The following is a 144,179-nucleotide window of genomic DNA, read 5'->3' on the forward strand; positions in this document are numbered from 1 at the left end:
GTCACAGTAATCATACACCCTGAATACTAGTATCTGTGTCACAGCAATCACACACCCTGACTATTAGTATCTGTGTCACAGCAATCATACACCCTGAATATTAGTAACTGTGTCACAGCGATCATACACCCTGAATATTAGTATCAGTGTCACAGCGATCATACACCCTGAATATTAGTATCTGTGTCACAGTGATCATACACCCTGAATATTAGTATCTGTGTCACAGTGATCATACAAACTGAATATTAGTAACTGTGTAACAATAATCATACACCCTGAATATTAGTAACTGTGTCACAGCAATCATACACCCTGAATATTAGTAACTATAATAATAATAATAATAATAATAATAATAATAATAATAATAATAATCATACACCCTGAATATTAGTATCTGTGTCACAGCAATCATACACCATGAATATTAGTAACTGTGTCACAGTGATCATACACCCTGAATACTAGTATCTGTGTCACAGCAATCATACACCCTGACTATTAGTATCTGTGTCACAGTAATCATACACCCTGAATATTAGTAACTGTGTCACAGCGATCATACACCCTGAGTATTAGTAACAGTGTCACAGCGATCATACACCCTGAATATTAGTATCTGTGTCGCAGTAATCATACACCCTGAATATTAGTATCTTTGTCGCAGCAATCATACACCCTGTATATAAGTATCTGTGTCGCAGCAATCATACACCATGAATATTAGTATCTGTGTCACAGCAATCATACACCCTGAATATTAGTATCTATGTTACAGTAATCATACACCCTGAACATTAGTATCTGTGTCACAGCGATCATACACTCTGAATATTAGAATCTGTGTCACAGCGATCATACACCCTGAATATTAGTATCTGTGTCACAGCGATCATACACCCTGGATATTAGTATCTGTGTCACAAAAATCATACACCCTGAATATTAGTAACTGTGTCACAGCGATCATACACCCTGAATAATAGTATCTGTGTCACAGCGATCATAGACCCTGAATATTAGTATCTGTGTCACAGCAATCATACACCCTGAATATTAGCATCTGTGTCACAGCAGTCATACACCCTGAATATTAGTATCTGTGTAAAGGCAATCATACACCCTGAACATTAGTATCTGTGTCACAGCAATCATACACCCTGAATATTAGTAACAGAGTAACAGTAATCATACACCCTGAATATTAGTATCTGTGTCACAGCGATCATACACCCTGAATATTAGTAACTGTGTCACAGCGATCATACACCCTGAATATTAGTAACTGTGTCACAGCGATCATACACCCTGAATATTAGTAACTGTGTCACAGCAATCATACACACTGAATATTAGTATCTGTGTCACAGCAATCATACACCCTGAATATTAGTATCTGTGTCACAGCAATCATACACCCTGAATATTATTATCTGTGTCACAGCAACCGTACACCCTGAATATTAGTATCTGTGTCACAAAAATCATACACCCTGAATAATAGTATCTGTGTCACAGCGATCATAGACCCTGAATATTAGTATCTGTGTCACAGCAATCATACACCCTGAATATTAGTAACAGTGTCACAGCAGTCATACACCCTGAATATTAGTATCTGTGTCACAGCAATCATACACCCTGAATATTAGTATCTGTGTCACAGCGATCATACACCCTGAATATTAGTAACTGTGTCACAGCGATCATACACCCTGAATATTAGTATCTGTATAACAGCAATCATGCACCCTGAATATTAGTATCTGTGTCACAGCAATCATACACCCTGAATATTAGTATCTGTGTCACAGCGATCATACACCCTGAATATTAGTATCTGTGTCACAGCAATCATACACCATGAATATTAGTATCTGTGTCACAGCAACCATACACCCTGAATATTAGTATCTGTGTCACAGCAATCATACACCATGAATATTAGTATCTGTGTCACAGCAATCATACACCCTGAATATTAGTATCTATGTTACAGTAATCATACACCCTGAACATTAGTATCTGTGTCACAGCGATCATACACTCTAAATATTAGAATCTGTGTCACAGCGATCATACACCCTGAATATTAGTATCTGTGTCACAGCAATCATACGCCCTGCATATTAGTAACTGTGTCACAGCAATCATACACCCACAATATTAGTATCTGTGTCATAGCAATCATACACCCTGAATAGTAGTATCTGTGTCACAGCGATCATACACCCTGAATATTAGTATCTATGTCACAGTAATCATACACCCTGAATACTAGTATCTGTGTCACAGCAATCATACACCCTGACTATTAGTATCTGTGTCACAGCAATCATACACCCTGAATATTAGTATCTGTGTCACAGCGATCATACACCCTGAATATTAGTATCTGTGTCACAGCAATCATACACCATGAATATTAGTATCTGTGTCACAGCAACCATACACCCTGAATATTAGTATCTGTGTCACAGCAATCATACACCATGAATATTAGTATCTGTGTCACAGCAATCATACACCCTGAATATTAGTATCTATGTTACAGTAATCATACACCCTGAACATTAGTATCTGTGTCACAGCGATCATACACTCTAAATATTAGAATCTGTGTCACAGCGATCATACACCCTGAATATTAGTATCTGTGTCACAGCAATCATACGCCCTGCATATTAGTAACTGTGTCACAGCAATCATACACCCACAATATTAGTATCTGTGTCATAGCAATCATACACCCTGAATAGTAGTATCTGTGTCACAGCGATCATACACCCTGAATATTAGTATCTATGTCACAGTAATCATACACCCTGAATACTAGTATCTGTGTCACAGCAATCATACACCCTGACTATTAGTATCTGTGTCACAGCAATCATACACCCTGAATATTAGCATCTGTGTCACAGCAGTCATGCACCCTGAATATTAGTATCTGTGTCAAGGCAATCATACACCCTGAACATTAGTATCTGTGTCACCGCAATCATACACCCTGAACATTAGTATCTGTGTCACAGCAATCATACACCCTGGATATTAGTAACAGTGTCACAGTAATCATACACCCAGAATATTAGTATCTGTGTCACAGCGATCACACACCCTGAATATTAGTAACTGTGTCACAGCGATCATACACCCTGAATATTAGTAACTGTGTCACAGCGATCATACACCCTGAATATTAGTAACTGTGTCACAGCGATCATACACCCTGAATATTAGTAACTGTGTCACAGCGATCATACACCCTGAATATTAGTATCTGTATCACAGCAATCATGCACCTTGAATATTAGGATCTGTGTCACAGTGATCATACAAACTGAATATTAGTAACTGTGTAACAATAATCATAGACCCTGAATATTAGTATCTGTGTCACAGCAATCATACACCCTGAATATTAGCATCTGTGTCACAGCTATAATACACCCTGAATATTAGTATCTATGTCACAGTAATCATACACCCTGAATACTAGTATCTGTGTCACAGCAATCACACACCCTGACTATTAGTATCTGTGTCACAGCAATCATACACCCTGAATATTAGTAACTGTGTCACAGCGATCATACACCCTGAATATTAGTATCAGTGTCACAGCGATCATACACCCTGAATATTAGTATCTGTGTCACAGTGATCATACACCCTGAATATTAGTATCTGTGTCACAGTGATCATACAAACTGAATATTAGTAACTGTGTAACAATAATCATACACCCTGAATATTAGTAACTGTGTCACAGCAATCATACACCCTGAATATTAGTAACTATAATAATAATAATAATAATAATAATAATAATCATACACCCTGAATATTAGTATCTGTGTCACAGCAATCATACACCATGAATATTAGTAACTGTGTCACAGTGATCATACACCCTGAATATTAGTATCTGTGTCACAGCGATCATACACCCTGAATATTAGTAACTATAATAATAATAATCATACACCCTGAATATTAGTATCTGTGTCACAGCAATCATACGCCCTGCATATTAGTAACTGTGTCACAGCAATCATACACCCACAATATTAGTATCTGTGTCACAGTAATCATACACCCTGAATATTAGTAACTATGTCACAGCAATCATACACCCTGAATATTAGTAACTGTGTCACAGCAATCAAACACCCTGAATATTAGTATCTGTGTCACAGTAATCATACACCCTGAATATTAGTAACTGTGTCACAGTAATCAAACACCCTGAACATTAGTAACTGTGTAGCAGTAATCATACACCCTGAATATTTGTATCTGTGTCACAGCAATCATACATCCTGAATATTAGTATCTGTATCACAGCACTCATACATCCTGAATATTAGTATCTGTGTCACAGTAATCATAAACCCTGAATATTAGTATCTGTGTCACAGCTAACATACACCTTGAATATTAGTAACAGTGTCACAGGGATCATACACCCTGAATATTAGCATCATACACCCCGAATATTAGTATCTGTGTCACAGCAGTCATATACCCTGAATATTAGTATCTGTGTCACAGCGATAATACACCCTGAATATTAGTAACTGTGTCACAGAGATCATACACCCTGAATATTAGTATCTGTGTCACAGCGATCATACACCCTGAATATTAGTATCTGTGTCACAGTAATCATACACCCTGAATAATAGTATCTGTGTCACAGCAATCATACACCCTGAATATTAGTAACTGTGTCACAGCGATCATACACCCTGAATATTTGTAACTGTGTCACAGCGATCATACACCCTGAATATTAGTAACTGTGGCACAGCGATCATACACCCTGAATATTACTAACTGTGTCACAGCAATCATACACCCTGAATATTAGTAACAGTGTCACAGCAATCATACACCCATATATTAGTATCTGTGTCACAGCAATCATACACCCTGAATATTAGTAACTGTGTCACAGCAATCATACACCCTGAATATTAGTATCTGTGTCACAGTAATCATACACCCTGAATATTAGTATCTGTGTCACAGCGATCATACACCCTGAATATTAGTATTTGTGTCACAGCAATCATACACCCTGAATATTAGTATCTGAGTCACAGCAATCATACACCCTGAATATTAGTATCTGTGTCACAGCAATCATACACCCTGAATATTAGTATCTGTGTCACAGCAAACATACAACCTGAATATTAGTAACTGTGTCACAGCAGTCATACACCCTGAATATTAGTATCTGTGTCAAGGCAATCATACACCCTTAATATTAGTATCTGTGTAACAGCAATCATACACCCTGAATATTAGTAACAGTGTCACAGTAATCATACACCCTGAATATTAGTATCTGTGTCACAGTAATCATACACACTGAATATTAGTATCTGTATCACAGCGATCATACACCCTGAATATTAGTAACTGTGTCTCAGCGATCATACACCATGAATATTAGTATCTGTGTCACAGTGATCAAACACCCTAAATATTAGTATCTGTGTCACAGCAATCATACACCCTGAATATTAGTATCTGTATCACAGCAATAATACACCCTGAATATTAGTATCTGTATCACAGCAATCATGCACCCTGAATATTAGTATCTGTGTCACAGCAATCATACACCCTGAATATTAGTATCTGTGTCACAGCAACCATACACCCTGAATATTAGTATCTGTGTCACAGCAATCATACACCATGAATATTAGTAACTGTGTCACAGCGATCATACACCCTGAATATTAGTATCAGTGTCACAGCGATCATACACCATGAATATTAGTATCTGTGTCACAGCGATCATACACCCTGAATATTAGTATCTGTGTCACAGTAATCATACAAACTGAATATTAGTAACTGTGTAACAATAATCATACACCCTGAATATTAGTATCTGTGTCACAGCAATCATACACCCTGAATATTAGTAACTATAATAATAATAATAATAATAATAATAATAATAATAATAATAATCATACACCCTGAATATTAGTATCTGTGTCACAGCAATCATACACCCTGCATATCAGTATCTGTGTCACAGCAATCATACTTCCTGAATATTAGTATCTGTGTCACAGCAATCATACACCCTGAATATTAGTAACTGTGTCACAGTGATCATACACCCTGAATATTAGTATCTGTGTCACAGCGATCATACACCCTGAATATTAGTAACTATAATAATAATAATAATCATACACCCTGAATATTAGTATCTGTGTCACAGCAATCATACGCCCTGCATATTAGTAACTATGTCACAGCAATCATACACCCACAATATTAGTATCTGTGTCATAGCAATCATACACCCTGAATAGTAGTATCTGTGTCACAGCTATCATACACCCTGAATATTAGTATCTATGTCACAGTAATCATACACCCTGAATACTAGTATCTGTGTCACAGCAATCACACACCCTGACTATTAGTATCTGTGTCACAGTAATCATACACCCTGAATATTAGTAACTGTGTCACAGCGATCATACACCCTGAGTATTAGTAACAGTGTCACAGCGATCATACACCCTGAATATTAGTATCTGTGTCGCAGTAATCATACACCCTGAATATTAGTATCTTTGTCGCAGCAATCATACACCCTGAATATAAGTATCTGTGTCGCAGCAATCATACACCATGAATATTAGTATCTGTGTCACAGCAGTCATACACCCTGAATATTAGTATCTATGTTACAGTAATCATACACCCTGAATACTAGTATCTGTGTCACAGCGATCAAACACCCTGAATATTAGAATCTGTGTCACAGCGATCATACACCCTGAATATTAGTATCTGTGTCACAGCGATCATACACCCTGAATATTAGTATCTGTGTCACAGTAATCATACACCCTGAATATTAGAAACTATGTCACAGCAATCAAACACCCAGAATATTAGTATCTGTTTCACAGTAATCATACACCCTGAATATTAGTAACTGTGTCACAGTAATCAAACACCCTGAATATTGGTAACTGTGTCACAGCAATCATACACCCTGAATATTAGTAACTGTGTCACAGCAATCATACACCCTGAATATTAGTATCTGTGTCACAGCAACCGTACACCCTGAATATTAGTATCTGTGTCACAAAAATCATACACCCTGAATAATAGTATCTGTGTCACAGCGATCATAGACCCTGAATATTAGTATCTGTGTCACAGCATTCATGCACCCTGAATATTAGCATCTGTGTCACAGCAGTCATACACCCTGAATATTAGTATCTGTGTCAAGGCAATCATACACCCTGAACATTAGTATCTGTGTCACAGCAATCATACACCCTGAATATTAGTAACAGTGTCACAGTAATCATACACCCTGAATATTAGTATCTGTGTCACAGCAATCATACACCCTGAATATTAGTATCTGTGTCACAGCGATCATACACCCTGAATATTAGTAACTGTGTCACAGCGATCATACACCCTGAATATTAGTATCTGTATAACAGCAATCATGCACCCTGAATATTAGTATCTGTGTCACAGCAATCATACACCCTGAATATTAGTATCTGTGTCACAGCAACCATACACCCTGAATATTAGTATCTATGTCACAGCAATCATACACCCTGAATATTACTATCAGTGTCACAGCGATCATACACCCTGAATATTAGTATCTGTGTCATAGTGATCATACACCCTGAATATTAGTATCTGTGTCACAGTGATCATACAAACTGAATATTAGTAACTGTGTAACAATAATCATACACCCTGAATATCAGTAACTGTGTCACAGCTATCATACACCCTGAATATTAGTAACTATAGTAATAATAATAATAATAATAATAATTATAATAATAATAATAATAATAATAATAATAATAATAATAATCATACACCCTTAATATTAGTATCTGTGTCACAGCAATCATACACCATGAATATTAGTAACTGTGTCACAGTGATCATACACCCTGAATATTAGTATCTGTGTCACAGCGATCATACACCCTGAATATTAGTAACTATAATAATAATAATCATACACCCTGAATATTAGTATCTGTGTCACAGCAATCATACGCCCTGCATATTAGTAACTGTGTCACAGCAATCATACACCCACAATATTAGTATCTGTGTCATAGCAATCATACACCCTGAATAGTAGTATCTGTGTCACAGCGATCATACACCCTGAATATTAGTATCTATGTCACAGTAATCATACACCCTGAATACTGGTATCTGTGTCACAGCAATCATACACCCTGACTATTAGTATCTGTGTCACAGTAATCATACACCCTGAATATTAGTAACTGTGTCACAGCGATCATACACCCTGAGTATTAGTAACAGTGTCACAGCGATCATACACCCTGAATATTAGTATCTGTGTCGCAGTAATCATACACCCTGAATATTAGTATCTTTGTCGCAGCAATCATACACCCTGTATATAAGTATCTGTGTCGCAGCAATCATACACCATGAATATTAGTATCTGTGTCACAGCAATCATACACCCTGAATATTAGTATCTATGTTACAGTAATCATACACCCTGAACATTAGTATCTGTGTCACAGCGATCATACACTCTGAATATTAGAATCTGTGTCACAGCGATCATACACCCTGAATATTAGTATCTGTGTCACAGCGATCATACACCCTGAATATTAGTATCTGTGTCACAAAAATCATACACCCTGAATATTAGTAACTGTGTCACAGCGATCATACACCCTGAATAATAGTATCTGTGTCACAGCGATCATAGACCCTGAATATTAGTATCTGTGTCACAGCAATCATACACCCTGAATTTTAGCATCTGTGTCACAGCAGTCATACACCCTGAATATTAGTATCTGTGTAAAGGCAATCATACACCCTGAACATTAGTATCTGTGTCACAGCAATCATACACCCTGAATATTAGTAACAGTGTCACAGTAATCATACACCCTGAATATTAGTAACTGTGTCACAGCGATCATACACCCTGAGTATTAGTAACAGTGTCACAGCGATCATACACCCTGAATATTAGTATCTGTGTCGCAGTAATCATACACCCTGAATATTAGTATCTTTGTCGCAGCAATCATACACCCTGTATATAAGTATCTGTGTCGCAGCAATCATACACCATGAATATTAGTATCTGTGTCACAGCAATCATACACCCTGAATATTAGTATCTATGTTACAGTAATCATACACCCTGAACATTAGTATCTGTGTCACAGCGATCATACACTCTGAATATTAGAATCTGTGTCACAGCGATCATACACCCTGAATATTAGTATCTGTGTCACAGCGATCATACACCCTGAATATTAGTATCTGTGTCACAAAAATCATACACCCTGAATATTAGTAACTGTGTCACAGCGATCATACACCCTGAATAATAGTATCTGTGTCACAGCGATCATAGACCCTGAATATTAGTATCTGTGTCACAGCAATCATACACCCTGAATTTTAGCATCTGTGTCACAGCAGTCATACACCCTGAATATTAGTATCTGTGTAAAGGCAATCATACACCCTGAACATTAGTATCTGTGTCACAGCAATCATACACCCTGAATATTAGTAACAGTGTCACAGTAATCATACACCCTGAATATTAGTATCTGTGTCACAGCGATCATACACCCTGAATATTAGTAACTGTGTCACAGCGATCATACACCCTGAATATTAGTAACTGTGTCACAGCGATCATACACCCTGAATATTAGTAACTGTGTCACAGCGATAATAGACCCTGAATATTAGTATCTGTGTCACAGCATTCATGCACCCTGAATATTAGCATCTGTGTCACAGCAGTCATATACCCTGAATATTAGTATCTGTGTCAAGGCAATCATACACCCTGAACATTAGTATCTGTGTCACAGCAATCATACACCCTGAATATTAGTAACAGTGTCACAGTAATCATACACCCTGAATATTAGTATCTGTGTCACAGCAATCATACACCCTGAATATTAGTATCTGTGTCACAGCGATCATACACCCTGAATATTAGTAACTGTGTCACAGCGATCATACACCCTGAATATTAGTATCTGTATAACAGCAATCATGCACCCTGAATATTAGTATCTGTGTCACAGCAATCATACACCCTGAATATTAGTATCTGTGTCACAGCAACCATACACCCTGAATATTAGTATCTATGTCACAGCAATCATACACCCTGAATATTACTATCAGTGTCACAGCGATCATACACCCTGAATATTAGTATCTGTGTCACAGTGATCATACACCCTGAATATTAGTATCTGTGTCACAGTGATCATACAAACTGAATATTAGTAACTGTGTAACAATAATCATACACACTGAATATCAGTAACTGTGTCACAGCTATCATACACCCTGAATATTAGTAACTATAATAATAATAATAATAATAATAATAATAATAATAATAATCATACACCCTGAATATTAGTATCTGTGTCACAGCAATCATACACCATGAATATTAGTAACTGTGTCACAGTGATCATACACCCTGAATATTAGTAACTATAATAATAATAATCATACACCCTGAATATTAGTATCTGTGTCACAGCAATCATACGCCCTGCATATTAGTAACTGTGTCACAGCAATCATACACCCACAATATTAGTATCTGTGTCATAGCAATCATACACCCTGAATAGTAGTATCTGTGTCACAGCGATCATACACCCTGAATATTAGTATCTATGTCACAGTAATCATACACCCTGAATACTGGTATCTGTGTCACAGCAATCATACACCCTGACTATTAGTATCTGTGTCACAGTAATCATACACCCTGAATATTAGTAACTGTGTCACAGCGATCATACACCCTGAGTATTAGTAACAGTGTCACAGCGATCATACACCCTGAATATTAGTATCTGTGTCGCAGCAATCATACACCCTGTATATAAGTATCTGTGTCGCAGCAATCATACACCATGAATATTAGTATCTGTGTCACAGCAATCATACACCCTGAATATTAGTATCTATGTTACAGTAATCATACACCCTGAACATTAGTATCTGTGTCACAGCGATCATACACTCTGAATATTAGAATCTGTGTCACAGCGATCATACACCCTGAATATTAGTATCTGTGTCACAGCGATCATACACCCTGAATATTAGTATCTGTGTCACAAAAATCATACACCCTGAATATTAGTAACTGTGTCACAGCGATCATACACCCTGAATAATAGTATCTGTGTCACAGCGATCATAGACCCTGAATATTAGTATCTGTGTCACAGCAATCATACACCCTGAATTTTAGCATCTGTGTCACAGCAGTCATACACCCTGAATATTAGTATCTGTGTAAAGGCAATCATACACCCTGAACATTAGTATCTGTGTCACAGCAATCATACACCCTGAATATTAGTAACAGTGTCACAGTAATCATACACCCTGAATATTAGTATCTGTGTCACAGCGATCATACACCCTGAATATTAGTAACTGTGTCACAGCGATCATACACCCTGAATATTAGTAACTGTGTCACAGCGATCATACACCCTGAATATTAGTAACTGTGTCACAGCGATCAAACACCCTGAATATTAGTAACTGTGTCACAGCGATCATACACCCTGAATATTAGTATCTGTGTCACAGTGATCATACACCCTGAATATTAGTATCTGTGTCACAGTAATCATACACCCTGAATATTAGTAACTGTGTCACAGCGATCATACACCCTGAATATTAGTAACTGTGTCACAGCGATCATACACCGTGAATATTAGTAACTGTGTCACAGCAATCATACACCCTGAATATTAGTAACTGTGTCACAGCGATCATACACCCTGAATATTAGTAACAGTGTCACAGCGATCATACACCCTGAATATTAGTATCTGTGTCACAGCAATAATACACCCTGAATATTAGTAACTGTGTCACAGCAATCATACACACTGAATATTAGTATCTGTGTCACAGCAATCATACACCCTGAATATTAGTATCTGTGTCACAGCAATCATACACCCTGAATATTAGTATCTGTGTCACAGCAACCGTACACCCTGAATATTAGTATCTGTGTCACAAAAATCATACACCCTGAATAATAGTATCTGTGTCACAGCGATCATAGACCCTGAATATTAGTATCTGTGTCACAGCAATCATACACCCTGAATATTAGCATCTGTGTCACAGCAGACATACACCCTGAATATTAGTATCTGTGTCAAGGCAATCATACACCCTGAACATTAGTATCTGTGTCACAGCAATCATACACCCTGAATATTAGTAACAGTGTCACAGTAATCATACACCCTGAATATTAGTATCTGTGTCACAGCAATCATACACCCTGAATATTAGTATCTGTGTCACAGCGATCATACACCCTGAATATTAGTAACTGTGTCACAGCGATCATACACCCTGAATATTAGTATCTGTATAACAGCAATCATGCACCCTGAATATTAGTATCTGTGTCACAGCAATCATACACCCTGAATATTAGTATCTGTGTCACAGCAACCATACACCCTGAATATTAGTATCTGTGTCACAGCAATCATACACCATGAATATTAGTATCTGTGTCACAGCAATCATACACCCTGAATATTAGTATCTATGTTACAGTAATCATACACCCTGAACATTAGTATCTGTGTCACAGCGATCATACACTCTAAATATTAGAATCTGTGTCACAGCGATCATACACCCTGAATATTAGTATCTGTGTCACAGCGATCATACACCCTGAATATTAGTATCTGTGTCACAAAAATCATACACCCTGAATAATAGTATCTGTGTCACAGCGATCATAGACCCTGAATATTAGTATCTGTGTCACAGCAATCATACACCCTGAATATTAGCATCTGTGTCACAGCAGTCATGCACCCTGAATATTAGTATCTGTGTCAAGGCAATCATACACCCTGAACATTAGTATCTGTGTCACAGCAATCATACACCCTGAACATTAGTATCTGTGTCACAGCAATCATACACCCTGGATATTAGTAACAGTGTCACAGTAATCATACACCCAGAATATTAGTATCTGTGTCACAGCGATCATACACCCTGAATATTAGTAACTGTGTCACAGCGATCATACACCCTGAATATTAGTAACTGTGTCACAGCGATCATACACCCTGAATATTAGTAACTGTGTCACAGCGATCATACACCCTGAATATTAGTAACTGTGTCACAGCGATCATACACCCTGAATATTAGTATCTGTATCACAGCAATCATGCACCCTGAATATTAGTATCTGTGTCACAGTGATCATACAAACTGAATATTAGTAACTGTGTAACAATAATCATAGACCCTGAATATTAGTATCTGTGTCACAGCAATCATACACCCTGAATATTAGCATCTGTGTCACAGCTATCATACACCCTGAATATTAGTATCTATTTCACAGTAATCATACACCCTGAATACTAGTATCTGTGTCACAGCAATCACACACCCTGACTATTAGTATCTGTGTCACAGCAATCATACACCCTGAATATTAGTAACTGTGTCACAGCGATCATACACCCTGAATATTAGTATCAGTGTCACAGCGATCATACACCCTGAATATTAGTATCTGTGTCACAGTGATCATACACCCTGAATATTAGTATCTGTGTCACAGTGATCATACAAACTGAATATTAGTAACTGTGTAACAATAATCATACACCCTGAATATTAGTAACTGTGTCACAGCAATCATACACCCTGAATATTAGTAACTATAATAATAATAATAATAATAATAATAATAATAATAATAATAATAATAATAATCATACACCCTGAATATTAGTATCTGTGTCACAGCAATCATACACCATGAATATTATTAACTGTGTCACAGTGATCATACACCCTGAATATTAGTATCTGTGTCACAGCGATCATACACCCTGAATATTAGTAACTATAATAATAATAATCATACACCCTGAATATTAGTATCTGTGTCACAGCAGTCATACGCCCTGCATATTAGTAACTGTGTCACAGCAATCATACACCCACAATATTAGTATCTGTGTCATAGCAATCATACACCCTGAATAGTAGTATCTGTGTCACAGCAATCATACACCCTGACTATTAGTATCTGTGTCACAGTAATCATACACCCTGAATATTAGTAACTGTGTCACAGCGATCATACACCCTGAGTATTAGTAACAGTGTCACAGCGATCATACACCCTGAATATTAGTATCTGTGTCGCAGTAATCATACACCCTGAATATTAGTATCTTTGTCGCAGCAATCATACACCCTGTATATAAGTATATGTGTCGCAGCAATCATACACCATGAATATTAGTATCTGTGTCACAGCAATCATACACCCTGAATATTAGTATCTATGTTACAGTAATCATACACCCTGAACATTAGTATCTGTGTCACAGCGATCATACACTCTGAATATTAGATTCAGTGTCACAGTGATCATACACCCTGAATATTAGTATCTGTGTCACAGCGATCATACACCCTGAATATTAGTATCTGTGTCACAAAAATCATACACCCTGAATATTAGTAACTGTGTCACAGCGATCATACACCCTGAATAATAGTATTTGTGTCACAGCAATCATACACCCTGAATATTAGCATCTGTGTCACAGCTATCATACACCCTGAATATTAGTATCTATGTCACAGTAATCATACACCCTGAATACTAGTATCTGTGTCACAGCAATCACACACCCTGACTATTAGTATCTGTGTCACAGTAATCATACACCCTGAATATTAGTAACTGTGTCACAGCGATCATACACCCTGAGTATTAGTAACAGTGTCACAGCGATCATACACCCTGAATATTAGTATCTGTGTCGCAGTAATCATACACCCTGAATATTAGTATCTTTGTCGCAGCAATCATACACCCTGAATATAAGTATCTGTGTCGCAGCAATCATACACCATGAATATTAGTATCTGTGTCACAGCAGTCATACACCCTGAATATTAGTATCTATGTTACAGTAATCATACACCCTGAATACTAGTATCTGTGTCACAGCGATCAAACACCCTGAATATTAGAATCTGTGTCACAGCGATCATACACCCTGAAAATTAGTATCTGTGTCACAGCGATCATACACCCTGAATATTAGTATCTGTGTCACAGTAATCATACACCCTGAATATTAGTAACTATGTCACCGCAATCATACACCCTGAATATTAGTAACTGTGTCACAGCAATCAAACACCCAGAATATTAGTATCTGTTTCACAGTAATCATACACCCTGAATATTAGTAACTGTGTCACAGTAATCAAACACCCTGAACATTAGTAACTGTGTAGCAGTAATCATACACCCTGAATATTAGTATCTGTGTCACAGCAATCATACATCCTGAATATTGGTAACTGTGTCACAGCAATCATACACCCTGAATATTAGTAACTGTGTCACAGCAATCATACACCCTGAATATTAGTATGTGTGTCACAGCGATCATACACCCTGACTATTAATATCTGTGTCACAGAAATCATACACCCTGAATATTAGTATCTGTTTCACAGTAATCATACACCCTGAATATTAGTATCTGTGTCACAGCAATCATACACCCTGAATATTAGTATCTGTGTTACAGCAATCATACACCCTGAATATTAGTATCTGTGTCACAGCAATCATACGCCCTGCATATTAGTAACTGTGTCACAGCAATCATACACCCACAATGTTAGTATCTGTGTCATAGCAATCATACACCCTGAATAGTAGTATCTGTGTCACAGCAAACATACACCCTGAATATTAGTATCTATGTCACAGTAATCTTACACCCTGAATACTAGTATCTGTGTCACAGCAATCATACACCCTGACTATTAGTATCTGTGTCACAGTAATCATACACCCTGAATATTAGTTACTGTGTCACAGCGATCATACACCCTGAGTATTGGTAACAGTGTCACAGCGATCATACACCCTGAATATTAGTATCTGTGTCGCAGTAATCATACACGCTGAATATTAGTATCTTTGTCGCAGCAATCATACACCCTGAATATAAGTATCTGTGTCGCAGCAATCATACACCCTGAATATTAGTATCTGTGTCACAGCAATCATACACCCTGAATATTAGTAACAGTGTCACAGCAATCATACACCCTGAATATTAGTATCATACACCCCGAATATTAGTATCTGTGTCACAGCAATCATACACCCTGAATATTAGTATCTGTGTCACAGCAATCATACACCCTGAATATTAGTAACTGTGTCACAGCAATCATACACCCTGAATATTAGTATCTGTGTCACAGCAATCATACACCCTGAATATTAGTATCTGTGTCACAGCGATCATACACCCTGAATATTAGTATCTGTGTCACAGCAATCATACACCCTGAATATTAGTATCTGAGTCACAGCAATCATACACCCTGAATATTAGTATCTGTGTCACAGCAATCATACACTCTGAATATTAGTATCTTTGTCACAGCAAACATACACCCTGAATATTAGTATCTGTGTCACAGCGATCATACACCCTGAATATTAGTAACTGTGTCACAGCGATCATTGACCCTGAATATTAGTATCTGTGTCACAGCGATCATACACCCTGAATATTAGTATCTGTGTCACAGTGATCATACACCCTGAATATTAGTATCTGTATCACAGCAATCATACACCCTGAATATTAGTAACTGTGTCACAGCGATCATACACCCTGAATATTAGTAACTGTGTCACAGCGATCATACACCGTGAATATTAGTAACTGTGTCACAGCGATCATACACCCTGAATATTACTAACTGTGTCACAGCAATCATACACCCTGAATATTAGTATCTGTGTCACAGCAATCATACACCCTGAATATTAGTATCTGTGTCACAGCAATCATACACCCTGAATATTAGTATCTGTGTCACAGCAACCGTACACCCTGAATATTAGTATCTGTGTCACAAAAATCATACACCCTGAATAATAGTATCTGTGTCACAGCGATCATAGACCCTGAATATTAGTATCTGTGTCACAGCAATCATACACCGTGAATATTAGCATCTGTGTCACAGCAGTCATACACCCTGAATATTAGTATCTGTGTCAAGGGAATCATACACCCTGAACATTAATATCTGTGTCACAGCAATCATACACCCTGAATATTAGTAACAGTGTCACAGTAATCATACACCCTGAATATTAGTATCTGTGTCACAGCAATCATACACCCTGAATATTAGTATCTGTGTCACAGCGATCATACACCCTGAATTTTAGTAACTGTGTCACAGCGATCATACACCCTGAATATTAGTATCTGTGTCATAGCAATCATACACCCTGAATAGTAGTATCTGTGTCACAGCAATCATACACCCTGAATATTAGTATCTATGTCACAGTAATCATACACCCTGAATACTAGTATCTGTGTCACAGCAATCATACACCCTGACTATTAGTATCTGTGTCACAGTAATCATACACCCTGAATATTAGTAACTGTGTCACAGCGATCATACACCCTGAGTATTAGTAACAGTGTCACAGCGATCATACACCCTGAATATTAGTATCTGTGTCACAGTAATCATACACCCTGAATATTAGTATCTTTGTCGCAGCAATCATACACCCTGAATATAAGTATCTATGTTACAGTAATCATACACCCTGAATATTAGTATCTGTGTCACAGCGATCATACACTCTGAATATTAGAATCTGTGTCACAGCGATCATACACCCTGAATATTAGTATCTGTGTCACAGCGATCATACACCCTGAATATTAGTATCTGTGTCACAGTAATCATACACCCTGAATATTAGTAACTATGTCACAGCAATCATACACCCTGAATATTAGTAACTGTGTCACAGCAATCATACACCCTGAATATTAGTATCTGTGTCACAGTAATCATACACCCTGAATATTAGTATCTATGTTACAGTAATCATACACCCTGAATATTAGTATCTGTGTCACAGCGATCATACATCCTGAATTTTAGAATCTGTGTCACAGCGATCATACACCCTGAATATTAGTATCTGTGTCACAGCAATCATACACCCTGAATATTAGTAACTATAATAATAATAATAATAATAATAATAATAATAATAATAATAATAATAATCATACACCCTGAATATTAGTATCTGTGTCACAGCAATCATACACCCTGCATATTAGTATCTGTGTCACAGCAATCATACACCCTGAATATTAGTATCTGTGTCACAGCAATCATACACCCTGAATATTAGTAACTGTGTCACAGTGATCATACACCCTGAATATTAGTATCTGTGTCACAGCAATCATACACCCTGAATATTAGTAACTATAATAATAATAATAATAATCATACACCCTGAATATTAGTATCTGTGTCACAGCAATCATACGCCCTGCATATTAGTAACTGTGTCACAGCAATCATACACCCACAATATTAGTATCTGTGTCATAGCAATCATACACCCTGAATAGTAGTATCTGTGTCACAGTGATCATACACCCTGAATATTAGTATCTATGTCACAGTAATCATACACCCTGAATACTAGTATCTGTGTCACAGCAATCATACTCCCTGACTATTAGTATCTGTGTCACAGTAATCATACACCTTGAATATTAGTAACTGTGTCACAGCGATCATACACCCTGAGTATTAGTAACAGTGTCACAGCGATCATACACCCTGAATATTAATATCTGTGTCGCAGTAATCATACACCCTGAATATTAGTATCCTTGTCACAGCAATCATACACCCTGAATATAAGTATCTGTGTCGCAGAAATCATACACCATTAATATTAGTATCTGTTTCACAGCAATCATACACCCTGAATATTAGTATCCATGTTACAGTAATCATACAGCCTGAATATTAGTATCTGTGTCACAGCAATCATACACCATGAATATTAGAATCTGTGTCACAGCGATCATACACCCTGAATATTAGTATCTGTGTCACAGCGATCATACACCCTGAATATTAGTATCTGTGTCATAGTAATCATACACCCTGAATATTAGTAACTTTGTCACAGCAATCATACACCCTGAATATTAGTAACTGTGTCACAGCAATCATACACCCTGAATATTAGTATCTGTGTCACAGTAATCATACACCCTGAATATTAGTAACTGTGTCACAGTAATCAAACACCCTGAACATTAGTAATTGTGTAGCAGTAATCATACACCCTGAATATTAGTATCTGTGTCACAGCAATCATACATCCTGAATATTGGTAACTGTGTCACAGCAATCATACACCCTGAATATTAGTAACTGTGTCACAGCAATCATACACCCTGAATATTAGTATCTATGTTACAGTAATCATACACCCTGAATATTAGTATCTGTGTCACAGCGATCATACACCCTGAATATTAGAATCTGTGTCACAGCGATCATACACCCTGAATATTAGTATCTGTGTCACAGTAATCATACACCCTGAATATTAGTAACTATGTCACAGCAATCATACACCCTGAATATTAGTAACGGTGTCACAGCAATCATACACCCTAAATATTAGTATCTGTGTCACAGTAATCATACACCCTGAATAGTAGTAACTGTGTCACAGTAATCAAACACCCTGAACATTAGTAACTGTGTAGCAGTAATCATACACCCTGAATATTAGTATCTGTGTCACAGCAATCATACATCCTAAATATTGGTAACTGTGTCACAGCAATCATACACCCTGAATATTAATAACTGTGTCACAGCAATCATACACCCTGAATATTAATAACTGTGTCACAGCAATCATACCCCGTGAATATAAGTATCTGTGTCGCAGAAATCATACACCATGAATATTAGTATCTGTGTCAAAGCAATCATACACCCTGAATATTAGTATCTATGTTACAGTAATCATACACCCTGAATATTAGTATCTGTGTCACAGCAATCATACACCCTGAATATTAGAATCTGTGTCACAGCGATCATACACCCTGAATATTAGTATCTGTGTCACAGCGATCATACACCCTGAATATTAGTATCTGTGTCACAGTAATCATACACCCTGAATATTAGTAACTTTGTCACAGCAATCATACACCCCGAATATTAGTAACTGTGTCACAGCAATCATACACCCTGAATATTAGTATCTGTGTCACAGTAATCATACACCCTGAATATTAGTAACTGTGTCACAGCAATTATACTCTCTGACTATTAGTATCTGTGTCACAGTAATCATACACCCTGAATATTAGTATCTGTGTCACAGCAATCATACATCCTGAATATTGGTAACAGTGTCACAGCGATCATACACCCTGAATATTAGTATCTGTGTCGCAGTAATCATACACCCTGAATATTAGTATCCTTGTCACAGCAATCATACACCCTGAATATAAGTATCTGTGTCGCAGAAATCATACACCATGAATATTAGTATCTGTGTCACAGCAATCATACACCCTGAATATTAGTATCTATGTTACAGTAATCATACACCCTGAATAATAGTATCTGTGTCACAGCGATCAAACACCCTGAATATTAGAATCTGTGTCACAGCGATCATACACCCTGAAAATTAGTATCTGTGTCACAGCGATCATACACCCTGAATATTAGTATCTGTGTCACAGTAATCATACACCCTGAATATTAGTAACTATGTCACCGCAATCATACACCCTGAATATTAGTAACTGTGTCACAGCAATCAAACACCCAGAATATTAGTATCTGTTTCACAGTAATCATACACCCTGAATATTAGTAACTGTGTCACAGTAATCAAACACCCTGAACATTAGTAACTGTGTAGCAGTAATCATACACCCTGAATATTAGTATCTGTGTCACAGCAATCATACATCCTGAATATTGGTAACTGTGTCACAGCAATCATATACCCTGAATATTAGTAACTGTGTCACAGCAATCATACACCCTGAATATTAGTATGTGTGTCACAGCGATCATACACCCTGACTATTAATATCTGTGTCACAGAAATCATACACCCTGAATATTAGTATCTGTTTCACAGTAATCATACACCCTGAATATTAGTATCTGTGTCACAGCAATCATACACCCTGAATATTAGTATCTGTGTTACAGCAATCATACACCCTGAATATTAGTATCTGTGTCACAGCAATCATACGCCCTGCATATTAGTAACTGTGTCAAGTATCTGTGTCATAGCAATCATACACCCTGAATAGTAGTATCTGTGTCACAGCAAACATACACCCTGAATATTAGTATCTATGTCACAGTAATCTTACACCCTGAATACTAGTATCTGTGTCACAGCAATCATACACCCTGACTATTAGTATCTGTGTCACAGTAATCATACACCCTGAATATTAGTTACTGTGTCACAGCGATCATACACCCTGAGTATTGGTAACAGTGTCACAGCGATCATACACCCTGAATATTAGTATCTGTGTCGCAGTAATCATACACGCTGAATATTAGTATCTTTGTCGCAGCAATCATACACCCTGAATATAAGTATCTGTGTCGCAGCAATCATACACCCTGAATATTAGTATCTGTGTCACAGCAATCATACACCCTGAATATTAGTAACAGTGTCACAGCAATCATACACCCTGAATATTAGTATCATACACCCCGAATATTAGTATCTGTGTCACAGCAATCATACACCCTGAATATTAGTATCTGTGTCACAGCAATCATACACCCTGAATATTAGTAACTGTGTCACAGCAATCATACACCCTGAATATTAGTATCTGTGTCACAGCAATCATACACCCTGAATATTAGTATCTGTGTCTCAGCGATCATACACCCTGAATATTAGTATCTGTGTCACAGCAATCATACACCCTGAATATTAGTATCTGAGTCACAGCAATCATACACCCTGAATATTAGTATCTGTGTCACAGCAATCATACACTCTGAATATTAGTATCTTTGTCACAGCAAACATACACCCTGAATATTAGTATCTGTGTCACAGCGATCATACACCCTGAATATTAGTAACTGTGTCACAGCGATCATTGACCCTGAATATTAGTATCTGTGTCACAGCGATCATACACCCTGAATATTAGTATCTGTGTCACAGTGATCATACACCCTGAATATTAGTATCTGTATCACAGCAATCATACACCCTGAATATTAGTAACTGTGTCACAGCGATCATACACCCTGAATATTAGTAACTGTGTCACAGCGATCATATACCGTGAATATTAGTAACTGTGTCACAGCGATCATACACCCTGAATATTACTAACTGTGTCACAGCAATCATACACCCTGAATATTAGTATCTGTGTCACAGCAATCATACACCCTGAATATTAGTAACTGTGTCACAGCAATCATACATACTGAATATTATTATCTGTGTCACAGCAATCATACACCCTGAATATTAGTATCTGTGTCACAGCAATCATACACCCTGAATATTAGTATCTGTGTCACAGCAACCGTACACCCTGAATATTAGTATCTGTGTCACAAAAATCATACACCCTGAATAATAGTATCTGTGTCACAGCGATCATAGACCCTGAATATTAGTATCTGTGTCACAGCAATCATACACCGTGAATATTAGCATCTGTGTCACAGCAGTCATACACCCTGAATATTAGTATCTGTGTCAAGGGAATCATACACCCTGAACATTAATATCTGTGTCACAGCAATCATACACCCTGAATATTAGTAACAGTGTCACAGTAATCATACACCCTGAATATTAGTATCTGTGTCACAGCAATCATACACCCTGAATATTAGTATCTGTGTCACAGCGATCATACACCCTGAATTTTAGTAACTGTGTCACAGCGATCATACACCCTGAATATTAGTATCTGTGTCATAGCAATCATACACCCTGAATAGTAGTATCTGTGTCACAGCAATCATACACCCTGAATATTAGTATCTATGTCTCAGTAATCATACACCCTGAATACTAGTATCTGTGTCACAGCAATCATACACCCTGACTATTAGTATCTGTGTCACAGTAATCATACACCCTGAATATTAGTAACTGTGTCACAGCGATCATACACCCTGAGTATTAGTAACAGTGTCACAGTGATCATACACCCTGAATATTAGTATCTGTGTCACAGTAATCATACACCCTGAATATTAGTATCTTTGTCGCAGCAATCATACACCCTGAATATAAGAATCTATGTTACAGTAATCATACACCCTGAATATTAGTATCTGTGTCACAGCGATCATACACTCTGAATATTAGAATCTGTGTCACAGCGATCATACACCCTGAATATTAGTATCTGTGTCACAGCGATCATACACCCTGAATATTAGTATCTGTGTCACAGTAATCATACACCCTGAATATTAGTAACTATGTCACAGCAATCATACACCCTGAATATTAGTAACTGTGTCACAGCAATCATACACCCTGAATATTAGTATCTGTGTCACAGTAATCATACACCCTGAATATTAGTATCTATGTTACAGTAATCATACACCCTGAATATTAGTATCTGTGTCACAGCGATCATACATCCTGAATTTTAGAATCTGTGTCACAGCGATCATACACCCTGAATATTAGTATCTGTGTCACAGCAATCATACACCCTGAATATTAGTAACTATAATAATAATAATAATAATAATAATAATAATAATAATAATAATAATCATACACCCTGAATATTAGTATCTGTGTCACAGCAATCATACACCCTGCATATTAGTATCTGTGTCACAGCAATCATACACCCTGAATATTAGTATCTGTGTCACAGCAATCATACACCCTGAATATTAGTAACTGTGTCACAGTGATCATACACCCTGAATATTAGTATCTGTGTCACAGCAATCATACACCCTGAATATTAGTAACTATAATAATAATAATAATCATACACCCTGAATATTAGTATCTGTGTCACAGCAATCATACGCCCTGCATATTAGTAACTGTGTCACAGCAATCATACACCCACAATATTAGTATCTGTGTCATAGCAATCATACACCCTGAATAGTAGTATCTGTGTCACAGTGATCATACACCCTGAATATTAGTATCTATGTCACAGTAATCATACACCCTGAATACTAGTATCTGTGTCACAGCAATCATACTCCCTGACTATTAGTATCTGTGTCACAGTAATCATACACCTTGAATATTAGTAACTGTGTCACAGCGATCATACACCCTGAGTATTAGTAACAGTGTCACAGCGATCATACACCCTGAATATTAATATCTGTGTCGCAGTAATCATACACCCTGAATATTAGTATCCTTGTCACAGCAATCATACACCCTGAATATAAGTATCTGTGTCGCAGAAATCATACACCATTAATATTAGTATCTGTTTCACAGCAATCATACACCCTGAATATTAGTATCCATGTTACAGTAATCATACAGCCTGAATATTAGTATCTGTGTCACAGCAATCATACACCATGAATATTAGAATCTGTGTCACAGCGATCATACACCCTGAATATTAGTATCTGTGTCACAGCGATCATACACCCTGAATATTAGTATCTGTGTCATAGTAATCATACACCCTGAATATTAGTAACTTTGTCACAGCAATCATACACCCTGAATATTAGTAACTGTGTCACAGCAATCATACACCCTGAATATTAGTATCTGTGTCACAGTAATCATACACCCTGAATATTAGTAACTGTGTCACAGTAATCAAACACCCTGAACATTAGTAATTGTGTAGCAGTAATCATACACCCTGAATATTAGTATCTGTGTCACAGCAATCATACATCCTGAATATTGGTAACTGTGTCACAGCAATCATACACCCTGAATATTAGTAACTGTGTCACAGCAATCATACACCCTGAATATTAGTATCTATGTTACAGTAATCATACACCCTGAATATTAGTATCTGTGTCACAGCGATCATACACCCTGAATATTAGAATCTGTGTCACAGCGATCATACACCCTGAATATTAGTATCTGTGTCACAGTAATCATACACCCTGAATATTAGTAACTATGTCACAGCAATCATACACCCTGAATATTAGTAACGGTGTCACAGCAATCATACACCCTAAATATTAGTATCTGTGTCACAGTAATCATACACCCTGAATAGTAGTAACTGTGTCACAGTAATCAAACACCCTGAACATTAGTAACTGTGTAGCAGTAATCATACACCCTGAATATTAGTATCTGTGTCACAGCAATCATACATCCTAAATATTGGTAACTGTGTCACAGCAATCATACACCCTGAATATTAATAACTGTGTCACAGCAATCATACACCCTGAATATTAATAACTGTGTCACAGCAATCATACCCCGTGAATATAAGTATCTGTGTCGCAGAAATCATACACCATGAATATTAGTATCTGTGTCACAGCAATCATACACCCTGAATATTAGTATCTATGTTACAGTAATCATACACCCTGAATATTAGTATCTGTGTCACAGCAATCATACACCCTGAATATTAGAATCTGTGTCACAGCGATCATACACCCTGAATATTAGTATCTGTGTCACAGCGATCATACACCCTGAATATTAGTATCTGTGTCACAGTAATCATACACCCTGAATATTAGTAACTTTGTCACAGCAATCATACACCCCGAATATTAGTAACTGTGTCACAGCAATCATACACCCTGAATATTAGTATCTGTGTCACAGTAATCATACACCCTGAATATTAGTAACTGTGTCACAGCAATTATACTCTCTGACTATTAGTATCTGTGTCACAGTAATCATACACCCTGAATATTAGTATCTGTGTCACAGCAATCATACATCCTGAATATTGGTAACAGTGTCACAGCGATCATACACCCTGAATATTAGTATCTGTGTCGCAGTAATCATACACCCTGAATATTAGTATCCTTGTCACAGCAATCATACACCCTGAATATAAGTATCTGTGTCGCAGAAATCATACACCATGAATATTAGTATCTGTGTCACAGCAATCATACACCCTGAATATTAGTATCTATGTTACAGTAATCATACACCCTGAATAATAGTATCTGTGTCACAGCAATCATACACCCTGAATATTAGAATCTGTGTCACAGCGATCATACACCCTGAATATTAGTATCTGTGTCACAGCGATCATACACCCTGAATATTAGTATCTGTGTCACAGTAATCATACACCCTGAATATGAGTAACTTTGTCACAGCAATCATACACCCTGAATATTAGTAACTGTGTCAAAGCAATCATACACCCTGAATATTAGTATCTGTGTCACAGTAATCATACACCCTGAATATTAGTAACTGTGTCACAGTAATCAAACACCCTGAACATTAGAAACTGTGTAGCAGTAATCATACACCCTGAATATTAGTATCTGTGTCACAGCAATCATACATCCTGAATATTGGTAACTGTGTCACAGCAATCATACACCCTGAATATTAGTAACTGTGTCACAGCAATCATACACCCTGAATATTAGTATCTGTGTTACAGTAATCATACACCCTGAATATTAGTATCTGTGTCACAGCGATCATACACCCTGAATATTAGAATCTGTGTCACAGCGATCATACACCCTGAATATTAGTATCTGTGTCACAGCGATCATACACCCTGAATATTAGTATCTGTGTCACAGTAATCATACACCCTGAATATTAGTATCTTTGTCGCAGCAATCATACACCCTGAATATAAGTTTCTATGTTACAGTAATCATACACCCTGAATATTAGTATCTGTGTCACAGCGATCATACACTCTGAATAATAGAATCTGTGTCACAGCGATCATACACCCTGAATATTAGTATCTGTGTCACAGCGATCATACACCCTGAATATTAGTATCTGTGTCACAGTAATCATACACCCTGAATATTAGTAACTATGTCACAGCAATCATACACCCTGAATATTAGTAACTGTGTCACAGCAATCATACACCCTGAATATTAGTATCTGTGTCACAGTAATCATACACCCTGAATATTAGTATCTATGTTACAGTAATTATACACCCTGAATATTAGTATCTGTGTCACAGCGATCATACATCCTGAATTTTAGAATCTGTGTCACAGCGATCATACACCCTGAATATTAGTATCTGTGTCACAGCAATCATACACCCTGAATATTAGTAACTATAATAATAATAATAATAATAATAATAATAATAATAATAATAATAATAATAATCATACACCCTGAATATTAGTATCTGTGTCACAGCAATCATACACCCTGCATATTAGTATCTGTGTCACAGCAATCATACACCCTGAATATTAGTATCTGTGTCACAGCAATCATACACCCTGAATATTAGTAACTGTGTCACAGTGATCATACACCCTGAATATTAGTATCTGTGTCACAGCGATCATACACCCTGAATATTAGTAACTATAATAATAATAATAATCATACACCTTGAATATTAGTATCTGTGTCACAGCAATCATACGCCCTGCATATTAGTAACTGTGTCACAGCAATCATACACCCACAATATTAGTATCTGTGTCATAGCAATCATACACCCTGAATAGTAGTATCTGTGTCACAGCGATCATACACCCTGAATATTAGTATCTATGTCACAGTAATCATACACCCTGAATACTAGTATCTGTGTCACAGCAATCATACTCCCTGACTATTAGTATCTGTGTCACAGTAATCATACACCTTGAATATTAGTAACTGTGTCACAGCGATCATACACCCTGAGTATTAGTAACAGTGTCACAGCGATCATACACCCTGAATATTAATATCTGTGTCGCAGTAATCATACACCCTGAATATTAGTATCCTTGTCACAGCAATCATACACCCTGAATATAAGTATCTGTGTCGCAGAAATCATACACCATGAATATTAGTATCTGTGTCACAGCAATCATACACCCTGAATATTAGTATCTATGTTACAGTAATCATACACCCTGAATATTAGTATCTGTGTCACAGCAATCATACACCCTGAATATTAGAATCTGTGTCACAGCGATCATACACCCTGAATATTAGTATCTGTGTCACAGCGATCATACACCCTGAATATTAGTATCTTTGTCACAGTAATCATACACCCTGAATATTAGTAACTTTGTCACAGCAATCATACACCCTGAATATTAGAAACTGTGTCACAGCAATCATACACCCTGAATATTAGTATCTGTGTCACAGTAATCATACACCCTGAATATTAGTAACTGTGTCACAGTAATCAAACACCCTGAACATTAGTAATTGTGTAGCAGTAATCATACACCCTGAATATTAGTATCTGTGTCACAGCAATCATACATCCTGAATATTGGTAACTGTGTCACAGCAATCATACACCCTGAATATTAGTAACTGTGTCACAGCAATCATACACCCTGAATATTAGTATCTATGTTACAGTAATCATAGACCCTGAATATTAGTATCTGTGTCACAGCGATCATACACCCTGAATATTAGAAACTGTGTCACAGCGATCATACACCATGAATATTAGTATCTGTGTCACAGTAATCATACACCCTGAATATTAGTAACTATGTCACAGCAATCATACACCCTGAATATTAGTAACGGTGTCACAGCAATCATACACCCTGAATATTAGTATCTGTGTCACAGTAATCATACACCCTGAATATTAGTAACTGTGTCACAGTAATCAAACACCCTGAACATTAGTAACTGTGTAGCAGTAATCATACACCCTGAATATTAGTATCTGTGTCACAGCAATCATACATCCTAAATATTGGTAACTGTGTCACAGCAATCATACACCCTGAATATTAATAACTGTGTCACAGCAATCATACACCCTGAATATTAATAACTGTGTCACAGCAATCATACACCCTGAATATTAGTATCTGTGTCACAGCGATCATACACCCTGAATATTAGTATCTGTGTCACAGTAATCATACACCCTGAATATTAGTATCTTTGTCGCAGCAATCATACACCCTGAATATAAGTATCTATGTTACAGTAATCATACACCCTGAATATTAGTATCTGTGTCACAGCGATCATACACTCTGAATATTAGAATCTGTGTCACAGCGATCATACACCCTGAATATTAGTATCTGTGTCACAGCGATCATACACCCTGAATATTAGTATCTGTGTCACAGTAATCATACACCCTGAATATTAGTAACTATGTCACAGCAATCATACACCCTGAATATTAGTAACTGTGTCACAGCAATCATACACCCTGAATATTAGTATCTGTGTCACAGTAATCATACACCCTGAATATTAGTATCTATGTTACAGTAATCATACACCCTGAATATTAGTATCTGTGTCACAGCGATCATACATCCTGAATTTTAGAATCTGTGTCACAGCGATCATACACCCTGAATATTAGTATCTGTGTCACAGCAATCATACACCCTGAATATTAGTAACTATAATAATAATAATAATAATAATAATAATAATAATAATAATAATAATAATCATACACCCTGAATATTAGTATCTGTGTCACAGCAATCATACACCCTGCATATTAGTATCTGTGTCACAGCAATCATACACCCTGAATATTAGTATCTGTGTCACAGCAATCATACACCCTGAATATTAGTAACTGTGTCACAGTGATCATACACCCTGAATATTAGTATCTGTGTCACAGCAATCATACACCCTGAATATTAGTAACTATAATAATAATAATAATAATAATCATACACCCTGAATATTAGTATCTGTGTCACAGCAATCATACGCCCTGCATATTAGTAACTGTGTCACAGCAATCATACACCCACAATATTAGTATCTGTGTCATAGCAATCATACACCCTGAATAGTAGTATCTGTGTCACAGTGATCATACACCCTGAATATTAGTATCTATGTCACAGTAATCATACACCCTGAATACTAGTATCTGTGTCACAGCAATCATACTCCCTGACTATTAGTATCTGTGTCACAGTAATCATACACCTTGAATATTAGTAACTGTGTCACAGCGATCATACACCCTGAGTATTAGTAACAGTGTCACAGCGATCATACACCCTGAATATTAATATCTGTGTCGCAGTAATCATACACCCTGAATATTAGTATCCTTGTCACAGCAATCATACACCCTGAATATAAGTATCTGTGTCGCAGAAATCATACACCATTAATATTAGTATCTGTTTCACAGCAATCATACACCCTGAATATTAGTATCCATGTTACAGTAATCATACAGCCTGAATATTAGTATCTGTGTCACAGCAATCATACACCATGAATATTAGAATCTGTGTCACAGCGATCATACACCCTGAATATTAGTATCTGTGTCACAGCGATCATACACCCTGAATATTAGTATCTGTGTCATAGTAATCATACACCCTGAATATTAGTAACTTTGTCACAGCAATCATACACCCTGAATATTAGTAACTGTGTCACAGCAATCATACACCCTGAATATTAGTATCTGTGTCACAGTAATCATACACCCTGAATATTAGTAACTGTGTCACAGTAATCAAACACCCTGAACATTAGTAATTGTGTAGCAGTAATCATACACCCTGAATATTAGTATCTGTGTCACAGCAATCATACATCCTGAATATTGGTAACTGTGTCACAGCAATCATACACCCTGAATATTAGTAACTGTGTCACAGCAATCATACACCCTGAATATTAGTATCTATGTTACAGTAATCATACACCCTGAATATTAGTATCTGTGTCACAGCGATCATACACCCTGAATATTAGAATCTGTGTCACAGCGATCATACACCCTGAATATTAGTATCTGTGTCACAGTAATCATACACCCTGAATATTAGTAACTATGTCACAGCAATCATACACCCTGAATATTAGTAACGGTGTCACAGCAATCATACACCCTAAATATTAGTATCTGTGTCACAGTAATCATACACCCTGAATAGTATTAACTGTGTCACAGTAATCAAACACCCTGAACATTAGTAACTGTGTAGCAGTAATCATACACCCTGAATATTAGTATCTGTGTCACAGCAATCATACATCCTAAATATTGGTAACTGTGTCACAGCAATCATACACCCTGAATATTAATAACTGTGTCACAGCAATCATACACCCTGAATATTAATAACTGTGTCACAGCAATCATACCCCGTGAATATAAGTATCTGTGTCGCAGAAATCATACACCATGAATATTAGTATCTGTGTCACAGCAATCATACACCCTGAATATTAGTATCTATGTTACAGTAATCATACACCCTGAATATTAGTATCTGTGTCACAGCAATCATACACCCTGAATATTAGAATCTGTGTCACAGCGATCATACACCCTGAATATTAGTATCTGTGTCACAGCGATCATACACCCTGAATATTAGTATCTGTGTCACAGTAATCATACACCCTGAATATTAGTAACTTTGTCACAGCAATCATACACCCCGAATATTAGTAACTGTGTCACAGCAATCATACACCCTGAATATTAGTATCTGTGTCACAGTAATCATACACCCTGAATATTAGTAACTGTGTCACAGCAATTATACTCTCTGACTATTAGTATCTGTGTCACAGTAATCATACACCCTGAATATTAGTATCTGTGTCACAGCAATCATACATCCTGAATATTGGTAACAGTGTCACAGCGATCATACACCCTGAATATTAGTATCTGTGTCGCAGTAATCATACACCCTGAATATTAGTATCATTGTCACAGCAATCATACACCCTGAATATAAGTATCTGTGTCGCAGAAATCATACACCATGAATATTAGTATCTGTGTCACAGCAATCATACACCCTGAATATTAGTATCTATGTTACAGTAATCATACACCCTGAATAATAGTATCTGTGTCACAGCAATCATACACCCTGAATATTAGAATCTGTGTCACAGCGATCATACACCCTGAATATTAGTATCTGTGTCACAGCGATCATACACCCTGAATATTAGTATCTGTGTCACAGTAATCATACACCCTGAATATGAGTAACTTTGTCACAGCAATCATACACCCTGAATATTAGTAACTGTGTCAAAGCAATCATACACCCTGAATATTAGTATCTGTGTCACAGTAATCATACACCCTGAATATTAGTAACTGTGTCACAGTAATCAAACACCCTGAACATTAGAAACTGTGTAGCAGTAATCATACACCCTGAATATTAGTATCTGTGTCACAGCAATCATACATCCTGAATATTGGTAACTGTGTCACAGCAATCATACACCCTGAATATTAGTAACTGTGTCACAGCAATCATACACCCTGAATATTAGTATCTGTGTTACAGTAATCATACACCCTGAATATTAGTATCTGTGTCACAGCGATCATACACCCTGAATATTAGAATCTGTGTCACAGCGATCATACACCCTGAATATTAGTATCTGTGTCACAGCGATCATACACCCTGAATATTAGTATCTGTGTCACAGTAATCATACACCCTGAATATTAGTATCTTTGTCGCAGCAATCATACACCCTGAATATAAGTTTCTATGTTACAGTAATCATACACTCTGAATATTAGTATCTGTGTCACAGCGATCATACACTCTGAATAATAGAATCTGTGTCACAGCGATCATACACCCTGAATATTAGTATCTGTGTCACAGCGATCATACACCCTGAATATTAGTATCTGTGTCACAGTAATCATACACCCTGAATATTAGTAACTATGTCACAGCAATCATACACCCTGAATATTAGTAACTGTGTCACAGCAATCATACACCCTGAATATTAGTATCTGTGTCACAGTAATCATACACCCTGAATATTAGTATCTATGTTACAGTAATTATACACCCTGAATATTAGTATCTGTGTCACAGCGATCATACATCCTGAATTTTAGAATCTGTGTCACAGCGATCATACACCCTGAATATTAGTATCTGTGTCACAGCAATCATACACCCTGAATATTAGTAACTATAATAATAATAATAATAATAATAATAATAATAATAATAATAATAATAATCATACACCCTGAATATTAGTATCTGTGTCACAGCAATCATACACCCTGCATATTAGTATCTGTGTCACAGCAATCATACACCCTGAATATTAGTATCTGTGTCACAGCAATCATACACCCTGAATATTAGTAACTGTGTCACAGTGATCATACACCCTGAATATTAGTATCTGTGTCACAGCGATCATACACCCTGAATATTAGTAACTATAATAATAATAATAATCATACACCCTCAATATTAGTATCTGTGTCACAGCAATCATACGCCCTGCATATTAGTAACTGTGTCACAGCAATCATACACCCACAATATTAGTATCTGTGTCATAGCAATCATACACCCTGAATAGTAGTATCTGTGTCACAGCGATCATACACCCTGAATATTAGTATCTATGTCACAGTAATCATACACCCTGAATACTAGTATCTGTGTCACAGCAATCATACTCCCTGACTATTAGTATCTGTGTCACAGTAATCATACACCTTGAATATTAGTAACTGTGTCACAGCGATCATACACCCTGAGTATTAGTAACAGTGTCACACCGATCATACACCCTGAATATTAATATCTGTGTCGCAGTAATCATACACCCTGAATATTAGTATCCTTGTCACAGCAATCATACACCCTGAATATAAGTATCTGTGTCGCAGAAATCATACACCATGAATATTAGTATCTGTGTCACAGCAATCATACACCCTGAATATTAGTATCTATGTTACAGTAATCATACACCCTGAATATTAGTATCTGTGTCACAGCAATCATACACCCTGAATATTAGAATCTGTGTCACAGCGATCATACACCCTGAATATTAGTATCTGTGTCACAGCGATCATACACCCTGAATATTAGTATCTTTGTCACAGTAATCATACACCCTGAATATTAGTAACTTTGTCACAGCAATCATACACCCTGAATATTAGAAACTGTGTCACAGCAATCATACACCCTGAATATTAGTATCTGTGTCACAGTAATCATACACCCTGAATATTAGTAACTGTGTCACAGTAATCAAACACCCTGAACATTAGTAATTGTGTAGCAGTAATCATACACCCTGAATATTAGTATCTGTGTCACAGCAATCATACATCCTGAATATTGGTAACTGTGTCACAGCAATCATACACCCTGAATATTAGTAACTGTGTCACAGCAATCATACACCCTGAATATTAGTATCTATGTTACAGTAATCATACACCCTGAATATTAGTATCTGTGTCACAGCGATCATACACCCTGAATATTAGAATCTGTGTCACAGCGATCATACACCATGAATATTAGTATCTGTGTCACAGTAATCATACACCCTGAATATTAGTAACTATGTCACAGCAATCATACACCCTGAGTATTAGTAACGGTGTCACAGCAATCATACACCCTGAATATTAGTATCTGTGTCACAGTAATCATACACCCTGAATATTAGTAACTGTGTCACAGTAATCAAACACCCTGAACATTAGTAACTGTGTAGCAGTAATCATACACCCTGAATATTAGTATCTGTGTCACAGCAATCATACATCCTAAATATTGGTAACTGTGTCACAGCAATCATACACCCTGAATATTAATAACTGTGTCACAGCAATCATACACCCTGAATATTAATAACTGTGTCACAGCAATCATACACCCTGAATATAAGTATCTGTGTCGCAGAAATCATACACCATGAATATTAGTATCTGTGTCACAGCAATCATACACCCTGAATATTAGTATCTATGTTACAGTAATCATACACCCTGAATATTAGTATCTGTGTCACAGCAATCATACACCCTGAATATTAGAATCTGTGTCACAGCGATCATACACCCTGAATATTAGTATCTGTGTCACAGCGATCATACACCCTGAATATTAGTATCTGTGTCACAGTAATCATACACCCTGAATATTAGTAACTTTGTCACAGCAATCATACACCCAGAATATTAGTAACTGTGTCACAGCAATCATACACCCTGAATATTAGTATCTGTGTCACAGTAATCATACACCCTGAATATTAGCAACTGTGTCACAGTAATCAAACACCCTGAATATTAGTAACTGTGTCACAGTAATCAAACACCCTGAACATTTGTAACTGTGTAGCAGTAATCATACACCCTGAATATTAGTATCTGTGTCACAGCAATCATACATCCTAAATATTGGTAACTGTGTCACAGCAATCATACACCCTGAATATTAATAACTGTGTCACAGCTATCATACACCCTGAATATTAGTGTGTGTGTCACAGCGATCATACACCCTGACTATTAATATCTGTGTCACAGCAATCATACACCCTGAATATTAGTATCTGTGTCACAGTAATCATACACCCTGAATATTAGTTTCTGTGTCACAGCAATCATACACCCTGAATATTAGTATCTGTGTCACAGCAATCATACACCCTGAATATTAGTATCTGTGTCACAGTAATCATACACCCTGAATATTAGAATCTGTGTCACAGTAATCATACACCCTGAATATTAGTAACTGTGAAACAATAATCATACACCCTGAATATTAGTATCTGTGTCACAGCAATCATACACCCTGCATTTTAGTAACTGTTTCACAGCAATCATACACCCACAATATTAGTATCTGTGTCACAGCAATCATACACCCTGCATATTAGTAACTGTGTCACAGCAATCAAACACCCTGCCTATTAGTTGCTGTGTCACAGCAATCCTACACCCACAATTTTAGTATCTGTGTCACAGCAATCATACACCCGGAATATTAGTAACTGTGTCACAGCGATCATACACCCTGAATATTAGTATCTGTGTCACAGCGATCATACACCCTGAATATTAGTATCTGTGTCACAGTGATCATACACCCTGAATATTAGTATCTGTGTCACAGCAATCATACACCCTGAATATTAGTAACTGTGTCACAGCGATCATTCACCCTGAATATTAGTAACTGTGTCACAGCGATCATACACCGTGAATATTAGTAACTGTGTCACAGCGATCATACACCCTGAATATTAGTATCTGTGTCACAGCAACCATACACCCTATATATTAGTATCTGTGTCACAAAAATCATACACCCTGAATATTAGTAACTGTGTCACAGCAATCATACACCCTGAATAATAGTATCTGTGTCACAGCGATCATAGACCCTGAATATTAGTATCTGTGTCACAGCAATCATACACCCTGAATATTAGCATCTGTGTCACAGCAGTCATACACCCTGAATATTAGTATCTGTGTCAAGGCAATCATACACCCTGAACATTAGTATCTGTGTCACAGCAATCATACACCCTGAATATTAGTAACAGTGTCACAGTAATCATACACCCTGAATATTAGTATCTGTGTCACAGCAATCATACACCCTGAATATTAGTATCTGTGTCACAGCAATCATACACCCTGAATATTAGTATCTGTGTCAGAGCGATCATACACCCTGAATATTAGTAACTGTGTCACAGCGATCATACACCCTGAATATTAGTATCTGTGTCACAGCGATCAAACACCCTGAATATTAGTATCTGTGTCACAGCAATCATACACCCTGAATATTAGTATCTGTATCACAGCAATCATGCACCCTGAATATTAGTATCTGTGTCACAGCAGTCATACACCCTGAATATTAGTATCTGTGTCACAGCAACCATACACCCTGAATATTAGTATCTGTGTCACAGCGATCATACACCCTGAATATTAGTATCTGTGTCACCGTAATCATACAAACTGAATATTAGTAACTGTGTAACAATAATCATACACCCTGAATATTAGTAACTGTGTCACAGCAATCATACACCCTGAATATTAGTAACTATAATAATAATAATAATAATAATAATAATAATAATAATAATAATAATAATCATACACCCTGAATATTAGTATCTGTGTCACAGCAATCATACACCCTGAATATTAGTATCTGTGTCACAGCAATCATACACCCTGAATATTAGTATCTGTGTCACAGCAATCATACACCCTGAATATTTGTAACTGTGTCACAGTGATCATACACCCAGAATATTAGTATCTGTGTCACAGCGATCATACACCCTGAATATTAGTAACTATAATAATAATAATAATCATACACCCTGAATATTAGTATCTGTGTCACAGCAATCTTACGCCCTGCATATTAGTAACTGTCACAGAAATAATACACCCACAATATTAGTATCTGTGTCATAGCAATCATACACCCTGAATCGTAGTATCTGTGTCACAGCGATCATACACCCTGAATATTAGTATCTATGTCACAGTATTCATACACCCTGAATATTAGTAACAATGTCACTGCGATCATACACCCTGAATATTAGTATCTGTGTCAAAGCGATCATACACCCTGAATATTAGTATCTGTGTCACAGTAATCATACATCCTGAATATTAGTAACTATGTCACAGCAATCATACACCCTGAATATTAGTATCTGTGTCACAGCAATCATACACCCTGAATATTAGTATCTGTGTCACAGTAATCATACACCCTGAATATTAGTAACTGTGTCACAGTAATCAAACACCCTGAACATTAGTAACTGTGTAGCAGTAATCATACACCCTGAATATTAGTATCTGTGTCACAGCAATCATACATCCTGAATATTGGTAACTGTGTCACAGCAATCAAACACCCTGAATATTAGTAACTGTGTCACAGCAATCATACACCCTGAATATTAGAATGTGTGTCACAGCGATCATACACCCTGACTATTAATATCTGTGTCACAGCAATCATACACCCTGAATATTAGTATCTGTTTCACAGTAATCATACACCCTGAATATTTGTATCTGTGTCACAGCAATCATACACCCTGAATATTAGTATCTGTGTCACAGCAATCATACACCCTGAATATTAGAATCTGTGTCACAGCAATCATACGCCCTGCATATTAGTAACTGTGTCACAGCAATCATACACCCACAATATTAGAATCTGTGTCATAGCAATCATACACCCTGAATAGTAGTATCTGTGTCACAGCGATCATACACCCTGAATATTAGTATCTATGTCACAGTAATCATACACCCTGAATACTAGTATCTGTGTCACAGCAATCATACACCCTGACTATTAGTATCTGTGTCACAGTTATCTTACACCCTGAATATTAGTAACTGTGTCACAGCGATCATACACCCTGAGTATTAGTAACAGTGTCACAGCGATCATACACCCTGAATATTAGTATCTGTGTCGCAGTAATCATACACCCTGAATATTAGTATCTGTGTCACAGCAATCATACACCCTGCATATTAGTATCTGTGTCACAGCAATCATACACCCTGAATATTAGTATCTGTGTCACAGCAATCATACGCCCTGCATATTAGTAACTGTGTCACAGCAATCATACACCCACAATATTAGAATCTGTGTCATAGCAATCATACACCCTGAATAGTAGTATCTGTGTCACAGCGATCATACACCCTGAATATTAGTATCTATGTCACAGTAATCATACACCCTGAATACTAGTATCTGTGTCACAGCAATCATACACCCTGACTATTAGTATCTGTGTCACAGTAATCTTACACCCTGAATATTAGTAACTGTGTCACAGCGATCATACACCCTGAGTATTAGTAACAGTGTCACAGCGATCATACACCCTGAATATTAGTATCTGTGTCGCAGTAATCATACACCCTGAATATTAGTATCTGTGTCACAGCAATCATACACCCTGAATATTAGTATCTGTGTCACAGCAATCATACACCCTGAATATTAGTATCTGTGTCACAGCAATCATACACCCTGCATATTAGTAACTGTGTCACAGCAATCATACACCCACAATATTAGAATCTGTGTCATAGCAATCATACACCCTGAATAGTAGTATCTGTGTCACAGCGATCATACACCCTGAATATTAGTATCTATGTCACAGTAATCATACACCCTGAATACTAGTATCTGTGTCACAGCAATCATACACCCTGACTATTAGTATCTGTGTCACAGTAATCATACACCCTGAATATTAGTAACTGTGTCACAGCGATCATACACCCTGAGTATTAGTAACAGTGTCACAGCGATCATACACCCTGAATATTAGTATCTGTGTCACAGTAATCATACACCCTGAATATTAGTATCCTTGTCACAGCAATCATACACCCTGAATATAAGTATCTGTGTCGCAGAAATCATACACCATGAATATTAGTATCTGTGTCACAGCAATCATACACCCTGAATATTAGTATCTATGTTACAGTAATCATACACCCTGAATATTAGTATCTGTGTCACAGCAATCATACACCCTGAATATTAGAATCTGTGTCACAGCGATCATACACCCTGAATATTAGTATCTGTGTCACAGCGATCATACACCCTGAATATTAGTATCTGTGTCACAGTAATCATACACCCTGAATATTAGTAACTTTGTCACAGCAATCATACACCCTGAATATTAGTAACTGTGTCACAGCAATCATACACCCTGAATATTAGTATCTGTGTCACAGTAATCATACACCCTGAATATTAGTAACTGTGTCACAGTAATCAAACACCCTGAACATTAGTAACTGTGTAGCAGTAATCATACACCCTGAATATTAGTATCTGTGTCACAGCAATCATACATCCTGATTATTGGTAACTGTGTCACAACAATCATACACCCTGAATATTAGTAACTGTGTCACAGCAATCATACACCCTGAATATTAGTATCTGTGTCACAGCAATCATACATCCTGAATATAGTATCTGTGTCACAGCGATCATACACCCTGAATATTAGTATCTGTGTTACAGTAATCATACACCCTGAATATTAGTATCTGTGTCACAGCGATCATACACCCTGAATATTAGAATCTGTGTCACAGCGATCATACACCCTGAATATTAGTATCTGTGTTACAGTAATCATACACCCTGAATATTAGTAACTATGTCACAGCAATCATACACCCTGAATATTAGTAATGGTGTCACAGCAATCATACACCCTGAATATTAGTAACTGTGTCACAGTGATCATACACCCTGAATATTAGTATCTGTGTCACAGCGATCATACACCCTGAATATTAGTAACTATAATAATAATAATAATCATACACCCTGAATATTAGTATCTGTGTCACAGCAATCATACGCCCTGCATATTAGTAACTGTGTCACAGCAATCATACACCCACAATATTAGTATCTGTGTCATAGCAATCATACACCCTGAATAGTAGTATCTGTGTCACAGCGATCATACACCCTGAATATTAGTATCTATGTCACAGTAATCATACACCCTGAATACTAGTATCTGTGTCACAGCAATCATACTCCCTGACTATTAGTATCTGTGTCACAGTAATCATACACCCTGAATATTAATATCTGTGTCGCAGTAATCATACACCCTGAATATTAGTATCCTTGTCACAGCAATCATACACCCTGAATATAAGTATCTGTGTCGCAGAAATCATACACCATGAATATTAGTATCTGTGTCACAGCAATCATACACCCTGAATATTAGTATCTATGTTACAGTAATCATACACCCTGAATATTAGTATCTGTGTCACAGCAATCATACACCCTGAATATTAGAATCTGTGTCACAGCGAACATACACCCTGAATATTAGTATCTGTGTCACAGCGATCATACACCCTGAATATTAGTATCTTTGTCACAGTAATCATACACCCTGAATATTAGTAACTTTGTCACAGCAATCATACACCCTGAATATTAGTAACTGTGTCACAGCAATCATACACCCTGAATATTAGTATCTGTGTCACAGTAATCATACACCCTGAATATTAGTAACTGTGTCACAGTAATCAAACACCCTGAACATTAGTAATTGTGTAGCAGTAATCATACACCCTGAATATTAGTATCTGTGTCACAGCAATCATACATCCTGAATATTGGTAACTGTGTCACAGCAATCATACACCCTGAATATTAGTAACTGTGTCACAGCAATCATACACCCTGAATATTAGTATCTATGTTACAGTAATCATACACCCTGAATATTAGTATCTGTGTCACAGCGATCATACACCCTGAATATTAGAATCTGTGTCACAGCGATCATACACCATGAATATTAGTATCTGTGTCACAGTAATCATACACCCTGAATATTAGTAACTATGTCACAGCAATCATACACCCTGAATATTAGTAACGGTGTCACAGCAATCATACACCCTGAATATTAGTATCTGTGTCACAGTAATCATACACCCTGAATATTAGTAACTGTGTCACAGTAATCAAACACCCTGAACATTAGTAACTGTGTAGCAGTAATCATACACCCTGAATATTAGTATCTGTGTCACAGCAATCATACATCCTAAATATTGGTAACTGTGTCACAGCAATCATACACCCTGAATATTAATAACTGTGTCACAGCAATCATACACCCTGAATATTAATAACTGTGTCACAGCAATCATACACCCTGAATATAAGTATCTGTGTCGCAGAAATCATACACCATGAATATTAGTATCTGTGTCACAGCAATCATACACCCTGAATATTAGTATCTATGTTACAGTAATCATACACCCTGAATATTAGTATCTGTGTCACAGCAATCATACACCCTGAATATTAGAATCTGTGTCACAGCGATCATACACCCTGAATATTAGTATCTGTGTCACAGCAATCATACACCCTGAATATTAGTATCTGTGTCACAGTAATCATACACCCTGAATATTAGTAACTTTGTCACAGCAATCATACACCCAGAATATTAGTAACTGTGTCACAGCAATCATACACCCTGAATATTAGTATCTGTGTCACAGTAATCATACACCCTGAATATTAGCAACTGTGTCACAGTAATCAAACACCCTGAATATTAGTAACTGTGTCACAGTAATCAAACACCCTGAACATTTGTAACTGTGTAGCAGTAATCATACACCCTGAATATTAGTATCTGTGTCACAGCAATCATACATCCTAAATATTGGTAACTGTGTCACAGCAATCATACACCCTGAATATTAATAACTGTGTCACAGCTATCATACACCCTGAATATTAGTGTATGTGTCACAGCGATCATACACCCTGACTATTAGTATCTGTGTCACAGTAATCATACACCCTGAATATTAGAATCTGTGTCAGAGTAATCATACACCCTGAATATTAGTAACTGTGAAACAATAATCATACACCCTGAATATTAGTATCTGTGTCACAGCAATCATACACCCTGCATTTTAGTAACTGTGTCACAGCAATCATACACCCACAATATTAGTATCTGTGTCACAGCAATCATACACCCTGCATATTAGTAACTGTGTCACAGCAATCAAACACCCTGCCTATTAGTTGCTGTGTCACAGCAATCCTACACCCACAATTTTAGTATCTGTGTCACAGCAATCATACACCCGGAATATTAGTAACTGTGTCACAGCGATCATACACCCTGAATATTAGTATCTGTGTCACAGCGATCATACACCCTGAATATTAGTATCTGTGTCACAGTGATCATACACCCTGAATATTAGTATCTGTGTCACAGCAATCATACACCCTGAATATTAGTAACTGTGTCACAGCGATCATTCACCCTGAATATTAGTAACTGTGTCACAGCGATCATACACCGTGAATATTAGTAACTGTGTCACAGCGATCATACACCCTGAATATTACTAACTGTGTCACAGCGATCATACACCCGGAATATTAGTAACAGTGTCACAGCAATCATACACCCTGAATATTAGTATCTGTGTCACAGCAATCATAAACCCTGAATATTAGTAACGGTGTCACAGCAATCATACACCCTGAATATTAGTATCTGTGTCACAGTAATCATACACCCTGAATATTAGTAACTGTGTCACAGTAATCAAACACCCTGAACATTAGTAACTGTGTAGCAGTAATCATACACCCTGAATATTAGTATCTGTGTCACAGCAATCATACATCCTAAATATTGGTAACTGTGTCACAGCAATCATACACCCTGAATATTAATAACTGTGTCACAGCAATCATACACCCTGAATATTAATAACTGTGTCACAGCAATCATACACCCTGAATATAAGTATCTGTGTCGCAGAAATCATACACCATGAATATTAGTATCTGTGTCACAGCAATCATACACCCTGAATATTAGTATCTATGTTACAGTAATCATACACCCTGAATATTAGTATCTGTGTCACAGCAATCATACACCCTGAATATTAGAATCTGTGTCACAGCGATCATACACCCTGAATATTAGTATCTGTGTCACAGCAATCATACACCCTGAATATTAGTATCTGTGTCACAGTAATCATACACCCTGAATATTAGTAACTTTGTCACAGCAATCATACACCCAGAATATTAGTAACTGTGTCACAGCAATCATACACCCTGAATATTAGTATCTGTGTCACAGTAATCATACACCCTGAATATTAGCAACTGTGTCACAGTAATCAAACACCCTGAATATTAGTAACTGTGTCACAGTAATCAAACACCCTGAACATTTGTAACTGTGTAGCAGTAATCATACACCCTGAATATTAGTATCTGTGTCACAGCAATCATACATCCTAAATATTGGTAACTGTGTCACAGCAATCATACACCCTGAATATTAATAACTGTGTCACAGCTATCATACACCCTGAATATTAGTGTATGTGTCACAGCGATCATACACCCTGACTATTAGTATCTGTGTCACAGTAATCATACACCCTGAATATTAGAATCTGTGTCAGAGTAATCATACACCCTGAATATTAGTAACTGTGAAACAATAATCATACACCCTGAATATTAGTATCTGTGTCACAGCAATCATACACCCTGCATTTTAGTAACTGTGTCACAGCAATCATACACCCACAATATTAGTATCTGTGTCACAGCAATCATACACCCTGCATATTAGTAACTGTGTCACAGCAATCAAACACCCTGCCTATTAGTTGCTGTGTCACAGCAATCCTACACCCACAATTTTAGTATCTGTGTCACAGCAATCATACACCCGGAATATTAGTAACTGTGTCACAGCGATCATACACCCTGAATATTAGTATCTGTGTCACAGCGATCATACACCCTGAATATTAGTATCTGTGTCACAGTGATCATACACCCTGAATATTAGTATCTGTGTCACAGCAATCATACACCCTGAATATTAGTAACTGTGTCACAGCGATCATTCACCCTGAATATTAGTAACTGTGTCACAGCGATCATACACCGTGAATATTAGTAACTGTGTCACAGCGATCATACACCCTGAATATTACTAACTGTGTCACAGCGATCATACACCCGGAATATTAGTAACAGTGTCACAGCAATCATACACCCTGAATATTAGTATCTGTGTCACAGCAATCATAAACCCTGAATATTAGTAACTGTGTCACAGCAATCATACACACTGACTATTAGTATCTGTGTCACAGCAATCATACACCCTGAATATTAGTATCTGTGTCACAGCGATCATACACCCTGAATATTACTAACAGTGTCACAGCAATCATACACCCTGAATATTAGTATCTGTGTCACAGCAACCATACACCCTGAATATTAGTATCTGTGTCACAAAAATCATACACCCTGAATATTAGTAACTGTGTCACAGCAATCATACACCCTGAATAATAGTATCTGTGTCACAGCGATCATAGACCCTGAATATTAGTATCTGTGTCACAGCAATCATACACCCTGAATATTAGCATCTGTGTCACAGCAGTCATACACCCTGAATATTAGTATCTGTGTCAAGGCAATCATACACCCTGAACATTAGTATCTGTGTCACAGCAATCATACACCCTGAATATTAGTAACAGTGTCACAGTAATCATACACCCTGAATATTAGTATCTGTGTCACAGCAATCATACACCCTGAATATTAGTATCTGTGTCACAGCAATCATACACCCTGAATATTAGTATCTGTGTCAGAGCGATCATACACCCTGAATATTAGTAACTGTGTCACAGCGATCATACACCCTGAATATTAGTATCTGTGTCACAGCGATCAAACACCCTGAATATTAGTATCTGTGTCACAGCAATCATACACCCTGAATATTAGTATCTGTATCACAGCAATCATGCACCCTGAATATTAGTATCTGTGTCACAGCAGTCATACACCCTGAATATTAGTATCTGTGTCACAGCAACCATACACCCTGAATATTAGTATCTGTGTCACAGCGATCATACACCCTGAATATTAGTATCTGTGTCACCGTAATCATACAACCTGAATATTAGTAACTGTGTAACAATAATCATACACCCTGAATATTAGTAACTGTGTCACAGCAATCATACACCCTGAATATTAGTAACTATAATAATAATAATAATAATAATAATAATAATAATAATCATACACCCTGAATATTAGTATCTGTGTCACAGCAATCATACACCCTGAATATTAGTATCTGTGTCACAGCAATCATACACCCTGAATATTAGTATCTGTGTCACAGCAATCATACACCCTGAATATTTGTAACTGTGTCACAGTGATCATACACCCAGAATATTAGTATCTGTGTCACAGCGATCATACACCCTGAATATTAGTAACTATAATAATAATAATAATCATACACCCTGAATATTAGTATCTGTGTCACAGCAATCTTACGCCCTGCATATTAGTAACTGTGTCACAGAAATAATACACCCACAATATTAGTATCTGTGTCATAGCAATCATACACCCTGAATCGTAGTATCTGTGTCACAGTGATCATACACCCTGAATATTAGTATCTATGTCACAGTATTCATACACCCTGAATACTAGTATCTGTGTCACAGCAATCATACACCCTGACTATTAGTATCTGTGTCACAGTAATCATACACCCTGAATATTAGTAACAATGTCACTGCGATCATACACCCTGAATATTAGTATCTGTGTCAAAGCGATCATACACCCTGAATATTAGTATCTGTGTCACAGTAATCATACATCCTGAATATTAGTAACTATGTCACAGCAATCATACACCCTGAATATTAGTAACTGTGTCACAGCAATCATACACCCTGAATATTAGTATCTGTGTCACAGTAATCATACACCCTGAATATTAGTAACTGTGTCACAGTAATCAAACACCCTGAACATTAGTAACTGTGTAGCAGTAATCATACACCCTGAATATTAGTATCTGTGTCACAGCAATCATACATCCTGAATATTGGTAACTGTGTCACAGCAATCAAACACCCTGAATATTAGTAACTGTGTCACAGCAATCATACACCCTGAATATTAGAATGTGTGTCACAGCGATCATACACCCTGACTATTAATATCTGTGTCACAGCAATCATACACCCTGAATATTAGTATCTGTTTCACAGTAATCATACACCCTGAATATTTGTATCTGTGTCACAGCAATCATACACCCTGAATATTAGTATCTGTGTCACAGCAATCATACACCCTGAATATTAGTATCTGTGTCACAGCAATCATACGCCCTGCATATTAGTAACTGTGTCACAGCAATCATACACCCACAATATTAGAATCTGTGTCATAGCAATCATACACCCTGAATAGTAGTATCTGTGTCACAGCGATCATACACCCTGAATATTAGTATCTATGTCACAGTAATCATACACCCTGAATACTAGTATCTGTGTCACAGCAATCATACACCCTGACTATTAGTATCTGTGTCACAGTAATCTTACACCCTGAATATTAGTAACTGTGTCACAGCGATCATACACCCTGAGTATTAGTAACAGTGTCACAGCGATCATACACCCTGAATATTAGTATCTGTGTCGCAGTAATCATACACCCTGAATATTTGTAACTGTGTCACAGTGATCATACACCCAGAATATTAGTATCTGTGTCACAGCGATCATACACCCTGAATATTAGTAACTATAATAATAATAATAATCATACACCCTGAATATTAGTATCTGTGTCACAGCAATCATACACCCTGAATATTAGTATCTGTGTCACAGCAATCATACACCCTGAATATTAGTATCTGTGTCACAGCAATCATACACCCTGAATATTTGTAACTGTGTCACAGTGATCATACACCCAGAATATTAGTATCTGTGTCACAGCGATCATACACCCTGAATATTAGTAACTATAATAATAATAATAATCATACACCCTGAATATTAGTATGTGTCACAGCAATCTTACGCCCTGCATATTAGTAACTGTGTCACAGAAATAATACACCCACAATATTAGTATCTGTATCATAGCAATCATACACCCTGAATCGTAGTATCTGTGTCACAGCGATCATACACCCTGAATATTAGTATCTATGTCACAGTATTCATACACCCTGAATACTAGTATCTGTGTCACAGCAATCATACACCCTGACTATTAGTATCTGTGTCACAGTAATCATACACCCTGAATATTAGTAACAATGTCACTGCGATCATACACCCTGTATATTAGTATCTGTGTCAAAGCGATCATACACCCTGAATATTAGTATCTGTGTCACAGTAATCATTCATCCTGAATATTAGTAACTATGTCACAGCAATCATACACCCTGAATATTAGTAACTGTGTCACAGCAATCATACACCCTGAATATTAGTATCTGTGTCACAGTAATCATACACCCTGAATATTAGTAACTGTGTCACAGTAATCAAACACCCTGAAAATTAGTAACTGTGTAGCAGTAATCATACACCCTGAATATTAGTATCTGTGTCACAGCAATCATACATCCTGAATATTGGTAACTGTGTAACAGCAATCAAACACCCTGAATATTAGTAACTGTGTCACAGCAATCATACACCCTGAATATTAGAATGTGTGTCACAGCGATCATACACCCTGACTATTAATATCTGTGTCACAGCAATCATACACCCTGAATATTAGTATCTGTTTCACAGTAATCATACACCCTGAATATTTGTATCTGTGTCACAGCAATCATACACCCTGAATATTAGTATCTGTGTCACAGCAATCATACACCCTGAATATTAGTATCTGTGTCACAGCAATCATACGCCCTGCATATTAGTAACTGTGTCACAGCAATCATACACCCACAATATTAGAATCTGTGTCATAGCAATCATACACCCTGAATAGTAGTATCTGTGTCACAGCGATCATACACCCTGAATATTAGTATCTATGTCACAGTAATCATACACCCTGAATACTAGTATCTGTGTCACAGCAATCATACACCCTGACTATTAGTATCTGTGTCACAGTAATCTTACACCCTGAATATTAGTAACTGTGTCACAGCGATCATACACCCTGAGTATTAGTAACAGTGTCACAGCGATCATACACCCTGAATATTAGTATCTGTGTCGCAGTAATCATACACCCTGAATATTAGTATCTGTGTCACAGCAATCATACACCCTGAATATTAGTATCTGTGTCACAGCAATCATACACCCTGAATATTAGTATCTGTGTCACAGCAATCATACGCCCTGCATATTAGTAACTGTGTCACAGCAATCATACACCCACAATATTAGAATCTGTGTCATAGCAATCATACACCCTGAATAGTAGTATCTGTGTCACAGCGATCATACACCCTGAATATTAGTATCTATGTCACAGTAATCATACACCCTGAATACTAGTATCTGTGTCACAGCAATCATACACCCTGACTATTAGTATCTGTGTCACAGTAATCTTACACCCTGAATATTAGTAACTGTGTCACAGCGATCATACACCCTGAGTATTAGTAACAGTGTCACAGCGATCATACACCCTGAATATTAGTATCTGTGTCGCAGTAATCATACACCCTGAATATTAGTATCTGTGTCACAGCAATCATACACCCTGAATATTAGTATCTGTGTCACAGCAATCATACACCATGAATATTAGTATCTGTGTCACAGCAATCATACATCCTGATTATTGGTAACTGTGTCACAACAATCATACACCCTGAATATTAGTAACTGTGTCACAGCAATCATACACCCTGAATATTAGTATCTGTGTCACAGCAATCATACATCCTGAATATTAGTATCTGTGTCACAGCGATCATACACCCTGAATATTAGTATCTGTGTTACAGTAATCATACACCCTGAATATTAGTATCTGTGTCACAGCGATCATACACCCTGAATATTAGAATCTGTGTCACAGCGATCATACACCCTGAATATTAGTATATGTGTTACAGTAATCATACACCCTGACTATTAGTATCTGTGTCACAGTAATCTTACACCCTGAATATTAGTAACTGTGTCACAGCGATCATACACCCTGAGTATTAGTAACAGTGTCACAGCGATCATACACCCTGAATATTAGTATCTGTGTCGCAGTAATCATACACCCTGAATATTAGTATCTGTGTCACAGCAATCATACACCCTGAATATTAGTATCTGTGTCACAGCAATCATACACCAATAATATTAGTATCTGTGTCACAGCAATCATACACCCTGCATATTAGTAACTGTGTCACAGCAATCATACACCCACAATATTAGAATCTGTGTCATAGCAATCATACACCCTGAATAGTAGTATCTGTGTCACAGCGATCATACACCCTGAATATTAGTATCTATGTCACAGTAATCATACACCCTGAATACTAGTATCTGTGTCACAGCAATCATACACCCTGACTATTAGTATCTGTGTCACAGTAATCATACACCCTGAATATTAGTAACTGTGTCACAGCGATCATACACCCTGAGTATTAGTAACAGTGTCACAGCGATCATACACCCTGAATATTAGTATCTGTGTCACATTAATCATACACCCTGAATATTAATATCCTTGTCACAGCAATCATACACCCTGAATATAAGTATCTGTGTCGCAGAAATCATACACCATGAATATTAGTATCTGTGTCACAGCGATCATACACCCTGAATATTAGTATCTGTGTCACAGTAATCATACACCCTGAATATTAGTAACTATGTCACAGCAATCATACATCCTAAATATTGGTAACTGTGTCACAGCAATCATACACCCTGAATATTAATAACTGTGTCACAGCAATCATACACCCTGAATATTAGTGTGTGTGTCACAGCGATCATACACCCTGACTATTAATAGCTGTGTCACAGCAATCATACACCCTGAATATTAGTATCTGTGTCACAGTAATCATACACCCTGAATATTAGTTTCTGTGTCACAGCAATCATACACCGTGAATATTAGTATCTGTGTCACAGCAATCATACACCCTGAATATTAGCATCTGTGTCACAGTAATCATACACCCTGAATTTTAGAATCTGTGTCACAGTAATCATACACCCTGAATATTAGTAACTGTGAAACAATAATCATACACCCTGAATATTAGTATCTGTGTCACAGCAATCATACACCCTGCATTTTAATAACTGTGTCACAGCAATCATACACCCACAATATTAGTATCTGTGTCAGAGCAATCATACACCCTGCATATTAGTAACTGTGTCACAGCAATCAAACACCCTGCCTATTAGTTGCTGTGTCACAGCAATCCTACACCCACAATTTTAGTATCTGTGTCACAGCAATCATACACCCTGAATATTAGTATCTATGTCACAGTAATCATACACCCTGACTATGAGTATCTGTGTCACAGTAGTCATACACCCTGAATATTAGTATCTGTGTCACAGCGAACATACACCCTGAATAATAGTAGCAGTGTCACAGCGATCATACACCCTGAATATTAGTATCTGTGTCACAGCAATCATACACCCTGAATATTAGTATCTGTGTCACAGCAATCATACACCCTGAATATTAGTATCTGTGTCACAGCAATCATACACCCTGAATATTAGTATCTGTGTCACAGCAATCAAACACCCTGAATTTTAGTAACAGTGTCACAGTAATCATACACCCTGAATATTAGTATCTGTGTCACAGCAGTCATACACCCTGTATATTAGTATCTGTGTCAAGGCAATCATACACCCTGAACATTAGTATCTGTGTCACAGCAATCATACACCCTGAATATTAGTAACAGTGTCACAGTAATCATACACCCTGAATATTAGTATCTGTGTCACAGCAATCATACACCCTGAATATTAGTATCTGTGTCACAGCAATCATACACCCTGAATATTAGTATCTGTGTCAGAGCGATCATACACCCTGAATATTAGTAACTGTGTCACAGCGATCATACACCCTGAATATTAGTATCTGTGTCACAGCGATCAAACACCCTGAATATTAGTATCTGTGTCACACCATTCATACACCCTGAATATTAATATCTGTATCACAGCAATCATACACCCTGAATATTAGTATCTGTATCACAGCAATCATGCACCCTGAATATTAGTAACTGTGTCACAGCAATCATACACCCACAATATTAGTATCTGTGTCACAGCAATCATACACCCTGCATATTAGTAACTGTGTCACAGCAATCAAACACCCTGCCTATTAGTTGCTGTGTCACAGCAATCCTACACCCACAATTTTAGTATCTGTGTCACAGCAATCATACACCCTGAATATTAGTATCTATGTCACAGTAATCATACACCCTGACTATGAGTATCTGTGTCACAGTAGTCATACACCCTGAATATTAGTATCTGTGTCACAGCAATCATACACCCTGATTATTAGTAACTGTGTCACAGCAATCATACACCCTGAATATTAGTATCTGTGTCACAGCAATCATACACCCTGAATATTAGTATCTGTGTCACAGCGATCATACACCCTGAATATTAGTATCTATGTTACAGTAATCATACACCCTGAATATTAGTATCTGTGTCACAGCGATCATACACCCTGAATATTAGTATCTGTGTCACAGTAATCATACACCCTGAATATTAGTAACTATGTCACAGCAATCATACATCCTAAATATTGGTAACTGTGTCACAGCAATCATACACCCTGAATATTAATAACTGTGTCACAGCAATCATACACCCTGAATATTAGTGTGTGTGTCACAGCGATCATACACCCTGACTATTAATAGCTGTGTCACAGCAATCATACACCCTGAATATTAGTATCTGTGTCACAGTAATCATACACCCTGAATATTAGTTTCTGTGTCACAGCAATCATACACCGTGAATATTAGTATCTGTGTCACAGCAATCATACACCCTGAATATTAGCATCTGTGTCACAGTAATCATACACCCTGAATTTTAGAATCTGTGTCACAGTAATCATACACCCTGAATATTAGTAACTGTGAAACAATAATCATACACCCTGAATATTAGTATCTGTGTCACAGCAATCATACACCCTGCATTTTAATAACTGTGTCACAGCAATCATACACCCACAATATTAGTATCTGTGTCAGAGCAATCATACACCCTGCATATTAGTAACTGTGTCACAGCAATCAAACACCCTGCCTATTAGTTGCTGTGTCACAGCAATCCTACACCCACAATTTTAGTATCTGTGTCACAGCAATCATACACCCTGAATATTAGTATCTATGTCACAGTAATCATACACCCTGACTATGAGTATCTGTGTCACAGTAGTCATACACCCTGAATATTAGTATCTGTGTCACAGCGAACATACACCCTGAATAATAGTAGCAGTGTCACAGCGATCATACACCCTGAATATTAGTATCTGTGTCACAGCAATCATACACCCTGAATATTAGTATCTGTGTCACAGCAATCATACACCCTGAATATTAGTATCTGTGTCACAGCAATCATACACCCTGAATATTAGTATCTGTGTCACAGCAATCAAACACCCTGAATTTTAGTAACAGTGTCACAGTAATCATACACCCTGAATATTAGTATCTGTGTCACAGCAGTCATACACCCTGTATATTAGTATCTGTGTCAAGGCAATCATACACCCTGAACATTAGTATCTGTGTCACAGCAATCATACACCCTGAATATTAGTAACAGTGTCACAGTAATCATACACCCTGAATATTAGTATCTGTGTCACAGCAATCATACACCCTGAATATTAGTATCTGTGTCACAGCAATCATACACCCTGAATATTAGTATCTGTGTCAGAGCGATCATACACCCTGAATATTAGTAACTGTGTCACAGCGATCATACACCCTGAATATTAGTATCTGTGTCACAGCGATCAAACACCCTGAATATTAGTATCTGTGTCACAGCATTCATACACCCTGAATATTAATATCTGTATCACAGCAATCATACACCCTGAATATTAGTATCTGTATCACAGCAATCATGCACCCTGAATATTAGTATCTGTGTCACAGTAATCATACAAACTGAATATTAGTAACTGTGTAACAATAATCATACACCCTGAATATTAGTAACTGTGTCACAGCAATCATACACCCTGAATATTAGTAACTATAATAACAATAATAATAATAATAATAATAATAATAATAATAATAATAATAATAATAATAATAATAATAATAATAATCATACACCCTGAATATTAGTATCTGTGTCACAGCAATCATACACCCTGCATATTAGTATCTGTGTCACAGCAATCATACACCCTGAATATTAGTATCTGTGTCACAGCAATCATACACCCTGAATATTAGTAACTGTGTCACAGTGATCATACACCCTGAATATTAGTATCTGGGTCACAGCGATCATACACCCTGAATATTAGTAACTATAATAATAATAATAATCATACAACCTGAATATTAGTATCTGTGTCACAGCAATCATACGCCCTGCATATTAGTAACTGTGTCACAGCAATCATACACCCACAATATTAGTATCTGTGTCATAGCAATCATACACCCTGAATAGTAGTATCAGTGTCACAGCGATCATACACCCTGAATATTAGTATCTATGTCACAGTAATCATACACCCTGAATACTAGTATCTGTGTCACAGCAATCATACACCCTGACTATTAGTATCTGTGTCACAGTAGTCATACACCCAGAATATTAGTAACAATGTCTCTGCGATCATACACCCTGAATATTAGTATCTGTGTCAAAGCGATCATACACCCTGAATATTAGTATCTGTGTCACAGTAATCAGACATCCTGAATATTAGTAACTATGTCACAGCAATCATACACCCTGAATATTAGTAACTGTGTCACAGCAATCATACACCCTGAATATTAGTATCTGTGTCACAGCAATCAAACACCCTGAATTTTAGTAACAGTGTCACAGTAATCATACACCCTGAATATTAGTATCTTTGTCACAGCAATCATACACCCTGAATATTAGTATCTGTGTCACAGCAATCATACGCCCTGCATATTAGTAACTGTGTCACAGCAAGCATACACCCACAATATTAGTATCTGTGTCATAGCAATCATATACCCTGAATAGTAGTATCTGTGTCACAGCGATCATACACCCTGAATATTAGTATCTATGTCACAGTAATCATACACCCTGAATACTAGTATCTGTGTCACAGCAATCATACACCCTGACTATTAGTATCTGTTTCACAGTAATCATACACCCTGAATATTAGTAACTATGTCATAGCGATCATACACCCTGAGTATTAGTAACAGTGTCACAGCGATCATACACCCTGAATATTAGTATCTGTGTCGCAGTAATCATACACCCTGAATATTAGTATCTTTGTCGCAGCAATCATACACCCTGAATATAAGTATCTGTGTCACAGCAATCATACACCCTGAATATTAGTAACAGTGTCACAGCAATCATACACCCTGAATATTAGTATCATACACCCCGAATATTAGTATCTGTGTCACAGCAATCATACACCCTGAATATTAGTATCTGTGTCACAGCGATCATACACCCTGAATATTAGTAACTGTGTCTCAGCGATCATACACCCTGAATATTAGTATCTGTGTCACAGCGATCATACACCCTGAATATTAGTATCTGTGTCACAGTAATCATACACCCTGAATATTAGTATCTGTGTCACAGCAATCATACACCCTGAATATTAGTAACTGTGTCACAGCGATCATACACCCTGAATATTAGTAATTGTGTCACAGCGATCATACACCCTGAATATTAGTAACTGTGTCACAGCAATCATACACCCTGAATATTAGTATCTGTGTCACAGCAATCTTTCACCCTGAATATTAGTATCTGTGTCACAGCGATCATACACCCTGAATATTAGTATCTGTGTCACAGCAATCATACACCCTGAATATTAGTATCTGTGTCACAGCAATCATACACCCTGAATATTACTATCTGTGTCACAGCAATCATACACCCTGAATATTAGTATCTGTGTCACAGCAAACATACACCCAGAATATTAGTATCTGTGTCACAGCGATCATACACCCTGAATATTAGTATCTGTGTCACAGTGATCATACACCCTGAATATTAGTATCTGTGTCACAGCAATCATACACCCTGAATATTAGTAACTGTGTCACAGCGATCATTCACCCTGACTATTAGTAACTGTGTCACAGCGATCATACACCGTGAATATTAGTAACTGTGTCACAGCGATCATACACCCTGAATATTACTAACTGTGTCACAACGATCATACACCCTGAATATTAGTAACAGTGTCACAGCAATCATACACCCTGAATATTAGTATCTGTGTCACAGCAATCATACACCCTGAATATTAGTAACTGTGTCACAGCAATCATACACACTGAATATTAGTATCTGTGTCACAGCAATCATACACCCTGAATATTAGTATCTGTGTCACAGCGATCATACACCCTGAATATTACTAACAGTGTCACAGCAATCATACACCCTGAATATTAGTATCTGTGTCTCAGCAACCATACACCCTGAATATTAGTATCTATGTCACAAAAATCATACACCCTGAATATTAGTAACTGTGTCACAGCAATCATACACCCTGAATAATAGTATCTGTGTCAAAGCGATCATAGACCCTGAATATTAGTATCTGTGTCACAGCAATCATACACCCTGAATATTAGCATCTGTGTCACAGCAGTCATACACCCTGAATATTAGTATCTGTGTCAAGGCAATCATACACCCTGAACATTAGTATCTGTGTCACAGCAATCATACACCCTGAATATTAGTAACAGTGTCACAGTAATCATACAGCCTGAATATTAGTATCTGTGTCACAGCAATCATACACCCTGAATATTAGTATCTGTGTCAAAGCAATCATACACCCTGAATATTAGTATCTGTGTCAGAGCGATCATACACCCTGAATATTAGTAACTGTGTCACAGCGATCATACACCCTGAATATTAGTATCTGTGTCACAGCGATCAAACACCCTGAATATTAGTATCTGTGTCACAGCAATCATACACCCTGAATATTAATATCTGTATTACAGCAATCATACACCCTGAATATTAGTATCTGTATCACAGCAATCATGCACCCTGAATATTAGTATCTGTGTCACAGCAGTCATACACCCTGAATATTAGTATCTGTGTCACAGCAACCATACACCCTGAATATTAGTATCTGTGTCACAGCGATCATACACCCTGAATATTAGTATCTGTGTCACAGTAATCATACAAACTGAATATTAGTAACTGTGTAACAATAATCATACACCCTGAATATTAGTAACTGTGTCACAGCAATCATACACCCTGAATATTAGTAACTATAATAATAATAATAATAATAATAATAATAATAATAATAATAATAATAATAATAATAATAATAATAATAATAATCATACACCCTGAATAATAGTATCTGTGTCACAGCAATCATACACCCTGCATATTAGTATCTGTGTCACATCAATCATACACCCTGAATATTAGTATCTGTGTCGCAGCAATCATACACCCTGAATATTAGTAACTGTGTCACAGTGATCATACACCCTGAATATTAGTATCTGTGTCAAAGCGATCATACACCCTGAATATTAGTATCTGTGTCACAGTAATCATACACCCTGAATATTAGTAACTGTGTCACAGCAATCATACACCCTGAATATTAGTATCTGTGTCACAGCGATCATACACCCTGAATATTAGTAACTATAATAATAATAATAATCATACACCCTGAATATTAGTATCTGTGTCACAGCAATCATACGCCCTGCATATTAGTATCTGTGTCATAGCAATCATACACCCTGAATAGTAGTATCTGTGTCACAGCGATCATACACCCTGAATATTAGTATCTGTGTCACAGTAATCATACACCCTGAATACTAGTATCTGTGTCACAGCAATCATACACCCTGACTATTAGTATCTGTGTCACAGTAATCATACACCCTGAATATTATTAACAATGTCACTGCGATCATACACCCTGAATATTAGTATCTGTGTCAAAGCGATCATACACCCTGAATATTAGTATCTGTGTCACAGTAATCATACATCCTGAATATTAGTAACTATGTCACAGCAATCATACACCCTGAATATTAGTAACTGTGTCACAGCAATCATACACCCTGAATATTAGTATCTGTGTCACAGTAATCATACACCCTGAATATTAGTAACTGTGTCACAGTAATCAAACACCCTGAACATTAGTAACTGTGTAGCAGTAATCATACACCCGGAATATTAGTATCTGTGTCACAGCAATCATACATCCTGAATATTGGTAACTGTGTCACAGCAATCATACACCCTGAATATTAGTAACTGTGTCACAGCAATCATACACCCTGAATATTAGAATGTGTGTCACATCGATCATACACCCTGACTATTAATATCTGTGTCACAACAATCATACACCCTGAATATTAGTATCTGTTTCACAGTAATCATACACCCTGAATATTAGTATCTGTGTCACAGCAATCATACACACTGAATATTAGTATCTGTGTCACAGCAATCATACACCCTGAATATTAGTATCTGTGTCACAGCAATCATACGCCCTGCATATTAGTAACTGTGTCACAGCAATCATACACCCACAATATTAGAATCTGTGTCATAGCAATCATACACCCTGAATAGTAGTATCTGTGTCACAGCGATCATACACCCTGAATATTAGTATCTATGTCACAGTAATCATACACCCTGAATACTAGTATCTATGTCACAGCAATCATACACCCTGACTATTAGTATCTGTGTCACAGTAATCATACACCCTGAATATTAGTAACTGTGTCACAGCGATCATACACCCTGAGTATTAGTAACAGTGTCACAGCGATCATACACCCTGAATATTAGTATCTGTGTCGCAGTAATCATACACCCTGAATATTAGTATCCTTGTCACAGCAATCATACACCCTGAATATAAGTATCTGTGTCGCAGAAATCATACACCATGAATATTAGTATCTGTGTCACAGCAATCATACACCCTGAATACTAGTATCTATGTTACAGTAATCATACACCCTGAATATTAGTATCTGTGTCACAGCAATCATAAACCCTGAATATTAGAATCTGTGTCACAGCGATCATACACTCTGAATATTAGTATCTGTGTCACAGCGATCAAACACCCTGAACATTAGTAACTGTGTAGCAGTAATCATACACCCTGAATATTAGAATCTGTGTCACAGCGATCATACACTCTGAATATTAGTATCTGTGTCACAGCGATCAAACACCCTGAACATTAGTAACTGTGTAGCAGTAATCATACACCCTGAATATTAGTATCTGTGTCACAGCAATCATACATCCTAAATATTGGTAACTGTGTCACAGCAATCATACACCCTGAATATTAATAACTGTGTCACAGCAATCATACACCCTGAATATTAGTGTGTGTGTCACAGCGATCATACACCCTGACTATTAATATCTGTGTCACAGCAATCATACACCCTGAATATTAGTATCTGTGTCACAGTAATCATACACCCTGAATATTAGAATCTGTGTCACAGTAATCATACTTCCAGAATATTAGTAACTGTGAAACAATAATCATACACCCTGAATATTAGTATCTGTGTCACAGCAATCATACACCCTGCATTTTAGTAACTGTGTCACAGCAATCATACACCCACAATATTAGTATCTGTGTCACAGCAATCATACACCCTGCATATTAGTAACTGTGTCACAGCAATCAAACACCCTGCCTATTAGTTGCTGTGTCACAGCAATCCTACACCCACAATTTTAGTATCTGTGTCACAGCAATCATACACCCTGAATATTAGTATCTATGTCACAGTAATCATACACCCTGACTATGAGTATCTGTGTCACAGTAGTCATACACCCTGAATATTAGTATCTGTGTCACAGCAATCATACACCCTGAATATTAGTAACTATAATAATAATAATAATAATAATAATAATAATAATAATAATAATAATAATAATAATCATACACCCTGAATATTAGTATCTGTGTCACAGCAATCATACACCCTGCATATTAGTATCTGTGTCACAGCAATCATACACTCTGAATATTAGTATCTGTGTCACAGCAATCATACACCCTGAATATTAGTAACTGTGTCACAGTGATCATACACCCTGAATATTAGTATCTGTGTCACAGCAATCATACACCCTGAATATTAGTTACTATAATAATAATAATAATCATACACCCTGAATATTAGTATCTGTGTCACAGCAATCATACGCCCTGCATATTAGTAACTGTGTCACAGCAATCATACACCCACAATATTAGTATCTGTGTCATAGCAATCATACACCCTGAATAGTAGTATCTGTGTCACAGCGATCATACACCCTGAATATTAGTATCTATGTCACAGTAATCATACACCTTGAATATTAGTAACTGTGTCACAGCGATCATACACCCTGAGTATTAGTAACAGTGTCACAGCGATCATACACCCTGAATATTAATATCTGTGTCGCAGTAATCATACACCCTGAATATTAGTATCCTTGTCACAGCAATCATACACCCTGAATATAAGTATCTGTGTCGCAGAAATCATACACCATGAATATTAGTATCTGTGTCACAGCAATCATACACCCTGAATATTAGTATCCATGTTACAGTAATCATACAGCCTGAATATTAGTATCTGTGTCACAGCAATCATACACCATGAATATTAGAATCTGTGTCACAGCGATCATTCTCCCTGAATATTAGTATCTGTGTCACAGCGATCATACACCCTGAATATTAGTATCTGTGTCATAGTAATCATACACCCTGAATATTAGTAACTTTGTCACAGCAATCATACACCCTGAATATTAGTAACTGTGTCACAGCAATCATACACCCTGAATATTAGTATCTGTGTCACAGTAATCATACACCCTGAATATTAGTAACTGTGTCACAGTAATCAAACACCCTGAACATTAGTAATTGTGTAGCAGTAATCATACACCCTGAATATTAGTATCTGTGTCACAGCAATCATACATCCTGAATATTGGTAACTGTGTCACAGCAATCATACACCCTGAATATTAGTAACTGTGTCACAGCAATCATACACCCTGAATATTAGTATCTATGTTACAGTAATCATACACCCTGAATATTAGTATCTGTGTCACAGCGATCATACACCCTGAATATTAGAATCTGTGTCACAGCGATCATACACCCTGAGTATTAGTATCTGTGTCACAGTAATCATACACCCTGAATATTAGTAACGGTGTCACAGCAATCATACACCCTAAATATTAGTATCTGTGTCACAGTAATCATACACCCTGAAGAGTAGTAACTGTGTCACAGTAATCAAACACCCTGAACATTAGTAACTGTGTAGCAGTAATCATACACCCTGAATATTAGTATCTGTGTCACAGCAATCATACATCCTGAATATTGGTAACAGTGTCACAGCGATCATACACCCTGAATATTAGTATCTGTGTCGCAGTAATCATACACCCTGAATATTAGTATCCTTGTCACAGCAATCATACACCCTGAATATAAGTATCTGTGTCGCAGAAATCATACACCATGAATATTAGTATCTGTGTCACAGCAATCATACACCCTGAATATTAGTATCTATGTTACAGTAATCATACACCCTGAATAATAGTATCTGTGTCACAGCAATCATACACCCTGAATATTAGAATCTGTGTCACAGCGATCATACACCCTGAATATTAGTATCTGTGTCACAGCGATCATACACCCTGAATATTAGTATCTGTGTCACAGTAATCATACACCCTGAATATGAGTAACTTTGTCACAGCAATCATACACCCTGAATATTAGTAACTGTGTCACAGCAATCATACAACCTGAATATTAGTATCTGTGTCACAGTAATCATACACCCTGAATATTAGTAACTGTGTCACAGTAATCAAACACCCTCAACATTAGAAACTGTGTAGCAGTAATCATACACCCTGAATATTAGTATCTGTGTCACAGCAATCATACATCCTGAATATTGGTAACTGTGTCACAGCAATCATACACCCTGAATATTAGTAACTGTGTCACAGCAATCATACACCCTGAATATTAGTATCTGTGTTACAGTAATCATACACCCTGAATATTAGTATCTGTGTCACAGCGATCATACACCCTGAATATTAGAATCTGTGTCACAGCGATCATACTCCCTGAATATTAGTATCTGTGTCACAGCGATCATACACCCTGAATATTAGTATCTGTGTCACAGTAATCATACACCCTGAATATTAGTATCTTTGTCGTAGCAATCATACACCCTGAATATAAGTTTCTATGTTACAGTAATCATACACCCTGAATATTAGTATCTGTGTCACAGAGATCATACACTCTGAATAATAGAATCTGTGTCACAGCGATCATACACCCTGAATATTAGTATCTGTGTCACAGCGATCATACACCCTGAATATTAGTGTGTGTGTCACAGCGATCATACACCCTGACTATTAATATCTGTGTCACAGCAATCATACACCCTGAATATTAGTAACTGTGTCATAGTAATCAAACACCCTGAACATTAGTAACTGTGTAGCAGTAATCATACACCCTGAATATTAGTATCTGTGTCACAGCAATCATACATCCTAAATATTGGTAACTGTGTCACAGCAATCATACACCCTGAATATTAATAACTGTGTCACAGCAATCATACACCCTGAATATTAGTGTGTGTGTCACAGCGATCATACACCCTGACTATTAATATCTGTGTCACAGCAATCATACACCCTGAATATTAGTATCTGTGTCACAGTAATCATACACCCTGAATATTAGTTTCTGTGTCACAGCAATCATACACCCTGAATATTAGTATCTGTGTCACAGCAATCATACACCCTGAATATTAGTATCTGTGTCACAGTAATCATACACCCTGAATATTAGAATCTGTGTCACAGTAATCATACTTCCAGAATATTAGTAACTGTGAAACAATAATCATACACCCTGAATATTAGTATCTGTGTCACAGCAATCATACACCCTGCATTTTAGTAACTGTGTCACAGCAATCATACACCCACAATATTAGTATCTGTGTCACAGCAATCATACACCCTGCATATTAGTAACTGTGTCACAGCAATCAAACACCCTGCCTATTAGTTGCTGTGTCACAGCAATCCTACACCCACAATATTAGTATCTGTGTCACAGCAATCATACACCCTGAATATTAGTATCTGTGTCACAGCAATCATACACCCTGAATATTAGTTACTATAATAATAATAATAATAATCATACACCCTGAATATTAGTATCTGTGTCACAGCAATCATACGCCCTGCATATTAGTAACTGTGTCACAGCAATCATACACCCACAATATTAGTATCTGTGTCATAGCAATCATACACCCTGAATAGTAGTATCTGTGTCACAGCGATCATACACCCTGAATATTAGTATCTATGTCACAGTAATCATACACCTTGAATATTAGTAACTGTGTCACAGCGATCATACACCCTGAGTATTAGTAACAGTGTCACAGCGATCATACACCCTGAATATTAATATCTGTGTCGCAGTAATAATACACCCTGAATATTAGTATCCTTGTCACAGCAATCATACACCCTGAATATAAGTATCTGTGTCGCAGAAATCATACACCATGAATATTAGTATCTGTGTCACAGCAATCATACACCCTGAATATTAGTATCCATGTTACAGTAATCATACAGCCTGAATATTAGTATCTGTGTCACAGCAATCATACACCATGAATATTAGAATCTGTGTCACAGCGATCATTCTCCCTGAATATTAGTATCTGTGTCACAGCGATCATACACCCTGAATATTAGTATCTGTGTCATAGTAATCATACACCCTGAATATTAGTAACTTTGTCACAGCAATCATACACCCTGAATATTAGTAACTGTGTCACAGCAATCATACACCCTGAATATTAGTATCTGTGTCACAGTAATCATACACCCTGAATATTAGTAACTGTGTCACAGTGATCAAACACCCTGAACATTAGTAATTGTGTAGCAGTAATCATACACCCTGAATATTAGTATCTGTGTCACAGCAATCATACATCCTGAATATTGGTAACTGTGTCACAGCAATCATACACCCTGAATATTAGTAACTGTGTCACAGCAATCATACACCCTGAATATTAGTATCTATGTTACAGTAATCATACACCCTGAATATTAGTATCTGTGTCACAGCGATCATACACCCTGAATATTAGAATCTGTGTCACAGCGATCATACACCCTGAGTATTAGTATCTGTGTCACAGTAATCATACACCCTGAATATTAGTAACGGTGTCACAGCAATCATACACCCTAAATATTAGTATCTGTGTCACAGTAATCATACACCCTGAATAGTAGTAACTGTGTCACAGTAATCAAACACCCTGAACATTAGTAACTGTGTAGCAGTAATCATACACCCTGAATATTAGTATCTGTGTCACAGCAATCATACATCCTAAATATTGGTAACTGTGTCACAGCAATCATACACCCTGAATATTAATAACTGTGTCACAGCAATCATACACCCTGAATATTAATAACTGTGTCACAGCAATCATACCCCGTGAATATAAGTATCTGTGTCGCAGAAATCATACACCATGAATATTAGTATCTGTGTCACAGCAATCATACACCCTGAATATTAGTATCTATGTTACAGTAATCATACACCCTGAATATTAGTATCTGTGTCACAGCAATCATACACCCTGAATATTAGAATCTGTGTCACAGCGATCATACACCCTGAATATTAGTATCTGTGTCACAGCGATCATACACCCTGAATATTAGTATCTGTGTCACAGTAATCATACACCCTGAATATTAGTAACTTTGTCACAGCAATCATACACCCTGAATATTAGTAACTGTGTCACAGCAATCATACACCCTGAATATTAGTATCTGTGTCACAGTAATCATACACCCTGAATATTAGTAACTGTGTCACAGCAATTATACTCCCTGACTATTAGTATCTGTGTCACAGTAATCATACACCCTGAATATTAGTATCTGTGTCACAGCAATCATACATCCTGAATATTGGTAACAGTGTCACAGCGATCATACACCCTGAATATTAGTATCTGTGTCGCAGTAATCATACACCCTGAATATTAGTATCCTTGTCACAGCAATCATACACCCTGAATATAAGTATCTGTGTCGCAGAAATCATACACCATGAATATTAGTATCTGTGTCACAGCAATCATACACCCTGAATATTAGCATCTATGTTACAGTAATCATACACCCTGAATAATAGTATCTGTGTCACAGCAATCATACACCCTGAATATTAGAATCTGTGTCACAGCGATCATACACCCTGAATATTAGTATCTGTGTCACAGCGATCATACACCCTGAATATTAGTATCTGTGTCACAGTAATCATACACCCTGAATATGAGTAACTTTGTCACAGCAATCATACACCCTGAATATTAGTAACTGTGTCACAGCAATCATACACCCTGAATATTAGTATCTGTGTCACAGTAATCATACACCCTGAATATTAGTAACTGTGTCACAGTAATCAAACACCCTGAACATTAGAAACTGTGTAGCAGTAATCATACACCCTGAATATTAGTATCTGTGTCACAGCAATCATACATCCTGAATATTGGTAACTGTGTCACAGCAATCATACACCCTGAATATTAGTAACTGTGTCACAGCAATCATACACCCTGAATATTAGTATCTGTGTTACAGTAATCATACACCCTGAATATTAGTATCTGTGTCACAGCGATCATACACCCTGAATATTAGAATCTGTGTCACAGCGATCATACTCCCTGAATATTAGTATCTGTGTCACAGCGATCATACACCCTGAATATTAGTATCTGTGTCACAGTAATCATACACCCTGAATATTAGTATCTTTGTCGTAGCAATCATACACCCTGAATATAAGTTTCTATGTTACAGTAATCATACACCCTGAATATTAGTATCTGTGTCACAGAGATCATACACTCTGAATAATAGAATCTGTGTCACAGCGATCATACACCCTGAATATTAGTATCTGTGTCACAGCGATCATACACCCTGAATATTAGTGTGTGTGTCACAGCGATCATACACCCTGACTATTAATATCTGTGTCACAGCAATCATACACCCTGAATATTAGTAACTGTGTCACAGTAATCAAACACCCTGAACATTAGTAACTGTGTAGCAGTAATCATACACCCTGAATATTAGTATCTGTGTCACAGCAATCATACATCCTAAATATTGGTAACTGTGTCACAGCAATCATACACCCTGAATATTAATAACTGTGTCACAGCAATCATACACCCTGAATATTAGTGTGTGTGTCACAGCGATCATACACCCTGACTATTAATATCTGTGTCACAGCAATCATACACCCTGAATATTAGTATCTGTGTCACAGTAATCATACACCCTGAATATTAGTTTCTGTGTCACAGCAATCATACACCCTGAATATTAGTATCTGTGTCACAGCAATCATACACCCTGAATATTAGTATCTGTGTCACAGTAATCATACACCCTGAATATTAGAATCTGTGTCACAGTAATCATACTTCCAGAATATTAGTAACTGTGAAACAATAATCATACACCCTGAATATTAGTATCTGTGTCACAGCAATCATACACCCTGCATTTTAGTAACTGTGTCACAGCAATCATACACCCACAATATTAGTATCTGTGTCACAGCAATCATACACCCTGCATATTAGTAACTGTGTCACAGCAATCAAACACCCTGCCTATTAGTTGCTGTGTCACAGCAATCCTACACCCACAATTTTAGTATCTGTGTCACAGCAATCATACACCCTGAATATTAGTATCTATGTCACAGTAATCATACACCCTGACTATGAGTATCTGTGTCACAGTAGTCATACACCCTGAATATTAGTATCTGTGTCACAGCAATCATACACCCTGAATATTAGTAACTATAATAATAATAATAATAATAATAATAATAATAATCATACACCCTGAATATTAGTATCTGTGTCACAGCAATCATACACCCTGCATATTAGTATCTGTGTCACAGCAATCATACACCTTGAATATTAGTATCTGTGTCACAGCAATCATACACCCTGAATATTAGTAACTGTGTCACAGTGATCATACACCCTGAATATTAGTATCTGTGTCACAGCAATCATACACCCTGAATATTAGTAACTATAATAATAATAATAATCATACACCCTGAATATTAGTATCTGTGTCACAGCAATCATACGCCCTGCATATTAGTAACTGTGTCACAGCAATCATACACCCACAATATTAGTATCTGTGTCATAGCAATCATACACCCTGAATAGTAGTATCTGTGTCACAGCGATCATACACCCTGAATATTAGTATCTATGTCACAGTAATCATACACCCTGAATACTAGTATCTGTGTCACAGCAATCATACTCCCTGACTATTAGTATCTGTGTCACAGCGATCATACACCCTGAATATTAGTATCTGTGTCGCAGTAATCATACACCCTGAATATTAGTATCCTTGTCACAGCAATCATACACCCTGAATATTAGTAACTGTGTCACAGCAATCATACACCCTGAATATTAGTATCTGTGTCACAGTAATCATACACCCTGAATATTAGTAACTGTGTCACAGCAATTATACTCCCTGACTATTAGTATCTGTGTCACAGTAATCATACACCCTGAATATTAGTATCTGTGTCACAGCGATCATACACCCTGAATATTAGTATCTGTGTCGCAGTAATCATACACCCTGAATATTAGTATCCTTGTCACAGCAATCATACACCCTGAATATAAGTATCTGTGTCGCAGAAATCATACACCATGAATATTAGTATCTGTGACACAACAATCATACACCCTGAATATTAGTATCTATGTTACAGTAATCATACACCCTGAATAATAGTATCTGTGTCACAGCAATCATACACCCTGAATATTAGAATCTGTGTCACAGCGATCATACACCCTGAATATTAGTATCTGTGTCACAGCGATCATACACCCTGAATATTAGTATCTGTGTCACAGTAATCATACACCCTGAATATGAGTAACTTTGTCAAAGCAATCATACACCCTGAATATTAGTAACTGTGTCACAGCAATCATACACCCTGAATATTAGTATCTGTGTCACAGTAATCATACACCCTGAATATTAGTAACTGTGTCACAGTAATCAAACACCCTGAACATTAGAAACTGTGTAGCAGTAATCATACACCCTGAATATTAGTATCTGTGTCACAGCAATCATACATCCTGAATATTGGTAACTGTGTCACAGCAATCATACACCCTGAATATTAGTAACTGTGTCACAGCAATCATACACCCTGAATATTAGTATCTGTGTTACAGTAATCATACACCCTGAATATTAGTATCTGTGTCACAGCGATCATACACCCTGAATATTAGAATCTGTGTCACAGCGATCATACACCCTGAATATTAGTATCTGTGTCACAGCAATCATACACCCTGAATATTAGTATCTGTGTCACAGTAATCATACACCCTGAATATTAGAATCTGTGTCACAGTAATCATACTTCCAGAATATTAGTAACTGTGAAACAATAATCATACACCCTGAATATTAGTATCTGTGTCACAGCAATCATACACCCTGCATTTTAGTAACTGTGTCACAGCAATCATACACCCACAATATTAGTATCTGTGTCACAGCAATCATACATCCTGAATATTGGTAACTGTGTCACAGCAATCATACACCCTGAATATTAGTAACTGTGTCACAGCAATCATACACCCTGAATATTAGTATCTGTGTTACAGTAATCATACACCCTGAATATTAGTATCTGTGTCAGAGCGATCATACACCCTGAATATTAGAATCTGTGTCACAGCGATCATACACCCTGAATATTAGTATCTGTGTCACAGCGATCATACACCCTGAATATTAGTATCTGTGTCACAGTAATCATACACCCTGAATATTAGTATCTTTGTCGTAGCAATCATACACCCTGAATATAAGTTTCTATGTTACAGTAATCATACACCCTGAATATTAGTATCTGTGTCACAGCGATCATACACTCTGAATAATAGAATCTGTGTCACAGCGATCATACACCCTGAATATTAGTATCTGTGTCACAGCGATCATACACCCTGAATATTAGTATCTGTGTCACAGTAATCATACACCCTGAATATTAGTAACTATGTCACAGCAATCATACACCCTGAATATTAGTAACTGTGTCACAGCAATCATACACCCTGAATATTAGTATCTGTGTCACAGTAATCATACACCCTGAATATTAGTATCTATGTTACAGTAATTATACACCCTGAATATTAGTATCTGTGTCACAGCGATCATACATCCTGAATTTTAGAATCTGTGTCACAGCGATCATACACCCTGAATATTAGTATCTGTGTCACAGCAATCATACACCCTGAAAATTAGTAACTATAATAATAATAATAATAATAATAATAATAATAATAATAATAATAATCATACACCCTGAATATTAGTATCTGTGTCACAGCAATCATACATCCTGAATATTGGTAACTGTGTCACAGCAATCATACACCCTGAATATTAGTAACTGTGTCACAGCAATCATACACCCTGAATATTAGTATCTATGTTACAGTAATCATACACCCTGAATATTAGAATCTGTGTCACAGCGATCATACACCATGAATATTAGTATCTGTGTCACAGTAATCATACACCCTGAATATTAGTAACTATGTCACAGCAATCATACACCCTGAATATTAGTAACGGTGTCACAGCAATCATACACCCTGAATATTAGTATCTGTGTCACAGTAATCATACACCCTGAATATTAGTAACTGTGTCACAGTAATCAAACACCCTGAACATTAGTAACTGTGTAGCAGTAATCATACACCCTGAATATTAGTATCTGTGTCACAGCAATCATACATCCTAAATATTGGTAACTGTGTCACAGCAATCATACACCCTGAATATTAATAACTGTGTCACAGCAATCATACACCCTGAATATTAATAACTGTGTCACAGCAATCATACACCCTGAATATAAGTATCTGTGTCGCAGAAATCATACACCATGAATATTAGTATCTGTGTCACAGCAATCATACACCCTGAATATTAGTATCTATGTTACAGTAATCATACACCCTGAATATTAGTATCTGTGTCACAGCAATCATACACCCTGAATATTAGAATCTGTGTCACAGCGATCATACACCCTGAATATTAGTATCTGTGTCACAGCGATCATACACCCTGAATATTAGTATCTGTGTCACAGTAATCATACACCCTGAATATTAGTAACTTTGTCACAGCAATCATACACCCAGAATATTAGTAACTGTGTCACAGCAATCATACACCCTGAATATTAGTATCTGTGTCACAGTAATCATACACCCTGAATATTAGCAACTGTGTCACAGTAATCAAACACCCTGAATATTAGTAACTGTGTCACAGTAATCAAACACCCTGAACATTTGTAACTGTGTAGCAGTAATCATACACCCTGAATATTAGTATCTGTGTCACAGCAATCATACATCCTAAATATTGGTAACTGTGTCACAGCAATCATACACCCAGAATATTAATAACTGTGTCACAGCTGTCATACACCCTGAATATTAGTGTGTGTGTCACAGCGATCATACACCCTGACTATTAATATCTGTGTCACAGCAATCATACACCCTGAATATTAGTATCTGTGTCACAGTAATCATACACCCTGAATATTAGTTTCTGTGTCACAGCAATCATACACCCTGAATATTAGTATCTGTGTCACAGCAATCATACACCCAGAATATTAGTATCTGTGTCACAGTAATCATACACCCTGAATATTAGAATCTGTGTCACAGTAATCATACACCCTGAATATTAGTATCTGTGTCACAGCAATCATACAACCTAAATATTGGTAACTGTGTCACAGCAATCATACACCCTGAATATTAATAACTGTGTCACAGCAATCATACACCCTGAATATTAATAACTGTGTCACAGCAATCATACCCCGTGAATATAAGTATCTGTGTCGCAGAAATCATACACCATGAATATTAGTATCTGTGTCACAGCAATCATACACCCTGAATATTAGTATCTATGTTACAGTAATCATACACCCTGAATATTAGTATCTGTGTCACAGCAATCATACACACTGAATATTAGAATCTGTGTCACAGCGATCATACACCCTGAATATTAGTATCTGTGTCACAGCGATCATACACCCTGAATATTAGTATCTGTGTCACAGTAATCATACACCCTGAATATTAGTAACTTTGTCACAGCAATCATACACCCTGAATATTAGTAACTGTCTCACAGCAATCATACACCCTGAATATTAGTATCTGTGTCACAGTAATCATACACCCTGAATATTAGTAACTGTGTCACAGCAATTATACTCCCTGACTATTAGTATCTGTGTCACAGTAATCATACACCCTGAATATTAGTATCTGTGTCACAGCAATCATACATCCTGAATATTGGTAACAGTGTCACAGCGATCATACACCCTGAATATTAGTATCTGTGTCGCAGTATTCATACACCCTGAATATTAGTATCCTTGTCACAGCAATCATACACCCTGAATATAAGTATCTGTGTCGCAGAAATCATACACCATGAATATTAGTATCTGTGTCACAGCAATCATACACCCTGAATATTAGTATCTATGTTACAGTAATCATACACCCTGAATAATAGTATCTGTGTCACAGCAATCATACACCCTGAATATTAGAATCTGTGTCACAGCGATCATACACCCTGAATATTAGTATCTGTGTCACAGCGATCATACACCCTGAATATTAGTATCTGTGTCACAGTAATCATACACCCTGAATATGAGTAACTTTGTCACAGCAATCATACACCCTGAATATTAGTAACTGTGTCACAGCAATCATACACCCTGAATATTAGTATCTGTGTCACAGTAATCATACACCCTGAATATTAGTAACTGTGTCACAGTAATCAAACACCCTGAACATTAGAAACTGTGTAGCAGTAATCATACACCCTGAATATTAGTATCTGTGTCACAGCAATCATACATCCTGAATATTGGTAACTGTGTCACAGCAATCATACACCCTGAATATTAGTAACTGTGTCACAGCAATCATACACCCTGAATATTAGTATCTGTGTTACAGTAATCATACACCCTGAATATTAGTATCTGTGTCACAGCGATCATACACCCTGAATTTTAGAATCTGTGTCACAGCAATCATACACCCTGAATATTAGTATCTGTGTCACAGCGATCATGCACCCTGAATATTAGTATCTGTGTCACAGTAATCATACACCCTGAATATTAGTATCTTTGTCGTAGCAATCATACACCCTGAATATAAGTTTCTATGTTACAGTAATCATACACCCTGAATATTAGTATCTGTGTCACAGCGATCATACACTCTGAATAATAGAATCTGTGTCACAGCGATCATACACCCTGAATATTAGTATCTGTGTCACAGCGATCATACACCCTGAATATTAGTATCTGTGTCACAGTAATCATACACCCTGAATATTAGTAACTATGTCACAGCAATCATACACCCTGAATATTAGTAACTGTGTCACAGCAATCATACACCCTGAATATTAGTATCTGTGTCACAGTAATCATACACCCTGAATATTAGTATCTATGTTACAGTAATTATACACCCTGAATATTAGTATCTGTGTCACAGCGATCATACATCCTGAATTTTAGAATCTGTGTCACAGCGATCATACACCCTGAATATTAGTATCTGTGTCACAGCAATCATACACCCTGAATATTAGTAACTATAATAATAATAATAATAATAATAATAATAATAATAATAATAATAATAATCATACACCCTGAATATTAGTATCTGTGTCACAGCAATCATACATCCTGAATATTGGTAACTGTGTCACAGCAATCATACACCCTGAATATTAGTAACTGTGTCACAGCAATCATACACCCTGAATATTAGTATCTATGTTACAGTAATCATACACCCTGAATATTAGTATCTGTGTCACAGCGATCATACACCCTGAATATTAGAATCTGTGTCACAGCGATCATACACCATGAATATTAGTATCTGTGTCACAGTAATCATACACCCTGAATATTAGTAACTATGTCACAGCAATCATACACCCTGAATATTAGTAACGGTGTCACAGCAATCATACACCCTGAATATTAGTATCTGTGTCACAGTAATCATACACCCTGAATATTAGTAACTGTGTCACAGTAATCAAACACCCTGAACATTAGTAACTGTGTAGCAGTAATCATACACCCTGAATATTAGTATCTGTGTCACAGCAATCATACATCCTAAATATTGGTAACTGTGTCACAGCAATCATACACCCTGAATATTAATAACTGTGTCACAGCAATCATACACCCTGAATATTAATAACTGTGTCACAGCAATCATACACCCTGAATATAAGTATCTGTGTCGCAGAAATCATACACCATGAATATTAGTATCTGTGTCACAGCAATCATACACCCTGAATATTAGTATCTATGTTACAGTAATCATACACCCTGAATATTAGTATCTGTGTCACAGCAATCATACACCCTGAATATTAGAATCTGTGTCACAGCGATCATACACCCTGAATATTAGTATCTGTGTCACAGCGATCATACACCCTGAATATTAGTATCTGTGTCACAGTAATCATACACCCTGAATATTAGTAACTTTGTCACAGCAATCATACACCCAGAATATTAGTAACTGTGTCACAGCAATCATACACCCTGAATATTAGTATCTGTGTCACAGTAATCATACACCCTGAATATTAGCAACTGTGTCACAGTAATCAAACACCCTGAATATTAGTAACTGTGTCACAGTAATCAAACACCCTGAACATTTGTAACTGTGTAGCAGTAATCATACACCCTGAATATTAGTATCTGTGTCACAGCAATCATACATCCTAAATATTGGTAACTGTGTCACAGCAATCATACACCCTGAATATTAATAACTGTGTCACAGCTATCATACACCCTGAATATTAGTGTGTGTGTCACAGCGATCATACACCCTGACTATTAATATCTGTGTCACAGCAATCATACACCCTGAATATTAGTATCTGTGTCACAGTAATCATACACCCTTAATATTAGTTTCTGTGTCACAGCAATCATACACCCTGAATATTAGTATCTGTGTCACAGCAATCATACACCCTGAATATTAGTATCTGTGTCACAGTAATCATACACCCTGAATATTAGAATCTGTGTCCCAGTAATCATACACCCTGAATATTAGTAACTGTGAAACAATAATCATACACCCTGAATATTAGTATCTGTGTCACAGCAATCATACACCCTGCATTTTAGTAACTGTGTCACAGCAATCATACACCCACAATATTAGTATCTGTGTCACAGGAATCATACACCCTGCATATTAGTAACTGTGTCACAGCAATCAAACACCCTGCCTATTAGTTGCTGTGTCACAGCAATCCTACACCCACAATTTTAGTATCTGTGTCACAGCAATCATACACCAGGCATATTAGTAACTGTGTCACAGCGATCATACACCCTGAATATTAGTATCTGTGTCACAGCGATCATACACCCTGAATATTAGTATCTGTGTCACAGTGATCATACACCCTGAATATTAGTATCTGTGTCACAGCAATCATACACCCTGAATATTAGTAACTGTGTCACAGCGATCATTCACCCTGAATATTAGTAACTGTGTCACAGCGATCATACACCGTGAATATTAGTAACTGTGTCACAGCGATCATACACCCTGAATATTACTAACTGTGTCACAGCGATCATACACCCGGAATATTAGTAACAGTGTCACAGCAATCATACACCCTGAATATTAGTATCTGTGTCACAGCAATCATACACCCTGAATATTAGTAACTGTGTCACAGCAATCATACACACTGACTATTAGTATCTGTGTCACAGCAATCATACACCCTGAATATTAGTATCTGTGTCACAGCGATCATACACCCTGAATATTACTAACAGTGTCACAGCAATCATACACCCTGAATATTAGTATCTGTGTCACAGCAACCATACACCCTGAATATTAGTATCTGTGTCACAAAAATCATACACCCTGAATATTAGTAACTGTGTCACAGCAATCATACACCCTGAATAATAGTATCTGTGTCACAGCGATCATAGACCCTGAATATTAGTATCTGTGTCACAGCAATCATACACCCTGAATATTAGCATCTGTGTCACAGCAGTCATACACCCTGAATATTAGTATCTGTGTCAAGGCAATCATACACCCTGAACATTAGTATCTGTGTCACAGCAATCATACACCCTGAATATTAGTAACAGTGTCACAGTAATCATACACCCTGAATATTAGTATCTGTGTCACAGCAATCATACACCCTGAATATTAGTATCTGTGTCACAGCAATCATACACCCTGAATATTAGTATCTGTGTCAGAGCGATCATACACCCTGAATATTAGTAACTGTGTCACAGCGATCATACACCCTGAATATTAGTATCTGTGTCACAGCGATCAAACACCCTGAATATTAGTATCTGTGTCACAGCAATCATACACCCTGAATATTAGTATCTGTATCACAGCAATCATGCACCCTGAATATTAGTATCTGTGTCACAGCAGTCATACACCCTGAATATTAGTATCTGTGTCACAGCAACCATACACCCTGAATATTAGTATCTGTGTCACAGCGATCATACACCCTGAATATTAGTATCTGTGTCACCGTAATCATACAAACTGAATATTAGTAACTGTGTAACAATAATCATACACCCTGAATATTAGTAACTGTGTCACAGCAATCATGCACCCTGAATATTAGTAACTATAATAATAATAATAATAATAATAATCATACACCCTGAATATTAGTATCTGTGTCACAGCAATCATACACCCTGAATATTAGTATCTGTGTCACAGCAATCATACACCCTGAATATTAGTATCTGTGTCACAGCAATCATACACCCTGAATATTAGTAACTGTGTCACAGTGATCATACACCCAGAATATTAGTATCTGTGTCACAGCGATCATACACCCTGAATATTAGTAACTATAATAATAATAATAATCATACACCCTGAATATTAGTATCTGTGTCACAGCAATCTTACGCCCTGCATATTAGTAACTGTGTCACAGAAATAATACACCCACAATATTAGTATCTGTGTCATAGCAATCATACACCCTGAATCGTAGTATCTGTGTCACAGCGATCATACACCCTGAATATTAGTAACTGTGTCACAGTAATCAAACACCCTGAACATTAGTATCTGTGTAGCAGTAATCATACACCCTGAATATTAGTATCTGTGTCACAGCAATCATACATCCTGAATATTGGTAACTGTGTCACAGCAATCAAACACCCTGAATATTAGTAACTGTGTCACAGCAATCATACACCCTGAATATTAGAATGTGTGTCACAGCGATCATACACCCTGACTATTAATATCTGTGTCACAGCAATCATACACCCTGAATATTAGTATCTGTTTCACAGTAATCATACACCCTGAATATTTGTATCTGTGTCACAGCAATCATACACCCTGAATATTAGTATCTGTGTCACAGCAATCATACACCCTGAATATTAGTATCTGTGTCACAGCAATCATACGCCCTGCATATTAGTAACTGTGTCACAGCAATCATACACCCACAATATTAGAATCTGTGTCATAGCAATCATACACCCTGAATAGTAGTATCTGTGTCACAGCGATCATACACCCTGAATATTAGTATCTATGTCACAGTAATCATACACCCTGAATACTAGTATCTGTGTCACAGCAATCATACACCCTGACTATTAGTATCTGTGTCACAGTAATCTTACACCCTGAATATTAGTAACTGTGTCACAGCGATCATACACCCTGAGTATTAGTAACAGTGTCACAGCGATCATACACCCTGAATATTAGTATCTGTGTCGCAGTAATCATACACCCTGAATATTAGTATCTGTGTCACAGCAATCATACACCCTGAATATTAGTATCTGTGTCACAGCAATCATACACCCTGAATATTAGTATCTGTGTCACAGCAATCATACGCCCTGCATATTAGTAACTGTGTCACAGCAATCATACACCCACAATATTAGAATCTGTGTCATAGCAATCATACACCCTGAATAGTAGTATCTGTGTCACAGCGATCATACACCCTGAATATTAGTATCTATGTCACAGTAATCATACACCCTGAATACTAGTATCTGTGTCACAGCAATCATACACCCTGACTATTAGTATCTGTGTCACAATAATCATACACCCTGAATATTAGTAACTGTGTCACAGCGATCATACACCCTGAGTATTAGTAACAGTGTCACAGCGATCATACACCCTGAATATTAGTATCTGTGTCACAGTAATCATACACCCTGAATATTAGTATCCTTGTCACAGCAATCATACACCCTGAATATAAGTATCTGTGTCGCAGAAATCATACACCATGAATATTAGTATCTGTGTCACAGCAATCATACACCCTGAATATTAGTATCTATGTTACAGTAATCATACACCCTGAATATTAGTATCTGTGTCACAGCAATCATACACCCTGAATATTAGAATCTGTGTCACAGCGATCATACACCCTGAATATTAGTATCTGTGTCACAGCGATCATACACCCTGAATATTAGTATCTGTGTCACAGTAATCATACACCCTGAATATTAGTAACTTTGTCACAGCAATCATACACCCTGAATATTAGTAACTGTGTCACAGCAATCATACACCCTGAATATTAGTATCTGTGTCACAGTAATCATACACCCTGAATATTAGTAACTGTGTCACAGTAATCAAACACCCTGAACATTAGTAACTGTGTAGCACTAATCATACACCCTGAATATTAGTATCTGTGTCACAGCAATCATACATCCTGATTATTGGTAACTGTGTCACAACAATCATACACCCTGAATATTAGTAACTGTGTCACAGCAATCATACACCCTGAATATTAGTATCTGTGTCACAGCAATCATACATCCTGAATATTAGTATCTGTGTCACAGCGATCATACACCCTGAATATTAGTATCTGTGTTACAGTAATCATACACCCTGAATATTAGTATCTGTGTCACAGCGATCATACACCCTGAATATTAGAATCTGTGTCACAGCGATCATACACCCTGAATATTAGTATCTGTGTTACAGTAATCATACACCCTGAATATTAGTAACTATGTCACAGCAATCATACACCCTGAATATTAGTAATGGTGTCACAGCAATCATACACCCTGAATATTAGTATCTGTGTCACAGTAATCATACACCCTGAATATTAGTAACTGTGTCACAGTAATCAAACACCCTGAACATTAGTAACTGTGTAGCAGTAATCATACACCCTGAATATTAGTATCTGTGTCACAGCAATCATACATCCTAAATATTGGTAACTGTGTCACAGCAATCATACACCCTGAATATTAATAACTGTGTCACAGCAATCATACACCCTGAATATTAGTGTGTGTGTCACAGCGATCATACACCCTGACTATTAATATCTGTGTCACAGCAATCATACACCCTGAATATTAGTATCTGTGTCACAGTAATCATACACCCTGAATATTAGTTTCTGTGTCACAGCAATCATACACCCTGAATATTAGTATCTGTGTCACAGCAATCATACACCCTGAATATTAGTATCTGTGTCACAGTAATCATACACCCTGAATATTAGAATCTGTGTCACAGTAACCATACACCCAGAATATTAGTAACTGTGAAACAATAATCATACACCCTGAATATTAGTATCTGTGTCACAGCAATCATACACCCTGCATTTTAGTAACTGTGTCACAGCAATCATACACCCACAATATTAGTATCTGTGTCACAGCAATCATACACCCTGCATATTAGTAACTGTGTCACAGCAATCAAACACCCTGCCTATTAGTTGCTGTGTCACAGCAATCCTACACCCACAATTTTAGTATCTGTGTCACAGCAATCATACACCCTGAATATTAGTATCTATGTCACAGTAATCATACACCCTGACTATGAGTATCTGTGTCACAGTAGTCATACACCCTGAATATTAGTATCTGTGTCACAGCAATCATACACCCTGATTATTAGTAACTGTGTCACAGCAATCATACACCCTGAATATTAGTATCTGTGTCACAGCAATCGTACACCCTGAATATTAGTATCTGTGTCACAGCGATCATACACCCTGAATATTAGTATCTATGTTACAGTAATCATACACCCTGAATATTAGTATCTGTGTCACAGCGATCATACACCCTGAATATTAGTATCTGTGTCACAGTAATCATACACCCTGAATATTAGTAACTATGTCACAGCAATCATACATCCTAAATATTGGTAACTGTGTCACAGCAATCATACACCCTGAATAGTAGTATCTGTGTCACAGCGATCATACACCCTGAATATTAGTATCTATGTCACAGTAATCATACACCCTGAATACTAGTATCTGTGTCACAGCAATCATACACCCTGACTATTAGTATCTGTTTCACAGTAATCATACACCCTGAATATTAGTAACTATGTCATAGCGATCATACACCCTGAGTATTAGTAACAGTGTCACAGCGATCATACACCCTGAATATTAGTATCTGTGTCGCAGTAATCATACACCCTGAATATTAGTATCTTTGTCGCAGCAATCATACACCCTGAATATAAGTATCTGTGTCACAGCAATCATACACCCTGAATATTAGTAACAGTGTCACAGCAATCATACACCCTGAATATTAGTATCATACACCCCGAATATTAGTATCTGTGTCACAGCAATCATACACCCTGAATATTAGTATCTGTGTCACAGCGATCATACACCCTGAATATTAGTAACTGTGTCTCAGCGATCATAAACCCTGAATATTAGTATCTGTGTCACAGCGATCATACACCCTGAATATTAGTATCTGTGTCACAGTAATCATACACCCTGAATATTAGTATCTGTGTCACAGCAATCATACACCCTGAATATTAGTAACTGTGTCACAGCGATCATACACCCTGAATATTAGTAATTGTGTCACAGCGATCATACACCCTGAATATTAGTAACTGTGTCACAGCAATCATACACCCTGAATATTAGTATCTGTGTCACAGCAATCTTACACCCTGAATATTAGTATCTGTGTCACAGCGATCATACACCCTGAATATTAGTATCTGTGTCACAGCAATCATACACCCTGAATATTAGTATCTGTGTCACAGCAATCATACACCCTGAATATTAGTATCTGTGTCACAGCAATCATACACCCTGAATATTAGTATCTGTGTCACAGCAAACATACACCCAGAATATTAGTATCTGTGTCACAGCGATCATACACCCTGAATATTAGTATCTGTGTCACAGTGATCATACACCCTGAATATTAGTATCTGTGTCACAGCAATCATACACCCTGAATATTAGTAACTGTGTCACAGCGATCATTCACCCTGACTATTAGTAACTGTGTCACAGCGATCATACACCGTGAATATTAGTAACTGTGTCACAGCGATCATACACCCTGAATATTACTAACTGTGTCACAACGATCATACACCCTGAATATTAGTAACAGTGTCACAGCAATCATACACCCTGAATATTAGTATCTGTGTCACAGCAATCATACACCCTGAATATTAGTAACTGTGTCACAGCAATCATACACACTGAATATTAGTATCTGTGTCACAGTAATCATACACCCTGAATATTAGTATCTGTGTCACAGCGATCATACACCCTGAATATTACTAACAGTGTCACAGCAATCATACACCCTGAATATTAGTATCTGTGTCTCAGCAACCATTCACCCTGAATATTAGTATCTGTGTCACAAAAATCATACACCCTGAATATTAGTAACTGTGTCACAGCAATCATACACCCTGAATAATAGTATCTGTGTCACAGCGATCATAGACCCTGAATATTAGTATCTGTGTCACAGCAATCATACACCCTGAATATTAGCATCTGTGTCACAGCAGTCATACACCCTGAATATTAGTATCTGTGTCAAGGCAATCATACACCCTGAACATTAGTATCTGTGTCACAGCAATCATACACCCTGAATATTAGTAACAGTGTCACAGTAATCATACAGCCTGAATATTAGTATCTGTGTCACAACAATCATACACCCTGAATATTAGTAACTGTGTCACAGCGATCATACACCCTGAATATTAGTATCTGTGTCACAGCGATCAAACACCCTGAATATTAGTATCTGTGTCACAGCAATCATACACCCTGAATATTAATATCTGTATTACAGCAATCATACACCCTGAATATTAGTATCTGTATCAAAGCAATCATGCACCCTGAATATTAGTATCTGTGTCACAGCAACCATACACCCTGAATATTAGTATCTGTGTCACAGCGATCATACACCCTGAATATTAGCATCTGTGTCACAGTAATCATACAAACTGAATATTAGTAACTGTGTAACAATAATCATACACCCTGAATATTAGTAACTGTGTCACAGCAATCATACACCCTGAATATTAGTAACTATAATAATAATAATAATAATAATAATAATAATAATAATAATAATAATAATAATAATAATCATACACCCTGAATAATAGTATCTGTGTCACAGCAATCATACACCCTGCATATTAGTATCTGTGTCACAGCAATCATACACCCTGAATATTAGTATCTGTGTCGCAGCAATCATACACCCTGAATATTAGTAACTGTGTCACAGTGATCATACACCCTGAATATTAGTATCTGTGTCACAGCGATCATACACCCTGAATATTAGTAACTATAATAATAATAATAATCATACACCCTGAATATTAGTATCTGTGTCACAGCAATCATACGCCCTGCATATTAGTATCTGTGTCATAGCAATCATACACCCTGAATAGTAGTATCTGTGTCACAGCGATCATACACCCTGAATATTAGTATCTGTGTCACAGTAATCATACACCCTGAATACTAGTATCTGTGTCACAGCAATCATACACCCTGACTATTAGTATCTGTGTCACAGTAATCATACACCCTGAATATTAGTAACAATGTCACTGCGATCATACACCCTGAATTTTAGTATCTGTGTCAAAGCGATCATACACCCTGAATATTAGTATCTGTGTCACAGTAATCATACATCCTGAATATTAGTAACTATGTCACAGCAATCATACACCCTGAATATTAGTAACTGTGTCACAGCAATCATACACCCTGAATATTAGTATCTGTGTCACAGTAATCATACACCCTGAATATTAGTAACTGTGTCACAGTAATCAAACACCCTGAACATTAGTAACTGTGTAGCAGTAATCATACACCCGGAATATTAGTATCTGTGTCACAGCAATCATACATCCTGAATATTGGTAACTGTGTCACAGCAATCATACACCCTGAATATTAGTAACTGTGTCACAGCAATCATACACCCTGAATATTAGAATGTGTGTCACATCGATCATACACCCTGACTATTAATATCTGTGTCACAACAATCATACACCCTGAATATTAGTATCTGTTTCACAGTAATCATACACCCTGAATATTAGTATCTGTGTCACAGCAATCATACACACTGAATATTAGTATCTGTGTCACAGCAATCATACACCCTGAATATTAGTATCTGTGTCACAGCAATCATACGCCCTGCATATTAGTAACTGTGTCACAGCAATCATACACCCACAATATTAGAATCTGTGTCATAGCAATCATACACCCTGAATAGTAGTATCTGTGTCACAGCGATCATACACCCTGAATATTAGTATCTATGTCACAGTAATCATACACCCTGAATACTAGTATCTGTGTCACAGCAATCATACACCCTGACTATTAGTATCTGTGTCACAGTAATCATACACCCTGAATATTAGTAACTGTGTCACAGCGATCATACACCCTGAGTATTAGTAACAGTGTCACAGCGATCATACACCCTGAATATTAGTATCTGTGTCGCAGTAATCATACACCCTGAATATTAGTATCCTTGTCACAGCAATCATACACCCTGAATATAAGTATCTGTGTCGCAGAAATCATACACCATGAATATTAGTATCTGTGTCACAGCAATCATACACCCTGAATACTAGTATCTATGTTACAGTAATCATACACCCTGAATATTAGTATCTGTGTCACAGCAATCATACACCCTGAATATTAGAATCTGTGTCACAGCGATCATACACCCTGAATATTAGTATCTGTGTCACAGTGATCATACACCCTGAATATTAGTATCTGTGTCACAGTAATCATACACCCTGAATATTAGTAACTTTGTCACAGCAATCATACACCCTGAATATTAGTAACTGTGTCACAGCAATCATACACCCTGAATATTTGTATCTGTGTCACAGTAATCATACACCCTGAATATTAGTAACTGTGTCACAGTAATCAAACACCCTGAACATTAGTAACTGTGTAGCAGTAATCATACACCCTGAATATTAGTATCTGTGTCACAGCAATCATACATCCTGATTATTGGTAACTGTGTCACAACAATCATACACCCTGAATATTAGTAACTGTGTCACAGCAATCATACACCCTGAATATTAGTATCTGTGTCACAGCAATCATACACCCTGAATATTAGTATCTGTGTCACAGCGATCATACACCCTGAATATTAGTATCTATGTTACAGTAATCATACACCCTGAATATTAGTATCTGTGTCACAGCGATCATACACCCTGAATATTAGAATCTGTGTCACAGCGATCATACACCCTGAATATTAGTATCTGTGTCACAGTAATCATACACCCTGAATATTAGTAACTATGTCACAGCAATCATACACCCTGAATATTAGTAACGGTGTCACAGCAATCATACACCCTGAATATTAGTATCTGTGTCACAGTAATCATACACCCTGAATATTAGTAACTGTGTCACAGTAATCAAACACCCTGAACATTAGTAACTGTGTAGCAGTAATCATACACCCTGAATATTAGTATCTGTGTCACAGCAATCATACATCCTAAATATTGGTAACTGTGTCACAGCAATCATACACCCTGAATATTAATAACTGTGTCACAGCAATCATACACCCTGAATATTAGTGTGTGTGTGTCACAGCGATCATACACCCTGACTATTAATATCTGTGTCACAGCAATCATACACCCTGAATATTAGTATCTGTGTCACAGTAATCATACACCCTGAATATTAGTTTCTGTGTCACAGCAATCATACACCCTGAATATTAGTATCTGTGTCACAGCAATCATACACCCTGAATATTAGTATCTGTGTCACAGTAATCATACACCCTGAATATTAGAATCTGTGTCACAGTAATCATACTCCCAGAAAATTAGTAACTGTGAAACAATAATCATACACCCTGAATATTAGTATCTGTGTCACAGCAATCATACACCCTGCATTTTAGTAACTGTGTCACAGCAATCATACACCCACAATATTAGTATCTGTGTCACAGCAATCATACACCCTGCATATTAGTAACTGTGTCACAGCAATCAAACACCCTGCCTATTAGTTGCTGTGTCACAGCAATCCTACACCCACAATTTTAGTATCTGTGTCACAGCAATCATACACCCTGAATATTAGTATCTATGTCACAGTAATCATACACCCTGACTATGAGTATCTGTGTCACAGTAGTCATACACCCTGAATATTAGTATCTGTGTCACAGCAATCATACACCCTGAATATTAGTAACTGTGTCACAGCAATCATACACCCTGAATATTAGTATCTGTGTCACAGCAATCATACACCCTGAATATTAGTATCTGTGTCACAGCGATCATACACCCTGAATATGAGTATCTATGTTACAGTAATCATACACCCTGAAAATTAGTATCTGTGTCACAGCGATCATACACCCTGAATATTAGAATCTGTGTAACAGCGATCATACACCCTGAATATTAGTATCTGTGTCACAGTAATCATACACCCTGAATATTAGTAACTATGTCACAGCAATCATACACCCTGAATATTAGTAACGGTGTCACAGCAATCATACACCCTGAATATTAGTATCTGTGTCACAGTGATCATACACCCTGAATATTAGTAACTGTGTCACAGTAATCAAACACCCTGAACATTAGTAACTGTGTAGCAGTAATCATACACCCTGAATATTAGTATCTGTGTCACAGCAATCATACATCCTAAATATTGGTAACTGTGTCACAGCAATCATACACCCTGAATATTAATAACTGTGTCACAGCAATCATACACCCTGAATATTAGTGTGTGTGTCACAGCGATCATACACCCTGACTATTAATATCTGTGTCACAGCAATCATACACCCTGAATATTAGCTTCTGTGTCACATTAATCAAACACCCTGAATTTTAGAATCTGTGTCACAGTAATCATACACCCTGAATATTAGTAACTGTGTCACAGCAATCATACACCCTGAATATTAGTAACTATAATAATAATAATAATAATAATAATAATAATAATAATAATCATACACCCTGAATATTAGTATCTGTGTCACAGCAATCATACACCCTGCATATTAGTATCTGTGTCACAGCAATCATACACCCTGATTATTAGTATCTGTGTCACAGCAGTCATACACCCTGAATAATAGTATCTGTGTCACAGCAACCATACACCCTGAATGTTAGTATCTGTGTCACAGCGATCATACACCCTGAATATTAGTATCTGTGTCACAGTAATCATACAAACTGAATATTAGTAACTGTGTAACAATAATCATACACCCTGAATATTAGTATCTGTGTCACAGCGATCATACACCCTGAATATTAGAATCTGTGTCACAGCGATCATACACCCTGAATATTAGTATCTGTGTCACAGTAATCATACACCCTGAATATTAGTAACTATGTCACAGCAATCATACACCCTGAATATTAGTAACGGTGTCACAGCAATCATACACCCTGAATATTAGTATCTGTGTCACAGTAATCATACACCCTGAATATTAGTAACTGTGTCACAGTAATCAAACACCCTGAACATTAGTAACTGTGTAGCAGTAATCATACACCCTGAATATTAGTATCTGTGTCACAGCAATCATACATCCTAAATATTGGTAACTGTGTCACAGCAATCATAAACCCTGAATATTAATAACTGTGTCACAGCAATCATACACCCTGAATATTAGTGTGTGTGTCACAGCGATCATACACCCTGACTATTAGTATCTGTGTCACAGCAATCATACATCCTAAATATTGGTAACTGTGTCACAGCAATCATACACCCTGAATATTAATAACTGTGTCACAGCAATTATACACCCTGAATATTAGTATCTGTGTCACAGTAATCATACACCCTGAATATTAGTTTCTGTGTCACAGCAATCATACACCCTGAATATTAGTATCTGTGTCACAGCAATCATACACCCTGAATATTAGTATCTGTGTCACAGTAATCATACACCCTGAATATTAGAATCTGTGTCACAGTAATCATACACCCAGAAAATTAGTAACTATGAAACAATAATCATACACCCTGAATATTAGTATCTGTGTCACAGCAATCATACACCCTGCATTTTAGTAACTGTGTCACAGCAATCATACACCCACAATATTAGTATCTGTGTCACAGCAATCATACACCCTGCATATTAGTAACTGTGTCACAGCAATCAAACACCCTGCCTATTAGTTGCTGTGTCACAGCAATCCTACACCCACAATTTTAGTATCTGTGTCACAGCAATCATACACCCTGAATATTAGTATCTATGTCACAGTAATCATACACCCTGACTATGAGTATCTGTGTCACAGTAGTCATACACCCTGAATATTAGTATCTATGTAACAGCAATCATACACCCTGAATATTAGTAACAGTGTCACAGCGATCATACACCCTGAATATTAGTATCTGTGTCGCAGTAATCATACACCCTGAATATTAGTATCCTTGTCACAGCAATCATACACCCTGAATATAAGTATCTGTGTCGCAGAAATCATACACCATGAATATTAGTATCTGTGTCACAGCAATCATACACCCTGAATACTAGTATCTATGTTACAGTAATCATACACCCTGAATATTAGTATCTGTGTCACAGCAATCATACACCCTGAATATTAGAATCTGTGTCACAGCGATCATACACCCTGAATATTAGTATCTGTGTCACAGTGATCATACACCCTGAATATTAGTATCTGTGTCACAGTAATCATACACCCTGAATATTAGTAACTTTGTCACAGCAATCATACACCCTGAATATTAGTAACTGTGTCACAGCAATCATACACCCTGAATATTTGTATCTGTGTCACAGTAATCATACACCCTGAATATTAGTAACTGTGTCACAGTAATCAAACACCCTGAACATTAGTAACTGTGTAGCAGTAATCATACACCCTGAATATTAGTATCTGTGTCACAGCAATCATACATCCTGATTATTGGTAACTGTGTCACAACAATCATACACCCTGAATATTAGTAACTGTGTCACAGCAATCATACACCCTGAATATTAGTATCTGTGTCACAGCAATCATACACCCTGAATATTAGTATCTGTGTCACAGCGATCATACACCCTGAATATTAGTATCTATGTTACAGTAATCATACACCCTGAATATTAGTATCTGTGTCACAGCGATCATACACCCTGAATATTAGAATCTGTGTCACAGCGATCATACACCCTGAATATTAGTATCTGTGTCACAGTAATCATACACCCTGAATATTAGTAACTATGTCACAGCAATCATACACCCTGAATATTAGTAACGGTGTCACAGCAATCATACACCCTGAATATTAGTATCTGTGTCACAGTAATCATACACCCTGAATATTAGTAACTGTGTCACAGTAATCAAACACCCTGAACATTAGTAACTGTGTAGCAGTAATCATACACCCTGAATATTAGTATCTGTGTCACAGCAATCATACATCCTAAATATTGGTAACTGTGTCACAGCAATCATACACCCTGAATATTAATAACTGTGTCACAGCAATCATACACCCTGAATATTAGTGTGTGTGTCACAGCGATCATACACCCTGACTATTAATATCTGTGTCACAGCAATCATACACCCTGAATATTAGTATCTGTGTCACAGTAATCATACACCCTGAATATTAGTTTCTGTGTCACAGCAATCATACACCCTGAATATTAGTATCTGTGTCACAGCAATCATACACCCTGAATATTAGTATCTGTGTCACAGTAATCATACACCCTGAATATTAGAATCTGTGTCACAGTAATCATACTCCCAGAAAATTAGTAACTGTGAAACAATAATCATACACCCTGAATATTAGTATCTGTGTCACAGCAATCATACACCCTGCATTTTAGTAACTGTGTCACAGCAATCATACACCCACAATATTAGTATCTGTGTCACAGCAATCATACACCCTGCATATTAGTAACTGTGTCACAGCAATCAAACACCCTGCCTATTAGTTGCTGTGTCACAGCAATCCTACACCCACAATTTTAGTATCTGTGTCACAGCAATCATACACCCTGAATATTAGTATCTATGTCACAGTAATCATACACCCTGACTATGAGTATCTGTGTCACAGTAGTCATACACCCTGAATATTAGTATCTGTGTCACAGCAATCATACACCCTGAATATTAGTAACTGTGTCACAGCAATCATACACCCTGAATATTAGTATCTGTGTCACAGCAATCATACACCCTGAATATTAGTATCTGTGTCACAGCGATCATACACCCTGAATATTAGTATCTATGTTACAGTAATCATACACCCTGAAAATTAGTATCTGTGTCACAGCGATCATACACCCTGAATATTAGAATCTGTGTAACAGCGATCATACACCCTGAATATTAGTATCTGTGTCACAGTAATCATACACCCTGAATATTAGTAACTATGTCACAGCAATCATACACCCTGAATATTAGTAACGGTGTCACAGCAATCATACACCCTGAATATTAGTATCTGTGTCACAGTGATCATACACCCTGAATATTAGTAACTGTGTCACAGTAATCAAACACCCTGAACATTAGTAACTGTGTAGCAGTAATCATACACCCTGAATATTAGTATCTGTGTCACAGCAATCATACATCCTAAATATTGGTAACTGTGTCACAGCAATCATACACCCTGAATATTAATAACTGTGTCACAGCAATCATACACCCTGAATATTAGTGTGTGTGTCACAGCGATCATACACCCTGACTATTAATATCTGTGTCACAGCAATCATACACCCTGAATATTAGAATCTGTGTCACAGTAATCATACACCCTGAATATTAGTTTCTGTGTCACAGCAATCATACACCCTGAATATTAGCTTCTGTGTCACATTAATCAAACACCCTGAATTTTAGAATCTGTGTCACAGTAATCATACACCCTGAATATTAGTAACTGTGTCACAGCAATCATACACCCTGAATATTAGTAACTATAATAATAATAATAATAATAATAATAATAATAATAATAATAATAATAATCATACACCCTGAATATTAGTATCTGTGTCACAGCAATCATACACCCTGCATATTAGTATCTGTGTCACAGCAATCATACACCCTGAATATTAGTATCTGTGTCACAGCAGTCATACACCCTGAATAATAGTATCTGTGTCACAGCAACCATACACCCTGAATGTTAGTATCTGTGTCACAGCGATCATACACCCTGAATATTAGTATCTGTGTCACAGTAATCATACAAACTGAATATTAGTAACTGTGTAACAATAATCATACACCCTGAATATTAGTATCTGTGTCACAGCGATCATACACCCTGAATATTAGAATCTGTGTCACAGCGATCATACACCCTGAATATTAGTATCTGTGTCACAGTAATCATACACCCTGAATATTAGTAACTATGTCACAGCAATCATACACCCTGAATATTAGTAACGGTGTCACAGCAATCATACACCCTGAATATTAGTATCTGTGTCACAGTAATCATACACCCTGAATATTAGTAACTGTGTCACAGTAATCAAACACCCTGAACATTAGTAACTGTGTAGCAGTAATCATACACCCTGAATATTAGTATCTGTGTCACAGCAATCATACATCCTAAATATTGGTAACTGTGTCACAGCAATCATAAACCCTGAATATTAATAACTGTGTCACAGCAATCATACACCCTGAATATTAGTGTGTGTGTCACAGCGATCATACACCCTGACTATTAGTATCTGTGTCACAGCAATCATACATCCTAAATATTGGTAACTGTGTCACAGCAATCATACACCCTGAATATTAATAACTGTGTCACAGCAATTATACACCCTGAATATTAGTATCTGTGTCACAGTAATCATACACCCTGAATATTAGTTTCTGTGTCACAGCAATCATACACCCTGAATATTAGTATCTGTGTCACAGCAATCATACACCCTGAATATTAGTATCTGTGTCACAGTAATCATACACCCTGAATATTAGAATCTGTGTCACAGTAATCATACACCCAGAAAATTAGTAACTATGAAACAATAATCATACACCCTGAATATTAGTATCTGTGTCACAGCAATCATACACCCTGCATTTTAGTAACTGTGTCACAGCAATCATACACCCACAATATTAGTATCTGTGTCACAGCAATCATACACCCTGCATATTAGTAACTGTGTCACAGCAATCAAACACCCTGCCTATTAGTTGCTGTGTCACAGCAATCCTACACCCACAATTTTAGTATCTGTGTCACAGCAATCATACACCCTGAATATTAGTATCTATGTCACAGTAATCATACACCCTGACTATGAGTATCTGTGTCACAGTAGTCATACACCCTGAATATTAGTATCTATGTCACAGCAATCATACACCCTGAATATTAGTAACTGTGTCACAGCAATCATACACCCTGAATATTAGTATCTGTGTCACAGCAATCATACACCCTGAATATTAGTATCTGTGTCACAGCGATCATACACCCTGAATATTAGTATCTATGTTACAGTAATCATACACCATGAATATTAGTATCTGTGTCACAGCGATCATACACCCTGAATATTAGAATCTGTGTAACAGCGATCATACACCCTGAATATTAGTATCTGTGTCACAGTAATCATACACCCTGAATATTAGTAACTATGTCACAGCAATCATAAACCCTGAATATTAGTAACGGTGTCACAGCAATCATACACCCTGAATATTAGTATCTGTGTCACAGTGATCATACACCCTGAATATTAGTAACTGTGTCACAGTAATCAAACACCCTGAACATTAGTAACTGTGTAGCAGTAATCATACACCCTGAATATTAGTTTCTGTGTCACAGCAATCATACATCCTAAATATTGGTAACTGTGTCACAGCAATCATACACCCTGAATATTAATAACTGTGTCACAGCAATCATACACCCTGAATATTAGTGTGTGTGTCACAGCGATCATACACCCTGACTATTAATATCTGTGTCACAGCAATCATACACCCTGAATATTAGTATCTGTGTCACAGTAATCATACACCCTGAATATTAGTTTCTGTGTCACAGCAATCATACACCCTGAATATTAGTATCTGTGTCACAGCAATCATACACCCTGAATATTAGCATCTGTGTCACAGTAATCATACACCCTGAATTTTAGAATCTGTGTCACAGTAATCATACACCCTGAATATTAGTAACTGTGAAACAATAATCATACACCCTGAATATTAGTATCTGTGTCACAGCAATCATACACCCTGCATTTTAGTAACTGTGTCACAGCAATCATACACCCACAATATTAGTATCTGTGTCACAGCAATCATACACCCTGCATAATAGTAACTGTGTCACAGCAATCAAACACCCTGCCTATTAGTTGCTGTGTCACAGCAATCCTACACCCACAATTTTAGTATCTGTGTCACAGCAATCATACACCCTGAATATTAGTATCTATGTCACAGTAATCATACACCCTGACTATGAGTATCTGTGTCACAGTAGTCATACACCCTGAATATTAGTATCTGTGTCACAGCGAACATACACCCTGAATAATAGTAGCAGTGTCACAGCGATCATACACCCTGAATATTAGTATCTGTGTCACAGCAATCATACACCCTGAATATTAGTATCTGTGTCACAGCAATCATACACCCTGAATATTAGTAACTGTGTCACAGTGATCATACACCCTGAATATTAGTATCTGTGTCACAGCGATCATACACCCTGAATATTAGTAACTATAATAATAATAATAATCATACACCCTGAATATTAGTATCTGTGTCACAGCAATCATACGCCCTGCATATTAGTAACTGTGTCACAGCACTCATACACCCACAATATTAGTATCTGTGTCATAGCAATCATACACCCTGAATAGTAGTATCAGTGTCACAGCGATCATACACCCTGAATATTAGTATCTATGTCACAGTAATCATACACCCTGATTACTAGTATCTGTGTCACAGCAATCATACACCCTGACTATTAGTATCTGTGTCACAGTAATCATACACCCTGAATATTAGTAACAATGTCTCTGCGATCATACACCCTGAATATTAGTATCTGTGTCAAAGCGATCATACACCCTGAATATTAGTATCTGTGTCACAGTAATCATACTCCCTGAATATTAGAAACTGTGTCACAGCAATCATACACCCTGAATATTAGTATCTGTGTCACAGCAATCAAACACCCTGAATTTTAGTAACAGTGTCACAGTAATCATACACCCTGAATATTAGTATCTGTGTCACAGCAATCATATACCCTGAGTATTAGTATCTGTGTCACAGCAATCATACGCCCTGCATATTAGTAACTGTGTCACAGCAATCATTCACCCACAATATTAGTATCTGTGTCATAGCAATCATATACCCTGAATAGTAGTATCTGTGTCACAGCGATCATACACCCTGAATATTAGTATCTATGTCACAGTAATCATACACCCTGAATACTAGTATCTGTGTCACAGCAATCATACACCCTGACTATTAGTATCTGTTTCACAGTAATCATACACCCTGAATATTAGTAACTGTGTCATAGCGATCATACACCCTGAGTATTAGTAACAGTGTCACAGCGATCATACACCCTGAATATTAGTATCTTTGTCGCAGCATTCATACACCCTGAATATAAGTATCTGTGTCGCAGCAATCATACACCCTGAATATTAGTATCTGTGTCACAGCAATCATACACCCTGAATATTAGTAACAGTGTCACAGCAATCATAGACCCTGAATATTAGTATCATACACCCCGAATATTAGTATCTGTGTCACAGCAATCATACACCCTGAATATTAGTATCTGTGTCACAGCGATCATACACCCTGAATATTAGTAACTGTGTCACAGCGACCATACACCCTGAATATTAGTATCTGTGTCACAGCGATCATTCACCCTGAATATTAGTATCTGTGTCACAGTAATCATACACCCTGAATATTAGTATCTGTGTCACAGCAATCATACACCCTGAATATTAGTAACTGTGTCACAGCGATCATACACCCTGAATATTAGTAATTGTGTCACAGCGATCATACACCCTGAATATTAGTAACTGTGTCACAGCGATCATACACCCTGAATATTAGTATCTGTGTCACAGCAATCTTACACCCTGAATATTAGTATCTGTGTCACAGCGATCATACACCCTGAATATTAGTATCTGTGTCACAGCAATCATACACCCTGAATATTAGTATCTGTGTCACAGCAATCATACACCCTGAATATTAGTGTCTGTGTCACAGCAATCATACACCCTGAATATTAGTATCTGTGTCACAGCAAACATACACCCAGAATATTAGTATCTGTGTCACAGCGATCATACACCCTGAATATTAGTAACTGTGTCACAGCGATCATACACCCTGAATATTAGTATCTGTGTCACAGCGATCATACACCCTGAATATTAGTATCTGTGTCACAGTGATCATACACCCTGAATATTAGTATCTGTGTCACAGCAATCATACACCCTGAATATTAGTAACTGTGTCACAGCGATCATTCACCCTGAATATTAGTAACTGTGTCACAGCGATCATACACCGTGAATATTAGTAACTGTCTCACAGCGATCATAAACCCTGAATATTACTAACTGTGTCACAGCGATCATACACCCTGAATATTAGTAACAGTGTCACAGCAATCATACACCCTGAATATTAGTATCTGTGTCACAGCAATCATACACCCTGAATATTAGTAACTGTGTCACAGCAATCATACACACTGAATATTAGTATCTGTGTCACAGCAATCATACACCCTGAATATTAGTATCTGTGTCACAGGGATCATACACCCTGAATATTACTAACAGTGTCACAGCAATCATACACCCTGAATATTAGTATCTGTGTCACAGGGATCATACACCCTGAATATTACTAACAGTGTCCCAGCAATCATACACCCTGAATATTAGTATCTGTGTCACAGCAATCATACACCCTGAATATTAGTATCTGTGTCACAGCAATCATACACCATGAATATTAGCATCTGTGTCACAGCAGTCATACACCCTGAATATTAGTATCTGTGTCAAGGCAATCATACACCCTGAACAATAGTATCTGTGTCACAGCGATCATACACCCTGAATATTAGTATCTATGTTACAGTAATCATACACCCTGAATATTAGTATCTGTGTCACAGCGATCATACACCCTGAATATTAGAATCTGTGTAACAGCGATCATACACCCTGAATATTAGTATCTGTGTCACAGTAATCAAACACCATGAATATTAGTAACTATGTCACAGCAATCATACACCCTGAATATTAGTAACGGTGTCACAGCAATCATACACACTGAATATTAGTATCTGTGTCACAGTGATCATACACCCTGAATATTAGTAACTGTCTCACAGTAATCAAACACCCTGAACATTAGCATCTGTGTCACAGTAATCATACATCCTGAATTTTAGAATCTGTGTCACAGTAATCATACACCCTGAATATTAGTAACTGTGAAACAATAATCATACACCCTGAATATTAGTATCTGTGTCACAGCAATCATACACCCTGCATTTTAGTAACTGTGTCACAGCAATCATACACCCACAATATTAGTATCTGTGTCACAGCAATCATACACCCTGCATATTAGTAACTGTGTCACAGCAAGCAAACACCCTGCCTATTAGTTGCTGTGTCACAGCAATCCTACACCCACAATTTTAGTATCTGTGTCACAGCAATCATACACCCTGAATATTAGTATCTATGTCACAGTAATCATACACCCTGACTATGAGTATCTGTGTCACAGTAGTCATACACCCTGAATATTAGTATCTGTGTCACAGCGAACAGACACCCTGAATAATAGTAGCAGTGTCACAGCGATCATACACCCTGAATATTAGTATCTGTGTCACAGCATTCATACACCCTGAATATTAGTATCTGTGTCACAGCAATCATACACCCTGAATATTAGTATCTGTGTCACAGCAATCATACACCCTGAATATTAGTATCTGTGTCACAGCAATCAAACACCCTGAATTTTAGTAACAGTGTCACAGTAATCATACACCCTGAATATTAGTATCTGTGTCACAGCAATCATACACCCTGAATATTAGTATCTGTGTCACAGCAATCATACGCCCTGCATATTTGTAACTGTGTCACAGCAATCATACACCCACAATATTAGTATCTGTGTCATAGCAATCATATACCCTGAATAGTAGTATCTGTGTCACAGCGATCATACACCCTGAATATTAGTATCTATGTCACAGTAATCATACACCCTGAATACTAGTATCTGTGTCACAGCAATCATACACCCTGACTATTAGTATCTGTTTCACAGTAATCATACACCCTGAATATTAGTAACTGTGTCATAGCGATCATACACCCTGAGTATTAGTAACAGTGTCACAGCGATCACACACCCTGAATATTAGTATCTGTGTCGCAGTAATCATACACCCTGAATATTAGTATCTTTGTCGCAGCAATCATACACCCTGAATATAAGTATCTGTGTCGCAGCAATCATACACCCTGAATATTAGTATCTGTGTCACAGCAATCATACACCCTGAATATTAGTAACAGTGTCACAGCAATCATACACCCTGAATATTAGTATCATACACCCCGAATATTAGTATCTGTGTCACAGCAATCATACACCCTGAATAATAGTATCTGTGTCACAGCGATCATACACCCTGAATATTAGTAACTGTGTCACAGCGATCATACACCCTGAATATTAGTATCTGTGTCACAGCGATCATAAACCCTGAATATTAGTATCTGTGTCACAGTAATCATACACCCTGAATATTATTATCTGTGTCACAGCAATCATACACCCTGAATATTAGTAACTGTGTCATAGCGATCATACACCCTGAATATTAGTAATTGTGTCACAGCGATCATACACCCTGAATATTAGTAACTGTGTCACAGCGATCATACACCCTGAATATTAGTATCTGTGTCACAGCGATCTTACACCCTGAATATTAGTATCTGTGTCACACCGATCATACACCCTGAATATTAGTATCTTTGTCACAGCAATCATACACCCTGAATATTAGTATCTGTGTCACAGCAATCATACACCCTGAATATTAGTATCTGTGTCACAGCAATCATACACCCTGAATATTAGTATCTGTGTCACAGCAAACATACACCCTGAATATTAGTATCTGTGTCACAGCGATCATACACCCTGAATATTAGTAACTGTGTCACAGCTATCATACACCCTGAATATTAGTATCTGTGTCACAGCGATCATACACCCTGAATATTAGTATCTGTGTCACAGTGATCATACACCCTGAATATTAGTATCTGTGTCACAGCAATCATACACCCTGATATTAGTAACTGTGTCACAGCGATCATTCACCCTGAATATTAGTAACTGTGTCACAGCGATCATACACCGTGAATATTAGTAACTGTGTCACAGCGATCATACACCCTGAATTTTACTAACTGTGTCACAGTGATCATACACCCTGAATATTAGTAACAGTGTCACAGCAATCATACACCCTGAATATTAGTATCTGTGTCACAGCAATCATACACCCTGAATATTAGTAACTGTGTCACAGCAATCATACACACTGAATATTAGTATCTGTGTCACAGCAATCATACACCCTGAATATTAGTATCTGTGTCACAGCGATCATACACCCTGAATATTACTAACAGTGTCACAGCAATCATACACCCTGAATATTAGTATCTGTGTCTCAGCAACCATACACCCTTAATATTAGTATCTGTGTCACAAAAATCATACACCCTGAATATTAGTAACTGTGTCACAGCAATCATACACCCTGAATAATAGTATCTGTGTCACAGCGATCATAGACCCTGAATATTAGTATCTGTGTCACAGCAATCATACACCCTGAATATTAGCATCTGTGTCACAGCAGTCATACACCCTGAATATTAGTATCCGTGTCACAGCAATCATACACCCTGATTATTAGTATCTGTGTCACAGCAATCATACGCCCTGCATATTAGTAACTGTGTCACAGCAATCATACACCCACAATATTAGTATCTGTGTCATAGCAATCATACACCCTGAATAGTAGTATCTGTGTCACAGCGATTATACATCCTGAATATTAATATCTATGTCACATTAATCATACACCCTGAATACTAGTATCTGTGTCACAGCAATCATACACCCTGACTATTAGTATCTGTGTCACAGTAATCATACACCCTGAATATTAGTATCTGTGTCACAGCGATCATACACCCTGAGTATTAGTAACAGTGTCACTGCGATCATACACCCTGAATATTAGTATCTGTGTCGCAGTAATCATACACCCTGAATATTAGTATCTTTGTCGCAGCAATCATACACCCTGAATATAAGTATCTGTGTCGCAGCAATCATACACCATGAAAATTAGTATCTGTGTCACAGCAATCATACACCCTGAATATTTGTATCTATGTTACAGTAATCATACACCCTGAATATTAGTATCTGTGTCACAGCGATCATACACCCTGAATTTTAGAATCTGTGTCACAGAGATCATACACCCTGAATATTAGTATCTGTGTCACAGCAATCATACACCCTGAATATTAGTAACTATAATAATAATAATAATAATAATAATAATAATAATAATAATCATACACCCTGAATATTAGTATCTGTGTCACAGCAATCATACACCCTGCATATAAGTATCTGTGTCACAGCAATCATACACCCTGAATATTAGTATCTGTGTCACAGCAATCATACACCCTGAATATTAGTAACTGTGTCACAGTGATCATACACCCTGAATATTAGTATCTGTGTCACAGCGATCATACACCCTGAATATTAGTAACTATAATAATAATAATAATCATACACCCTGAATATTAGTATCTGTGTCACAGCAATCATACGCCCTGCATATTAGTAACTGTGTCACAGCAATCTTACACCCACAATATTATTATCTGTGTCATAGCAATCATACACCCTGAATAGTAGTATCTGTGTCACAGCGATCATACACCATGAATATTAGTATCTATGTCCCAGTAATCATACACCCTGAATAATAGTATCTGTGTCACAGCAATCATACACCATGACTATTAGTATCTGTGTCACAGTAATCATACACCCTGGACATTAGTAACAGTGTCACTGCGATCATACACCCTGAATATTAGTATCATACACCCCGAATATTAGTATCTGTGTCACAGCAATCATACACCCTGAATATTAGTATCTGTGTCACAGCGATCATACACCCTGAATATTAGTAACTGTGTCACAGCGATCATACACCCTGAATATTAGTATCTGTGTCACAGCGATCATACACCCTGAATATTAGTATCTGTGTCACAGTAATCATACACCCTGAATATTAGTATGTGTGTCACAGCAATCATACACCCTGAATATTAGTAACTGTGTCACAGCGATCATATACCCTGAATATTAGTAATTGTGTCACAGCGATCATACACCCTGAATATTAGTAACTGTGTCACAGCGATCATACACCCTGAATATTAGTAACTGTGTCACAGCGATCATACACCCTGAATATTAGTATCTGTGTCACAGCAATCTTACACCCTGAATATTAGTATCTGTGTCACAGCGATCATACACCCTGAATATTAGTATCTGTGTCACAACAATCATACACCCTGAATATTAGTATCTGTGTCACAGCAATCATACACCCTGAATATTAGTATCTGTGTCACAGCAATCATACACCCTGAATATTAGTATCTGTGTCACAGCAAACATACTCCCTGAATATTAGTATCTGTGTCACAGCGATCATACACCCTGAATATTAGTAACTGTGTCACAGCGATCATACACCCTGAATATTAGTATCTGTGTCACAGCGATCATACACCCTGAATATTAGTATCTGTGTCACAGTGATCATACACCCTGAATATTAGTATCTGTGTCACAGCAATCATACACCCTGAATATTAGTAACTGTGTCACAGCGATCATTCACCCTGAATATTAGTAACTGTGTCACAGCGATCATACAACGTGAATATTAGTAACTGTGTCACAGCGATCATACACCCTGAATATTACTAACTGTGTCACAGCGATCATACACCCTGAATATTAGTAACAGTGTCACAGCAATCATACACCCTGAATATTAGTATCTGTGTCACAGCAATCATACACCCTGAATATTAGTAACTGTGTCACAGCAATCATACACACTGAATATTAGTATCTGTGTCAGAGCAATCATACACCCTGAATATTAGTATCTGTGTCACAGCGATCATACACCTTGAATATTACTAACAGTGTCACAGCAATCATACACCCTGAATATTAGTATCTGTGTCACAGCAACCATACACCCTGAATATTAGTATCTGTGTCTCAAAAATCATACACCCTGAATATTAGTAACTGTGTCACAGCAATCATACACCCTGAATATTAGTAACAGTGTCACAGTAATCATACACCCTGAATATTAGTATCTGTGTCACAGCGATCATAGACCCTGAATATTAGTATCTGTGTCACAGCAATCATACACCCTGAATATTAGCATCTGTGTCACAGCAGTCATACACCCTGAATATTAGTATCTGTGTTACGGCAATCATACACCCTGAACATTAGTTTCTGTGTCACAGCAATCATACACCCTGAATATTAGTAACAGTGTCACAGTAATCATACACCCTGAATATTAGTATCTGTGTCACAGCAATCATACACCCTGAATATTAGTATCTGTGTCACAGCAATCATACACCCTGAATATTAGTATCTGTGTCAGAGCGATCATACACCCTGAATATTAGTAACTGTGTCACAGCGATTATACACCCTGAATATTAGTATCTGTGTCACAGCGATCAAACAACCTGAATATTAGTATCTGTGTCACAGCAATCATACACCCTGAATATTAATATCTGTATCACAGCAATCATACACCCTGAATATTAGTATCTGTATCACAGCAATCATGCACCCTGAATATTAGTATCTGTGTCACAGCAGTCATGCACCCTGAATATTAGTATCTGTGTCACAGCAACCAGACACCCTGAATATTAGTATCTGTGTCACAGCGATCATACACCCTGAATATTAGTATCTGTGTCACAGTAATCATACAAACTGAATATTAGTAACTGTGTAACAATAATCATACACCCTGAATATTAGTAACTGTGTCACAGCAATCACACACCCTGAATATTAGTAACTATAATAATAATAATAATAATAATAATAATCATACACCCTGAATATTAGTATCTGTGTCACAGCAATCATACACCCTGCATATTAGTATCTGTGTCACAGCAATCATACACCCTGAATATTAGTATCTGTGTCACAGCAATCATACACCCTGAATATTAGTAACTGTGTCACAGTGATCATACACCCTGAAAATTAGTATCTGTGTCACAGCGATCATACACCCTGAATATTAGTAACTATAAAAATAATAATAATCATACACCCTGAATATTAGTATCTGTGTCACAGCAATCATACGCCCTGCATATTAGTAACTGTGTCACAGCAATCATACACCCACAATATTAGTATCTGTGTCATAGCAATCATACACCCTGAATAGTAGTATCTGTGTCACAGAGATCATACACCCTGAATATTAGTATCTATGTCACAGTAATCATACACCCTGAATACTAGTATCTGTGTCACAGCAATCATACACCCTGACTATTAGTATCTGTGTCACAGTAATCATACACCCTGAATATTAGTAACAATGTCACTGCGATCATACACCCTGAATATTAGTATCTGTGTCAAAGCGATCATACACCCTGAATATTAGTATCTGTGTCACAGTAATCATACATCCTGACTATTAGTATCTGTGTCACAGTAATCATACACCCTGAATATTAGTAACAATGTCACTGCGATCATAAACCCTGAATATTAGTATCTGTGTCACAGTAATAATACACCCTGAAAATTAGTAACTGTGTCACAGTAATCAAACACCGTGAACATTAGTAACTGTGTAGCAGTAATCATACACCCTGAATATTTGTATCTGTGTCACAGCAATCATACACCCTGCATATTAGTAATTGTGTCACATCAATCAAACACCCTGCCTATTAGTTGCTATGTCACAGCAATCCTACACCCACAATTTTAGTATCTGTGTCACAGCAATCATACACCCTGAATATTAGTATCTATGTCACAGTAATCATACACCCTGACTATGAGTATCTGTGTCACAGTAGTCATACACCCTGAATATTAGTATCTGTGTCACAGCGAACATACACCCTGAATAATAGTAGCAGTGTCACAGCGATCATACACCCTGAATATTAGTATCTGTGTCACAGCAATCATACACCCTGAATATTAGTATCTGTGTCACAGCAATCATACACCCTGAATATTAGTATCTGTGTCACAGCAATCATACACCCTGAATATTAGTATCTGTGTCACAGCAATCAAACACCCTGAATTTTAGTAACAGTGTCACAGTAATCATACACCCTGAATATTAGTATCTGTGTCACAGCAATCATACACCCTGAATATTAGTATCTGTGTCACAGCAATCATACGCCCTGCATATTTGTAACTGTGTCACAGCAATCATACACCCACAATATTAGTATCTGTGTCATAGCAATCATATACCCTGAATAGTAGTATCTGTGTCACAGCGATCATACACCCTGAATATTAGTATCTATGTCACAGTAATCATACACCCTGAATACTAGTATCTGTGTCACAGCAATCATACACCCTGACTATTAGTATCTGTTTCACAGTAATCATACACCCTGAATTTTAGTAACTGTGTCATAGCGATCATACACCCTGAGTATTAGTAACAGTGTCACAGCGATCACACACCCTGAATATTAGTATCTGTGTCGCAGTAATCATACACCCTGAATATTAGTATCTTTGTCGCAGCAATCATACACCCTGAATATAAGTATCTGTGTCGCAGCAATCATACACCCTGAATATTAGTAACAGTGTCACAGCAATCATACACCCTGAATATTAGTATCATACACCACGAATAGTAGTATCTGTGTCACAGCAATCATACACCCTGAATATTAGTATCTGTGTCACAGCGATCATACACCCTGAATATTAGTAACTGTGTCACAGCGATCATACACCCTGAATATTAGTATCTGTGTCACAGCGATCATAAACCCTGAATATTAGTATCTGTGTCACAGTAATCATACACCCTGAATATTAGTATCTGTGTCACAGCAATCATACACCCTGAATATTAGTAACTGTGTCACAGCGATCATACACCCTGAATATTAGTAATTGTGTCACAGCGATCATACACCCTGAATATTAGTAACTGTGTAACAGCGATCATACACCCTGAATATTAGTATCTGTGTCACAGCGATCTTACACCCTGAATATTAGTATCTGTGTCACACCGATCATACACCCTGAATATTAGTATCTGTGTCACAGCAAACATACACCCTGAATATTAGTATCTGTGTCACAGCGATCATACACCCTGAATATTAGTAACTGTGTCACAGCGATCATACACCCTGAATATTAGTATCTGTGTCACAGCGATCATACACCCTGAATATTAGTATCTGTGTCACAGTGATCATACACCCTGAATATTAGTATCTGTGTCACAGCAATCGTACACCCTGAATATTAGTAACTGTGTCACAGCGATCATTCACCCTGAATATTAGTAACTGTGTCACAGCGATCATACACCGTGAATATTAGTAACTGTGTCACAGCGATCATACACCCTGAATTTTACTAACTGTGTCACAGCGATCATACACCCTGAATATTAGTAACAGTGTCACAGCAATGATACACCCTGAATATTAGTATCTGTGTCACAGCAATCATACACCCTGAATATTAGTAACTGTGTCACAGCAATCATACACACTGAATATTAGTATCTGTGTCACAGCAATCATACACCCTGAATATTAGTATCTGTGTCACAGCGATCATACACCCTGAATATTACTAACAGTGTCACAGCAATCATACACCCTGAATATTAGTATCTGTGTCTCAGCAACCATACACCCTGAATATTAGTATCTGTGTCACAAAAATCATACACCCTGAATATTAGTAACTGTGTCACAGCAATCATACACCCTGAATAATAGTATCTGTGTCACAGCGATCATAGACCCTGAATATTAGTATCTGTGTCACAGCAATCATACACCCTGAATATTAGCATCTGTGTCACAGCAGTCATACACCCTGAATATTAGTATCTGTGTCAAGGCAATCATACACCCTGAACATTAGTATCTGTGTCACAGCAATCATACACCCTGAATATTAGTAACAGTGTCACAGTAATCATACACCCTGAATATTAGTATCTGTGTCACAGCAATCATACACCCTGAATATTAGTATCTGTGTCAGAGCGATCATACACCCTGAATATTAGTAACTGTGTCACAGCGATCATACACCCTGAATATTAGTATCTGTGTCACAGCGATCAAACACCCTGAATATTAGTATCTGTGTCACAGCATTCATACACCCTGAATATTAATATCTGTATCACAGCAATCATACACCCTGAATATTAGTATCTGTATCACAGTAATCATGCACCCTGAATATTAGTATCTGTGTCACAGTAATCATTCAAACTGAATATTAGTAACTGTGTAACAATAATCATACACCCTGAATATTAGTAACTGTGTCACAGCAATCATACACCCTGAATATTAGTAACTATAATAATATAATAATAATAATAATAATAATAATAATAATAATAATAATAATAATAATAATAATAATAATCATACACCCTGAATATTAGTATCTGTGTCACAGCAATCATACACCCTGCATATTAGTATCTGTGTCACAGCAATCATACACCCTGAATATTAGTATCTGTGTCACAGCAATCATACACCCTGAATATTAGTAACTGTGTCACAGTGATCATACACCCTGAATATTAGTATCTGTGTCACAGCGATCATACACCCTGAATATTAGTAACTATAATAATAATAATAATCATACACCCTGAATATTAGTATCTGTGTCACAGCAATCATACGCCCTGCATATTAGTAACTGTGTCACAGCAATCATACACCCACAATATTAGTATCTGTGTCATAGCAATCATACACCCTGAATAGTAGTATCAGTGTCACAGCGATCATACACCCTGAATATTAGTATCTATGTCACAGTAATCATACACCCTGAATACTAGTATCTGTGTCACAGCAATCATACACCCTGACTATTAGTATCTGTGTCACAGTAATCATACACCCTGAATATTAGTAACAATGTCTCTGCGATCATACACCCTGAATAATAGTATCTGTGTCAAAGCGATCATACACCCTGAATATTAGTATCTGTGTCACAGTAATCAGACATCCTGAATATTAGTAACTATGTCACAGCAATCATACACCCTGAATATTAGTAACTGTGTCACAGCAATCATACACCCTGAATATTAGTATCTGTGTCACAGTAATCAAACACCCTGAATTTTAGTAACAGTGTCACAGTAATCATACACCCTGAATATTAGTATCTGTGTCACAGCAATCATACACCCTGAATATTAGTATCTGTGTCACAGCAATCATACGCCCTGCATATTAGTAACTGTGTCACAGCAATCATACACCCACAATATTAGTATCTATGTCACAGTAATCATACACCCTGAATACTAGTATCTGTGTCACAGCAATCATACACCCTGACTATTAATATCTGTTTCACAGTAATCATACACCCTGAATATTAGTAACTGTGTCATAGCGATCATACACCCTGAGTATTAGTAACAGTGTCACAGCGATCATACACCCTGAATATTAGTATCTGTGGCGCAGTAATCATACACCCTGAATATTAGTATCTTTGTCGCAGCATTCATACACCCTGAATATAAGTATCTGTGTCGCAGCAATCATACACCCTGAATATTAGTATCTGTGTCACAGCAATCATACACCCTGAATATTAGTAACAGTGTCACAGCAATCATACACCCTGAATATTAGTATCATACACCCCGAATATTAGTATCTGTGTCACAGCAATCATACACCCTGAATATTAGTATCTGTGTCACAGCGATCATACACCCTGAATATTAGTAACTGTGTCACAGCGGTCATACACCCTGAATATTAGTATCTGTGTCACAGCGATCATACACCCTGAATATTAGTATCTGTATCACAGTAATCATACACCCTGAATATTAGTATCTGTGTCACAGCAATCATACACCCTGAATATTAGTAACTGTGTCACAGCGATCATACACCCTGAATATTAGTAATTGTGTCACAGCGATCATACACCCTGAATATTAGTAACTGTGTCACAGCGATCATACACCCTGAATATTAGTATCTGTGTCACAGCAATCTTACACCCTGAATATTAGTATCTGTGTCACAGCGATCATACACCCTGAATATTAGTATCTGTGTCACAGCGATCATACACCCTGAATATTAGTATCTGTGTCACAGCAATCATACACCCTGAATATTAGTATCTGTGTCACAGCAATCATACACCCTGAATATTAGTATCTGTGTCACAGCAAACATACACCCAGAATATTAGTATCTGTGTCACAGCGATCATACACCCTGAATATTAGTAACTGTGTCACAGCGATCATACACCCTGAATATTAGTATCTGTGTCACAGCGATCATACACCCTGAATATTAGTATCTGTGTCACAGTGATCATACACCCTGAATATTAGTATCTGTGTCACAGCAATCATAAACCCTGAATATTAGTAACTGTGTCACAGCGATCATTCACCCTGAATATTAGTAACTGTGTCACAGCGATCAAACACCATGAATATTAGTAACTGTGTCACAGCGATCATACACCCTGAATATTACTAACTGTGTCACAGCGATCATACACCCTGAATATTAGTAACAGTGTCACAGCAATCATACACCCTGAATATTAGTATCTGTGTCACAGCAATCATACACCCTGAATATTAGTAACTGTGTCACAGCAATCATACACACTGAATATTAGTATCTGTGTCACAGCAATCATACACCCTGAATATTAGTATCTGTGTCACAGGGATCATACACCCTGAATATTACTAACAGTGTCACAGCAATCATACACCCTGAATATTAGTATCTGTGTCTCAGCAACCATACACCCTGAATATTAGTATCTGTGTCACAAAAATCATACACCCTGAATATTAGTAACTGTGTCACAGCAATCATACACCCTGAATAATAGTATCTGTGTCACAGCGATCATAGACCCTGAATATTAGTATCTGTGTCACAGCAATCATACACCATGAATATTAGCATCTGTGTCACAGCAGTCATACACCCTGAATATTAGTATATGTGTCAAGGCAATCATACACCCTGAACATTAGTATCTGTGTCACAGCAATCATACACCCTGAATATTAGTAACAGTGTCACAGTAATCATACACCCTGAATATTAGTATCTGTGTCACAGCAATCATACACCCTGAATATTAGTATCTGTGTCAAAGCAATCATACACCCTGAATATTAGTATCTGTGTCAGAGCAATCATACACCCTGAATATTAGTATCTGTGTCAGAGCGATCATACACCCTGAATATTAGTATCTGTGTCACAGCGATCAAACACCCTGAATATTAGTATCTGTGTCACAGCGATCAAACACCCTGAATATTAATATCTGTGTCACAGCAACCATACACCCTGAATATTAGTATCTGTGTCACAGCGATCATACACCCTGAAAATTATTATCTGTGTCACAGCAATCATACACCCTGAATATTAGTAACTGTGTCACAGCAATCATACACCCTGAATATTAGTAACTATAATAATAATAATAATAATAATAATAATAATAATAATAATAATAATCATACACCCTGATTATTACTATCTGTGTCACAGCAATCATACACCCTGCATATTGGTATCTGTGTCACAGCAATCATACACCCTGAATATTAGTATCTGTGTCACAGCAATCATACACCCTGAATATTAGTAACTGTGTCACAGTGATCATACACCCTGAATATTAGTATCTGTGTCACAGCGATCATACACCCTGAATATTAGTAACTATAATAATAATCATACACCCTGAATATTAGTAACAATGTCACTGCGATCATACACCTTGAATATTAGTATCTGTGTCAAAGCGATCATACACCCTGAATATTAGTATCTGTGTCACAGTAATCATACATCCTGAATATTAGTAACTATGTCACAGCAATAATACACCCTGAATATTAGTAACTATGTCACAGCAATCATACACCCTGAATATTAGTATCTGTGTCACAGTAATCATACACCCTGAATATTAGTAACTGTGTCACAGCAATCAAACTCCCTGAACATTAGTAACTGTGTAGCAGTAATCATACACCCTGAATATTAGAATCTGTGTCACAGCAATCATACATCCTGAATATTGGTAACTGTGTCACAGCAATCATACACCCTGAATATTAGTAACTGTGTCACAGCAATCATACACCCTGAATATTCGAATGTGTGTCACAGCGATCATACACCCTGACTATTAATATCTGTGTCACAGCAATCATACACCCTGAATATTAGTATCTGTTTCACAGTAATCATACACCCTGAATATTAGTATCTGTGTCACAGCAATCATACACCCTGAATATTGGTATGTGTGTCACAGCAATCATACACCCTGAATATTAGTATCTGTGTCACAGCAATCATACGCCCTGCATATTAGTAACTGTGTCACAGCAATCATACACCCACAATATTAGTATCTGTGTCATAGCAATCATACACCCTGAATAGTAGTATCTGTGTCACAGCGATTATACACCCTGAATATTAATATCTATGTCACAGTAATCATACACCCTGAATACTAGTATCTGTGTCACAGCAATCATACACCCTGACTATTAGTATCTGTGTCACAGTAATCATACACCCTGAATATTAGTATCTGTGTCACAGCGATCATACACCCTGATTATTAGTAACAGTGTCACTGCGATCATACACCCTGAATATTAGTATCTGTGTCGCAGTAATCATACACCCTGAATATTAGTATCTTTGTCGCAGCAAACATACACCCTGAATATAAGTATCTGTGTCGCAGCAATCATACACCATGAAAATTAGTATCTGTGTCACAGCAAGCATACACCCTGAATATTTGTATCTATGTTACAGTAATCATACACCCTGAATATTAGTATCTGTGTCACAGCGATCATACACCCTGAATTTTAGAATCTGTGTCACAGAGATCATACACCCTGAATATTAGTATCTGTGTCACAGCAATCATACTCCCTGAATATTAGTAACTATAATAATAATAATAATAATAATAATAATAATAATAATAATAATAATCATACACCCTGAATATTAGTATCTGTGTCACAGCAATCATACACCCTGCATATAAGTATCTGTGTCACAGCAATCATACACCCTGAATATTAGTATCTGTGTCACAGCAATCATACACCCTGAATATTAGTAACTGTGTCACAGTGATCATACACCCTGAATATTAGTATCTATGTCACAGCGATCATACACCCTGAATATTAGTAACTATAATAGTAATAATAATAATAATCATACACCCTGAATATTAGTATCTGTGTCACAGCAATCATACACCCTGCATATTAGTAACTGTGTCACAGCAATCTTACACCCACAATATTAGTATCTGTGTCATAGCAATCATACACCCTGAATAGTAGTATCTGTGTCACAGCGATCATACACCATGAATATTAGTATCTATGTCACAGTAATCATACACCCTGAATAATAGTATCTGTGTCACAGCAATCATACACCCTGACTATTAGTATCTGTGTCACAGTAATCATACACCCTGGACATTAGTAACAGTGTCAATGCGATCATACACCCTGAATATTAGTATCATACACCCCGAATATTAGTATCTGTGTCACAGCAATCATACACCCTGAATATTAGTATCTGTGTCACAGCGATCATACACCCTGAATATTAGTAACTGTGTCACAGCGATCATACACCCTGAATATTAGTATCTGTGTCACAGTGATTATACACCCTGAATATTAGTATCTGTGTCACAGTAATCATACACCCTGAATATTAGTATGTGTGTCACAGCAATCATACACCCTGAATATTAGTAACTGTGTCACAGCGATCATACACCCTGAATATTAGTAATTGTGTCACAGCGATCATACACCCTGAATATTAGTAACTGTGTCACAGCGATCATACACCCTGAATATTAGTAACTGTGTCACAGCGATCATACACCCTGAATATTAGTATCTGTGTCACAGCAATCTTACACCCTGAATATTAGTATCTGTGTCACAGCGATCATACACCCTGAATATTAGTATCTGTGTCACAACAATCATACACCCTGAATATTAGTATCTGTGTCACAGCAATCATACACCCTGAATATTAGTATCTGTGTCACAGCAATCATACACCCTGAATATTAGTATCTGTGTCACAGCAAACATACTCCCTGAATATTAGTATCTGTGTCACAGCGATCATACACCCTGAATATTAGTAACTGTGTCACAGCGATCATACACCCTGAATATTAGTATCTGTGTCACAGCGATCATACACCCTGAATATTAGTATCTGTGTCACAGTGATCATACACCCTGAATATTAGTATCTGTGTCACAGCAATCATACACTCTGAATATTAGTATCTGTGTCACAGCGATCATTCACCCTGAATATTAGTAACTGTGTCACAGCGATCATACAACGTGAATATTAGTAACTGTGTCACAGCGATCATACACCCTGAATATTACTAACTGTGTCACAGCGATCATACACCCTGAATATTAGTAACAGTGTCACAGCAATCATACACCCTGAATATTAGTATCTGTGTCACAGCAATCATACACCCTGAATATTAGTAACTGTGTCACAGCAATCATACACACTGAATATTAGTATCTGTGTCAGAGCAATCATACACCCTGAATATTAGTATCTGTGTCACAGCGATCATACACCTTGAATATTACTAACAGTGTCACAGCAATCATACACCCTGAATATTAGTATCTGTGTCACAGCAACCATACACCCTGAATATTAGTATCTGTGTCTCAAAAATCATACACCCTGAATATTAGTAACTGTGTCACAGCAATCATACACCCTGAATAATAGTATCTGTGTCACAGCGATCATAGACCCTGAATATTAGTATCTGTGTCACAGCAATCATACACCCTGAATATTAGCATCTGTGTCACAGCAGTCATACACCCTGAATATTAGTATCTGTGTTATGGCAATCATACACCCTGAACATTAGTTTCTGTGTCACAGCAATCATACACCCTGAATATTAGTAACAGTGTCACAGTAATCATACACACTGAATATTAGTATCTGTGTCACAGCAATCATACACCCTGAATATTAGTATCTGTGTCACAGCAATCATACACCCTGAATATTAGTATCTGTGTCAGAGCGATCATACACCCTGAATATTAGTAACTGTGTCACAGAGATCATACACCCTGAATATTAGTATCTGTGTCACAGCGATCAAACACCCTGAATATTAGAATCTGTGTCACAGCAATCATACACCCTGAATATTAATATCTGTATCACAGCAATCATACACCCTGAATATTAGTATCTGTATCACAGCAATCATGCACCCTGAATATTAGTATCTGTGTCACAGCAGTCATGCACCCTGAATATTAGTATCTGTGTCACAGCAACCAGACACCCTGAATATTAGTATCTGTTTCACAGCGATCATACACCCTGAATATTAGTATCTGTGTCACAGTAATCATACAAACTGAATATTAGTAACTGTGTAACAATAATCATACACCCTGAATATTAGTAACTGTGTCACAGCAATCATACACCCTGAATATTAGTAACTATAATAATAATAATAATAATAATCATACACCCTGAATATTAGTATCTGTGTCACAGCAATCATACACCCTGCATATTAGTATCTGTGTCACAGCAATCATACACCCTGAATATTAGTATCTGTGTCACAGCAATCATACACCCTGAATATTAGTAACTGTGTCACAGTGATCATACACCATGAATATTAGTATCTGTGTCACAGCGATCATACACCGTGAATATTAGTAACTATAAAAATAATAATAATCATACACCCTGAATATTAGTATCTGTGTCACAGCAATCATACGCCCTGCATATTAGTAACTGTGTCACAGCAATCATACACCCACAATATTAGTATCTGTGTCATAGCAATCATACACCCTGAATAGTAGTATCTGTGTCACAGCGATCATACACCCTGAATATTAGTATCTATGTCACAGTAATCATACACCCTGAATACTAGTATCTGTGTCACAGCAATCATACACCCTGACTATTAGTATCTGTGTCACAGTAATCATACACCCTGAATATTAGTAACAATGTCACTGCGATCATACACCCTGAATATTAGTATCTGTGTCAAAGCGATCATACACCCTGAATATTAGTATCTGTGTCACAGTAATCATACATCCTGAATATTAGTAACTATGTCACAGCAATCATACACCCTGAATATTAGTAACTGTGTCACAGCAATCATACACCCTGAATATTAGTATCTGTGTCACAGCAATCATACACCCTGAATATTAGAATGTGTGTCACAGCGATCATACACCCTGACTATTAATATCTGTGTCACAGCAATCATACACCCTGAATATTAGTATCTGTTTCACAGTAATCATACACCCTGAATATTAGTATCTGTGTCACAGCAATCATACACCCTGAATATTAGTATCTGTGTCACAGCAATCATACACCCTGAATATTAGTATCTGTGTCACAGCAATCATACGCCCTGCATATTAGTAACTGTGTCACAGCAATCATACACCCACAATATTAGCATCTGTGTCATAGCAATCATACACTTTGAATAGTAGTATCTGTGTCACAGCGATTATACACCCTGAATATTAGTATCTATGTCACAGTAATCATACACCCTGAATACTAGTATCTGTGTCACAGCAATCATACACCCTGAATATTAGTATCTGTGTCACAGTAATCATACACCCTGAATATTAGTATCTTTGTCGCAGCAATCATACACCCTGAATATAAGTATCTGTGTCGCAGCAATCATACACCATGAAAATTAGTATCTGTGTCACAGCAATCATACACCCTGAATATTTGTATCTATGTTACAGTAATCATACACCCTGAATATTAGTATCTGTGTCACAGCAATCATACACTCTGAATTTTAGAATCTGTGTCACAGAGATCATACACCCTGAATATTAGTATCTGTGTCACAGCAATCATACACCCTGAATATTAGTAACAATAATAATAATAATAATAATAATAATAATAATAATAATAATAATAATAATAATAATAATAATCATACACCCTGAATATTAGTATCTGTGTCACAGCAATCATACACCCTGCATATTAGTATCTGTGTCACAGCAATCATACACCCTGAATATTAGTATCTGTGTCACAGCAATCATACACCCTGAATATTAGTAACTGTGTCACAGTGATCATACACCCTGAATATTAGTATCTGTGTCACAGCTATCATACACCCTGAATATTAGTAACTATAATAATAACAATAATCATACACCCTGAATATTAGTATCTGTGTCACAGCAATCATACGCCCTGCATATTAGTAACTGTGTCACAGCAATCATACACCCACAATATTAGTATCTGTGTCATAGCAATCATACACCCTGAATAGTAGTATCTGTGTCACAGCGATCATACACCATGAATATTAGTATCTATGTCACAATAATCATACACCCTGAATACTAGTATCTGTGTCACAGCAATCATACACCCTGACTATTAGTATCTGTGTCACAGTAATCATACACCCTGAATATTATTAACAGTGTCACTGCGATCATACACCCTGAATATTAGTATCTGTGTCACAGCGATCATACACCCTGAATATTAGTATCTGTGTCACAGTAATCATACACCCTGAACATTAGTAACTATGTCACAGCAATCATACACCCTGAATATTTGTAACTGTGTCACAGCAATCATACACCCTGAATATTAGTATCTGTGTCACAGTAATCATACACCCTGAATATTAGTAACTGTGTCACAGTAATCAAACACCCTGAACATTAGTAACTGTGTAGCAGTAATCATACAACCTGAATATTAGTATCTGTGTCACAGCAATCATACATCCTGAATATTGGTAACTGTGTCACAGCAATCATACACCCTGAATATTAGTAACTGTGTCACAGCAATCATACACCCTGAATATTAGTATGTGTGTCACAGCGATCATACACCCTGACTATTAATATCTGTGTCACAGCAATCATACACCCTGAATATTAGTATCTGTTTCACAGTAATCATACACCGTGAATATTAGTATCTGTGTCACAGCAATCATACACCCTGAATATTAGTATCTGTGTCACAGCAATCATACACCCTGAATATTAGTATCTGTGTCACAGCAATCATACGCCCTGCATATTAGTAACTGTGTCAGAGCAATCATAAACCCACAATATTAGTAACTGTGTCATAGCAATCATACACCCTGAATAGTAGTATCTGTGTCACAGCGATCATACACCCTGAATATTAGTATCTATGTCACAGTAATCATACACCCTGAATACTAGTATCTGTGTCACAGCAATCATACACCCTGACTATTAGTATCTGTGTCACAGTAATCATACACCCTGAATATTAGTAACTGTGTCACAGCGATCATACACCCTGAGTATTAGTAACAGTGTCACTGCGATCATACACCCTGAATATTAGTATCTGTGTCGCAGTAATCATACACCCTGAATATTAGTATCTTTGTCGCAGCAATCATACACCCTGAATATAAGTATCTGTGTCGCAGCAATCATACACAATGAAAATTAGTATCTGTGTCACAGCAATCATACACCCTGAATATTTGTATCTATGTAGCAGTAATCATACACCCTGAATATTAGTATCTGTGTCAAAGCGATCATACACCCTGAATTTTAGAATCTGTGTCACAGAGATCATACACCCTGAATATTAGTATCTGTGTCACAGCAATCATACACCCTGAATATTAGTAACTATAATAATAATAATAATAATAATAATAATAATCATACACCCTGAATATTAGTATCTGTGTCACAGCAATCATACACCCTGCATATTAGTATCTGTGTCACAGCAATCATACACCCTGAATATTAGTATCTGTGTCACAGCAATCATACACCCTGAATATTAGTAACTGTGTCACAGTGATCATACACCCTGAATATTAGTATCTGTGTCACAGCGATCATACACCCTGAATATTAGTAACTATAATAATAATAATAATCATACACCCTGAATATTAGTATCTGTGTCACAGCAATCATACACCCTGAATATTAGTATCTGTGTCACAGCAATCATACACCCTGAATATTAGTAACTGTGTCACAGCAATCATACGCCCTGCATATTAGTAACTGTGTCACAGCAATCATACACCCACAATATTAGTATCTGTGTCATAGCAATTAAACACCCTGAATAGTAGTATCTGTGTCACAGCGATCATACACCCTGAATAATAGTATCTATGTCACAGTAATCATACACCCTGAATACTAGTATCTGTGTCACAGCAATCATACACCCTGACTATTAGTATCTGTGTCACAGTAATCATACACCCTGAATATTAGTAACTGTGTCAGAGCGATCATACACCCTGAGTATTAGTAACAGTGTCACAGCGATCACTCACCCTGAATATTAGTATCTGTGTCGCAGTAATCATACACGCTGAATATTAGTATCCTTGTCGCAGCAATCATACACCCTGAATATAAGTATCTGTGTCGCAGCAATCATACACCATGAATATTAGTATCTGTGTCACAGCAATCATACACCCTGAATATTAGTATCTATGTTACAGTAATCATACATCCTGATTATTAGTATCTGTGTCACAGCGATCATACACCCTGAATATTAGAATCTGTGTCACAGCGATCAAAGACCCTGAATATTAGTATCTGTGTCACAGCGATCATACACCCTGAATATTAGTATCTGTGTCACAGTAATCATACACCCTGAATATTAGTAACTATGTCAGAGCAATCATACACCCTGAATATTAGTAACTGTGTCACAGCAATCATACACCCTGAATATTAGTATCTGTGTCACAGTAATCATACACCCTGAATATTAGTAACTGTGTCACAGTAATCAAACACCCTGAACATTTTTAACTGTGTAGCAGTAATCATACACCCTGAATATTAGTATCTGTGTCACAGCAATCATACATCCTCAATATTGGTAACTGTGTCACAGCAATCATACACCCTGAATATTAGTAACTGTGTCACAGCAATCATACACCCTGAATATTAGTATCTGTGTCACAGCAATCATACACCCTGAATATTAGTTTCTGTGTCACAGCGATCATACTCCCTGAATATTAGTATCTATGTTACAGTAATCATACACCCTGAATATTAGTATCTGTGTCACAGCGATCATACACCCTGAATATTAGAATCTGTGTCACAGCGATCATACACCCTGAATATTAGTATCTGTGTCACAGTAATCATACACCCTGAATATTAGTAACTATGTCACAGCAATCATACACCCTGAATATTCAGTAACGGTGTCACAGCAATTATACACCCTGAATATTAATATCTGTGTCACAGTAATCATACACCCTGAATATTAGTAACTGTGTCACAGTAATCAAACACCCTGAACATTAGTAACTGTGTAGCAGTAATCATACACCCTGAATATAAGTATCTGTGTCACAGCAATCATACATCCTGAATATTGGTAACTGTGTCACAGCAATCATACACCCTGAATATTAATAACTGTGTCACAGCAATCAAACACCCTGAATATTAGTATGTGTGTCACAGCGATCATACACCCTGACTATTAATATCTGTGTCACAGCAATCATACACCCTGAATATTAGTATCTGTGTCACAGTAATCATACACCCTGAATATTAGTTTCTGTGTCACAGCAATCATACACCCTGAATATTAGTATCTGTGTCAAAGTAATCATACACCCTGAATATTAGAATCTGTGTCACAGTAATCATACACCCTGAATATTAGTAACTGTGAAACAATAATCATACACCCTGAATATTAGTATCTGTGTCACAGCAATCGTACACCCAGCATTTTAGTAACTGTGTCACAGCAATCATACACCCACAATATTAGTATCTGTGTCACAGCAATCATACACCCTGCATATTAGTAACTGTGTCACAGCAATCATACACCCTGCCTATTAGTTGCTGTGTCACAGCAATCATACACCCACAATTATAGTATCTGTGTCACAGCAGTCATACACCCTGAATATTAGTATCTATGTCACAGTAATCATACACCCTGACTATTAGTATCTGTGTCACAGTAATCCTAAACCCCTGAATATTAGTATCTGTGTCACAGCGAACATACACCCTGAATATTAGTAGCAGTGTCACAGCGATTATACACCCTGAATATTAGTACCTGTGTCACAGCAATCATACACCCTGAATATTAGTATCTGTGTCACAGCAATCATACACCCTGAATATTAGTATCTGTGTCACAGCATTCATACACCCTGAATTTTAGTAACAGTGTCACAGTAATCATACACCCTGAATATTAGAATCTGTGTCACAGCAATCATACACCCTGAATATTAGTATCTGTGTCAAAGCAGTCATACACCCTGAATATTAGTAACAGTGTCACAGCAATCATAAACCCTGAATATTAGTATCTGTGTCACAGCAATCATTCACCCTGAATATTAGTATCTGTGTCACAGCAATCATACACCCTGAATATTAGTAACAGTGTCACAGCATTCATACACCCTGTATATTAGTATCTGTGTCACAGCAATCATACACCCTGAATATTAGTATCTGTGTCACAGCAATCATACACACTGAATATTAGTATCTGTGTCACAGCAATCATTAACCCTGAATATTAGCATCTGTGTCACAGCAATCATACACCCTGAATATTAGTAACAGTTGTCACAGTAATCATACACCCTGAATATTAGTATCTGTGTCACAGCAATCATTCACCCTGAATATTAGAATCTGTGTCACAGCAATCATACACCCTGAATATTAGTAACAGTGTCACAGCAATCATACACCCTGAATATTAGTATCTGTGTCACAGCAATCATACACCCTGAATATTAGTATCTGTGTCACAGCAATCATACACCCCGAATATTAGTATCTGTGTCACAGTAATCATACACCCTGAATATTAGTAGCTGTGTCACAGCGATCATGCACCCTGAATATTAGTAACAGTATCACAGCGATCATGCACCCTTAATATTAGTATCTGTGTCACAGCGATCATACACCCTGAATATTAGTAACTGTGTAACAATAATCATACACCCTGAATATTAGTAACTGTGTCACAGCGATCATACACCCTGAATATTAGTACCTGTGTCACAGCAATCATACACCCTGAATATTAGTAACTGTGTCACAGCAATCATACACCCTGAATATTAGTAACTGTGTCACAGCAATCATACACCCTGAATATTAGTAACTGTGTCACAGTAATCATACACCCTGAATATTAGTAACTGTGTCACAGCGATTATAGACCCTGAATATTAGTAAATGTGTCACAGCGATCATACACCCTGCATATTAGTATCTGTGTCACAGCAATTATACACACTTAATATTAGTATCTGTATCACAGCAATCATACACCCTAAATATTAGTATCTGTGTCACAGAGATCATACACCCTGAATATTATTATCTGTGTCACAGCAATCGTACACCCTGAATATAAGTAACTGTGCCACAGCAATCATACACCCTGAAAATTAGTATCTGTGTGACAGCAATCAAACACCCTGAATATTAGAATCTGTGTCACAGTGATCATACACCCTGATTATTAGTATCTGTGTCCAAGCGATCATACACCTTGAATATTAGTAACTGTGTCACAGCAATCATACACCCTGAATATTAGTAACTGTGTCACAGCGATCATACACCCTGAATATGAGTATTTGTGTCACAGCAAACATACACCCTGAAAATTAGTAACTGTGTCATAGCAATCATACACCCTGAATATTAGTATCTGTGTCACAGCAATCATACACCCTGAATATTAGTAACTGTGTCACAGAAATCATACTCCCTGAATATTAGTAACTGTGTCACAGCGATCATACACCCTGAATATTAGTAACAGTGTCACAGCGATCATACACCCTGAATATTAGTAACTGTGTCACAGCGATCATACACCCTGAATATTAGTAACTGTGTCACAGCGATCATACACCCTGAATATTTATAACTGTGTCACAGCGATCATACACCCTGAATATTAGTATCTGTGTCACAGCAATCATACACCCTGAATATTAGTAACTGTGTCACAGCAATCATACACCCTGAATATTAGTAACTGTGTCACAGCAATCATACACCCTGCATATTAGTATCTGTATCACAGCAATCATGCACCCTGAATATTAGTATCTGTGTCACAGCAACCAGACACCCTGAATATTAGTATCTGTGTCACAGCGATCATACACCCTGAATATTAGTATCTGTGTCACAGTAATCATACAAACTGAATATTAGTAACTGTGTAACAATAATCATACACCCTGAATATTAGTAACTGTGTCACAGCAATCATACACCCTGAATATTAGTAACTATAATAATAATAATAATAATAATAATCATACACCCTGAATATTAGTATCTGTGTCACAGCAATCATACACCCTGCATATTAGTATCTGTGTCACAGCAATCATACACCCTGAATATTAGTATCTGTGTCACAGCAATCATACACCCTGAATATTAGTAACTGTGTCACAGTGATCATACACCCTGAATATTAGTATCTGTGTCACAGCGATCATACACCGTGAATATTAGTAACTATAAAAATAATAATAATCATACACCCTGAATATTAGTATCTGTGTCACAGCAATCATACGCCCTGCATATTAGTAACTGTGTCACAGCAATCATACACCCACAATATTAGTATCTGTGTCATAGCAATCATACACCCTGAATAGTAGTATCTGTGTCACAGCGATCATACACCCTGAATATTAGTATCTAGGTCACAGTAATCATACACCCTGAATACTAGTATCTGTGTCACAGCAATCATACACCCTGACTATTAGTATCTGTGTCACAGTAATCATACACCCTGAATATTAGTAACAATGTCACTGCGATCATACACCCTGAATATTAGTATCTGTGTCAAAGCGATCATACACCCTGAATATTAGTATCTGTGTCACAGTAATCATACATCCTGAATATTAGTAACTATGTCACAGCAATCATACACCCTGAATATTAGTAACTGTGTCACAGCAATCATACACCCTGAATATTAGTATCTGTGTCACAGTAATCATACACCCTGAATATTAGTAACTGTGTCTCAGTAATCAAACACCCTGAACATTAGTAACTGTGTAGCAGTAATCATACACCCTGAATATTTGTATCTGTGTCACAGCAATCATACACCCTGCATATTAGTAACTGTGTCACAGCAATCATACACCCTGCCTATTAGTTGCTGTGTCACAGCAATCATACACCCACAATTTTAGTATCTGTGTCACAGCAATCATACACCCTGAATATTAGTATCTATGTCACAGTAATCATACACCCTGACTATTAGTATCTGTGTCACAGTAATCCTACACCCTGAATATTAGTATCTGTGTCACAGCGAACATACACCCTGAATATTAGTAGCAGTGTCACAGCGATTATACACCCTGAATATTAGTACCTGTGTCACAGCAATCATACACCCTGAATATTAGTATCTGTGTCACAGCAATCATACACCCTGAATATTAGTATCTGTGTCACAGCATTCATACACCCTGAATTTTAGTAACAGTGTCACAGTAATCATACACCCTGAATATTAGAATCTGTGTCACAGCAATCATACACCCTGAATATTAGTATCTGTGTCAAAGCAGTCATACACCCTGAATATTAGTAACAGTGTCACAGCAATCATAAACCCTGAATATTAGTATCTGTATCACAGCAATCATTCACCCTGAATATTAGTATCTGTGTCACAGCAATCATACACCCTGAATATTAGTAACAGTGTCACAGCATTCATACACCCTGTATATTAGTATCTGTGTCACAGCAATCATACACCCTGAATATTAGTATCTGTGTCACAGCAATCATACACACTGAATATTAGTATCTGTGTCACAGCAATCATTAACCCTGAATATTAGCATCTGTGTCACAGCAATCATACACCCTGAATATTAGTAACAGTGTCACAGTAATCATACACCCTGAATATTAGTATCTGTGTCACAGCAATCATTCACCCTGAATATTAGAATCTGTGTCACAGCAATCATACACCCTGAATATTAGTAACAGTGTCACAGCAATCATACACCCTGAATATTAGTATCTGTGTCACAGCAATCATACACCCTGAATATTAGTATCTGTGTCACAGCAATCATACACCCCGAATATTAGTATCTGTGTCACAGTAATCATACACCCTGAATATTAGTAGCTGTGTCACAGCGATCATGCACCCTGAATATTAGTAACAGTATCACAGCGATCATGCACCCTTAATATTAGTATCTGTGTCACAGCGATCATACACCCTGAATATTAGTAACTGTGTAACAATAATCATACACCCTGAATATTAGTAACTGTGTCACAGCGATCATACACCCTGAATATTAGTACCTGTGTCACAGCAATCATACACCCTGAATATTAGTAACTGTGTCACAGCAATCATACACCCTGAATATTAGTAACTGTGTCACAGCAATCATACACCCTGAATATTAGTAACTGTGTCACAGTAATCATACACCCTGAATATTAGTAACTGTGTCACAGCGATTATAGACCCTGAATATTAGTAAATGTGTCACAGCGATCATACACCCTGCATATTAGTATCTGTGTCACAGCAATTATACACACTTAATATTAGTATCTGTATCACAGCAATCATACACCCTAAATATTAGTATCTGTGTCACAGAGATCATACACCCTGAATATTATTATCTGTGTCACAGCAATCGTACACCCTGAATATAAGTAACTGTGCCACAGCAATCATACACCCTGAAAATTAGTATCTGTGTGACAGCAATCAAACACCCTGAATATTAGAATCTGTGTCACAGTGAGCATACACCCTGATTATTAGTATCTGTGTCCAAGCGATCATACACCTTGAATATTAGTAACTGTGTCACAGCAATCATACACCCTGAATATTAGTAACTGTGTCACAGCGATCATACACCCTGAATATGAGTATTTGTGTCACAGCAAACATACACCCTGAAAATTAGTAACTGTGTCATAGCAATCATACACCCTGAATATTAGTATCTGTGTCACAGCAATCATACACCCTGAATATTAGTAACTGTGTCACAGAAATCATACTCCCTGAATATTAGTAACTGTGTCACAGCGATCATACACCCTGAATATTAGTAACAGTGTCACAGCGATCATACACCCTGAATATTAGTAACTGTGTCACAGCGATCATACACCCTGAATATTAGTAACTGTGTCACAGCGATCATACACCCTGAATATTTATAACTGTGTCACAGCGATCATACACCCTGAATATTAGTATCTGTGTCACAGCAATCATACACCCTGAATATTAGTAACTGTGTCACAGCAATCATACACCCTGAATATTAGTAACTGTGTCACAGCAATCATACACCCTGCATATTAGTATCTGCATCACAGCAATCATGCACCCTGAATATTAGTATCTGTGTCACAGCAACCAGACACCCTGAATATTAGTATCTGTGTCACAGCGATCATACACCCTGAATATTAGTATCTGTGTCACAGTAATCATACAAACTGAATATTAGTAACTGTGTAACAATAATCATACACCCTGAATATTAGTAACTGTGTCACAGCAATCATACACCCTGAATATTAGTAACTATAATAATAATAATAATAATAATAATAATAATCATACACCCTGAATATTAGTATCTGTGTCACAGCAATCATACACCCTGCATATTAGTATCTGTGTCACAGCAATCATACACCCTGAATATTAGTATCTGTGTCACAGCAATCATACACCCTGAATATTAGTAACTGTGTCACAGTGATCATACACCCTGAATATTAGTATCTGTGTCACAGCGATCATACACCGTGAATATTAGTAACTATAAAAATAATAATAATCATACACCCTGAATATTAGTATCTGTGTCACAGCAATCATACGCCCTGCATATTAGTAACTGTGTCACAGCAATCATACACCCACAATATTAGTATCTGTGTCATAGCAATCATACACCCTGAATAGTAGTATCTGTGTCACAGCGATCATACACCCTGAATATTAGTATCTAGGTCACAGTAATCATACACCCTGAATACTAGTATCTGTGTCACAGCAATCATACACCCTGACTATTAGTATCTGTGTCACAGTAATCATACACCCTGAATATTAGTAACAATGTCACTGCGATCATACACCCTGAATATTAGTATCTGTGTCAAAGCGATCATACACCCTGAATATTAGTATCTGTGTCACAGTAATCATACATCCTGAATATTAGTAACTATGTCACAGCAATCATACACCCTGAATATTAGTAACTGTGTCACAGCAATCATACACCCTGAATATTAGTATCTGTGTCACAGTAATCATACACCCTGAATATTAGTAACTGTGTCTCAGTAATCAAACACCCTGAACATTAGTAACTGTGTAGCAGTAATCATACACCCTGAATATTTGTATCTGTGTCACAGCAATCATACATCCTGAATATTGGTAACTGTGTCACAGCAATCATACACCCTGAATATTAGTAACTGTGTCACAGCAATCATACACCCTGAATATTAGAATGTGTGTCACAGCGATCATACACCCTGACTATTAATATCTGTGTCACAGCAATCATACACCCTGAATATTAGCATCTGTTTCACAGTAATCATACACCCTGAATATTAGTATCTGTGTCACAGCAATCATACACCCTGAATATTAGTATCTGTGTCACAGCATTCATACACCCTGAATATTAGTATCTGTGTCACAGCAATCATACGCCCTGCATATTAGTAACTGTGTCACAGCAATCATACACCCACAATATTAGCATCTGTGTCATAGCAATCATACACCTTGAATAGTAGTATCTGTGTCACAGCGATTATACACCCTGAATATTAGTATCTATGTCACAGTAATCATACACCCTGAATACTAGTATCTGTGTCACAGCAATCATACACCCTGAATATTAGTATCTGTGTCACAGTAATCATACACCCTGAATATTAGTATCTTTGTCGCAGCAATCATACACCCTGAATATAAGTATCTGTGTCGCAGCAATCATACACCATGAAAATTAGTATCTGTGTCACAGCAATCATACACCCTGAATATTTGTATCTATGTTACAGTAATCATACACCCTGAATATTAGTATCTGTGTCACAGCAATCATACACTCTGAATTTTAGAATCTGTGTCACAGAGATCATACACCCTGAATATTAGTATCTGTGTCACAGCAATCATACACCCTGAATATTAGTAACTATAATAATAATAATAATAATAATAATAATAATAATAATAATAATAATAATAATAATAATAATAATCATACACCCTGAATATTAGTATCTGTGTCACAGCAATCATACACCCTGCATATTAGTATCTGTGTCACAGCAATCATACACCCTGAATATTAGTATCTGTGTCACAGCAATCATACACCCTGAATATTAGTAACTGTGTCACAGTGATCATACACCCTGAATATTAGTATCTGTGTCACAGCTATCATACACCCTGAATATTAGTAACTATAATAATAACAATAATCATACACCCTGAATATTAGTATCTGTGTCACAGCAATCATACGCCCTGCATATTAGTAACTGTGTCACAGCAATCATACACCCACAATATTAGTATCTGTGTCATAGCAATCATACACCCTGAATAGTAGTATCTGTGTCACAGCGATCATACACCATGAATATTAGTATCTATGTCACAGTAATCATACACCCTGAATACTAGTATCTGTGTCACAGCAATCATACACCCTGACTATTAGTATCTGTGTCACAGTAATCATACACCCTGAATATTATTAACAGTGTCACTGCGATCATACACCCTGAATATTAGTATCTGTGTCACAGCGATCATACACCCTGAATATTAGTATCTGTGTCACAGTAATCATACACCCTGAATATTAGTAACTATGTCACAGCAATCATACACCCTGAATATTTGTAACTGTGTCACAGCAATCATACACCCTGAATATTAGTATCTGTGTCACAGTAATAATACACCCTGAATATTAGTAACTGTGTCACAGTAATCAAACACCCTGAACATTAGTAACTGTGTAGCAGTAATCATACAACCTGAATATTAGTATCTGTGTCACAGCAATCATACATCCTCAATATTGGTAACTGTGTCACAGCAATCATACACCCTGAATATTAGTAACTGTGTCACAGCAATCATACACCCTGAATATTAGTATGTGTGTCACAGCGATCATACACCCTGACTATTAATATCTGTGTCACAGCAATCATACACCCTGAATATTAGTATCTGTTTCACAGTAATCATACACCGTGAATATTAGTATCTGTGTCACAGCAATCATACACCCTGAATATTAGTATCTGTGTCACAGCAATCATACACCCTGAATATTAGTATCTGTGTCACAGCAATCATACGCCCTGCATATTAGTAACTGTGTCACAGCAATCATAAACCCACAATATTAGTAACTGTGTCATAGCAATCATACACCCTGAATAGTAGTATCTGTGTCACAGCGATCATACACCCTGAATATTAGTATCTATGTCACAGTAATCATACACCCTGAATACTAGTATCTGTGTCACAGCAATCATACACCCTGACTATTAGTATCTGTGTCACAGTAATCATACACCCTGAATATTAGTAACTGTGTCACAGCGATCATACACCCTGAGTATTAGTAACAGTGTCACTGCGATCATACACCCTGAATATTAGTATCTGTGTCGCAGTAATCATACACCCTGAATATTAGCATCTTTGTCGCAGCAATCATACACCCTGAATATAAGTATCTGTGTCGCAGCAATCATACACAATGAAAATTAGTATCTGTGTCACAGCAATCATACACCCTGAATATTTGTATCTATGTAGCAGTAATCATACACCTTGAATATTAGTATCTGTGTCAAAGCGATCATACACCCTGAATTTTAGAATCTGTGTCACAGAGATCATACACCCTGAATATTAGTATCTGTGTCACAGCAATCATACACCCTGAATATTAGTAACTATAATAATAATAATAATAATAATAATAATAATAATAATAATAATAATAATAATAATAATAATAATCAAACACCCTGAATATTAGTATCTGTGTCACAGCAATCATACACCCTGCATATTAGTATCTGTGTCACAGCAATCATACACCCTGAATATTAGTATCTATGTTACAGTAATCATACATCCTGAATATTAGTATCTGTGTCACAGCGATCATACACCCTGAATATTAGAATCTGTGTCACAGCGATCAAAGACCCTGAATATTAGTATCTGTGTCACAGCGATCATACACCCTGAATATTAGTATCTGTGTCACAGTAATCATACACCCTGAATATTAGTAACTATGTCAGAGCAATCTTACACCCTGAATATTAGTAACTGTGTCACAGCAATCATACACCCTGAATATTAGTATCTGTGTCACAGTAATCATACACCCTGAATATTAGTAACTGTGTCACAGTAATCAAACACCCTGAACATTTTTAACTGTGTAGCAGTAATCATACACCCTGAATATTAGTATCTGTGTCACAGCAATCATACATCCTCAATATTGGTAACTGTGTCACAGCAATCATACACCCTGAATATTAGTAACTGTGTCACAGCAATCATACACCCTGAATATTAGTATCTGTGTCACAGCAATCATACACCCTGAATATTAGTTTCTGTGTCACAGCGATCATACACCCTGAATATTAGTATCTATGTTACAGTAATCATACACCCTGAATATTAGTATATGTGTCACAGCGATCATACACCCTGAATATTAGAATCTGTGTCACAGCGATCATACACCCTGAATATTAGTATCTGTGTCACAGTAATCATACACCCTGAATATTAGTAACTATGTCACAGCAATCATACACCCTGAATATTAGTAACGGTGTCACAGCAATTATACACCCTGAATATTAGTATCTGTGTCACAGTAATCATACACCCTGAATATTAGTAACTGTGTCACAGTAATCAAACACCCTGAACATTAGTAACTGTGTAGCAGTAATCATACACCCTGAATATAAGTATCTGTGTCACAGCAATCATACATCCTGAATATTGGTAACTGTGTCACAGCAATCAAACACCCTGAATATTAGTATGTGTGTCACAGCGATCATACACCCTGACTATTAATATCTGTGTCACAGCAATCATACACCCTGAATATTAGTATCTGTGTCACAGTAATCATTCACCCTGAATATTAGTTTCTGTGTCACAGCAATCATACACCCTGAATATTAGTATCTGTGTCAAAGTAATCATACACCCTGAATATGAGAATCTGTGTCACAGTAATCATACACCCTGAATATTAGTAACTGTGAAACAATAATCATACACCCTGAATATTAGTATCTGTGTCACAGCAATCGTACACCCAGCATTTTAGTAACTGTGTCACAGCAATCATACACCCACAATATTAGTATCTGTGTCACAGCAATCATACACCCTGCATATTAGTAACTGTGTCACAGCAATCATACACCCTGCCTATTAGTTGCTGTGTCACAGCAATCATACACCCACAATTTTAGTATCTGTGTCACAGCAATCATACACCCTGAATATTAGTATCTATATCACAGTAATCATACACCCTGACTATTAGTATCTGTGTCACAGTAATCCTACACCCTGAATATTAGTATCTGTGTCACAGCGAACATACACCCTGAATATTAGTAGCAGTGTCACAGCGATTATACACCCTGAATATTAGTACCTGTGTCACAGCAATCATACACCCTGAATATTAGTATCTGTGTCACAGCAATCATACACCCTGAATATTAGTATCTGTGTCACAGCATTCATACACCCTGAATTTTAGTAACAGTGTCACAGTAATCATACACCCTGAATATTAGAATCTGTGTCACAGCAATCATACACCCTGAATATTAGTATCTGTGTCAAAGCAATCATACACCCTGAATATTAGTAACAGTGTCACATCAATCATAAACCCTGAATATTAGTATCTGTGTCACAGCAATCATACACCCTGAATATTAGTAACAGTGTCACAGTAATCATACACCCTGAATATTAGTATCTGTGTCACAGCAATCATTCACCCTGAATATTAGTATCTGTGTCACAGCAATCATACACCCTGAATATTAGTAACAGTGTCACAGCATTCATACACCCTGTATATTAGTATCTGTGTCACAGCAATCATACACCCTGAATATTAGTATCTGTGTCACAGCAATCATACACACTGAATATTAGTATCTGTGTCACAGCAATCATTAACCCTGAATATTAGCATCTGTGTCACAGCAATCATACACCCTGAATATTAGTAACAGTGTCACAGTAATCATACACCCTGAATATTAGTATCTGTGTCACAGCAATCATTCACCCTGAATATTAGAATCTGTGTCACAGCAATCATACACCCTGAATATTAGTAACAGTGTCACAGCAATCATACACCCTGAATATTAGTATCTGTGTCACAGCAATCATACACCCTGAATATTAGTATCTGTGTCACAGCAATCATACACCCCGAATATTAGTATCTGTGTCACAGCAATCATACACCCTGAATATTAGTAGCTGTGTCACAGCGATCATGCACCCTGAATATTAGTAACAGTATCACAGCGATCATGCACCCTTAATATTAGTATCTGTGTCACAGCGATCATACACCCTGAATATTAGTAACTGTGTAACAATAATCATACACCCTGAATATTAGTAACTGTGTCACAGCGATCATACACCCTGAATATTAGTACCTGTGTCACAGCAATCATACACCCTGAATATTAGTAACTGTGTCACAGCAATCATACACCCTGAATATTAGTAACTTTGTCACAGCAATCATACACCCTGAATATTAGTAACTGTGTCACAGTAATCATACACCCTGAATATTAGTAACTGTGTCACAGCGATTATAGACCCTGAATATTAGTAAATGTGTCACAGCGATCATACACCCTGCATATTAGTATCTGTGTCACAGCAATTATACACACTTAATATTAGTATCTGTATCACAGCAATCATACACCCTAAATATTAGTATCTGTGTCACAGAGATCATACACCCTGAATATTATTATCTGTGTCACAGCAATCGTACACCCTGAATATAAGTAACTGTGCCACAGCAATCATACACCCTGAAAATTAGTATCTGTGTCACAGCAATCAAACACCCTGAATATTAGAATCTGTGTCACAGTGATCATACACCCTGATTATTAGTATCTGTGTCCAAGCGATCATACACTTTGAATATTAGTAACTGTGTCACAGCAATCATACACCCTGAATATTAGTAACTGTGTCACAGCGATCATACACCCTGAATATGAGTATTTGTGTCACAGCAAACATACACCCTGAATATTAACTGTGTCATAGCAATCATACACCCTGAATATTAGTATCTGTGTCACAGCAATCATACACCCTGAATATTAGTAACTGTTTCACAGAAATCATACTCCCTGAATATTAGTAACTGTGTCACAGCGATCATACACCCTGAATATTAGTAACAGTGTCACAGCGATCATACACCCTGAATATTAGTAACTGTGTCACAGCGATCATACACCCTGAATATTAGTAACTGTGTCACAGCGATCATACACCCTGAATATTTATAACTGTGTCACAGCGATCATACACCCTGAATATTAGTATCTGTGTCACAGCAATCATACACCCTGAATATTAGTAACTGTGTCACAGCAATCATACACCCTGAATATTAGTAACTGTGTCACAGCAATCATACACCCTGCATATTAGTATCTGTGTCACAGCAATCATACACCCTGAATATTAGTATCTGTGTCACAGCAATCATACACCCTGAATATTAGTGTCTGTGTCACAGCAATCATACACCCTGAATATTAGTAACTGTGTCACAGCAATCATACACCCTGCATATTAGTATCTGTGTCACAGCAATTATACACACTTAATATTAGTATCTGTGTCACAGCAATCATACACCCTGAATATTAGTATCTGTGTCACAGCGATCATACACCCTGAATATTAGTAACTGTGTCACAGTGATCATACACAATGAATATTAGTAACTGTGTCACAGCAATCATACACCCTGAATATTAGTAACTGTGTCACAGCGATCATACACCCTGAATATGAGTATTTGTGTCACAGCAAACATACACCCTGAATATTAGTAACTGTGTCATAGCAATCATACACCCTGAATATTAGTATCTGTGTCACAGAAATCATACACCCTGAATATTAGTAACTGTGTCACAGAAATCATACTCCCTGAATATTAGTAACTGTGTCACAGCGATCATACACCCTGAATATTAGTAACAGTGTCACAGCGATCATACACCCTGAATATTAGTAACTGTGTCACAGCGATCATACACCCTGAATATTAGTAACTGTGTCACAGCGATCATACACCCTGAATATTTATAACTGTGTCACAGCGATCATACACCCTGAATATTAGTATCTGTGTCACAGCAATCATACACCCTGAATATTAGTAACTGTGTCACAGCAATCATACACCCTGAATATTAGTAACTGTGTCACAGCAATCATACACCCTGCATATTAGTATCTGTATCACAGCAATCATGCAGCCTGATTATTAGTATCTGTGTCACAGCAACCAGACACCCTGAATATTAGTATCTGTGTCACAGCGATCATACACCCTGAATATTAGTATCTGTGTCACAGTAATCATACAAACTGAATATTAGTAACTGTGTAACAATAATCATACACCCTGAATATTAGTAACTGTGTCACAGCAATCATACACCCTGAATATTAGTAACTATAATAATAATAATAATAATAATAATAATAATAATAATAATAATAATAATAATCATACACCCTGAATATTAGTATCTGTGTCACAGCAATCATACACCCTGCATATTAGTATCTGTGTCACAGCAATCATACACCCTGAATATTAGTATCTGTGTCACAGCAATCATACACCCTGAAAATTAGTAACTGTGTCACAGTGATCATACACCCTGAATATTAGTATCTGTGTCACAGCGATCATACACCGTGAATATTAGTAACTATAAAAATAATAATAATCATACACCCTGAATATTAGTATCTGTGTCACAGCAATCATACGCCCTGCATATTAGTAACTGTGTCACAGCAATCATACACCCACAATATTAGTATCTGTGTCATAGCAATCATACACCCTGAATAGTAGTATCTGTGTCACAGCGATCATACACCCTGAATATTAGTATCTAGGTCACAGTAATCATACACCCTGAATACTAGTATCTGTGTCACAGCAATCATACACCCTGACTATTAGTATCTGTGTCACAGTAATCATACACCCTGAATATTAGTAACAATGTCACTGCGATCATACACCCTGAATATTAGTATCTGTGTCAAAGCGATCATACACCCTGAATATTAGTATCTGTGTCACAGTAATCATACATCCTGAATATTAGTAACTATGTCACAGCAATCATACACCCTGAATATTAGTAACTGTGTCACAGCAATCATACACCCTGAATATTAGTATCTGTGTCACAGTAATCATACAACCTGAATATTAGTAACTGTGTCTCAGTAATCAAACACCCTGAACATTAGTAACTGTGTAGCAGTAATCATACACCCTGAATATTTGTATCTGTGTCACAGCAATCATACATCCTGAATATTGGTAACTGTGTCACAGCAATCATACACCCTGAATATTAGTAACTGTGTCACAGCAATCATACACCCTGAATATTAGAATGTGTGTCACAGCGATCATACACCCTGACTATTAATATCTGTGTCACAGCAATCATACACCCTGAATATTAGTATCTGTTTCACAGTAATCATACACCCTGAATATTAGTATCTGTGTCACAGCAATCATACACCCTGAATATTAGTATCTGTGTCACAGCAATCATACACCCTGAATATTAGTATCTGTGTCACAGCAATCATACGACCTGCATATTAGTAACTGTGTCACAGCAATCATACACCCACAATATTAGCATCTGTGTCATAGCAATCATACACCTTGAATAGTAGTATCTGTGTCACAGCGATTATACACCCTGAATATTAGTATCTATGTCACAGTAATCATACACCCTGAATACTAGTATCTGTGTCACAGCAATCATACACCCTGAATATTAGTATCTGTGTCACAGTAATCATACACCCTGAATATTAGTATCTTTGTCGCAGCAATCATACACCCTGAATATAAGTATCTGTGTCGCAGCAATCATACACCATGAAAATTAGTATCTGTGTCACAGCAATCATACACCCTGAATATTTGTATCTATGTTACAGTAATCATACACCCTGAATATTAGTATCTGTGTCACAGCAATCATACACTCTGAATTTTAGAATCTGTGTCACAGAGATCATACACCCTGAATATTAGTATCTGTGTCACAGCAATCATACACCCTGAATATTAGTAACAATAATAATAATAATAATAATAATAATAATAATAATAATAATAATCATACACCCTGAATATTAGTATCTGTGTCACAGCAATCATACACCCTGCATATTAGTATCTGTGTCACAGCAATCATACACCCTGAATATTAGTATCTGTGTCACAGCAATCATACACCCTGAATATTAGTAACTGTGTCACAGTGATCATACACCCTGAATATTAGTATCTGTGTCACAGCTATCATACACCCTGAATATTAGTAACTATAATAATAACAATAATCATACACCCTGAATATTAGTATCTGTGTCACAGCAATCATACGCCCTGCATATTAGTAACTGTTTCACAGCAATCATACACCCACAATATTAGTATCTGTGTCATAGCAATCATACACCCTGAATAGTAGTATCTGTGTCACAGCGATCATACACCATGAATATTAGTATCTATGTCACAGTAATCATACACCCTGAATACTAGTATCTGTGTCACAGCAATCATACACCCTGACTATTAGTATCTGTGTCACAGTAATCATACACCCTGAATATTATTAACAGTGTCACTGCGATCATACACCCTGAATATTAGTATCTGTGTCACAGCGATCATACACCCTGAATATTAGTATCTGTGTCACAGTAATCATACACCCTGAATATTAGTAACTATGTCACAGCAATCATACACCCTGAATATTTGTAACTGTGTCACAGCAATCATACACCCTGAATATTAGTATCTGTGTCACAGTAATCATACACCCTGAATATTAGTAACTGTGTCACAGTAATCAAACACCCTGAACATTAGTAACTGTGTAGCAGTAATCATACAACCTGAATATTAGTATCTATGTCACAGCAATCATACATCCTGAATATTGGTAACTGTGTCACAGCAATCATACACCCTGAATATTAGTAACTGTGTCACAGCAATCATACACCCTGAATATTAGTATGTGTGTCACAGCGATCATACACCCTGACTATTAATATCTGTGTCACAGCAATCATACACCCTGAATATTAGTATCTGTTTCACAGTAATCATACACCGTGAATATTAGTATCTGTGTCACAGCAATCATACACCCTGAATATTAGTATCTGTGTCACAGCAATCATACACCCTGAATTTTAGTATCTGTGTCACAGCAATCATACGCCCTGCATATTAGTAACTGTGTCACAGCAATCATAAACCCACAATATTAGTAACTGTGTCATAGCAATCATACACCCTGAATAGTAGTATCTGTGTCACAGCGATCATACACCCTGAATATTAGTATCTATGTCACAGTAATCATACACCCTGAATACTAGTATCTGTGTCATAGCAATCATACACCCTGACTATTAGTATCTGTGTCACAGTAATCATACACCCTGAATATTAGTAACTGTGTCACAGCGATCATACACCCTGAGTATTAGTAACAGTGTCACTGCGATCATACACCCTGAATATTAGTATCTGTGTCGCAGTAATCATACACCCTGAATATTAGCATCTTTGTCGCAGCAATCATACACCCTGAATATAAGTATCTGTGTCGCAGCAATCATACACAATGAAAATTAGTATCTGTGTCACAGCAATCATACACCCTGAATATTTGTATCTATGTAGCAGTAATCATACACCTTGAATATTAGTATCTGTGTCAAAGCGATCATACACCCTGAATTTTAGAATCTGTGTCACAGAGATCATACACCCTGAATATTAGTATCTGTGTCACAGCAATCATACACCCTGAATATTAGTAACTATAATAATAATAATAATAATAATAATAATAATAATAATAATAATCATACACCCTGAATATTAGTATCTGTGTCACAGCAATCATACACCCTGCATATTAGTATCTGTGTCACAGCAATCATACACCCTGAATATTAGTATCTGTGTCACAGCAATCATACACCCTGAATATTAGTTACTGTGTCACAGTGATCATACACCCTGAATATTAGTATCTGTGTCACAACGATCATACACCCTGAATATTAGTAACTATAATAATAATAATAATCATACACCCTGAATATTAGTATCTGTGTCACAGCAATCATACACCCTGAATATTAGTATCTGTGTCACAGCAATCATACACCCTGAATATTAGTAACTGTGTCACAGCAATCATACGCCCTGCATATTAGTAACTGTGTCACAGCAATCATACACCCACAATATTAGTATCTGTGTCATAGCAATCAAACACCCTGAATAGTAGTATCTGTGTCCCAGCGATCATACACCCTGAATAATAGTATCTATGTCACAGTAATCATACACCCTGAATACTAGTATCTGTGTCACAGCAATCATACACCCTGACTATTAGTATCTGTGTCACAGTAATCATACACCCTGAATATTAGTAACTGTGTCAGAGCGATCATACACCCTGAGTATTAGTAACAGTGTCACAGCGATCACTCACCCTGAATATTAGTATCTGTGTCGCAGTAATCATACACGCTGAATATTAGTATCCTTGTCGCAGCAATCATACACCCTGAATATAAGTATCTGTGTCGCAGCAATCATACACCATGAATATTAGTATCTGTGTCACAGCAATCATACACCCTGAATATTAGTATCTATGTTACAGTAATCATACATCCTGAATATTAGTATCTGTGTCACAGCGATCATACACCCTGAATATTAGTATCTAGGTCACAGTAATCATACACCCTGAATACTAGTATCTGTGTCACAGCAATCATACACCCTGACTATTAGTATCTGTGTCACAGTAATCATACACCCTGAATATTAGTAACAATGTCACTGCGATCATACACCCTGAATATTAGTATCTGTGTCAAAGCGATCATACACCCTGAATATTAGTATCTGTGTCACAGTAATCATACATCCTGAATATTAGTAACTATGTCACAGCAATCATACGCCCTGAATATTAGTAACTGTGTCACAGCAATCATACACCCTGAATATTAGTATCTGTGTCACAGTAATCATACACCCTGAATATTAGTAACTGTGTCTCAGTAATCAAACACCCTGAACATTAGTAACTGTGTAGCAGTAATCATACACCCTGAATATTTGTATCTGTGTCACAGCAATCATACATCCTGAATATTGGTAACTGTGTCACAGCAATCATACACCCTGAATATTAGTAACTGTGTCACAGCAATCATACACCCTGAATATTAGAATGTGTGTCACAGCGATCATACACCCTGACTATTAATATCTGTGTCACAGCAATCATACACCCTGAATATTAGTATCTGTTTCACAGTAATCATACACCCTGAATATTAGTATCTGTGTCACAGCAATCATACACCCTGAATATTAGTATCTGTGTCACAGCAATCATACACCCTGAATATTAGTATCTGTGTCACAGCAATCATACGCCCTGCATATTAGTAACTATGTCACAGCAATCATACACCCACAATATTAGCATCTGTGTCATAGCAATCATACACCTTGAATAGTAGTATCTGTGTCACAGCGATTATACACCCTGAATATTAGTATCTATGTCACAGTAATCATACACCCTGAATACTAGTATCTGTGTCACAGCAATCATACACCCTGAATATTAGTATCTGTGTCACAGTAATCATACACCCTGAATATTAGTATCTTTGTCGCAGCAATCATACACCCTGAATATAAGTATCTGTGTCGCAGCAATCATACACCATGAAAATTAGTATCTGTGTCACAGCAATCATACACCCTGAATATTTGTATCTATGTTACAGTAATCATACACCCTGAATATTAGTATCTGTGTCACAGCAATCATACACTCTGAATTTTAGAATCTGTGTCACAGAGATCATACACCCTGAATATTAGTATCTGTGTCACAGCAATCATACACCCTGAATATTAGTAACTATAATAATAATAATAATAATAATAATAATAATAATAATAATAATCATACACCCTGAATATTAGTATCTGTGTCACAGCAATCATACACCCTGCATATTAGTATCTGTGTCACAGCAATCATACACCCTGAATATTAGTATCTGTGTCACAGCAATCATACACCCTGAATATTAGTAACTGTGTCACAGTGATCATACACCCTGAATATTAGTATCTGTGTCACAGCTATCATACACCCTGAATATTAGTAACTATAATAATAACAATAATCATACACCCTGAATATTAGTATCTGTGTCACAGCAATCATACGCCCTGCATATTAGTAACTGTGTCACAGCAATCATACACCCACAATATTAGTATCTGTGTCATAGCAATCATACACCCTGAATAGTAGTATCTGTGTCACAGCGATCATACACCATGAATATTAGTATCTATGTCACAGTAATCATACACCCTGAATACTAGTATCTGTGTCACAGCAATCATACACCCTGACTATTAGTATCTGTGTCACAGTAATCATACACCCTGAATATTATTAACAGTGTCACTGCGATCATACACCCTGAATATTAGTATCTGTGTCACAGCGATCATACACCCTGAATATTAGTATCTGTGTCACAGTAATCATACACCCTGAATATTAGTAACTATGTCACAGCAATCATACACCCTGAATATTTGTAACTGTGTCACAGCAATCATACACCCTGAATATTAGTATCTGTGTCACAGTAATCATACACCCTGAATATTAGTAACTGTGTCACAGTAATCAAACACCCTGAACATTAGTAACTGTGTAGCAGTAATCATACAACCTGAATATTAGTATCTGTGTCACAGCAATCATACATCCTGAATATTGGTAACTGTGTCACAGCAATCATACACCCTGAATATTAGTAACTGTGTCACAGCAATCATACACCCTGAATATTAGTATGTGTGTCACAGCGATCATACACCCTGACTATTAATATCTGTGTCACAGCAATCATACACCCTGAATATTAGTATCTGTTTCACAGTAATCATACACCGTGAATATTAGTATCTGTGTCACAGCAATCATACACCCTGAATATTAGTATCTGTGTCACAGCAATCATACACCCTGAATATTAGTATCTGTGTCACAGCAATCATACGCCCTGCATATTAGTAACTGTGTCACAGCAATCATAAACCCACAATATTAGTAACTGTGTCATAGCAATCATACACCCTGAATAGTAGTATCTGTGTCACAGCGATCATACACCCTGAATATTAGTATCTATGTCACAGTAATCATACACCCTGAATACTAGTATCTGTGTCACAGCAATCATACACCCTGACTATTAGTATCTGTGTCACAGTAATCATACACCCTGAATATTAGTAACTGTGTCATAGCGATCATACACCCTGAGTATTAGTAACAGTGTCACTGCGATCATACACCCTGAATATTAGTATCTGTGTCGCAGTAATCATACACCCTGAATATTAGCATCTTTGTCGCAGCAATCATACACCCTGAATATAAGTATCTGTGTCGCAGCAATCATACACAATGAAAATTAGTATCTGTGTCACAGCAATCATACACCCTGAATATTTGTATCTATGTAGCAGTAATCATACACCTTGAATATTAGTATCTGTGTCAAAGCGATCATACACCCTGAATTTTAGAATCTGTGTCACAGAGATCATACACCCTGAATATTAGTATCTGTGTCACAGCAATCATACACCCTGAATATTAGTAACTATAATAATAATTATAATAATTATAATAATAATAATAATAATAATAATAATCATACACCCTGAATATTAGTATCTGTGTCACAGCAATCATACACCCTGCATATTAGTATCTGTGTCACAGCAATCATACACCCTGAATATTAGTATCTGTGTCACAGCAATCATACACCCTGAATATTAGTAACTGTGTCACAGTGATCATACACCCTGAATATTAGTATCTGTGTCACAGCGATCATACACCCTGAATATTAGTATCTGTGTCACAGCAATCATACACCCTGAATATTAGTAACTGTGTCACAGCAATCATATGCCCTGCATATTAGTAACTGTGTCACAGCAATCATACACCCACAATATTGGTATCTGTGTCATAGCAATCAAACACCCTGAATAGTAGTATCTGTGTCACAGCGATCATACACCCTGAATAATAGTATCTATGTCACAGTAATCATACACCCTGAATACTAGTATCTGTGTCACAGCAATCATACACCCTGACTATTAGTATCTGTGTCACAGTAATCATACACCCTGAATATTAGTAACTGTGTCAGAGCGATCATACACCCTGAGTATTAGTAACAGTGTCACAGCGATCACTCACCCTGAATATTAGTATCTGTGTCGCAGTAATCATACACGCTGAATATTAGTATCCTTGTCGCAGCAATCATACACCCTGAATATAAGTATCTGTGTCGCAGCAATCATACACCATGAATATTAGTATCTGTGTCACAGCAATCATACACCCTGAATATTAGTATCTATGTTACAGTAATCATACATCCTGAATATTAGTATCTGTGTCACAGCGATCATACACCCTGAATATTAGAATCTGTGTCACAGCGATCAAAGACCCTGAATATTAGTATCTGTGTCACAGCGATCATACACCCTGAATATTAGTATCTGTGTCACAGTAATCATACACCCTGAATATTAGTAACTATGTCAGAGCAATCATACACCCTGAATATTAGTAACTGTGTCACAGCAATCATACACCCTGAGTATTAGTATCTGTGTCACAGTAATCATACACCCTGAATATTAGTAACTGTGTCACAGTAATCAAACACCCTGAACATTTTTAACTGTGTAGCAGTAATCATACACCCTGAATATTAGTATCTGTGTCACAGCAATCATACATCCTCAATATTGGTAACTGTGTCACAGCAATCATACACCCTGAATATTAGTAACTGTGTCACAGCAATCATACACCCTGAATATTAGTATCTGTGTCACAGCAATCATACACCCTGAATATTAGTTTCTGTGTCACAGCGATCATACACCCTGAATATTAGAATCTGTGTCACAGCGATCATACACCCTGAATATTAGTATCTGTGTCACAGTAATCATACACCCTGAATATTAGTAACTATGTCACAGCAATCATACACCCTGAATATTAGTAACGGTGTCACAGCAATTATACACCCTGAATATTAGTATCTGTGTCACAGTAATCATACACCCTGAATATTAGTAACTGTGTCACAGTAATCAAACACCCTGAACATTAGTAACTGTGTAGCAGTAATCATACACCCTGAATATAAGTATCTGTGTCACAGCAATCATACATCCTGAATATTGGTAACTGTGTCACAGCAATCATACACCCTGAATATTAATAACTGTGTCACAGCAATCAAACACCCTGAATATTAGTATGTGTGTCACAGCGATCATACACCCTGACTATTAATATCTGTGTCACAGCAATCATACACCCTGAATATTAGTATCTGTGTCACAGTAATCATACACCCTGAATATTAGTTTCTGTGTCACAGCAATCATACACCCTGAATATTAGTATCTGTGTCACAGCAATCATACACCCTGAATATTAGTATCTGTGTCAAAGTAATCATACACCCTGAATATTAGAATCTGTGTCACAGTAATCATACACCCTGAATATTAGTAACTGTGAAACAATAATCATACACCCTGAATATTAGTATCTGTGTCACAGCAATCGTACACCCAGCATTTTAGTAACTGTGTCACAGCAATCATACACCCACAATATTAGTATCTGTGTCACAGCAATCATACACCCTGCATATTAGTAACTGTGTCACAGCAATCATACACCCTGCCTATTAGTTGCTGTGTCACAGCAATCATACACCCACAATTTTAATATCTGTGTCACAGCAATCATACACCCTGAATATTAGTATCTATGTCACAGTAATCATACACCCTGACTATTAGTATCTGTGTCACAGTAATCCTACACCCTGAATATTAGTATCTGTGTCACAGCGAACATACACCCTGAATATTAGTAGCAGTGTCACAGCGATTATACACCCTGAATATTAGTACCTGTGTCACAGCAATCATACACCCTGAATAATAGTATCTGTGTCACAGCAATCATACACCCTGAATATTAGTTTCTTTTGTCACAGCATTCAAACACCCTGAATTTTAGTAACAGTGTCACAGTAATCATACACCCTGAATATTAGAATCTGTGTCACAGCAATCATACACCCTGAATATTAGTATCTGTGTCAAAGCAATCATACACCCTGAATATTAGTAACAGTGTCACAGCAATCATAAACCCTGAATATTAGTATCTGTGTCACAGCAATCATACACCCTGAATATTAGTAACAGTGTCACAGTAATCATACACCCTGAATATTAGTATCTGTGTCACAGCAATCATTCACCCTGAATATTAGTATCTGTGTCACAGCAATCATACACCCTGAATATTAGTAACAGTGTCACAACATTCATACACCCTGTATATTAGTATCTGTGTCACAGCAATCATACACCCTGAATATTAGTATCTGTGTCACAGCAATCATACACCCCGAATATTAGTATCTGTGTCACAGCAATCATACACCCTGAATATTAGTAGCTGTGTCACAGCGATCATGCACCCTGAATATTAGTAACAGTATCACAGCGATCATGCACCCTTAATATTAGTATCTGTGTCACAGCGATCATACACCCTGAATATTAGTAACTGTGTAACAATAATCATACACCCTGAATATTAGTAACTGTGTCACAGCGATCATACACCCTGAATATTAGTACCTGTGTCACAGCAATCATACACCCTGAATATTAGTAACTGTGTCACAGCAATCATACACCCTGAATATTAGTAACTGTGTCACAGTAATCATACACCCTGAATATTAGTAACTGTGTCACAGAGATCATACACCCTGCATATTAATATCTGTGTCACAGCAATTATACACACTTAATATTAGTATCTGTGTCACAGCAATCATACACCCTGAATATTAGTATCTGTGTCACAGAGATCATACACCCTGAATATTAGTATCTGTGTCAAAGCAATCGAACACCCTGAATATTAGTAACTGTGCCAAAGCAATCATACACCCTGAAAATTAGTATCTGTGTCACAGCAATCAAACACCCTGAATATTAGTATCTGTGTCACAGCGATCATACACCCCGATTATTAGTATCTGTGTCACAGCGATCATACACCCTGAATATTAGTAACTGTGTCACAGCAATCATACACCATGAATATTAGTAACTGTGGCACAGCGATCATACACCCTGAATATTAGTATCTGTGTCACAGCAAACATTCACCCTGAATATTAGTAACTGTATCACAGCAATCATACACCCTGAATATTAGTATCTGTGTCACAGCAATCATACTCCCTGAATATTAATAACTGTGTCACAGAAATCATACACCCTGAATATTAGTAACTGTGTCACAGCGATCATACATCCTGAATATTAGTAACTGTGTCACAGTTATCATACACCCTGAATATTAGTATCTGTGTCACAGCGGTCATACACCCTAAATATTAGTATCTGTGTCACAGCAATCATACACCCTGAATATTAGTAACTATGTTACAGCGATCATACACCCTGAACATTAGTAACTGTGTCACAGCGATCATACACCCTGAATATTAGTAACTGTGTCACAGCAATCATACACCCTGAATATTAGTATCTGTGTCACAGCGATCATACACCCTGAATATTTGTAACTGTGTAACAGCGATCATACACCCTGAATATTAGTACCTGTGTCACAGCAAACATACACCCTGAATATTAGTAACTGTGTCACAGCAATCATACACCCTGAATACTAGTATCTGTGTCACAGCAATCATACACCCTGAATAATAGTAACTGTGTCACAGAAATCATACACCCTGAATATTAGTAACTGTGTCACAGCGATCATACATCCTGAATATTAGTAACTGTGTCACAGCTATCATACACCCTGAATATTAGTATCTGTGTCACAGCGATCATACACCCTAAATATTAGTATCTGTGTCACAGCAATCATACACCCTGAATATTAGTAACTATGTCACAGCGATCATACACCCTGAATATTAGTAACTGTGTCACAGCGATCATACACCCTGAATATTAGTAAATGTGTCACAGCAATCATACACCCTGAATTTTAGTAACTGTGTCACAGCGATCATACACCCTGAATATTTGTAACTGTGTAACAGCGATCATACACCCTGAATATTGGTAACTGTGTCACAGCAATCATACACCCTGAATATTAGTAACTGTGTCACAGCAATCATACACCCTACATATTAGTATCTGTGTCACAGCAATCATACACCCTGAATATTAGTATCTGTGTCACAGCAATCATACACCCTGAATATTAGTATCTGTGTCACAGCAATCATCCACCCTGAATATTTGTAACTGTGTCACAGCAATCATAAACCCTGCATATTAGTATCTGTGTCACAGCAATTATACACACTTAATATTAGTATCTGTGTCACAGCAATCATACACCCTGAATATTAGTATCAGTGGCACAGCGATCATACACCCTGAATATTAGTATCTGTGTCACAGTAATCATACACCCTGAATATTAGTATCTGTGTCACAGCAATCATACACCCTGAATATTAGTAACTGTGTCACAGCGATCATACACCCTGAATATTAGTAACAGTGTCAC

The sequence above is a fragment of the Taudactylus pleione genome, unplaced genomic scaffold (genome assembly GCF_031769625.1).
Source record: "Taudactylus pleione unplaced genomic scaffold, aTauple2 ptg000833l, whole genome shotgun sequence".
In the NCBI taxonomy this organism is placed as follows: domain Eukaryota; kingdom Metazoa; phylum Chordata; class Amphibia; order Anura; family Myobatrachidae; genus Taudactylus; species Taudactylus pleione.